Source organism: Somniosus microcephalus, unplaced genomic scaffold (assembly GCF_052327205.1).
Source record: "Somniosus microcephalus isolate GS21.2 unplaced genomic scaffold, FLI_Smic_1.0 unresolved_chr4, whole genome shotgun sequence".
In the NCBI taxonomy this organism is placed as follows: Eukaryota; Metazoa; Chordata; class Chondrichthyes; order Squaliformes; family Somniosidae; genus Somniosus; species Somniosus microcephalus.
In genome coordinates this window covers 49,118,736-49,255,122 of record NW_028225182.1, presented here as the reverse complement: position 1 = coordinate 49,255,122, position 136,387 = coordinate 49,118,736, and the positions used below count along the sequence as shown (strand labels likewise).

General features: G+C 50.5%; 3 protein-coding genes and 1 long non-coding RNA gene across 4 annotated transcripts in view; 1 reads left to right on the top strand and 3 right to left on the bottom strand.

Annotated features, from left to right (window-relative positions):
- The window catches only part of LOC147091057 (transmembrane protein 217-like), a 31,159-nt gene extending 16,773 nt beyond the window's left edge, over positions 1–14,386 (top strand). The window contains exon 2 of the mRNA XM_085977512.1: positions 13,048–14,386. Within this exon, the coding sequence (XP_085833638.1) occupies positions 13,136–13,729 (594 nt within the window). The 5' untranslated portion in view covers positions 13,048–13,135 and the 3' untranslated portion in view covers positions 13,730–14,386. The remainder of the gene's footprint in view (positions 1–13,047) is intronic.
- An 18,212-nt stretch (positions 14,387–32,598) lies between these two features.
- LOC147091056 (uncharacterized) lies at positions 32,599–69,279 on the bottom strand. The gene is made up of 5 exons (XM_085977511.1): positions 68,927–69,279; positions 48,150–48,312; positions 43,475–43,522; positions 37,968–38,080; positions 32,599–36,457 (listed from the first exon to the last, which is right to left on the bottom strand). The coding sequence occupies exons 1-5, from the start codon at positions 69,122–69,124 to the stop codon at positions 34,580–34,582; spliced, it is 2,400 nt and encodes a 799-aa protein (XP_085833637.1). The 5' UTR covers positions 69,125–69,279; the 3' UTR covers positions 32,599–34,579.
- Positions 69,280–125,598: 56,319 nt separating this feature from the next.
- LOC147091055 (uncharacterized) lies at positions 125,599–132,010 on the bottom strand. Its single transcript, XR_015075363.1, has 2 exons — positions 128,058–132,010; positions 125,599–126,127 (listed from the first exon to the last, which is right to left on the bottom strand). It is a non-coding gene; the product is annotated as an uncharacterized LOC147091055 (long non-coding RNA).
- Positions 132,011–133,736: 1,726 nt separating this feature from the next.
- The window catches only part of tnfsf12 (TNF superfamily member 12), a 78,980-nt gene continuing 76,329 nt past the window's right edge, over positions 133,737–136,387 (bottom strand). Inside the window, exon 6 of the mRNA XM_085977142.1 lies at positions 133,737–134,002. Within this exon, the coding sequence (XP_085833268.1) occupies positions 133,757–134,002 (246 nt within the window). The 3' untranslated portion in view covers positions 133,737–133,756. The remainder of the gene's footprint in view (positions 134,003–136,387) is intronic.

Below are 136,387 nucleotides of genomic sequence, written 5' to 3'. Positions count from 1 at the left end.
TTTGGGGTCAGGTGGACTATTGGTGGTTTGGGGTCAGGTGGACCATTGGTAGTTTGGGGTCAGGTGGACTATTGGTAGTTTGGGGTCAGGTGGACTATTGGTAGTTTGGGGTCAGGTGGACTATTGGTAGTTTGGGGTCAGGTGGACCATTGGTAGTTTGGGGTCAGGTGGACTATTGGTAGTTTGGGGTCAGGTGGACTATTGGTAGTTTGGGGTCAGGTGGACTATTGGTAGTTTTGGGTCAGGTGGACTATTGGTAGTTTGGGGTCAGGTGGACCATTGGTAGTTTGGGGTCAGGTGGACTATTGGTAGTTTGGGGTCAGGTGGACCATTGGTAGTTTGGGGTCAGGTGGACTATTGGTAGTTTGGGGTCAGGTGGACCATTGGTAGTTTGGGGTCAGGTGGACTATTGGTAGTTTGGGGTCAGGTGGACTATTGGTAGTTTGGGGTCAGGTGAACCATTGGTAGTTTGGGGTCAGGTGGACCATTGGTAGTTTGGGGTCAGGTGGACCATTGGTAGTTTGGGGTCAGGTGGACCATTGGTAGTTTGGGGTCAGGTGGACTATTGGTAGTTTGGGGTCAGGTGGACCATTGTTAGTTTGGGGTCAGGTGGACTATTGGTAGTTTGGGGTCAGGTGGAACATTGGTAGTCTGGGGTCAGGTGGACTATTGGTAGTTTGGGGTCAGGTGGACTATTGGTAGTTTGGGGTCAGGTGGACTATTGGTAGTTTGGGGTCAGGTGGACCATTGGTAGTTTGGGGTCAGGTGGACTATTGGTAGTTTGGGGCCAGGTGGACTATTGGTAGTTTGGGGTCAGGTGGACTATTGGTAGTTTGGGGTCAGGTGGACCATTGGTAGTTTGGGGTCAGGTGGACTATTGGTAGTTTGGGGTCAGGTGGACCATTGGTAGTTTGGGGTCAGGTGTACTATTGGTAGTTTGGGGTCAGGTGGACCATTGGTAGTTTGGGGTCAGGTGGACCATTGGTAGTTTGGGGTCAGGTGGACCATTGGTAGTTTGGGGTCAGGTGGACTATTGGTAGTTTGGGGTCAGGTGGACTATTGGTAGTTTGGGGTCAGGTGGACTATTGGTAGTTTGGGGTCAGGTGGACTATTGGTAGTTTGGGGTCAGGTGGACTATTGGTAGTTTGGGGTCAGGTGGACTATTGGTAGTTTGGGGTCAGGTGGACCATTGGTAGTTTGGGGTCAGGTGGACTATTGGTAGTTTGGGGCCAGGTGGACTATTGGTAGTTTGGGGTCAGGTGGACTATTGGTAGTTTGGGGTCAGGTGGACTATTGGTAGTTTGGGGTCAGGTGGACTATTGGTAGTTTGGGGTCAGGTGGACTGTTGGTAGTTTGGGGTCAGGTGGACTATTGGTAGTTTAGGGTCAGGTGGACCATTGGTAGTTTGGGGTCAGGTGGACTATTGGTAGTTTGGGGTCAGGTGGACTATTGGTAGTTTGGGGTCAGGTGAACCATTGGTAGTTTGGGGTCAGGTGGACCATTGGTAGTTTGGGGTCAGGTGGACTATTGGTAGTTTGGGGTCAGGTGGACCATTGGTAGTTTGGGGTCAGGTGGACTATTGGTAGTTTGGGGTCAGGTGGACCATTGGTAGTTTGGGGTCAGGTGGACTATTGGTAGTTTGGGGTCAGGTGGACCATTGGTAGTTTGGGGTCAGGTGGACTATTGGTAGTTTGGGGTCAGGTGGACTATTGGTAGTTTGGGGTCAGGTGGACTATTGGTAGTTTGGGGTCAGGTGGACCATTGGTAGTTTGGGGTCAGGTGGACTATTGGTAGTTTGGGGCCAGGTGGACTATTGGTAGTTTGGGGTCAGGTGGACTATTGGTAGTTTGGGGTCAGGTGGACCATTGGTAGTTTGGGGTCAGGTGGACTATTGGTAGTTTGGGGTCAGGTGGACCATTGGTAGTTTGGGGTCAGGTGGACTATTGGTAGTTTGGGGTCAGGTGGACCATTGGTAGTTTGGGGTCAGTTGGACTATTGGTAGTTTGGGGTCAGGTGGACCATTGGTAGTTTGGGGTCAGGTGGACTATTGGTAGTTTGGGGTCAGGTGGACTATTGGTAGTTTGGGGTCAGGTGGACTATTGGTAGTTTGGGGTCAGGTGGACTATTGGTAGTTTGGGGTCAGGTGGACTATTGGTAGTTTGGGGTCAGGTGGACTATTGGTAGTTTGGGGTCAGGTGGACTATTGGTAGTTTGCGGTCAGGTGGACTATTGGTAGTTTGGGGTCAGGTGGAGTATTGGTGGTTTGGGGTCAGGTGGACTATTGGTAGTTTGGGGTCAGGTGGACCATTCGTAGTTTGGGGTCAGGTGGACCATTGGTAGTTTGGGGTCAGGTGGACCATTGGTAGTTTGGGGTCAGGTGGACTATTGGTAGTTTGGGGTCAGGTGGACCATTGGTAGTTTGGGGTCAGGTGGACCATTGGTAGTTTGGGGTCAGGTGGACTATTGGTGGTTTGGGGTCAGGTGGACCATTGGTAGTTTGGGGTCAGGTGGACTATTGGTAGTTTGGGGTCAGGTGGACCATTGGTAGTTTGGGGTCAGGTGGACCATTGGTAGTTTGGGGTCAGGTGGACTATTGGTAGTTTGGGGTCAGGTGGACCATTGGTAGTTTGGGGTCAGGTGGACTATTGGTAGTTTGGGGTCAGGTGGACCATTGGTAGTTTGGGGTCAGGTGGACTGTTGGTAGTTTGGGGTCAGGTGGACCATTGGTAGTTTGGGGTCAGGTGGACTATTGGTAGTTTGGGGTCAGGTGGACTATTGGTAGTTTGGGGTCAGGTGGACTATTGGTAGTTTGGGGTCAGGTGGACTATTGGTAGTTTGGGGTCAGGTGGACCATTGGTAGTTTGGGGTCAGGTGGACCATTGGTAGTTTGGGGTCAGGTGGACCATTGGTAGTTTGGGGTCAGGTGGACCATTGGTAGTTTGGGGTCAGGTGGACTATTGGTAGTTTGGGGTCAGGTGGACTATTGGTAGTTTGGGGTCAGGTGGACTATTGGTAGTTTGGGGTCAGGTGGACTATTGGTAGTTTGGGGTCAGGTGGACTATTGGTAGTTTGGGGTCAGGTGGACCATTGGTAGTTTGGGGTCAGGTGGACCATTGGTAGTTTGGGGTCAGGTGGACCATTGGTAGTTTGGGGTCAGGTGGACCATTGGTAGTTTGGGGTCAGGTGGACTATTGGTAGTTTGGGGTCAGGTGGACCATTGGTAGTTTGGGGTCAGGTGGACCATTGGTAGTTTGGGGTCAGGTGGACCATTGGTAGTTTGGGGTCAGGTGGACTATTGGTAGTTTGGGGTCAGGTGGACTATTGGTAGTTTGGGGTCAGGTGGACTATTGGTAGTTTGGGGTCAGGTGGACTATTGGTAGTTTGGGGTCAGGTGGACTATTGGTGGTTTGGGGTCAGGTGGACCATTGGTAGTTTGGGGTCAGGTGGATCATTGGTAGTTTGGGGTCAGGTGGACTATTGGTAGTTTGGGGTCAGGTGGACTATTGGTGGTTTGGGGTCAGGTGGACCATTGGTAGTTTGGGGTCAGGTGGACTATTGGTAGTTTGGGGTCAGGTGGACTGTTGGTAGTTTGGGGTCAGGTGGACTATTGGTAGTTTGGGGTCAGGTGGACTATTGGTAGTTTGGGGTCAGCTGGACTATTGGTAGTTTGGGGTCAGGTGGACTATTTGTGGTTTGGGGTCAGGTGGACTATTGGTAGTTTGGGGTCAGGTGGACCATTGGTAGTTTGGGGTCAGGTGGACTATTGGTAGTTTGGGGTCAGGTGGACTATTGGTAGTTTGGGGTCAGGTGGACCATTGGTAGTTTGGGGTCAGGTGGACTATTGGTAGTTTGGGGTCAGGTGGACTATTGGTAGTTTGGGGTCAGGTGGACGATTGGTAGTTTTGGGTCAGGTGGACTATTGGTAGTTTGGGGTCAGGTGGACCATTGGTAGTTTGGGGTCAGGTGGACTATTGGTAGTTTGGGGTCAGGTGGACCATTGGTAGTTTGGGGTCAGGTGGACTATTGGTAGTTTGGGGTCAGGTGGACCATTGGTAGTTTGGGTCAGGCGGACTATTGGTAGTTTGGGGTCAGGTGGACTATTGGTAGTTTGGGGTCAGGTGAACCATTGGTAGTTTGGGGTCAGGTGGACCATTGGTAGTTTGGGGTCAGGTGGACCATTGGTAGTTTGGGGTCAGGTGGACCATTGGTAGTTTGGGGTCAGGTGGACTATTGGTAGTTTGGGGTCAGGTGGACCATTGTTAGTTTGGGGTCAGGTGGACTATTGGTAGTTTGGGGTCAGGTGGACCATTGGTAGTCTGGGGTCAGGTGGACTATTGGTAGTTTGGGGTCAGGTGGACTATTGGTAGTTTGGGGTCAGGTGGACTATTGGTAGTTTGGGGTCAGGTGGACCATTGGTAGTTTGGGGTCAGGTGGACTATTGGTAGTTTGGGGCCAGGTGGACTATTGGTAGTTTGGGGTCAGGTGGACTATTGGTAGTTTGGGGTCAGGTGGACCATTGGTAGTTTGGGGTCAGGTGGACTATTGGTAGTTTGGGGTCAGGTGGACCATTGGTAGTTTGGGGTCAGGTGGACTATTGGTAGTTTGGGGTCAGGTGGACCATTGGTAGTTTGGGGTCAGGTGGACCATTGGTAGTTTGGGGTCAGGTGGACCATTGGTAGTTTGGGGTCAGGTGGACTATTGGTAGTTTGGGGTCAGGTGGACTATTGGTAGTTTGGGGTCAGGTGGACTATTGGTAGTTTGGGGTCAGGTGGACTATTGGTAGTTTGGGGTCAGGTGGACTATTGGTAGTTTGGGGTCAGGTGGACTATTGGTAGTTTGGGGTCAGGTGGACTATTGGTAGTTTGGGGTCAGGTGGACTATTGGTAGTTTGGGGTCAGGTGGAGTATTGGTGGTTTGGGGTCAGGTGGACTATTGGTAGTTTGGGGTCAGGTGGACCATTCGTAGTTTGGGGTCAGGTGGACATTGGTAGTTTGGGGTCAGGTGGACCATTGGTAGTTTTGGGTCAGGTGGACTATTGGTAGTTTGGGGTCAGGTGGACCATTGGTAGTTTGGGGTCAGGTGGACCATTGGTAGTTTGGGGTCAGGTGGACTATTGGTGGTTTGGGTCAGGTGGACCATTGGTAGTTTGGGGTCAGGTGGACTATTGGTAGTTTGGGGTCAGGTGGACCATTGGTAGTTTGGGGTCAGGTGGACCATTGGTAGTTTGGGGTCAGGTGGACTATTGGTAGTTTGGGGTCAGGTGGACCATTGGTAGTTTGGGGTCAGGTGGACTATTGGTAGTTTGGGGTCAGGTGGACCATTGGTAGTTTGGGGTCAGGTGGACTATTGGTAGTTTGGGGTCAGGTGGACCATTGGTAGTTTGGGGTCAGGTGGACTATTGGTAGTTTGGGGTCAGGTGGACTATTGGTAGTTTGGGGTCAGGTGGACTATTGGTAGTTTGGGGTCAGGTGGACTATTGGTAGTTTGGGGTCAGGTGGACCATTGGTAGTTTGGGGTCAGGTGGACCATTGGTAGTTTGGGGTCAGGTGGACCATTGGTAGTTTGGGGTCAGGTGGACCATTGGTAGTTTGGGGTCAGTTGGACTATTGGTAGTTTGGGGTCAGGTGGACTATTGGTAGTTTGGGGTCAGGTGGACTATTGGTAGTTTGGGGTCAGGTGGACTATTGGTAGTTTGGGGTCAGGTGGACCATTGGTAGTTTGGGGTCAGGTGGACCATTGGTAGTTTGGGGTCAGGTGGACCATTGGTAGTTTGGGGTCAGGTGGACCATTGGTAGTTTGGGGTCAGGTGGACCATTGGTAGTTTGGGGTCAGGTGGACTATTGGTAGTTTGGGGTCAGGTGGACCATTGGTAGTTTGAGGTCAGGTGGACCATTGGTAGTTTGGGGTCAGGTGGACCATTGGTAGTTTGGGGTCAGGTGGACTATTGGTAGTTTGGGGTCAGGTGGACTATTGGTAGTTTGGGGTCAGGTGGACTATTGGTAGTTTGGGGTCAGGTGGACTATTGGTAGTTTGGGGTCAGGTGGACTATTGGTGGTTTGGGGTCAGGTGGACCATTGGTAGTTTGGGGTCAGGTGGATCATTGGTAGTTTGGGGTCAGGTGGACTATTGGTAGTTTGGGGTCAGGTGGACTATTGGTGGTTTGGGGTCAGGTGGACCATTGGTAGTTTGGGGTCAGGTGGACCATTGGTAGTTTGGGGTCAGGTGGACTATTGGTGGTTTGGGGTCAGGTGGACCATTGGTAGTTTGGGGTCAGGTGGACCATTGGTAGTTTGGGGTCAGGTGGACTATTGGTAGTTTGGGGTCAGGTGGACTATTGTTAGTTTGGGGTCAGGTGGACTATTGGTGGTTTGGGGGTCAGGTGGACTATTGGTAGTTTGGGGTCAGGTGGACCATTGGTAGTTTGGGGTCAGGTGGACTATTGGTAGTTTGGGGTCAGGTGGACTATTGGTGGTTTGGGGTCAGGTGGACTATTGGTAGTTTGGGGTCAGGTGGACCATTGGTAGTTTGGGGTCAGGTGGACTATTGGTAGTTTGGGGTCAGGTGGACCATTGGTAGTTTGGGGTCAGGTGGACTATTGGTAGTTTGGGGTCAGGTGGACCATTGGTAGTTTGGGGTCAGGTGGACTATTGGTAGTTTGGGGTCAGGTGGACTATTGGTAGTTTGGGGTCAGGTGGACTATTGGTAGTTTGGGGTCAGGTGGACTATTGGTAGTTTGGGGTCAGGTGGACTATTGGTGGTTTGGGGTCAGGTGGACTATTGGTAGTTTGGGGTCAGGTGGACCATTGGTAGTTTGGGGTCAGGTGGACCATTGGTAGTTTGGGGTCAGGTGGACCATTGGTAGTTTGGGGTCAGGTGGACTATTGGTAGTTTGGGGTCAGGTGGACCATTGGTAGTTTGGGGTCAGGTGGACTATTGGTAGTTTGGGGTCAGGTGGACTATTGGTAGTTTGGGGTCAGGTGGACCATTGGTAGTTTGGGGTCAGGTGGACTATTGGTCGTTTGGGGTCAGGTGGACCATTGGTAGTTTGGGGTCAGGTGGACCATTGGTAGTTTGGGGTCAGGTGGACCATTGGTAGTTTGGGGTCAGGTGGACTATTGGTGGTTTGGGGTCAGGTGGACCATTGGTAGTTTGGGGTCAGGTGGACTATTTGTGGTTTGGGGTCAGGTGGACTATTGGTGGTTTGGGGTCAGGTGGACTATTGGTGGTTTGGGGACAGCAAACCCTCTCACCCCACACTGCACGTTTTTGTGTGCGATTCAATTTCTAGGCCATGGTATCTTTGCGGGTATCTGACCCTTTGGAAGTTTGAGGGATAGCTGGAGTATGAGTTGTTTTGAGGGGTATCTGGACCATTGGAAGTTCTGTGGCTATCTGCACTCTTAATAGTTTGGAGGATACATGGACAGTTACTATTTTGATGCTATCTACACCAAGGGTAACTGGGCTATTTTTGGTTTGGATCATATCTGGATTATTAGTAGTTTGGAGGATATCTGGACTGTTAGAGGTGAAGTGTTTGAGGATCTGAGGACTGTTACTAGCTTTTGAGATACTGGCCTATTAAAAGCTTGTGGGATTCATGGCTTGCTATTTATTTTGGGGATATCTAGACAATTAGAAGTTTTGGGCGGATTTCTGCTATATTAGAGGTTTTAGGTTTAATTGAACTATTTTTTTGTGTGGATTCTCTTGATCTTTGCCATTGACATTGTCTTTTTTTATGTTTTGTAACTCCTCAGACTTGTAAGCGTTGAGTCGTAGCCCTGCAATATGAAGCGGAAAAGGCGACTCCAAAAATGTGTTTCTTTTCTAAAAGCTAACGTCACAACGTTTTGTTTTTCCTGTATTTTTCTTCCTCTTTCCTGTCTGCTGAGGATATTCCTGCAGGGATAATTACAGCACTAAAACCGGCCTTTTGGCCAAACTGGTCTATGCTGCTGTTTATCCTCTCACCCTACCTCATCTAACCCTACTAACATGTCCTTCTCTTCCTTTCTCCCTCACGTACCTATCACCTTCACCTGAAATGCATCTGTGCTATTTGTCTCAACTACTCCCTGCGCTAGCAAGTTCCACCTTCTCACCACTCTCTGAGTAAATACGTTTCTCCTGAATTCCCTATTGGATTTATCAGTGACTATCTTAGATTTATGGCTCCTAGTTTTGGACTCTCCCATAAGTGGAAACATCTTCTTTAGATCTACCCTATCAAACCCCTTTATCTTTTTAAAGACCTCTATCAGGTCACCTCTCGGTCTTCTCTTTCCAAGAGACAAGAACCCCAGCCTGCCCAATCTTTCCTGGTTCCACAGGTGTCAGGCATCGCTCCAGTGTAAGAACATAAGACGTAGGAGTCAGGCGTAGGTCATTGGGCCCCTCGAGCCGGCTCCGCCATTCAATAAGGTCATGGCTGATCTGATCTTGGCCTCAACTCCACTTCCCTGCCCACTCCCCATAACCCTCGACTCCCTTATTGTTCATAAATCTGTCTATCTCCACCTTAAATATATTCAATGACCCAGCCTCCACAGCTCTCTGGGGAAGAGAATTCCAAAGATTCACCACCCTCTGAGAAGAAATTCCTCCTCATTTCCGATTTAAAAGGGTGCCACCTCATTCTGAAGCTATGCCCCCTCGTTCTAGATTCTCCCACGAGGGGAAACATCCTCTCTGCATCTACCCTGTCGAGCCCCCTCAGAATCTTATATGTTTCAATAAGATCACCTCTCATTCTTCTAAACTCCAATGAGTATAGGCCCAACCTGCTCAACCTTTCTTCATAAGACAACCCCTTCATCTCCGGAATCAACCTCGTGAACCTTCTCGGAACTGCCTCCAATGCAAGTATATCCTTCCTTAAATAAGGAGACCAAAACTGTACGCAGTACTCCAGGTGTGGTCTCACCAACGCCCTGTACAGTTGTAGCAGGACTTCCCTACTTTTATACTCCACCCCCCTTTGCAATAAAGGCCAACACTCCATTTGCCTTCCTAATTACTGGCTGTACCTGCATGCTAACTTTTTGTGATTCATGTACAAGGACCCCCAGGTCCCTCTGTACCTCAGCATTTTGTAATCTCTCCCCATTTAAATAATAATTTGCTTTTTTACTCTTCCTCCCAAAGTGGATAACCTCGCATTTTCCCACATTAAACTAGATCTGCCAGATTTTTGCCCACTCACTTAGCCTATCTATAACCCTTTGGAGATTCTTTGCGTCCGCCATACAATTTGCTTTCCCACCTGCCTTTGTATCGTCTCGCCCAAATAGCTGTCCACGGAGGCTATCATCAACCAAACTTCTTGAATATTTTGTTTGTTGTAATTCCAATAATTTGAACAAATATTTAAAGCTCGAGGAACAGCACCTCATCTTCCGATTAGGCACTTTACAGCCTTCCGGACTCAATATCGAGTTCAACAATTTCAGATCATAACTTCGGCCCCTATTACATTTTTACTTATATTTTTTATCCACACCTTTGTTTTGGCCCTTTCCCCGCCCCCCTTTTTCTCTCCCACATGGCAGCTGTCTCCCATTCTGCCAGCGCATTTCACACCTAATCTAGAGCCGTCTTTTGTCTCCACTAGTCCTATCACCATCTCGTCTCGTTTTGAATGCCTCTTAATGTCTCTTCACTTCTCATAAGAACATAAGAAATAGGAGCAGGAGTAGGCCAATCGGCCCCTCGAGCCTGCTCCGCCATTCAATAAGATCATGGCTGATCTGATCCTAACCTCAAATCTACTATCATTCTCCATCCCACCCGAACCCATGTGATCTCCCAGGAGAGGCGAAAAACCAGATAAAAAACCCAATGGCCAATTTGGGAGAAAAAAATCTGGGAAATTCCTCTCCGACCCATCTAGGCGATCGAAACTCGTCCAGGAGATCACTCTGTCCCTGTATTTCCTGCAGTACTGTAAGAGGTGATCTCCACCCCAGCCAGGAACAGGCCCAATTTACTCTTGAAGGACTCCTAGCTGGCAGCTTGTTCCCGAAGCCTCTACTAATCCCTGTGAATAGAACCATCTCCTGAGATCTAACACAGAATTAGAACACAAGAAGTAGGAACAGGACCAGGCTACACGGCCCCTGGGCCCGCTCTGCCACCCACAGGGCCATGACCGATCCAATCCTAGCCTCATGTCCGATTTCCTACCCGCTCCCCGTAACCCCTAATTCCCCTTACTTCTAGGAAACTGTCTATTTCTGTTTTAAATTTATTTAATGATGTAGCTTCCACAGCTCTCTGGGGCAGCAAATTCCATAGACCTACCACCCTCTGAGTGAAGAAGTTTCTCCTCATCTCAGTTTTGAAAGAGCAGCCCCTTATTCTAAGATTATGCCCCCTAGTTCTAGTTTCACCCATCATTGGGATGTGCCAGTTAGGATGTGCAGGTTAGGATAATTGGCTATGATAAATTGACCCTTAGTGTTAGGGGGATTAAATACGTGGGGTTACGGGGATCGGGTGGGATATGTGTTGGTGCAGGCTCGATGGGCCGAAATGGCCTCTATCTGCACCGTGGGGTTTCTGTGATTCTGTGATCCTCACCGCATCCACCCAATCAAGCCCCTTCATAATCTTATACGTTTCAATAAGATCGCCTCTCATTCTTCTGAACTCCAATGAGTAGAGTCCCAATCTACTCAACCTCTCCTCATATGTCCACCCCCTTATCCCCGGGATTAACCGAGTGAACCTTCTTTGTACTGCCTCGAGAGCAAGTATGTCTTTTCTTAAGTATGGACACCAAAACTGTATGCAGTATTCCAGGTGCGGTCTCACCAATACCTTGTACAACTGCAGCAATACCTCCCTGTTTTTATATTCCATCCCCCTAGCAATAAAAGCCAACATTCCATTGGCCTTCTTGGTCACCTGCTGTACCTGCATACTAACTTTTTGTGTTTCGTGCACCAGGACCCCCAGATCCCTTTGTACTGCAGTACTTTCCAGTTTCTTGCCATTAAGATAATAACTTGCTCTATGATTTTTCCTGCCAAAGTGCATAACCTCACACTTTCCAGTATTATATTCCATCTGCCAAATCTCTGCCCACTTACTTAGCCTGTCTATGTCCCTTTGCAGGTTTTTTATGTCCTCCTCACTCACTACTTTCCCTCCCATCTTTGTATCATCTGCAAACTTTGATATGTTACACTCGGTCCCCTCCTCCAAATCGTTAATACCCCTGCGGAACACCACTAGTTACTAATTGCCAGTCTGAGAATGAACCATTTATCCCAACTCTCTGCTTTCTATTAGATAGCCAATCCTCCACCCATGCCAGAATATTACCCCCAATCCCGTGATTTTTTATCTTGAGCAATAACCTTTTATGTGGCACCTTGTCAAATGCCTTTTGGAAGTCTAAATACACTACGTCCACTGGTTCCCCTTTATCCACCCTGTATGTTACGTCCTCAAAGAACTCAAGCAAATTTGTCAAACATGACTTCCCCTTCGTAAAACCATGCTGACTTTGTCCTATTAAATTATGATTATCCAAATGTCCCGTTACTGTCTCCTTAATAATGGACTCTAAAATGTTACCAACCACAGATGTTAGGCTAACTGGTCTATAGTTTTCAGCTTTCTGTCTACTACCCTTTTTAAATAAGGGTGTTACATTAGCAGTTTTCTAATCTGCCGGGACCTTTGCTGAATCCAGGGAATTTTGGAAAATTATTACCAATACATCCACAATCCCTACTGCCACTTCCCTCAAGACCCTAGGATGTAAGCCATCAGGTCCAGGGGATTTATCCGCCTTGAGTCCCATTATTTTACCGAGTACCACTTCCTTAGTGATTTTAATCGTATTTAGCTCCTCCCCCCCTAGAGCCCCCTGTTTGTCCAGTGTTGGGATATTCTTAGTGTCCTCTACTGTAAAGACTGATACAAAATATTTGTTCAGCGTTTTTGCCATCTCCATGTTTCCCACCATTAATTTCCCGGTCTCATCCTCTAAGGGACCAACATTTACTTTAGCCACCATTTTTCTTTTTATATAACTATAGAAACTCTTGCTATCTGTTTTTATATTTTTTGCTAATTTACTTTCATAATCTATCTTCCCTTTCTTAACCAATCTTTTAGTTATTTTTTGCTGTCTTTTAAAGTTTTCCCAATCTTCTATCCTCCCACTAGATTTGGCTACCTTATATGCCCTTGTTTTTAGTCGGATACTATCCTTTATTACTTTACTCAGCCACGGATGGCTGTCTTTTCTTTTGCACCCTTTTTTCCTCAGTGGAATATATATTTTTTGAAAGTTGTAAAATAACTCCTTGTATGTACACCACTGATCATGTACCGTCTTACCCTTTAATCTATTTTCCCAGTCCACTCTAATCAATTCCGCTCTCATACCTTCATAGTCTCCTTTATTCAAGCTCAGTACATTTGTTTGAGATCCAACCTTCTCACCCTCTAATTGAATATGGAATTCAACCATGTTATGGTCACTCATTCCAAGGGGATCCTTTACTTGGACATTTTTAATTAATCCTGTCTCATTACACAGGACCAGATCTAAGGTTGCTTGCCCCCTAGTCGGTTCAGTTACATACTGCTCAAGAAACCCATCCCTAATACACTCAATGAACTCATCCTCAAGGCTGCCCTGCCCAATTTGATTTGTCCAGTTAATATGAAAGTTAAAATCCCTCATAATTATAGCTGTTCCCTTATTACAAGCCCCAACTATTTCTCTTTTGTTCTCTCCCAACCTCCATATTGGCCTTTTAATCTATTTCATTTCCTGTGCTTCTTCAGTCTTGGCAAAAGGTTGTGACCCAAAACGTTGACTCTATTTTCTCTCATGGATGTTGCCTGGCTTGCTGAGTTTTTCCAGCATTTTCTGTTAAAGCCAATTGAGTCCGTTTTGGTGGTTACCTGACAATGTGCTACAGGGAATAATTAAAAGGAGAGGTTGCAGGATTTGTTCCAGGTCAGGAGAAACCAGGGAAGAGGAAATCGCAATTATACTAACATTTGTTGTGAAATTTCTTACAGTGAACTGTCTGTCTTGCCTCATGTTGCACTTCGCGGAAACAAAGACGCCCCTCAACTTTCCGAAGGATGAACAGCACCGGGAAACGAAATGCTGAACTTTCATAACCTGCGTGTCAAATTGTGGAACCTGCTAGCTGGCGAAGTTTGTGGTCTGAACGCCAGAGAAGGGACCGTCGTGGCCGGACTGTTCATGTTGTTGGTATCCATCATGCAGCTCATCTTTGAAGTGGGGCATCTGCGTCACTACAAGATCCTGAATAATGACACCTTCTCCAATACTGATCAGACTCTATATTCCAGTCTTCAAACATACTGCATCATATCAATTACCTTTGTCTGCATGACCATCGTTGCAATCTTTCTCATGCTCCTATCTGTCTGGAAGGAGCTGTTCTGGGGAGTAGGAGGCTACATCCTTTGGATATTCCTATATGAGTGTGCACAGACTTTCCTTCTAGTTTACACAATACCCCACCATAATAAGTTCCCAAGCAGCATGCGAGTGCTGGAATGGTTTGGGCTCACCGCGCGTCTGCTGTCGCACATATTCTGGATGATATTTGTGATCTTGTACACAATCGAGTTGTTCAAAATCAGCAGGAGCGCCGACGATCCGCCGAAAAGCAAGCGAACAATGCCACCAAAACTCAAGTTTGCAAAGGCCAAGGACATGGGTGTGTAATGGTGTTCCCTCCCAACTCCCTGCGGCCTGTGAGGCCGTGCGAAATTCATCCTTCAACAAAAAAGACACGTTTCTGCAAGTCACATTGGGCTTTTCACAGCCAGCTGTCCCGCAGGCACCGGCGGCCAGGACAACTCCATTCACCTGACACGCGATGGCATTCTCACAGAACGATTAAACCTGCCATCTCAGCAAGTGTCCAGTCAGTTTAATCTGTCGTGGATTATTGGGATACCGGAAGCTCGGAATGCTCGGGTCTGCCACCAGCACCGCCAATTAAGGGGCTGTTTATGTATAAAAACAAAGCTCTTTCCCCCCCGCAAACGGAGAATCGCTTTTCCTACATTCCCAGGACCCAGCATATTCTCCGAATTGCATCCTGCACAGGACAGTAACAAATGCAGTACGCTCACCGATGTGTCATTCAGATAATCTGAGATGTACAAGAGCATACATATGAGAAATCGGTGTAAATATGCATGTATATTATATATTTTACAGCACTCTCCAGAGCGATAAGGGTACAATATATTTTGATTAAAGCACTGCAGTGAATGGAGCATTTTATAGACCTCCAGTTGCTGCTAAAGACTGATTGTACTCCCTTTAAAAATTAAGTAGTTGCAATGAATAATTCTTATTAAAAAGTTAACATTTTGTTTAGTTCTGTTCTGTTTTCCCCCCCATGTTTTTTGCAGAGTGTTAGCTCCTAGATAGCTCAGTTGGCGACACCAACATCAGAACAGGAGGCCATTCAGCCCCTCGAGCTGATCTGTATCTTCACTCCATCTGCCCGCCTTGGTTCCGTATCCCTTAACACCTTCGCCCAACAAAAACCTATCCCTAATACAATAGCAAAATACTGCGGGTGCTGGAAATCTGAAATAACAACAGAAAATGCTGGAAATACTCAGCAAGCCAGGCAGCATCCGTGGAGAGAGAAAGAGAGTTAACGTTTCAGTTCTGATGAAGGGTCCCAGACCTGAAACGTTAACTCTGTTTCTCTCTCTCCACGGATGCTGCCTGGCCTGCTGAGTATTTCCAGCATTATCTGTTGTTATTTAAAAATCTATCCCTCTCGGTTTTGAAATTTTTCAATTGACCCCCCCAGCCTCAACAGCTTTTGGGGGAGAGAGTTCCAGATTTCCACCACCCTTTGTGTGAAGAAGTGCTTCCTGACACCGCCCCTGAACGGCCTGGCTCTTAATTTCACATAGAACTGTGCCCCAAACACAAGAAAGCACTGAATTCAGATGATATAATCACTGAGAATCGGCTTTGAAGGATCAGAAAGATTGTCAGTATCGGGGACCTCAAGCACTAAACACCTAAGATATACAGTTATTAAACTGTGCTTATCTTAACTATATCCGAATGCCATTTCCCAGACAATATGGGGGATAATGACAGAACATAGAAACAGAAGATAGGAGCAGGAGTAGGCCATTCGGCCCCTCGAGCCTGCTCCGCCATTCAATGCGATCGTGGCTGATCATCCAAATTCAGTACCTTGTCCCTGCTTTCTCCCCATACCCCTTGACCCCCTTTAGCCTTAAGAAATATATCTAATTCCTTCTTGAATATATTTAATGAATTGGCCTCAACTGCCTTCTGTGGTAGAGAATTCCACAGGTTCACCACTCTCTGGGTGAAGAAATTCCTCCTCATCTCTGTCCTAAATGGCTTACCCCTTATCCTTAGACTGTGACCCCTGGTTCTGGACTCCCTCGCCATCGGGAACAGTCTTCCTGCATCTAGTCTGTCTAGTCCTGTTAGAATTTTATAAGTTTCAAAACACTGAAAATCACTGTCCAAAGGTGAGCCCTTGCAACCAGGCTCACCAATGACTCTCTCCTTAGGAGAAAACCGATGGCAGCTGCATGTGAGATTGTAGAAGCCATCTGTTAATTCTCCCGATCAGATGAGGCTTCACAGAAACATCAAATCTTGTCACCGGCAGATACATATAAACAGAATAAAAAATGTTCTCACTACATTCTCTCACCTGTCATACTTACCTGCGCACCATTGCACCCATCACACTACCTCTGCAGCTGTTATTTGCACACTTACACTGCAGCAGACCCACAGCTCTGACCCTGGCGGGGTATCCCGCCGTCGGGAAGCCCGCATCAGCAGGCTGAAAATGGGGAAAAGCCTCTTACCTGCCTGCTCTAATTCCCTTCCCACCACTAGGTGACGGGTCCGTGTGCGAGTCAGGGACCTGCCTCCCGGGAAGATGGTTCGGAGGCGGGTTGGGAGCGGGGTTGGGACCCGCTCCCAATTTTTCCCATATTCCCAGCAGTCTCGCCTCCAAACCCGCCTCCTCAGGTCTGGGAAAGCCCAGCCCATAGAGTACGAAAGCAAGGAATTTATGCTGAACCTTTATAAATCACTGGTTAGGCCTCAGCTGGCATATTGTGTCCAATAGCAAGAGGGTTTGAGTACAGGAACAAGGATGTCTTGCTGCAGTTGTACAGGGCCTTGGTGAGACCACACCTGGAGTATTGTGTGCAGTTTTGGTCGCCTTATCTGAGGAAGGATGTTCTTGCCATGGAGGGAGTGCAGCGAAGATTCACCAGACTGATACCTGGGGTGGCAGGAATGACGTATGAGGAGAGATTGGGTCAATTGGGCTTATACTCGCTGGAGTTTAGAGAATGAGAGGGGATCTCATTGAAACTTATAAAATTCTGACAGGACTGGGCAGACTAGATGCAGGAAGGATGTTCCCGATGGTCGGGGAGTCCAGAACCAGGGGTCACTGTCTAAAGATAAGGGGTAAGCCATTTAGGACAGAGATGAGGAGGAATTTCTTCACCCAGAGAGCGGTGAACCTGTGGAATTCTCTACCACAGAAGGCAGTAGAGACCAATTCATTAAATATATTCAAGAAGGAGTTGGATATATTTCTTAAGGCTAAAGGGATCAAGGGATATGGGGAGAAAGCAGGGACAGGGTACAGAATTTGGATGATCAGCCATGATCTCATTGAATGGCGCAGCAGGCTCGAGGGGCCGAATGGCCGACTCCTGCTCCTATCTTCTGTGTTTCTATGTTTCAATTCTGGGCACCTCACTTTAGGAAAGATGTCAAGGCCTTGGAGAAGAGATTGACCAGAATGGTACCAGGGATGAGGGACTTCAGTTATGCGGAGAGACTGGAGAAGCTGGGGTTGTTCTCCTTGGAGCAGAGACGGTTAAGGGGAGATTTAATAGAAGTGTTCAAAATTATGAAGGGTTTTGGCAGAGTAAATAAGGAGAAACTGTTTCCACTGGCAGGAGGGTCAGTAACCAGAGGACACAGATTTAACCTAATTGGGAAAAGAACCAGAGGGGAGATTAGGTGATTTTTTTTTTATGCAGCGAGTTGTTGTGATCTGGAATGCACTTCTTTTGTATGGTACTAGCAAAGAAAATCAGATGTCAATATCTAAGTCAGATATCCAGGCCATAGCTTGCGGTGTAACAGCATGGATATCTTACAGCCTGCTTGTGAATTTCCTGAGGGCTGTGCTCAATGATGTGCTCCAGGATCTGATGAGGAGCTCCACAGTCGCATGATGGGGGACACTTCAATCTTCCACCTTCTTCTTAGGCAGTCCCTCGGAACCGAGGATGATTGCTTCCACATTAAAAATGAGTTCGCAGGTGACTGATGAGTCCAATGCGGGACCTACAGTCTCTGTCACAGGTGGGGCAGGCAGTGGTTGAAGGGGCGGGTGGGTGGGGTGCTTGGGATGATGTGCGCTCCTTCCGCTGTTTGCAATTGGCTTCCGCTTGCTCCCGGCGAAGAGACTCGAGGTGTTCGGCGCCTTCCCGGATGCTTCTCCTCCACTTTGTGCGGTCTTGGGCCAGGGATTCCCAGGTGACGGTGGGGATGTTGCACTTTTTCAAGGAGGCTTTGAGGGTCTCCTTGAAGCGTTTCCTCTGCCCACCTGGGGCTCTTTTGCCGTGTCGGAGCTCCGAGTAGAGCGCTTATTTTGGGAGTCTCGTATCGGGCATGCGGATGATGTGACCCGTCCATCGGAGCTGATCGAGCGTGGTCAAAGCTTCGATGTTGAGGATGTTGGCCTGAGCAAGAACACTGATGTTGGTGCGCCTGTCCTGCCAATGGATTTGCAGGATCTTGCGGAGGCAGCGTTGGTGCTACCTCTCCAGTGCTTTGAGGTGCCTGCTGTACACGGTCCATGTCCCTGAGGCATACAGCAGGGCGGGTATCACTGCCGCTCTGTAGACCATGAGCTTGGTGCTGGGTTTGAGGTCCTGGTCTTCAAACACTCTCTTCCTCAGGCGACCGAAGGCTGCACTGGCACACTGAAGGCGGTGTTGGACTTCGTCATCGACGTCTGCTCTTGTTGGTGAAGGTGGCAGCATCTCCCATGACCGGTTCTGAGGCGGTCGATGGTTGTCCACTGTTTGCGAGGAAGGTTTGATCCTTCAGGTTGTACTGTGGGGTCCTCTATAAGGAATGTATGTCGCAGTTCTTCCAAGCATTTCACCATCGGTCACCAAGGCTGAGGGGAGATCGCTGAAGGGCTTCGGCGACGGTCCAAAATGACCTTCTACATTTGAGACGGGTTGGTGGTAGGACGTTCAAGTCGGCCTGGATTGGCTGGTGTAGCGGTTGCATTCTCTGGAGACTGCATATTCGCGGCTTAGGTGTGGTGGTGTGAGATTTGCAAGCACGGGCAGCGATAAAAGCGCACCGGTGCTAATTCTCATAGTAGAACTCAGCTGGACATCAACGGATTTGACATGCGGAATCGATGGCCATGCTGGAGAGCTGTACTCCGCTGTAGAGTACACCAGGGCGAGTGCTGCCGTACGGAGGGTTTGAGCGTCTGCTCCCCATGTGGACCCGGCGAGTTTCTAGATCAAGTTGACCCTACTCTTTATAGTTTCTTCCCAAGGTTCTGGAGCTGCTGTCTATACATCAGGGTGCGATCGAGCGTGACTCCTAAATAGGAGACTTTCACAATATCGAGTTCAACAATTTCAGATCATAGCCTCGGCCCCTATCATAATTTTATATATTTTTTATCCACACTTTTGGTTTGTGCCTTTCCCTTTTTCTCTCTCCCACACGGCAGCTGTCTCTCACTCTGCCAGCGCATTTCACACTTCATCTAGACCCATCCTTTGTCTCTTTACCTGTCCTATTACCATCTCGTCTCGCCTTGAATATCTCTTAATGTCTCTTCACCTCTCACAGACCTTCCCTTTCATTCTTTCATCCCCTCCCCCATTTCCCAGCCCCCAAACTTGCTTTTTCATCCCTTTCATTTCCTGCTTTTTTCTCAGTTCTGACGAAGGGTCACAGACTTGAAACGTTAACTTTGTTTCTCTCTCCACGGATGTTGCCTGGCCTGCTGAGTTTTTCCAGCCTTTTCTGTTTGACATAATAAAACTCACTACGCACTTGGTTCGAGTATAAAGCAACTTGTTTCAAAACATGGAGGTCTAGTTGTACTTCACTAGTTCCTGTTTACAAAATGTCCTGGGCCCAATCCTGAGTATTTATACTCCTTGGACGGCGCCACCAGCTGGCCGTCCAGTGTTATTTCATGAGTCTTTCTTCATGGATCATTAGATTCATAACTCTGTTGTTATTTCGGACTTTCAAAGCTTGGTTGGCTTGATGGGTGTTGAGGTGGAAAGTCGAGGCGACGGCCTTTTTTTGCAGGTTTGGCCGAACGCGCTGCTTGAAAGGGCGGTGGAAGCAGATTCAACAGTAACTTTCAAAAGGGGAATTGGATAAACACTTGAAGGGGAAAAAATTGCAGGGCTGTGGGGAAAGAGTGAGGGGAGTGAGATTAATTGGAGAGCTCTTTCAAAGGGGCCGACACAGGCACGGTGGGCTGAGCGGGTAGGGGGTGGGTGGGGTGGGCTGGGGAGGAGAGTGTCAGCTGCCAATATGATGCGCCAAGCAAATTGATGCGAGACCTCACGCCATTTAGGGTTCACACTCGCCGCGTTCTAACTCCAATCTGTTGCAAACGCCCCCATGTCACATTTGCCTGGGTGGATCCCAAAGAGCACCTCCAGTGGTTTAACCTTCACAAGGGAAACATTTTACCGTTACAGCAGTAACTGCCCCCACCTACCGCCTCCTGACGTTGATTAATGACAGGAGAGATGTCCTACAGGTATCATTTCCCAGCTACGAGAGCTGTACTGTCACTGAACCTTGGGTCAGTCAGACTGAAGCCTGCCTGCAGTATATAACATCTAAGATGTCAGGTACCAGTCTCTAATCAGTGCTGGCAGAGGCACTACAGCCTCAGTGCCAGCCAGTGGCTCAGTGGGTTGCACCCTCGCCTCTAATTCAGGAGGTTGTGGGTTCAAGTCCCGTTCCAGAGACTTGAGCACAAAAGTCTAAGCTGATACTCCCAGTGCAGTACCAAGGGAGCGCCGCACTGTGGGAGGGGCAGTACTGAGGGAGCGCCGCACTGTGGGAGGGGCAGTACTGAGGGAGCGCCGCACTGTGGGAGGGGCAGTACTGAGGGAGCGCCGCACTGTGGGAGGGGCAGTGCTGAGGGAGCGTCGTACTGTGGGAGGGGCAGTACTGAGGGAGCGCCGCACTGTGGGAGGGGCAGTACTGAGGGAGCACCGCACTGTCGGAGGGGCAGTACTGAGGGAGAACCGCACTGTCGGAGGGGCAGTACTGAGGGAGCGCCGCACTGTCGGAGGGGCAGTACTGAGGGAGCGCCGCACTGTGGGAGGGGCAGTACTGAGGGAGCGCCGCACTGTGGGAGGGGCAGTACTGAGGGAGCGCCGCACTGTCGGAGGGGCAGTACTGAGGGAGCGCCGCACTGTCGGAGGGGCCGTATTGAGGGAGCGCCGCACTGTCGGAGGGGCGGTACTGAGGGAGCGCCGCACTGTCGGAGGGGCAGTACTGAGGAAGCGCCGCACTGTCGGAGGGACAGTACCGAGGGAGCACTGCATTGTCAGAGGTGCCGTTTTTTGGATGAGACATTAAACCGAGGCTCCATCTGCTCTCTCAGGTGGATGTAAAAGATCCCACGGCCTCTATTTTGAAGAAGAGCAGGGGAGTTCTCCCGGGTGTCCTGGGGCCAATATTTATCCCTCAACCAACATAACAAAAACAGATGATCTGGTGATTATCACATTGCTGTTTGTGGGAGCTTGCTGTGCGCAAATTGGCTGTACAGCGCTTTGGGACGTCCGGTGGTCGTGAAAGGCGTTGGAGAAATGGGAGTCTTTCTTCTTAAAACACTGTCTCAAACCAGAAATAACAACCAGACTCTTTTTCTTAATATATATAACTGTAAACATCAACATTTTATCGTCCTATAAAACCTAGGAGCAGGTAATTGGTGTACGGTACAAAAATACAACCATTCTGTGCCAGTGATTAACAGAAAAAAATAGCAACACTGATGTACAGAGACATGGCCACAGTGACACAGGGAAATAGCACAAGAAGAGGCTGTTTTTTCATTTATTCATGGGATGTGGGGCATTGCGGGCAAGGCCAGCATTTATTATCCTTGAGAAGGTGGCGGTGAGCCGCCTTCTTGAACCGCTGCAGTCCGTGTGGTGAAGGTGCTCCCACAGTGCTGTTAGGGAGGGAGTTCCAGGGCCGAAGGTCATGATCTCAGAGTTAGGCTTTTAAGAAGGCCTTGGGAGGCAGGATGAGCGACAGCGAGGTCAAGTGTAGGGAACGGTAGCGTGGTGGTTATGTCACTGGACTGGTAATCCAGAGGCCTGGACTAATGACTCCAGTAGCCATGAGTTCAAATCCCACCACGGCAGCTGGGGAATTTAAATTCAGTTAATTAAATAAATCTGGAATAAAAAGGCTAGTGTCAGTAATGCTGACCCTGAAACTACCGGATTGTCATAAAAACCCATCTGGTTTCACTAATGTCCCTTTAGGGAAGGGAATCTGCCGTCCTTACCCGGTCTGGCCTATATGTGACTCCAGACCCACAGCAAAGTGGTTGCCCCTCTGAAATGGCCGAGCCAGCCACTCAGGGGCGATTATGGATGGCCAATCAATGCCAGCCTTGCCGATGACGCCCCCCCCTCCCATCCCATGAACAAATGAAAGAAAAAGTGCCGTTCAAAAATGGTGGTGCGGATGGACTGGGAGTGCAGAGCAAAAGAGGGCGAGATAGTGCATGCTGGAGAGGATTCCTCGGGAGATCACTTCAGATCAGCCATGATCGCATCAAATGGCGGAACAGGTTCGAGGGGCTTGAACGACCTCCTCCTGCTCCCATGTTCCTTTTCAACTCCGGCCGTGGAGAGAGAGAGAGAGAGAGATTCGGAGATGAGGACGACAGACCTTTGCGATTGATCGACGAGAGCGTGGAGGGGCCAGCGGAGTTTGGAAGGAGACAACAGCAAACAAGTCCAAGGTGGCTACTCATGGCGTTGCTGGGGAAAGTGACAGGCTTAAGAGACGTTCACTAGATGGGTCACACCTTCAGCAGCCCCATGAATGTAGAGTCTTTCTCCATGACAATATTTGCAGAATTACGAGGGATGACCAGTTCTATGATATCCCCTTTCTGTAGCCTATAGATACCTTCAAAAAGAGAATACAAAAAATCTATTACCTTTGCTGTAGAATTGGGCCTCAGCTATTCACAATCTACATCAATGATTTGGATGAGGGGACCAAATGTAATATATCCAAGTTTGCTGATGATACAAAGCTGGGCGGGAATGTAAGTTGTGAGGAGGATGCAAGGAGGCTTCAAGGGGATATAGACAGGCTAAGTGAGTGGGCAAGAACATGGCAAATGGAATATAATGTGGAGAAATGCGAAGTTATCCACTTGGGCAGGAAACATAGAAAAATAGAGTATTTTTTAAATGGTGAGAGATTGGGAAATGTTGGTGTTCAGAGGGACCTGGGTGTCCTTGTACACCAATCGCTGAAAGTTAATATGCAGGTACAGCAAACAATTAGGAAAGCAAATGGTATGTTGGCCTTTATTACAAGAGGATTTGAGTATAAGAGTAAAGACGTCTTACTGCAATTATATAGGGCCCTGGTGAGGCCACACCTGGAGTATTGTGTACAGTTTCGGTCTCCTTACCTAAGGAAGGAGATACTTGCCATAGAGGGAGTGCAACGAAGGTTCACCAGACTGGTTCCTGGGATGGGTGATTGTCCTATGAGGAGAGATTGAGGAGACTAGGCCTATATTCTCTAGAGTTTAGAAGAATGAGAGGTGATCTCATTGAAACATACAAAATTCTTACAGGGCTTGACAGGGTAGATGCAGGGAGGATGTTTCCCCTGGCTGGGGAGTCCAGAACCAGGGGTCACAGTCTCAGAATAAGGGGTCGGCCATTTAGGACTGAGATGAGGAGAAATTTCTTCACTCAGAGGGTGGTGAATCTTTGGAGTTCTCTACCCCAGAGGGCTGTGGCGGCTCCATCGTTGAGTATATTCAAGGCTGAGATCGATAGATTTTGGGACTCGAGGGGAATCAAGGGATATGGGGATCGGGCAGGAAGGTGGAATTGAGGTGGAAGATCAGCCATGATCTCATTGAATGGCGGAGCAGGCTCGAGGGGCCGAATGGCTGACTCCTGCTTCTATTTCTTATGTTCTTATGTTTCGGAGTTCCTTGTGGCAAGGAAGATTTAGAAAACCTACAGCGGCACCAGAAGGGCGAGTGCTCGTTGGGCTTGACGTTCAAGGCTGGCAGCGGCGGCCATTAGTTGTCCTCAGCGCATTGTCCCCCCGAAGACAAGGGACTAAAAGCCCCTTGTGAGATGGCAGGCCTGGCACCACTTCTACACTGGAATACGAGGCAACAGTGGGAGATAACTGGGTATGTATATCAGATACCCCGCGCCGCCGACTGCACCTACCTGCGCTGTAGCAGGTGTTGAAGGGCTGCTTCTCCGGCATGTTCCGCGTGCACCTGAGTAGGGTCTCCTCGTCCTTCTGCCACCCTTGCTCTTTCCTCTTCACCACGTGCCCCATGACGAATGTGTGGTCCTGATACAGCACCTTGGGCAAAGAGGAAAGACCTTGGAGTGCGCCAGCCAGCATTGGCACTGTGCCCAACCCACTTGCCTCCGCCCAACCCCTCCCCCCCCAAATCAGGTCCCTCAGTTAAAACAGAGCCTGAACCCCACCACCAACCTCTGCTCACTGACATAGAAACATCGAAGATAGGAGCAGGAGTAGGCCATTCGGCCCCTCGAGGCCGCTCCGCCATTTAATGAGATCATGGCTGATCATCCAAATTCAGTACCCTGTCCCTGCCTTCTCCCCATATCCCTGGATCCCTTTAGCCTCGAGAAATATATCTAACTCCTTCTTGAATATATTTAATGAATTGGCCTCAACTGCCTTCTGTGGTAGAAAATTCCACAGGTTCACCACTCTCTGGGTGAAGCAATTCCTCCTCATCTCAATCCTAAATGGCTTACCCCTTATCCTTAGACTGTGACCCCTGGTTCTGGACTCCCCCGCCATCGGGAACATCCTTCCTGCATCTAGTCTGTCTAGTCCTGTTAGAATTTTATACGTTTCAATGAGATCCCCTCTCATTCTTCTAAACTCTAGCGAATATAAGCCTAATCGACCCAATCTCTCCTCACACGTCATTCCTGCCATCCTAGGTATCAGTCTGGTGAATCTTCGCTGCACTCTCTCCATGGCAAGAACATCCTTCCTCAGATAAGGCGACCTAAACTGCACACAATACTCAAGGTGTGGTCTCACCAAGGCCCTGTACAACTGCAGCAAGACATCCTTGTTCCTGTACTCAAATCCTCTCGCTATGAAGGCTAACATATCATTTGCCTTCAGCGACTGGTGCACAAGGACACCCAGGTCTTGTTGTGTTAAGTATGTGTATTGTATTGAACAATTAACACAAAGACTTAAACGTATAACTCAAACAGGTCTTTACTGGTTGGAGGTAGGGACTATACGTAGGTCTTTACTTCATGCCCACAGGCGGGAACTGAGGGGAGATCAGTACCCACAGTACTATTTATACCCCTATGGCCAGGAGTGGTACTGCGTATCACTACGCCCTACAAGTAGTGCAGTCCTGTCCATAGGTTCAAAGTAGCACACATATTACATACACAACATTCCTCCCTTCCTAGCTTTACAGTCATCTCCCCATTTAACATAACGTAATAACATATATACATATATAACTTCATGTTTAACGTAACATATCACAGATTCAGTCTCTGCGGAAAACAGTTCACAGATTCAATCTCTGTGGTGTAGTCGGTTCACGTTACTCATTCAATAGTCCTTTCATGGATTTAACAGCTTGAACTTCCGAACTGATTTGGCTCCGTTCGGAGGGACCACGTGTGTGATCTGGTAGAGGTGATAATGGTTCAGATGGGTCATCTTCTGTTTTTACTTTTCCTTTTCTGCTTCTTGGAGACTCTCTGGGCTCCATTGTCAGCTGCCACAGCTGCCAGCTGCATGCGCAGTTCCTCCTTCTCTTCCTCCTTTTTTCGTAGTAGAGCCACCTTCTCCCGATGTTCCGTAGACTTTCGGTGCTCCTCCATGATTTCTGTATGGTGGGAGTCGAAGTTACAAGTTGGGCAGGACAGGACATAGTAATATTCGGAGTCGTCCGACAGGTCAGCGAGAGGGTCGTCTATTTCCTCCATACCCAGCTGGACATTAGCCAGCTCTTGTTCCAAATCCAGACATCTTTCCTGAAGAGACTTCTTCATGTGTACCTCTGCATCCAGCTTTTTCTGGGCTTTCAGCAAGTCGTTTACTAGTGACCTCATTTGTGATTTTAATACTTCAACTTCCTTTGGAGATTGATTGATCGGACTATGCAATCCCTCTACCGGAGCAGCTGTTTCAGCGGTCTGTTGTTCTACGTTGACGTGAGTCAGCGTACTTTTGGCATCCAAGGGCTGCTCTGTTGCAGTCATCTCAGTCTGTGTTGCCACCTCAGCTCTTCCAATAACCTTTGAGAGCTCCGAACCCCTTTCGTTTGAATATTGAAGTTCGTGTTCAAGTTTTTCCCATTTCAGAGTCCTGTCCTTCAGCATATGCAGGAGTTGGCTGACCGTTAACTCCTCTGACATCAGACGTTTTGTGTGCTCCTGCTCCATTTTCTCCATCAGCTGCTTCTGTTGTCTTTCCAGATTCTCCAACTCTATATCAAAGAACTCTTTCGTTGCATTCAACTCTTGCTCAAAACGGCGAAGCATTTGTTCTAATTGCTGTTGTAGTTTGAAATGGAGTTGAGTTCGAGCCCGGTGTCCCTCAGAAATGGGCACATCAGTAGACTTGCCAGACTCAGAATCCACAGTTAAACTATGTTGTTGTTGCTCAGTGGAATTCTGTGCTGAAACTTTGTCTTTTGCACCTGAGTTGGGCTTACCATCATCCGTTCCAGAGTCTGGGCCGACTATCTTCACCGAGTTCTCACTCGTTATTGTTTGTAGGAAATGCCAGTCCATATTCATTTTCCTAATCCACTCCCATCCTAGTAGTGGAGAACCTCCTTCAGATATCACATATAAGTCCATTATTTGACTGTCTTCGCCCTTGTGGACCACTGCAACCTCTATTTTCCCGATGGGGTACACTCTTTGCCCCGTGTATGTTTTCAATATAATCCCCGTATTCTGTAGGGGAATATGTTGGAATAACTTTCCGTAATCTTTCTTATTTATGACCGTCAATGCTGATCCAGTGTCCAATTCCAGTTTTACTTGGACTCCTTCTATCTGAAGAGTGACCCAAATTGTCTGGAGGTCTGCACCCTTACCAGTGTTGAGTACTCTTAAGCTAGCCAGTTCATTACAGCTTAAGCTAGCCAGTTCATTACTGCTAGCGTCTGAATCGGACTCCTGTTCGGTCACCTTGTGTACCTTTGCGTATTTTCCTTGCGGTGACTTCTTGTTGCTGGTCTTCTTCCCTGACCTGCATACTCTAGCTATATGTCCAAGCCTACCACAAGTTCTACATTCTTGGTTTTTAAACCAACACTGGTTCTGATCATGCGTTGTCTTTCCACAACGATAACATTTGCCAGAACTCACACCCAATTTGTGTGCACTGAGCTCCGGTGACCGTAGCTGCATTACTGCCGTGCCTCTCGCTGCGGCTTCGTGTGCTGCTGCCATAGTGACCGCCTTCTCAAGCGTCAGCTCATTCTCCTCGAGCAGTCGCTTTTGTGTATCCTGTTTAAATAAACCACACACAAATTTGTCTCGTAGTGCATCTGTCAGTCCCGTTCCAAACTGGCAATATTTCGCTAATTTACGCAATTCCAGCAAATATTCAGCATTGCTTTCATGCTGTAGCTACCTTCTGTCATAAAATTTAAATCGTTCCGCTAGCATCAGCGGCGTGGGGTTTAGATGATCTTTCAGGACAGTAACAATCTCATCGAACGTCTTATCTGCCGGTTCATCTGGTGATAACAGGTGTTTCAATTGCCCGTATGTCTTCGCACCCATTAAATTTAATAATGTTAGAGCTTTATCTTGGTCACGAATTTTATTGGCCTTACAATAATTTTTTACTCTTTCAACATATATGGCCCAATCTTCGAGGTCACTATCAAAGGTGCTAATATTCCCGTGTTTAGGCATTGTAGATTTGCAATTTCTCAGATTTTATTTTGTTTACTTGTTATCAAAGATGGCGGCTTCCCGCTCTTGCCGTCGTCCTCCGCCCACAAAATGGCGGTTTTCCCGCGCTTGGCGGTCTTCACCCGTCCCCCGACGTCGTCTCCCTTCAGCCCCCGAGTGCGGCCCTTATCTTCGCCGCGATCGCCCGAGTGCGGCCCTTATCAGCGGATGCGATCGCTGGATCGCGAAGTGGCTCCCGACCGAAGCGGCTCTTGCTCGCTCCCTCCCGGGCTCTGGCTTACCCGCTCGCGCGTTTCACCGCGGCTCTTATCAGGGATTGCGATCGCCCTTATCTTCTCCAACTTCCCCAGCCCTGTCTTTGCAGCCAACGCTGCACGGCTTACCCCACCACCTAGGTTGAACAAGGAAACTGCAGAAAGACTTCTGTCAGTCGCTGGAAGCTGTCAGGATGGCTGCTGCACTCCAGTGCTCAGTCGCTGATGGAGGCTTCAGAGTCCTAAAGCCTGTCGCTTCTAGTGGGGTGGTGATGTTTGAAACCTCTCTTCAACTGCCGCAGGGTAAGAACCTGACTCATCGCCAGTGTTAAGTATGTGTATTGTATTGAACAATTAACACAAAGACTTAAACGTATAACTCAAACAGGTCTTTACTGGTTGGAGGTAGGGACTATACGTAGGTCTTTACTTCATGCCCACAGGCGGGAACTGAGGGGAGATCAGTACCCACAGTACTATTTATACCCCTATGGCCAGGAGTGGTACTGCGTATCACTACGCCCTACAAGTAGTGCAGTCCTGTCCATAGGTTCAAAGTAGCACACATATTACATACACAACATGTTGCACTTCCCCTTTTCCCAATCTATTGCCGTTCAGATAATAATCTGTCTTCCTGTTTTTGCCACTGAAGTGGATAACCTCGCATTTATCCACATTATACTGCACCTGCCATGCATCTGCCCAATCACCCAACCTGTCAAATCGTACTGGAGTTTCTCTGCATCCTCCTCACAGCACACACGCCCACCCAGCTTTGTGTCGTTTGCAAACTTGGAGATATTAAATGGGCTAGAAATTCGGGTCCCCACGGTGAGTATGCGTTGGGTACTCACGCGTAGGCCCAACGGAAGTGCCGGTTTCGTGCATGCACTGCGCATGTACGGGAAACCGGAACTTCCATTCCCTTAAAGGGGTTCACAGGTCGAACGCGTGCGCCGGAGAGGCAGCGCGTACACCTGGAACTTCCGTTATTTTTGCAGGTTTCTCCAGGAGGGTAAGTCTCCAGGAGCTACGCTTGTAAAAAGCAGTCGCAAGGCCTGCTTTTAACAAGGTAAGTGCTGAATTAAGTTAAATTAAAACAATTTTTCAACAGGTTTATTATTTTTAAATACTTTAAAGAAAGGTAAGTTTATTTTTAGCCCCGTTAGAAAAAATGTTTAAAAAAAATTTATTTGAAGTTTTAGTGATATTTTGGGGCTGAATTGTAGTCATAGATTTGACAGCTCTTCCTGTCAAATTTATGAATGGGCATTCCCTGCTACCATTGGCTCTCCCTGGCCCACGTGATCCCAGGGGACGCATCGAACTAACTGCGCCCCTGGGATACGCAAGCACTGCGCGCCGGCAGCTGGAGGAGGCCCAGGATCGGAATCCCACGCGGGCCCACAGCTCAATGGCCGGCGCGCTAGGTAAGTGCAGGTCGGGGGCTTGCACCCACGGGAAGCCCCCGACCCGAATTTCTGGGCCAATTACATCTAGTTCCCTCATCTAGATCATTGATATATATATTGTGAATAGCTGGGGTCCTAGCCCACCCTGACGGGCCCAGACGTGAGGACATTGGCCTCAAGTGACATTGGATGCTGGGCTGGATCCCCAGGTTCACCAGGGATCTGCCCCGCACCCCCCCCCCCCGCCGGCAGAAGACATGGCAAATCCCAATTCCGGGTTCGGACGTTTAGCTCCGGCCACACTTTCTACATCCGGCTTTTTGTTGTTGGGTGGGGTGGGGGCGGGTGCGGGGAGTGTCTGCGAGGGGGTTGGTGATCCCAGGCCTTGAATCATACAGAACAGTAAGGAGGCCGTTCGGCCCATCATGCCTGTGCTGGCTCTTGGAAAAAGCTCTCCAATTAGGCCCACTCTTGCGCCTTACCCCTACAAATTTTTCCTATCCAATTCCCCTTTTAAAAGTTGCTATTGAATCTGCTCCTTTCAGGCAGCGCATTCCAGATCACAACAACTCGCTGCGTTAAAAAAAACTCTCCTCATCTCCCCTCTGGTTGTTTTGCCAATTATCTTCAATCTGTGTCCTCTAGTTACCGACCCTCCTGCCACTGCAAACAGTTTCTCCTTATTTACTCTATCAAAACCGCTCATGATTTTGAACGCCTCTATTGAATCTCCCCTTAACCTTCTCTGCTCTAAGGAGAACAATCCCAGCTTCTCCAGTCTCTCCACATAACTGAAGTCCCTCATCCCCTGGTACCATTCTGGTCAATCTCCCCTTAACCTTCTCTGCTCTAAGGAGAACAACCCCAGCTTCTCCAGTCTCTCCACATCACTGAAGTCCCTCATCCCCTGGTACCATTCTGGTCAATCTCCCCTTAACCTTCTCTGCTCTAAGGAGAATAATCCCAGCTTCTCCAGTCTCTCCACATCACTGAAGTCCCTCATCCCCTGGTACCATTCTGGTCAATCTCCCCTTAACATTCTCTGCACCCTCTCCAAGGCCTTGATATCCCTCCTAAAGTGCGGTGTCCAGAATTGGACTCAATACTCCAGCTGAGGCCTATCCTGAGGCTTCCTTGAGGATTCCCCCACCACCCTGTCCTCCACCCCCAGATCCAGCATTAGGCCCCAGGAGGATGGATTGCCCTGTGATTCAGGGCCCGCCGACACAGCAGCAGAAGAGGACCAATTAAAAGCACCAAAGGGGTTCGACCTGACCGACCCGTTGCTCCCCCTGCTCAGGTGACACAAAACCGAGGCCCCGTCTGCCTGCTCGGCTGGGCATTAAACACCGCACAGCACGACGGTAAGAAGAGCAGGACACACGCCCAGTGCCCTGGCCGGCATTGCTCCCTCCCATTGCCTACAGAACCACAAAGTAATTCATTAAATGTGAAGTGCCTTGGGACCTCCCCCGAGATCTGAGAAGCCACTACATTCAATCTTTCAGTCATTCTTGCTTTTTCGCTTTCTCTGTCTCTCTCTCTCTCTGTCTCTCAATTCCATTCAAATTGCTTTATTGGCATGACAAGGTACATCTTATGTTGCTAAAGCACCGAAAAAACATTTATAGTTGAACACATAAATGCAGATCTATCCATACAGTGTATAAACAGATATATCCCTGTGTGTATAAATATACACTCATATAATATGCATATAATCTTTTCTTAGGTTTAATGGTTGTCCCTCTGCTTATGGCAAGCTGTAACATAGTGTGCTGCTAAAGTTACACAATTTCTCTGTTCCCCTAATAGGTATGGGAGTTTTTGGTCGTCATTCAAATTTTTGAATTCAAGGCATATTTTTATGAATTTTGGGTAGAAATTCCCCCTTATGCCCTGATAGTTTCCACAAGCTGTGAGGAAGTGCATCTCTGTCTCCACCACTCCCTGACTGCAGTGAGAGCATATCCTGTCCTCTCTTGGCAGCCAGGTCTGCCTGTGTCTGCCTTTTTCGATGGCCAGGCTATGCTCACTAAGTCTGTACATAGTCAAGGTTTTTCTCAATTTGCTATCTTTTACCGTGGTCAGGTATTCAGCCATGGTGTATTGTCTGTTTAGGGCCAAGTAGCAATCGAGTTTGTTTTGGGTTTTTGCTGTTTCTGTCCAATAGGTCAGATATTTTTCCTTTTGTTTAGTGACAATTGTGTTGGGTCGAATTCTCTGTGCTAGGATGTCACTGTCCTGGAGCTGGTTATTATTAATAGTGTTAGTAGTTTCTTCACTCCCAGGACTAGTTGACTGAGGGGACTCTTCTTTATGATCCTCTCTTGGCATTTCAGGGCTTCGTAATGATAGCAGTGGAGGTTGCTCATTTTTAGGTATTTCCAAAATTTGGTGGCTCTTTTTTGGATATTAATTAGCAGTGGATATTGGCCTAGTTCTGCCCTGCATGCATTGTTTGTGGTTTTCCTCTGAGTCCGGAGGATACTTTTACAGAATTCTGCATGTAGGATCTCAATTGGGTGTCTGTCGCATTTTGCAAATTCTTGTTGTGTTAGCGGACCCCACACCTCACTGCCATAGAGTGCAATTGGTTCAATTACTGATTTAAAATTTTTGACCCAAATGCCAATTGGGATTTCTATTTGGATTGACTTTTTAATGGCATAGAAAGCCCTTTATGCTTTCTCTTTCAGTTCATTCACAACCAGTTGAAAATTTCCCATAGAACTGATTTTTAAGCCTAAGTATGTGTAGTTTGTAGTTTGTTCAATTTTAGTTGTTCCTAGTGTGACATTTATTCTGGGTCCCTGATGTCTGGATCTTTGCTGGAACACAAGGACTTTGGTTTTTTGGGGGTTTATTGTCAGGGCCCAGGTCTGACAGAACGACGCTAGCAGATCCAGGTTCTGCTGTAAACCCTCCTCAGTTGGTGAGAGCAGAACCTGGTCATCTGCATAGAGGAGGAATTTAACCTTGGAGTCATACAGGGCGAGGCCAGGTGCTGTAGATTGTTCAAGTAGTTTTGCCAATTCATTTATGTAAATATTAAAGAGTGTTGGTGAGATGGGCGAGCCCTGTGCCATGCCACGCCCCTATGAGAAGTATTTTGTTTGTTTGTCTCCAATTTTAACTGCACATTTATTGTTTGTATACAACGATTTAATTACATCATATGTTTTTCCCCCGACACCACTTTCAATAAGTTTCAAGAATAGACCATCGTGCCAAATAGAATCGAAAGCCTTCTGGAAATCTATAAAGCAGGCAAAAATTTTGCTTTTGTTTTGGTGAACATGTTTGTCAATTAGAGTGTATAGGGTGAAGATATGATCCGATGTTCTATAATTTGGTAAGAATCCAATTTGGCTTTTACTCAAGACATTGTGCTCCTCAAGGAAGTTTATAAGTCTTTGGTTTATGATACTACAGAATACCTTCCCCAGGTTACTGTTCACACAGATGCCTCGATATTTATTTGGGTCAACTTTGTCTCCACTTTTGTATATGGGCGTTATGAGTCCTTTGTTCCAGATATCAGGGAAGTAACCGACACTCAGGAGCAAGTTGAAGAGTTTTAGGATAGCCAATTTCATTTTATCGTCCGTGTGTTTAATCATCTCATTTAGGATGCCATCTGCACCGCAAGCTTTTCTTGGTCGCAGGTCCTTGAGTTTTTCAAATAGCTCTTTTTCAGTTATTAGGGAGTCTAATGGGTTTTGGTTATCTTTTATGGCCAGTTCGAGCTTTTCCAGTTTTTTACATATTTGATCTTGCTCTGGGCTTAGTGTGTTTTTCTGGTATAATTTTTCAAAATGGTTTTCCCATGTGTCTCCATTTTGAATGGGCAGTTCGTCGTGTTGCTTTTTGTGTAATGTATTCCAGTTGTCCCAGAAACAATTAGAATCAATAGATTCCTCAATGGAGCTGAGTTCATTGTTAATATACTGTTCTTTCTTGGTTCTGAGTGTGTTTTTGTATTGTGTTAGTGCCTGACAATAAGTAAGGCGTAATTCCTCGTTTTCTGGTTGTCTGTGTTTTTGGTTTGATATTTTTCTGAGTTTTTTCCTCACGTTATGGCAGTCTGAATCAAACCATTTTTCGTGGTTTTTTGTTTTGGGTTTATTCTTGCGAACTTTCAAGTTTGACATTGGTGCCAAATTATCAAAAATATTATTTAGGTTATTCACTGCCCGGTTTACGCCTTCTTTATTGTGAGTGTATGTGTTTTCCAGAAAGGTGCCCAAGAGAGCTTGAGTTGATTGATTGCTAATTGCTTTCTGGTATTTTTCCATGCTGTCTTTGGCCCATCTGCAGGATTTTTTAATGTTGTACACATACTGGGCTGTGTTTCTGTGTTGGTTGTTTGTCTCTCTCTCTCTGCCTGTCTCTCTCTCTCTCTGTCTCTCTCTCTGTCTCTTTCTCTCTGTCTGTTTGTCTCTGTCTCTCTCTGTCTCTGTCTCTCTGTCTCTGTCTCTGTCCCGCTCTCTGTCTCTGTCTCTCTCTGTCTCTCTCTCTCTGTCTCTCTCTCTGTCTCTCTCTCTCTGTCCCTCTCTCTCTCTCTGTCTCTCTCTCTGTCTGTCTCTCTCTCTGTCTCTGTCTCTCTCTCTGTCTCTCTCTCTGTCTCTGTCTCTCTCTCTGTCTCTCTCTGTCTCTGTCTCTGCCTCTCTCTCTCTCTCTGTCTCTCTCTCTCTCTTTCTCTCTGTCTCTGTCTCTTTCTCTCTCTCTGTTTCTCTCTCTTTCTCTCTGTCTCCATCTCTCTGTCTCTCTCTCTCCCTCTCTGTGTGTCTCTCTCTGTCTCTGTGTGTCTCTCTCTCTCAGTCTCTCTCTCTCTCTGTCTCTGTCTCTCTCTCTCTCTGTCTCTCTCTCTCTGTCTCTCTCTCTCTGTCTCTCTCTCTGTCTCTCTCTGTCGCTCTCTGTCTCTCTCTCTGTGTGTCTCTCTCTGTGTGTCTGTCTCTCTGTCTCTGTCTCTCTCTCTCTGTCTCTGTGTGTCTCTCTCTGTGTGTCTGTCTCTCTGTCTCTGTCTCTGTCTCTCTCTCTGTCTCTCTCTCTCTGTCTCTCTGCCTTTGTCCCTCTCTCTCCTGTTAAGTCTGTGAGTTGTTCAAGTAATTAATACTCAGACTTAATCAGTAACAATAAAACAGGTCTTTACTGGTTGGAGGTAGGGACTATTCTGAATACAAGATTACTGCACAGTGCTTATATACCGGTGTGTTCACCCCCGGTATTACGTCTACAGCAGCCTGAGAAAGTAGTACATCTCTTAAGGTGGAACAGGCTTAAGCTCTCTTAAGGTGAAACAGGTTACATACACAACACTCCTCCCTTCTTAGCTTTATAGTCATCCCCCCCATTTAACATAACGTAATAACATATATACATATATAACTTCATGTTTAACGTAACATATCACAGATTCAGTCTCTGCGGAAAACAGTTCACAGATTCAATCTCTGTGGTGTAGTCGGTTCACGTCACTCATTCAATAGTCCTTTCATGGATTTAACAGCTTGAACTTCCGAACTGATTTGGCTCCGTTCGGAGGGACCACGTGTGTGATCTGGTAGAGGTGATAATGGTTCAGATGGGTCATCTTCTGTTTTTACTTTTCCTTTTCTGCTTCTTGGAGACTCTCTGGGCTCCATTGTCAGCTGCCACAGCTGCCAGCTGCATGCGCAGTTCCTCCTTCTCTTCCTCCTGTTTCCGTCGTAGAGCCAGCTTCTCCCAATGTTCCGTAGACTTTTGGTGCTCCTCCATGATTTCTGCACTTTCGGAGTCGAAGTTACAAGCTGGGCAGGACAGGACATCGTAATATTCGGTGTCGTCCACCAGGTCATGGTAATATTCGGTGTCGTCCTGAGCTAGACCAGTGAGAGGGTCGTCTATTTCCTCCATACCCAGCTGGACGTTAGCCAGCTCTTGTTCCAAATCCAGACATCTTTCCTGAAGAGACTTCTTCATGTGTACCTCTGCATCCAGCTTTTTCTGGGCTTTCAGCAAGTCGTTTACTAGTGACCTCATTTGTGATTTTAATACTTCAACTTCCTTTGGAGATTGATTGATCGGACTATGCAATCCCTCTACCGGAGCAGCTGTTTCAGCGGTCTGTTGTTCTACATTGACGTGAGTCAGCGTACTTTTGGCATCCAATGGCTGCTCTGTTGCAGTCGTTTCAGTCTGTGTCGTCACATCAGCCATCTCAATGACTTTTGAGAGCTCCGAACCCTTTTCCTTTGAAGATCGCAGCTCGTGTTCAAGTTTTTCCCATTTCAGAGTCTTGTCCCTCAGCATATGAAGGAGTTGGCTGACCGTTGACTCTTCTGACACCAGATTATGGCACGCACCTTCAGAATCTGAATCAGCTTTGATTCGTTCGGCCTCCTCGCGCAGATGGTTGGTGTGCTCCTGCTCCATTTTCTCCATCAGTTGCTTCTGTTGCCTTTCCAGATTCTCCCACTCTGTCACAAAGAACTTTTTTATTTCATTCATCTCTTGCTCAAAACGGCGAATCATTTGTTCTAATTGCTGTTGTAGTTTGAAATGGAGTTGAGTTCGAGCCCAGTGTCCCTCAAAAATGTGCATATCAGTAGACTTGACAGACTCAGAATTCTCTGTTAAACTATGTTGTTGTTGCTCAGTGGAATTCTGTGCTGAAACTTTGTCGTTTGCACATGGGTTGGTCTTACCATCATCAGTTCTAGAGTCTGGGCTGATTATCTGCACCGAGTTCTCACTCTTTATGGCTTTTAGCGAATGCCAGTCCATATTTATGTTTCTAAACCACTCCCGGCCTAGTAGTGGTGGACCTCCCTCCGGTAGCACATATAAGTCCATTATTTGACTTCCTTCGCCCTTGTTGGCCACTGCAACCTTTATTGTCCCGATGGGGTACACTCTCTGCCCCGTGTAGGTTGTCAATATAATCTCCGTATCCTGTAGGGGAATATGTTGGAATAACCTTCTGTAATCTTTCTTATTCATGACCGACAATGCCGATCCAGTGTCCAATTCCATTTTTACTTGGACTCCTTCTATCTGAAGAGTAACCCAAATTGTCTGGAGGTCTGCACCCTTACCAACGTTGAGTACCTTTAAGCTAGCCAGTTCAATACTGCTTGCGTCTGAATCGGACTCCTGTTCGGCCACCTTGTGTACCTTTGCGTATTTCCCTTGCGGTGACTTCTTGTTGCTGGTCTTCTTCGCTGACCTGCATACTCTAGCTATATGTCCAAGCCTACCACAAGTTCTACATTCTTGGTTTTTAAACCAACACTGGTTCTGATCATGCGTTGTCTTTCCACAACGATAACATTTAACAGAACTCACACCCAATTTGTGTGCACTGAGCTCCGGTGACCGTAGCTGCATTACTGCCGTGCCTCTCGCTGCGGCTTCGTGTGCTGCTGCCATAGTGACCGCCTTCTCGAGCATCAGCTCATTCTCCTCGAGCAGTCGCTTTTGTGTATCCTGTTTAAATAAACCACACACAAATTTGTCTCGTAGTGCATCTGTCAGTCCCGTTCCAAACTGGCAATATTTCGCTAATTTACGCAATTCCAGCAAATATTCAGCATTGCTTTCATGCTGTAGCTGCCTTCTGTCGTAAAATTTAAATCGTTCCGCTAGCATCAGCGGCGTGGGGTTTAGATGATCTTTCAGGACAGTAACAATCTCATCGAACGTCTTATCCGCCAGTTCATCTGGTGATAACAGGTGTTTCAATTGCCCGTATGTCTTCGCACCCATTAAATTTAATAATGTTAATGCTTTATCAGCCTCACGAATTTTATTGGCCTTACAATAATTTTTAACTCGTTCAACATATATGGCCCAATCTTCGATGTCACTATCAAAGTTGCTAATATTCCCGTGTTTAGGCATTGTAGTACTTTATCAGATTTGCAATTTCTCAGATTTTTTTTTTTTTTACTGCTATCCAAGATGGCGGCTTCCCGCTCTTGCCGTCGTCCTCCGCCCACAAAATGGTGGTTTTCCCGCGCTTGGCGGTCTTCACCCGTCCCCCGACGCGGTCTCCCTTCAGCCCCCGAGTGCGGCCCTTATCTTCGCCGCGATCGCCCGAGTGCGGCCCTTATCAGGAGATGCGATCGCTCTGTTGAAACGCCTCCCGCTCGAAGCGGCTCTCGCGCCCTATTTCTCCGGCTCCCCCAGCCCCGTTCGTGCGGCCAACGCGGTCGACTGCCTGTCGCGTCGCTGCCCGGCTCAGACAACGGCTTACCCACCACCAAGCTGGAGAAGAAGCTGACGGTCGCCAATGGAGGCTCTGAGGTCAGGATGTCTTCCAGTGGGGTGGAGAGGGTGGAAACCTCTCTGCAACGTCCTGGCTGTGGACGAAGCTGCGTGGAGTGACTGCCGCAGGGTCCGAATCAGACTCGTCGCCAGTGTTAAGTCTGTGAGTTGTTCAAGTAATTAATACTCAGACTTAATCAGTAACAATAAAACAGGTCTTTACTGGTTGGAGGTAGGGACTATTCTGAATACAAGATTACTGCACAGTGCTTATATACCGGTGTGTTCACCCCCGGTATTACGTCTACAGCAGCCTGAGAAAGTAGTACATCTCTTAAGGTGGAACAGGCTTAAGCTCTCTTAAGGTGGAACAGGTTACATACACAACATCTCCCTCTCTGTCTCTGTCTCTCTCTTTGCCTCTGTCTTTCTCTCTCTGTCTGTCTCTCTCCTGTCCCTTTCTATATCTCTCTCTTTCTTTCTCTCTCTCTCTTTCTCTCTCTCTATCGCTCTCACTCATTTACTCTCTCTTTCTCTCGCCCTCTCTTTCTCTCTCACTCTTTCTTTCTCTCTTTCACTCTCCTCCTTCCTTCCTTCCTTCCTTTTTTCCTTTCTCTCTAACCAGGGCTCAGCTCCACCCGGGACATGGTGCCTCGCCTGTCTCTAAGCCCAGCCGCCTTTCTTGTGGCACTCGCACTCTGCAGGGTGCAGCATTTTCCACGCACCGTACCTGAGTATAAATGAAATAATAACCGCTTCCTTTAATGGCGATGGTGCTGTTGTTCTGTTCAAAGGATTCACCAGTCTGTAAGGTCTTCTGCCAGTGTATAACGGTACTCTCACCTATAGCAAGCATCGGGGGTGGGGGTGGGGCACAGAAGAGCCTGAACATTACATAGAAACATAGAAACATAGAAGATAGGAGCAGGAGTCGGCCATTCGGCCCCTCGAGCCTGCTCCGCCATTTAATGAGATCATGGCTGATCATCCAAACTCAGTACCCTGTCCCTGCCTTCTCCCCATATCCCTTGATCCCCTTAGCCTTAAGAAATATATCTAACTCCTTCTTGAATATATTTAATGAATTGGCCTCAACTGCCTTGTGTGGTAGAGAATTCCACAGGTTCACCACTCTCTGGGTGAAGAAATTCCTCCTCATCTCTGTCCTAAATGGCTTTCCCCTTATCCTTAGACTGTGACCCCTGGTTCTGGACTCCCCAACCATCAGCAACATCCTTCCTGTATCTAGTCCATGTAGCCCTATTAGAATTTTATAAGTTTCAATGAGATCCCCTCTCATTCTTCTAAACTCCAGCGAGTATAAGCCCAATCGACCCAATCTCTCCTCATACGTCATTCCTGCCATCCCAGGTATCAGTCTGGTGAATCTTCGCTGCACTCCCTCCATGGCAAGAACATCCTTCCTCAGATAAGGTGACCAAAACTGCACACAATACTCAAGATGTGGTCTCACCAAGGCCCTGTACAACTGCAGCAAGACATCCTTGTTCCTATACTCAAACCCTCTCGCTATGAAGGCCAACATACCATTTGCCTTCTTAACCGCCTGCTGCACCTGCATGCTTACCTTCAGCGACTGGTGCACAAGGACACCCAGGTCTCTTGCACTTCCCCTTCTCCCAATCTATTGCCGTTCAGATAATAATCTGCCTTCCTGTTTTTGACACCAAAGTGGATAACCTCGCATTTATCCACGTTATATTGCATCTGCCACGCTTCTGCCCAATCACCCAACCTGTCCAAATCATATTGGAGTTTCTCGGCATCCTCCTCACAGCACACACGCCCACCCAGCTTTGTGTCATCTGCAAACTTGGAGATATTACATCTAGTTCCCTCGTTTAGATCATTTATATATATTGTGAATAGCTGGGGTCCAAAGACCGATCCCTGCGGTACCCCACTAGTCACTGCCTGCCACTCGGAAAAAGACCTGTTTATTCCAACTCTTTGCTTTCTGTCTGCCAACCAGTTCTCTATCCAAGACAATACCAGGCACCCAATCCCATGTGCCTTAACTTTACAAGCTAATCTCTTATGCGGGATCTTATCGAAAGCCTTTTGAAAGTCCAGATACACCACATCCACTGGTTCTCCCTTATCTATTTTACCAGTTACATCCTCAAAAAATTCCAGTAGATTAGTCAAGCACGATTTACCTTTTGTAAATCCATGTTGACTTTGTCCGATCCTGTCACTGTTTTCCAAGTGCTCTGCTATTACATCCTTTATAATGGACTCTAGCATTTTCCCCACTACTGATGTCAGGCTTACCGGTCTGTAATTCCCCGCTTTCTCTCTACCATCTTTTTTGAATAGTGGGGTAACATTAGCTACCCTCCAATCCATGGATACTGTTCCAGATTCTATTGAATGTTGGAAGATGACCAGCAATGCATCTACTATTTCTAGGGCCACTTCCTTAAGTACCCTAGGATGTAGATTATCAGGCCTTGGGGATTTATCGGCCTTCAATCCCGTCAATTTCCCTAACACCATTTCCCTACAAATACTGATTTCTTTCAGTTCCTCCCTTTCTTCAGACCCGATGTTCCCCGACATCTCTGGGAGGTTATTTGTGTCCTCCTTTGTGAAGACAGAACCAAAATATGTATTTAATTGGTCTGCCATTTCTTTGTTCCCCATTATAAATTCCCCTGATTCTGACAGCAAGGGACCTACGCTTGACTTCACCAATCTTTTTCTCTTCACATATCTATAAAAGCTTTTACAGTCAGTTTTTATGTTCCCTGAAAGCTTACTCTCATACTTTATTTTCCCCTTCTTAATTAATCCCTTTGTCCTCCTTTGTTGAATCCTAAACTGCTCCCAATCCTCAGGTTTACTGCTTTTTCTGGCCAATTTATATGTCCTCTCCTTGGATCTTATGCTATCCCTAATTTCCCTTGTTAGCCACGGTTGAGTCACCTTTTTTGTTTTATTTTTATGCCAAACTGGGATGAACAAATTCTGTAGTTCATCCATGCGGTCGTTGAATGTTTGCCATTGTCTATCCACAGTCAACCCTTTGAGTGACATTCCCCAATCAATCCTACCCAACTCGCGCCACATACCATCGTAGTTTCCTTTATTTAAATTCAGGACCCTAGTCTCTGAGTCAACTACTTCACTCTCCATCTTAATGAAGAATTCTATCATATTATAATCGCTCCGACCCAAGGCGCCTCGTACAACAAGATTGCTAATTAATCCTTTCTCATTACATAATACCCAGTCTAAGATGGCCTGATCTCGAGTTGGTTCCTCGACATATTGGTCCAGGAAATCATCCCGTATACACTCCAGGAATTCCTCCTCCACAGTATTGTTACTAATTTGGCTAGCCCAATCTATATGTAGATTAAAGTCACCCATGATAACTGCTGTGCCCTTATTGCACGCTTCTCTAATTTCCCTTTTAATGCCATCCCAACCTCCGCATTACCGTTCAAAGTGGCAAATATTACCAACTTTCCTCATGTTACCACCGTTCTCCTCGGCATCTTCCCCCTCTCCTCAAGCACCTGGTGGCCCTCCCCTATCTTACACAAGCAGCCAATCTTCATTGACCAGCCGTGACAGTGAATGGTGCAGGGCTATTCGACCGCAGTTGCCATCGTTCCCTAGCCCAATCATGTCCCCAGCCAATCATCTCTGCACATCCACTTCCTAGCAGGGGCATCACTGGATATTCCATGCCGTGCTGTGGCGTTATGCGCTTCATTGACCTGAACTCGCCCCAAGCAGCCCAGCAAATCAACATCGGACCGTTCACCCCTCAGCCTCGCTCGCCCATTATGGCTACTGGTCTTCTCCCCAGCTTTTGCTCCCCCATTCTGGTCTACTGCATGTCCTCCCTCCCCACCACCAAAGCCAACACACCTCCCCCGCTATCATCAAAGAACACAAGAACAGGAGGAGGCCATTCCGCCCCTCGAGCCTGTTCTGCCATTCAGTTAGATCAGGGCTGATCTGTACTTTAACTCCATCTACCCACCCTGGTTCCGTAACCTCTTAATACCCTTACCCAACAACAATCTATCAATCTCAGTTTTGAAATTTCCAATTGACCCCCAGCCTCGACAGCTTTTTGGGGGAGAGAGTTCCAGATTTCCACCATCCTTTGTGTGAAGAAGTGCTTCCTGACATCACCCCTGAACGGCCTGGCTCTAATTTTAAGGTTCTGCCCCCTTGTTCTGGACTCCCCCCACCAGAGGAAATAGTTTCTCTCTCTCCACCCGATCAACTCCTTTAATCATCTTTAACACCAGTGGACTGACATTAAGCCACAAACTCTGAATGGGTTTTGGGGGGTGGGGGAAGGAATCAAGGCGGGTGGCGGGGGGGCCTTGCAGTGGACCAGAACGGGAGAGCAAGGCTGGGGTGCAGGGTCTGAACTTGATTTGTTGGGGGAAAGGGGCGAATTAAGGTCAATGAGGTGCAGCACGACGTAGAAAGCTCGCAATCTCTCCCCGCCATCAAAAATATCATCAAATTCACCTCTTTTACCACAATGAACCTCCCCCCTCCCCCTCCCCCTCCCCTCCCCCTTCCCTCCCCCTCCCCCTCCACGTCCCCTCCCCATCCCCTCCCCCTCTCCCTCCCCTCCCCCTCCCCACCCCCTCCCCTCCCCCTCCCCACCCCCTCCCCTCCCCCTCCACCTCCCCTCCCCTCCACCTCCCCCTCCACGTCCCCACCCCCTCCCCTCCCCCTCCCCTCCCCCTCCACCTCCCCTCCCCCTCCCCTCCACGTCCCCTCCCCCTCCACCTCCCCTCCCCTCCACCTCCCCCTCCACGTCCCCTCCCCCTCCCCCTCCCTCCCCCTCCCCCTCCCCTCCCCCTCCCCCTCCCCCTCCCCTCCACGTCCCCTCCCCATCCCCTCCCCCTCTCCCTCCCCCTCTCCCTCCCCACCCCCTCCCCACCCCCTCCCCTCCCCCTCCCCTCCCCCTCCACCTCCCCTCCCCTCCACCTCCCCCTCCACGTCCCCTCCCCCTCCACGTCCCCACCCCCTCCCCTCCCCCTCCCCCTCCCCACCCCCTCCCCTCCCCCTCCCCTCCCCTCCACCTCCCCCTCCACGTCCCCACCCCCTCCCCTCCCCTCCACCTCCCCTCCCCTCCACCTCCCCCTCCACGTCCCCTCCCCCTCCCCTCCCCCTCCACCTCCCCCTCCACGTCCCCTCCCCTCCCCTCCGCCTCCCCTCCCCCTCCCCCTCCACCTCCCCCTCCACCTCCCCCTCCACCTCCACCTCCCCTCCCCCTCCCTCTCCCTCCCCTCCCCCTCCCCCTCCCTTCCCCCTCCCCTCCCTTCCCCTCCCCTCCCCTCCCCTACCCTCCCCCTCCACTTCCCCTTCCCCTCCCCCTCCCTTCCCCTCCCCTCCCCTTCCTCCCCGCCCCTCCCCTCCCCCTCCCTTCCCCTCCCCTCCCTTCCCCCTCCCCCTCCCCTCCCCTCCCCCTCCACTTCCCTTCCCCTTCCCCTCCCCTCCCCCTCCCCTCCCCTCCGTTCCCCCTCCCTCCCCCTCCCCTTCCCCTCCCTTCCCCCTCCCTCCCCCTCCCCTCCCCCTCCCCTCCCCTCCCCTTCGTTCCCCCTCCCTCCCCCTCCCCTTCCCCTCCCTTCCCCCTCACTCCCCCTCCCCCTCCCCTTCCCCTCCCTTCCCCCTCCCTCCTCCTCCCCTCCCCTCCCCCTCCACCTCCCCTTCCCCTCCCTTCCCCCTCCCCCTCCCCCTCCCCTCCCTTCCCCCTCCCGTCCCCCTCCCCCTCCATCTCCCTTCCCCTCCCCTCCCCTTCCTCCCCTCCCCTCCCCCTCCCCTCCCCTCCCCCTCCCCCTCCCCTTCCCCTCCCCTCCCTTCCCCCTCCCTCCCCCTCCCCTCCCCCTCCCCCTCCCCTCCCTTCCCCCTCCCCTCCCCCCCACCTCCCTTCCCCTCCCCTCCCCTTCCTCCCCTCCCCCTCCCCTCCCCTCCCCCTCCCCTTCCCCTCCCCTCCCCTCCCCTCCGTTCCCCCTCCCTCCCCCTCCCCTCCCCTCCCCCTCCCCCTCCCTCCCCCTCCCCGTCCCCTTCCCCTCCCTTCCCCCTCCCTCCCCCTCCCCTCCGCTCCCCTTCCGCTCCCCTCCACCTCCCCTCCCCCTCCCAATACTCCAACTCCGAATCCCGTTCTCCGGCACTAATGTCCCCCATCTTAAAGAGCACTATTGTTGATTCCGACACATCCCAGCCGTGACTCACCCTGCGATCTGTAAGAGGATGGGACCAGATGGATTAACGAGCCTCGCCCTGCACAGAATGAGAATGGGGAACTGTTACTGTCACGCCAGTTACTAAAAGCTCACCTCCATGACATTGCTCACAGCAAGTTGGCTATTAAAAAAGCAAACCGCGCGACAGCACGTGACAAATACACCACCCAACAAGACTGTGTTCAAATCCCTCCACGGCCTCGACCCCCTCCCTATCTCTGTAACCTTCTCCAGCCCTCCGAGATCTCTGCGCTCCTCCAACTGCGACCTCTTGAGCATCCCTCCCACACTTGGCCCCACCATCGGTGGCCGTGCCTTCAGCCGCCTGGGCCCCAAGCTCTGGAATTCCCTCCCTAAACCTCTCTGCCTTACTCTCCCCCTTTAAGGCGCTACTTAAAACCGACCTCTTTGACCCAGCTTTTTACCACGGACCATCATCAAAGACCCTACCCACCCCAGCCACAGTCTGTTCGCCTTCCTGCCATCTGGGAGACGCTACAGATGCATTCGCACCCGTAAGACCAGATTTAGGAACAGCTTCTTTCCCAGGGCTGTCATCCTACTGAACTCCACAAATAAACTCTAAAGCCTGCACATCTGCCAATGCACTTTATTATGGTTATGTTTATGTTAATGTATTACAAGCCAAATGTATGTTGAATGTTTAAATGTCTTAATCTAAATGTACACTCTCGGGAGCCGCAAGCCTACATTTCGTTGTACTGCACTTGTGCACTACAATGACAATAAAGTTGATTATTATTTTTATTATTATTAATATCTCCTTTATGTGGCTCGGTGTCAAATTTTGTCTGATAATCGCTCCTGTGAAGCGCCCTGGGACATTAAAGGCGTTGTAGAAATGCAAGCTGCTGTTGTTTAACACAGAAGTTATCAAGCTACAATAGAATCCCAGGATTTGGTGAGTTATTTAAACAGAAATGGTCATTTACGCTCAGGATAGGAGATGAGCTGTCGGCACAGATAGAGAGCAGCACAAATAGTGGGCCTCACCCCTTAGCCTCGACCCAAGAGTAGGTCCATCTGGGCTGAATCAATCTGATAGACAGCTTCCAATACCAGAGCAACTTCAGCAGCTGGGAGCACATTTCAAAAGCAGATTGTGACAGAGTTACTGACAAGAATGAACTCGCATTTCTCCAGCGCCTTTCACCACCTCCGGATGTCCCAAAGCGCTTTACAACCAATGAAGTATTTTTGAAGTGGAGTCACTGTTGTAATGTGGGAAACACGGCAGCTAATTTGCCCACAGCAAAAAACCACAACCAGCAATGTGATAATGACCAGATCATCTGTTTTAGTGATGTTGGTTGAGGGACATATATTGGCCCCAGGACAGCAGGGAGAACTCCCCTGCTCTTCTTCGAAATAATGGCCGTAGGACCTGTTACGTCCACCTGAGAGAGCAGACGGGGCCTCGGTTTAACGTCTCACCTGAAAGACGGCACCTCTGACAATGCGGCACTCCCTCAGTACTGCCCCTCCGACAGTGCGGTGCTCACTCAGTACTGCCCCGCCGACAGTGCGGCACTCCCTCAGTACTGCCTCTCCGACAGTGTGGCGCTCCCTCAGTACCGTCCCTCCGACAGTGCGGCGCTCCCTCAGTACTGCCCCTCTGACAGTGCGGCGCTCCCTCAGTACTGCCCCTCCGACAGTGCGGCGCTCCCTCAGTACTGCCCCTCCGACAGTGCGGCGCTCCCTCAGTACCGCCCCCTCCGACAGTGCGGCGCTCCCTCAGTACTGCCCCTCCGACAGTGCGGCGCTCCCTCAGTACTTCCCCTCCGACAGTGCGGCGCTCCCTCAGTACTGCCCCTCCGACAGTGCGGCGCTCCCTCAGTACCGCCCCCTCCGACAGTGCGGCGCTCCCTCAGTACTGCCCCTCCGACAGTGCGGCGCTCCCTCAGTACTTCCCCTCCGACAGTGCGGCACTCCCTCAGTACTGCCCCTCCGACAGTGCGGCGCTCCCTCAGCGCTGCACTGGGAGTGTTAGCCTGGCTTTTGTGCTCAAGTCTCTGGAGTAGGACTTGAACCCACAAACCTCTGACTCAGAGGCGAGATTAATGGAAAGTGATAGCTTGGCTCAGTGTTCGCAGTCTCTGGGTGAGAAGGTCTGGACTTGGGGCCATGCCCCAGGGCTCGAGCACGTGATCCAGGCCGACACATCAGCGCACCAAGGCCTTGTCTGGTGTGTCAGGCGGGAGTTAGAGATCAAAGGCTGGTAGATGAGAGATAAGATACACATCAGCCAGAATCTCATTGACTTCCTCCTGTCTCGATCGTCCTGTGATAATTACCGATTGTGGAATCATGCCAATATAAGAACAATAAGAATTAGATGCAGGAGTCGTCTATTCAGCCCTTCGAGCCTGCTCCTCCATTCAATAAGATCATGGCTGATCTTCGACGTCAACTCCACTTTCCCGCCTGATCCCCATATCCCTTGATTCCCCTAGAGTCCAAAAATCTATCGATCTCTGCCTTGAATATACTCAACGACTGAGCCTCCACAGCCCTCTGGAGCAGAAAATTCCAAAGATTCACCGCCCTCTGAGTGAAGGAATTCCTCCTCATCTCAGTCCTAAATGGCCGACCCCTTATCCTGAGACTGTGACCCCTGGTTCTAGACTCTCCAGCCAGGGGGAGACATCCTCCCCTCATCTACCCTGTCAATCCCCCCCAGAATCTTGTATGTTTTAATGAGATCACCTCTAATTCTTCTAAACTCCAGAGAGTATAGGCCCGATCTACTCAATCTCTCCTCATAGGACAACCCTCTCGCCCAGGGATCAATCTTGTGAACAAGTGGCTGCCACGTTTTACCCACATCTCTAACCCGGTCAGAAATGAAAATAGGATAGAAATAAACACAGCTTCGTTGCGATTGGCCACACTTGGTCATCAATCTCACACTTAACATCTCCCCGACATCGACAGGCTCGGGATTTGTGCACGGCCCCTGAGATTTGTGGATGGCCCCTGAGATTTGTGGATGGCCCCTGAGATTTGTGGACGGCCCCTGAGATTTGTGGATGGCCCCTGAGATTTGTGGACAGTCCCTGATATTTGTGGACGGCCCCTGAGATTTGTGGACGGTCCCTGAGAATTGTGGACAGTCCCTGAGATTTGTGGACAGCCCCTGAGATTTGTGGACAGTCCCTGAGATTTGTGGACAGTCCCTGAGATTTGTGGACAGTCCCTGATATTTGTGGATGGTCCCTGAGATTTGTGGACAGTCCCTGAGATTTGTGGACAGTCCCTGATATTTGTGGATGGTCCCTGAGATTTGTGGACGGTTCCTGAGATTTGTGGACGGCCCCTGAGATTTGTGGACGGCCCCTGAGATTTGTGGACGGCCCCTGAGATTTGTGGACGGTCCCTGAGAATTGTGGACAGTCCCTGAGATTTGTGGACAGTCCCTGAGGTTTGTGGACAGTCCCTGAGATTTGTGGACAGTCCCTGATATTTGTGGATGGTCCCTGAGATTTGTGGACAGTCCCTGAGATTTGTGGACAGTCCCTGATATTTGTGGATGGTCCCTGAGATTTGTGGACGGCCCCTGAGATTTGTGGACGGCCCCTGAGATTTGTGGACGGTTCCTGAGATTTGTGGACGGCCCCTGAGATTTGTGGACGGCCCCTGAGATTTGTGGACGGCCCCTGAGATTTGTGGACGGCCCCTGATATTTGTGGACGGTCCCTGAGAATTGTGGACAGTCCCTGAGATTTGTGGACAGTCCCTGAGGTTTGTGGACAGTCTCTGAGATTTGTGGACAGCCCCTGAGATTTATGGACAGCCCCTGAGATTTGTGGACAGTCCCTGAGGTTTGTGGACAATCCCTGATATTTGTGGACGGTCCCTGAGATTTGTGGACAGCCCCTGAGATTTGTGGACGGCCCCTGAGATTTGTGGACGGCCCCTGATATTTGTGGACGGCCCCTGAGATTTGTGGACGGCCCCTGAGATTTGTGGACGGCCCCTGAGATTTGTGGACGGCCCCTCAGATTTGTGGACGGCCCCTGATATTTGTGGACGGTCCCTGAGAATTGTGGACGGCCCCTGATATTTGTGGACGGCCCCTGATATTTGTGGACGGTCCCTGGAAAATTGTGGATGGTCCCTGAGATTTGTGGACAGTCCCTGAGATTTGTGCACAGTCACTGAGATTTGTGGACAGTCCCTGAGATTTGTGGACAGTCCCTGAGATTTGTGGACAGTCCCTGAGATTTGTGCACAATCCCTGAGATTTGTAGACGGTCCCTGAGATTTGTGGACAGTCCCTGAGATTTGTGGACGGCCCCTGAAATTTGTGCACATTCCCTGAGATTTGTGGACGGTCCCTGAGATTTGTGGACAGCCCCTGAGATTTGTACAAAGCCCCTGAGATTTGTGGACAGTCCCTGAGATTTGTACAAAGCCCCTGAGATTTGTGGACAGTCCCTGAGATTTGTACAAAGCCCCTGAGATTTGTGGACGGTCCCTGAGATTTGTACAAAGCCCCTGAGATTTGTACAAAGCCCCTGAGATTTGTGGACGGTCCCTGAGATTTGTGGACGGTCCCTGAGACCAGTCAAGGCCCAAAGCCGTGTACGGACCCGACTGACAAACGGTGACAGGAAAAAGAGGCCAGTTGGCCTTATGCTCACTTTTATGTTTCCGCTTCCACTTCCCCTCGGAGTCTCGTTCCACTCGGAGCGCTTGCCGCGCTGGTTGCCCGTTGCGAGAGCGGGATGGCGGTGCAGGATCCGGGAGTGGAGGTGCAGTGGAGGAGTTGTCAGGAGGCCTCGTGTGAACCAGCACGGGGGCGAGCTGTAGGTAGAGCCAGGGTCGGAGGTCATTCCAAAATCACATGCTCAACAAAGGTCGCGCGAGTGGGGTAATCCGGAACATTCCCCAATTGTACAGCGCATGCTGAGAGGTTTTCCAAACCCTGCCTCCAGCCTCACCCCTCCTCTCTCTCTCTCGCTGGCACTGACTGCTCTTTTGAGTTTGGTCTCGCGCCATCTCACCCCAAATGCCCCCCATTATTCAGCTCGCCAGCCTGGCAGGTGAGATTCAGCTAAATATTGGGCCTTAGTGTCGGACGGGCTCAGTGGGTAGCTCGCTCTCTCTCTCCCCCCTCCGACTCAGAAGGTGGTGGGTTCAAGTCCCCACTCCAGAGACTTGAGCTGGTAATCCAGGCCGAGTCTCCCAGTGAAGTACTGAGGGAGCGCCGCACTGTCGGAGGGGCAGTACTGAGGGAGCGCCGCACTGTCGGAGGGGCAGTACTGAGGGAGCGCCGCACTGTCGGAGGGGCAGTACTGAGGGAGAGCCGCACTGTCGGAGGGGCAGTACTGAGGGAGCGCTGCACTGTCGGAGGGGCAGTACTGAGAGAGTGCTGTACTGTCGGAGAGGCAGTTCTGAGGGAGAGCCGCACTGTCAGAGGGGCAATACTGAGGGAGCGCCGCACTGTCAGAGGGTCAGTACTGAGGGAGCGCAGCACTGTGGGAGGGGCAGTACTGAGGGAGCGCCACACTGTCAGAGGGGCAGTACTGAGGGAGCGCCGCACTGTCGGAGGGGCAGTATTGAGTGAGTGCCGCACTGTCGGAGGGGCAGTACTGAGGGAGCGCTGCACTGTCAGAGGGGCGGTACTGAGGGAGCGCCGTACTGTCGGAGGGGCAGTACTGAGGGAGCGCCGCACTGTCGGAGGGGCAGTACTGAGGGAGCGCCGCACTGTCGGAGGGGCAATACTGAGGGAGCGCCGCACTGTCGGAGGGGCAGTACTGAGGGAGCGCCGCACTGTCGGAGGGGCAGTACTGAGGGAGCGCCGCACTGACGGAGGGGCAGTACTGAGGGAGCGCCGCACTGTCAGAGGGTCAGTACTGAGGGAGCGCAGCACTGTCGGAGGGGCAGTACTAAGAGAGCGCAGCACTGTGGGAGGGGCAGCACTGAGGGAGCGCCGCACTGTCGGAGGGGCAGCACTGAGGGAGCGCCGCACTGTCGGAGGGGCAGTACTGAGGGAGCGCCGCACTGTCGGAGGGGCAGTACTGAGGGAGCGCCGCACTGTCGGAGAGGCAGTACTGAGGGTGCGCCGGACTGTCAGGGGTGCCGTCTTTCGACTGAAACGTTAAACCGAGGCCCCGTCTGCTCTCTAGGGTGTACGTAAAAGATCCCATGGCACGGTTTCCAAGAAGAGCAGGGGAGTTCTCCTGGGTGTCCTGGGCCAACATCACTAAAACAAATTATCTGGTCATTATCACAATGCTGTGTGTGGGAGCTTGCTGTGCGCAAATTGGCTGCCGTGTTTCCTACATTACAACAGTGACTACACTTCAAAAAGTACTTCATTGGCTGTGAAGCGCTTTGGGACATCCTGAAGTGGTGAAGCAAAGGGATATGGATAGACTAAGTGAGTGGGCAGATGGAGTATAATGCAGGGAAATGTGAGGTTATTCACTTTGGTGGGAAGAATAGAAAAACAGAATATTTTTTAAATGGTGAGAAACTTTCAAATGTTGGTGTTGAGAGAGATTTGGGTGTCCCCGTGCAAGAAACACAGAAAGCTAGTGTGCAGGTACCGCAAGCAATAAGGAAGGCAAATGGAATGTTGGCCTTGATTACAGGGGGGTTGGAGTATAAGAGTGAGGAAGTCTTGCTACAGTTGTACAGGGCCTTGGTGAGACCACACCTGGAGTACTGTGCACAGTTCTGGTCTCCTTATCTAAGGAAGGATATACTTGCCTTGGAGGCGGTGCAACGAAGGTTCACTAGATTGATTCCTGGGATGAGAGGGCTGTCCTATGAGGAGAGATTGTGTAGATCGGGCCTAAACTCTCCGGGGTTTAGAAGAATGAGAGGCGATCTCATTGAAACACACAAGATTCTGAGGGGGATTGACAGGGTAGATGCTGAGAGGCTAGAATCATAGAATCATAGAGTTATACAGCACAGAAAGAGGCCCTTCGGCCCATCGTGTCTGCGCCAGCCATCAAGCCCTATCTATTCCAATCCCATTTTCCAGCACCTGGTCTGTAGCCTTGTATGCTATGGCGTTTGTATGTAGGTTGTTTCCCCTGGTTGGATTGCCTAGAACCAGGGGTCACAGTCTCAGGATAAGGGGTCAGCCATTTAGGACCGAGATGAGGAGAAATTTCTTCACTCGGAGGGTGGTGAATCTTTGGAATTCTCTGCCCCAGAGGGCTGTGAATGCTGAGCCTTTGAGTATATTCAAGGCTGAGATCGATAGATTTTTGGACTCTAGGGGAATCGAGGGAGATGGGGATCGGGCGGGAAAGTGGAGATGAGGTCAATGATCAGCCATGATCTTATTGAATGGCGGAGCAGGCTCGAGGGGCTGAATGGCCGACTCCAGCTCTTATTTCTGATGTTCTTATGAAAGGCACTATGGAAATGGAAATTCTTTCTGTAAGTGCTGTATGAAAATTGACATCACGGGCCTATAGAACTTTCCTGAACTATCCCCATATCCCTTGGTTCCCTTAATATTCAAAAATCTATCGATCTCTGTCTTGAATATACTCAACGACTGAGCCTCCACAGCCCTCTGGGGTAGAGAATTCCAAAGATTCACCACCCTCTGAGTGAAGAAATTCCTCCTCATCTCAGTCCTAAATGGCCGACCCCTTATTCTGAGACTGTGACCCCTGGTTCTAGACTCCCCAGCCCGGGGAAACATCCTCCCTGCATCTACCCTGTCAAGCCCTGTAAGAATTTTGTATGTTTCAATGAGATCACCTCTCATTCTTCTAAACGCGAGAGAATATAGGCCTAGTCCACTCAATCTCTCCTCATAGGACAATACCCCCATCCCAGGAACCAGTCTGGTGAACCTTCGTTGCACTCCCTCTATGGCAAGTGTATCCTTCCTTCGGTAAGGAGACCAAAACTGTACACAATACTCCAGGTGTGGTCTCACCAGGGCCCTATATAATTGCCTATATAATAGACATGGACCATGTACAGCAGTGATACCCGCCCTGCTGTATGCCTCAGAGTCACGGACCATGTACAGCAGGCACCTCAAAGCACTGGAGAGGTACCACCAACGCTGCCTCCGCAAGATCCTGCAAATCCATTGGCAGGATAGGCGCACCAACGTCAGTGTTCTTGCTCAGGCCAACAACCCCCGCATCGAAGCTTTGACCGCGCTCGATCAGCTCCGACGGACGGGTCACATTGTCCGTATGCCCGATACGAGACTCCCAAAACAAGCGCTCTGCTCGAAGCTCCGGCACGGCAAGAGAGCCCCAGGTGGGCAGAGGAAACGCTTCAAGGACACCCTCAAAGCCTCCTTGAAAAAGCGTAACATCCCCCACCACCGACACCTGGGAATCCCTGGCCCAAGACCGCTCAAAGTGGAGGAGAAGCATCCGGGAAGGCGCCGAACACCTCGAGTCTCTCCGCCGGGAGCAAGCGGAAGCCAAGCTCAAACAGCGGAAGGAGCGCACATCAACCCAAGCACCCCACCCACCCGCCCCTTCAACCACCGTCTGCCCCACCTGTGACAGAGACTGTAGGTCCCGCATTGGACTCATCAGTCACCTGAGAACTCATTTTTAATGTGGAAGCAAGTCATCCTCGGTTCCGAGGGACTGCCTAAGAAGAAGAAGATATAATTACAGTAAGACGTCTTTACTCTTAGGTTCAAATTACCTTGTAATAAAGGCCAAAATGCTTCAGCTGCATTTGATTAGAGCTTCTTGCTCCTGACTCTCGTCCAGTTGGCTTGGGATCGAGTCTGCTGAGCGTCTGATTTCGACGGGAAATGAAAGGGGAATTTCTGTTGAGAAATGGTTCTTGGCGACAGCCAATCGTTGGTATGGTGCTGGAGGGGGCCGGAGGGGAGCAGTCAACTAGGCCATTGTTTCTGTTGGCACGTCACCTTAGAGATCCGGGTTCGAATCTCGTCCAGACCTCTGCGGCGAAACTCAAGACAGAACATTCTGGAAACAGGATAGGGTTTCGTCCGAGCGAATGGCTTCTGTCTCTGCTGGCTTCACGGGTTCTCTGTGAAATTCGGCGGTAGCTAATTGGTAGTGGAGATAGAGCCATTGTACAAACCCTGCTTCCCAATTGCCCATCCAAAGCACAGTTAAAGGGAAAGTCGCAGAGAAGTGTATGGCAAACAAAAAAAATAATCGCACCAAGTCCCGTCCGCCCATCAGCCCCTGTGCTCACTGACCTATGTTGGCTCCCGGTCCGGCAACGCCTCGATTTCAAAACTCTCATCCTGGTTTTCAAATCCCTCCATGGCCTTGTCCCCCCTCTCCCTATCTCTGTAACCTCCTCCAGCCCCACAACCCCCCGAGATCTCCACGCTCCTCCAATTCTGGCCTCTTGAGCATCCCCCCAATTTCCATCGCTCCACCATTGGCGGCCGTGCCTTCAGCTGCCTGGGCCCCGAGCTCTGGAATTCCCTCCCTAAACTTCTCCGCCTCTCTCTCCTCCTTTAAGACGCTCCTTAAAACCTCCCTCTTTGACCAAGCTTCTGGTCGCCTGTCCCTAATATCTCCTTATGTGGCTCGGTGTCAAATTTTGTCTGATAATCGCTCCTGTGAAGCACCTTGGGACGTTTTACTACGTTATAGGCGCTATATAAATACACGTTGTTGATGAATTAGCTACCACTGAATATCAGCGCTTAATTCATTGAACGTGAAAGGCGTCGGGACATCCTGAGGATGTGATATGAATCACAGAAAAACACAGCACAGAAGGAGGCCATTCGGCCCATCGCGCCTGTGCTGGATCTTTGGTAGAGCTGTCCAATTAATCCCACTCCCCCCGCTCGTTCCCCACAACCCTGCCAAATTTCCCCCTTCCAGTATTTATCCAATTCCCTTTGCAAAGTCATTATTGAATTTGCTTTCAGGAACTGCATTCCAGATAAGGTGCTGTAACATGCAAACTATTCTTTTTCTTCCACCACCTTATCTCAATTACATTCCCCCCCCCCCCCGTCAATCATTGGGTATGACAAACTCCCTGGCACCAGTCCTAAGCTCTGCTATTACACGTTTCGAAACTGTGTCCTCTTGTTGCATTGTCAACACGGTTTGGACATATTCCAAGAGTTTCCATTGCTTGAGTCCCGGCCTTCGACCTCCCCGTTTCCCCCCCCCCACTTACTCTCCCGCCATTGTTAGCCCGACACGCCTTCGAACGGCCAATCAGAACATGAACAGACTCCTCGTTACCTGACTGAATGATACCTGACTCTCAGTCAAACGGTCATTTCCTCCCCAACTCCACCACTCCCCCTCACCGAATCCCCCACCAATAACATCCTGGGGTGTCACCATCGACCAGAAACTTAACTGGACCAGCCACATCAATACTGTGGCAACAAGAGCAGGTCAGAGGCTGGGTATTCTGTGGCGAGTGTCTCACCTCCTGACTCCCCAAAGCCTTTCCACCATCTACAAGGCACAAGTCAGGAGTGTGATGGAATACTCTCCACTTGCCTGGATGAGTGCAGCTCCAACAACACTCGAGAAGCTCGACACCATCCAGGACAAAGCAGCCCCGCTTGATCGGCACCCCATCCACCACCTTAAACATTCACTCCCTCCACCACCGGCGCACCGTGGCTGCAGTGTGCACCATCTACAAGATGCACTGCAGCAACTCGCCAAGGCTTCTTCGGCAGCACCTCCCCAAACCCGCGACCTCTTCCACCTAGAAGGACAAGGGCAGCAGGCGCATGGGAACACAACCAAGCTCCCCTCCAAGCCACACATCATCCTGGCTTAGAATTATATCGGCTGTTCCTTCATCGTCGCTGGGTCAAAATCCTAGAACTCCCTCCCTAACAGCACTGTGGGAGCACCTTCACCACACGGACTGCAGCGGTTCAAGAAGGTGGCTCACCACCACCTTCTCGAGGGCGATTAGGGATGGGCAGTAAATGCCGGCCTTGCCAGCGACGTCCACATCCCATAAACAAATAAATTAAAAAATCTCCAATATTATTACATAGAATGTACCGCACAGAAACAGGCCATTCAGCCAAACCTGTCCATGCTGGTGTTTCTGCTCCACACGAGCCTCCTCCCACCCCTCCTCATCTCACCCTATCAACATATCCTTCTATTCCTTTCCCCCTCATGTGTTTATCTAGCTTCCCCTCAAATGCATCTACGCTATTTGCCTCAACCTTGTGTGAGGGTGCCGGTCAGTTCCTTCAGTAACCCCTATGTAAAGTCTGTGGGTTGTGCAGTTAATAAATACACAGACTTCAGAAGTAACAAACAAACAGGTCTTTACTATGCGAAGGTCCGGGCGAATCTGCCCCAGCAATCATGCCACAACACTTATATACTGGTGTGGTCACTATCGGTATTACAGTATACAGAAGCCAAACAAATAGTGCCACCCGAAAGTAGTCCTCTTAAAGGTGAACGGTTACATTCAATAGTTCCCTTAAAGGTAGACGGGTACATACACTACAATCCTCCCTTTTTAGCTTATTACTTACTAAGTCCATGGTGAACATACATTCTAACATATATACAGGTTTATGTAAGACAGTTCATAGATTCAGTCTTTCCGGGGGTTTCCGGATTCTGTCAGGATAACGCCGCAGTGGTGTCGTCATTTCAGGCGGGCTAGGAGGTGCTTCTGGCAAGGTCGATTCGGCTTGAAAAGCCGTGTCAGGTTCAGCTGACTCCAGTATCACTAGGTCGGAAGTAGGTGTTCTGGGTATCTCAGTTTCAACATTACCCGGATAAGGTGGTGAAATCGGTTGCCCATTTGTGGTGGACCCTATGATTTGGTCAACATGGCGCCTTATTATATTGTCTCCAATGTCCACGGTGTACATCAATGGCCCCAGCCTTTTCCCAATAGTTCCAGGCTGCCATTTCTCAGTACGGTAGTCCCGGGCCAAAACTCGTTGACCGACCTGGAAAGATCTAGTGACCCTGTCGTTCATGCCCTGGAATTGCCGGTTCTCTACGTCTCTTCTGACGTTTGGTTTTAGTAAATCCAGCCGGCATCTTAGGCGTCTATTACAGAACATCATTGCGGGAGTTTGATTTGTGACCGCATGTGTCGCATTTCGGTATGCTAACAAAAAGCTATCCACCTTATGTTGCAGACCTATATTTTCATTACTCATGGCCTTTACGGCCTTCTTGAAGGTCTGGACAAACCTTTCAGCCAATCCATTGGAGGCGGGATGGTATGGGGCTGACGTGTAATGTTTAACCCCATTGCTCTTTAAGAATTTCTTGAATTCTTCGGACACAAATTGTGGTCCATTATCAGAACAGATCTGTTCCGGCAGGCCATTCCGAGCAAACATAGTCCTTAACACTGCGATGGTTTTTTCCGTCGTGGTGGTGGTCATCTTAATTACTTCCGACCACTTGGAGTGGGCATCCACCGCTATTAGAAACATCGAGTCCATAAATGGACCAGCAAAGTCGATGTGTACTCTTTGCCAAGGCGATGAGGGCCACTCCCATGGATGCAGAGGAGCCTGGGGTGGCGCGTTCTGAACCCTCTGACATCCTAGGCAGTTCTTCGTGATCTCCTCTATGTCTCCATCAATGCCTGGCCACCACACAAACGCTGTTGCTAGATTTTTCATCTTTACTCCCCCCAGATGTCCTTCGTGCAGCTCCTTTAGCACCTTCTTTTGGAGTTTGGGTGGAATCACCACTCTAGATCCACACATCAGGGTTCCTCGACACACAGACAGTTGTTCTTTCCTCTGTGCAAATGCTTGCAGTGTTGGGTCGCTCTGTGCTGGCCATCCCTCCACCGTTACATCATAGACTCGTGAAAGAGTCGGGTCATTCCTTGTCTCATTCTCAATCATTGAGTTTGTTATCGGTAGACACTCCACTATGGATGAGTGGAACAACTCTACTGGGTCCACTATACTCGCTTCTTCTACCATCGGCAATGGCAAGCGTGACAACCCATCAGCATTTCCATGCTGTTTAGACCTTTTGTACTCAATTTCGTATTGGTGTGCCCCAAGTAACACGGACCACCTTTGTAACCTTTGTGCTGTCATGGTGGAAACGGCCTTATTTGGGTTGAATATGGACACCAACGGCTGGTGGTGTCAACAATGTGAACTTTTTACATTGTAGGTAATGGTTGAATTTCTTCACGCCCCACACAAGACTGAGGGCCTCCCTATCTATTTGGGCGTAATTTCGCTCCGCGGGTGTCAATGATCGGGACGCGAAAGCCACTGGCCTTTCCGAGCCATGTGGTAGCCTGTGCGAGAGTACTGCCCCAATTCCGTACGGGGAAGCATCGCAAGCTAGACGAAGGGGTAATGCTGGGTTGAAATGAGCCAACACTTCTTCAGAGGTAATCAACTCCTTGCTCCTGTGAAAAGCCTTTTTGCATTCTTCACTCCACTTCCATGGTGTTTCTTTCCGCAACAGGTCATTCAGTGGATGCAGTACCGTGGATAAATTCGGCAGAAACTTGTGATAGTAATTAATCAACCCCAAGAATGATCTTAACTGAGATACGTTTCCTGGAGCGGGGGCCTTCACAACCGCTTCAATCTTTTCGGGTGACTTATGCAGTCCCTCTCGGTCAATGACATGACCGCAGTATGAGATCCGTTTTTGGAAGAACTCACACTTCTTGCGATTAACCCGAAGGCCATACTCCTTCAACCTGGTGAGTACCAGTTTCAAATTCGTGAGGTGTTCTTCCTCATCTTTTCCTGTGATTAAAATGTCATCTAAGTAGCGCTGCGTGCTTGGAATTCCTTGTAACACCTGTTCCATGGCCCTCTGCCAAATTGCTGGCGCCGAAGCTACCCCAAAGACCAGTCTATTGTAGCGATACAAGCCTCTGTGAGTGTTGATGGTGAGGTACTGGCGTGACTCTTCCTCGACCTCCATCTGTAGATATGCTTGAGCCAGATCTATTTTCGTGAAATGTTTCCCTCCAGCCAACGAAGCAAATATATCTTCAATCCGCGGAAGCGGGTATTGTACCGTGTGAAGCACCGGATTCACAGTAATCTTGAAATCTCCGCAGATACGGACCTTCCCCAGTCCCCCTGGCTTATTACTCGGTGAGGACTTCATGACGGGAACAATGGGCGTGGCCCACTCACTCCAGTCCACTTTTGACAGAACCCCTGATCGTTCAAGTTCTTCCAGTTCTGCCTCCACAGCTGGTCGTATTGCGTAAGGTACTGATCTGGCCTTAAAAAACTTTGGGCTTGCATTTTCTGCAATCTTAACCTTTGCTTTAATCCCTCGCAGTGTTCCCAGTCCCTGCTGGAATACCTCCTTAGCTTCGTCCAATATTCTGGACAACCGTTCAGGTTTGACATCCTCTTTTTCGGAATCCACCATCATGGTGTTTAGTGACTGCCAGTCCAATTTTATTTTTCGGATCCACTCCCGTCCCAGAAGTGGTGGTCCTCCCTCAGGCAATACATACAGGTCCAACCGGTGATGATCTTTATCCTTGTATCTCACCTTGACTTCTATCATGCCGATGGGGAATACCTTGTGCCCCGTGTATGTCTGTAGTACTAGTTCCGTATCCCGTAGTGGAATATGCTTGAAAAATTTCTTATAGTCATGCTTATTCATGACCGTCAACGCCGATCCGGTGTCCACTTCCATTTTTACTTGGACCTTTGCAATCTGTAGCGTTATCCAGATAGTTTGTCGGTCAGCTTCATTGCTCACGTTGTGAATTCTCAGACTGTCCAGTCCTTTGCATTTGGAGTGTGAGACCGACTTCTGTTCCCTCAGGCTCTTCTTAGTCACCTCTTGTACCTTCCCGTACCATTTTTGTGGTGACTTCTTATTGTTGTACGTTGCTCCTGGCCGGCATACCTTAGCTATGTGCCCGATCTTGCCACATTTCCTGCATTCTTGGTTTTTACCCCAGCATTGATTCTGGTCGTGTGTTGTCTTCCCACAACGGTAGCATTTTGTTGTGCTCGAAGTAATTTGGTCCACCCCTAGTGCCGCCGCCTTTAGCTGCATTTCCGCCGTTCCTTTCGCTGCGGCTTCATGCGATGCAGCTATGAGGACAGCCCTGGCCAGTGTGAGGTCATTTTCTTCCAGTAGTCGCTTCTGCGTTCCTTCTTTGGACAATCCGCATACGAACTTGTCCCGCAGTGCCTCTGTCAGATTCCCTCCAAACTGGCAGTATTTCGCTAGCCTACGCAGTTCGACCAAGTATTCCGCATTGCTTTCGTCTTTCCTCTGCGTTCTTGCGTAGAATTTGAATCGTTCAGCCAGCATCAACGGTGTGGGGTTCAAGTGATCCTTCAGCACTGCTACCATATCATCGAAAGTCTGATCTGCCGGTTTAGCTGGTGAGAGAAGATTCTTCAACACCCCGAATGTTTTCGCACCCATCATGTTAAGTAAGGTTAAAGCTTTTTCCTCCTTAGCTATTTTGTTAGCCTTACAATGTATCTCAATACGTTCTACGTACGTGGCCCAGTCTTCTATCTCCGAATTGAACTCGTTGATGTCCGCCCGCTTAGGCATCTTTCTTTCCTTGGGTACAACACAAGTATTTCTTCAAGTATTCTTATTTATTTGTTTATTTCTAAGATGGCGGTTTTCCCGCGAAAATGGCGGTTTCCCGCTCTTTCCTTCTCGCCCCGCCCACTTCAATCGTCTTCCCCGCCTAATGGCGGCTTCCCGCGTTTCTTCCCTGGTGGAAGGGGAATGCTTTCCCCACAGCGGACAGGTTCAGCCACTGGGCTGGCTTCCGCACAGCTCCACTTACTCGGCTCTGTCTTTTCCTCCCGCCCGCACGGCTCTACCGGCGCTGGGTACACCCCGTTAACGGAGGACAGTTCAGCCGCTGGACTGGCTCTCGCGCAGTCTCTCTCTCCGCACCCGGCTCTCACCCGCACGGTTCCCGTTCGCCTCCCCAGCCCTCTCGCAGACCGGTGTTTCCCTCCCCGGCTGCGGCTGGGTTTCTCTTCCCGCGCCTACTCGCAGGCTCAGCGCTTCGTGGCTGCGGTCGCTGCCTGGATTGTTCCCGCCGATCGCGGTCCGGCTGTCACCCGACGCCGTTGGACCCGACTTTTGGCCGGCACAGCTCCCCCTCGACCAAGGTCGAGTGCTCTGCCCTTATCCTCCGGATACTTCTACCCCTTCCCCTACTCACAGTCTCTTCGGCCGCCTTGTTTCTTGCTGGCCGGCTCACTCCGCACCGTGGCAGAAGGGTAGTCAGTGCCTGTTGCTGATACAGCTTTTGTTGTTAGTCTTCCTGCTTTCTGTTGTTGCAGCCTCTTGTTTTCTTTTGGTAGCACGACGAGGGCGGTTGTCTCTCTTCGACGCTCTTCGTTGCTTTTGGTAATCTTGCCGCAGGGTACGATCGGACTCGTCGCCACTGTTAAGTCTGTGGGTTGTGCAGTTAATAAATACACAGACTTCAGAAGTAACAAACAAACAGGTCTTTACTATTCGAAGGTCCGGGCGAAGCTGCCCCAGCAATCATGCCACAACACTTATATACTGGTGTGGTCACTATCGGTATTACAGTATACAGAAGCCAAACAAATAGTGCCACCCGAAAGTAGTCCTCTTAAAGGTGAACGGTTACATTCAATAGTTCCCTTAAAGGTAGACGGGTACATACACTACACCCTAGATGGCACCTTCACTGGTTGGTTTCCCTTTGTTAATTGTTACTTGTTTCGCCTGTTTATTACTTAACTGCCTTTCATCTGGTTTATTGGTTTCACCTGTTTTTGCTTGTATTTAAGTTCTGTGGTTTCTTCCCTCTGGGCTCAGTCCTGACAAAGGAGTTACTCTCGACAAGCCGGTTGCTTGTCTTGCGCTCCTATGTCTATAACTGTTTATCTGTGTTATGTTTTTGCTTGTATTTAAGTTCTGTGGTTCGTCCCTTTGTTCTCGGTCTTGATCAGGTGCTCAGTTTGGACAAGCTGGTTGCTCTGTGGTAGCTTGTCTTGAGCTCAATTTTGACAAACCGGTTGCCTCACGGTAGCTTGTCTTGAGTTCTTATCTCGACAAGCCGGTTGCCCTGGGGTAGCTTGCCTTGAGCTCAGTTTTGACAAGCCGGTTGCCTCACGGTAGCTTGTCTTGAGTTCCTATCTTGACAAGCTGTTGGCCTAGTGGTTGCTTGTCTTGAGCTCCTATGTTTGTAACTGTTTACCTGTGTGATTCTAGTAAAGTACTTTTATTTAAGACTGCATACCTGCTTCTTGCCTTGTCTGTCTGCACTTGGGTCCAGAACAAGCCTCGCCCTGACACCTTGGGCTAGCGAGTTCCACATTCTCACCACTCTCTGGGTAAAGAAGTTTCTCCTGAATTTCCTGTTGGATTTATTAGTGACTGTCTTATGTTTATGACCCCTAGTTCTGGTCTCCCCCACAAGTGGGATCACCTTCTCCACGTCTTACCCTGTCAAAGACATTTTTTTGAATGCTCCTTGCAGCAGTTTCCAGGAGATGAACCTTTCAGTTCCTAGAGGTTCCTGGTCAATCCTGGAAGGTTGGCAAGCTCCCTCTATCTCCTGACCCCACGCTCAGGGTTAGGAACAGGAGTCGGCCATTCAGCCCCTCGAGCCTGCTCCGCCATTCAATGAGATCATGGCTGATCTGTGACCTAGCTCCATCTATCAGCCTTTGGCCCATATCCCTTCATACCTTTGGTTAACAGAAATCTATTAATCTCAGATTTAAGATTAACAATTGATCTAGCCATTTGCAGAAGAGAGTACCAAACTTCTACTGTTCTTTGTGTAGAAGTGTTTCCTAACTTCACTCCTGAAAGGTCTGGCTCTAATTTTTAGACTGTGCCCCCTAGTCCTAGAATCCCTGATGTAAAAAGACTACGGAGCCCTTGGGTTGAGCATAAAACAAGGCTTTAATCAACTGCTTCACAACCATGAGATTCTAGTGACATCACTAGTTCCTGTTTACAGAAACATCCTGAACAAGCTGGGCCCACGCCCAAGTTTTTATACTCCTCGGACGGCGCCACCAGCTGGCCGCCCAGTGTTATTTCATGAGTCATTTCTCCATGAATGATAAGTTTCATGACAATCCCCAACCAGCGGAAATAGTTTCTCTCCCTCTCTACCCTATCCGCGCCCCTTAATATCTTGAAAACTTCGATCAGATCACCCCTGCACCTTCTATATTCCAGGGAACACAACCCTCGTTTGAAAGGGTTCAGTTTGAACGCGGTGCCTTCTGGCTGCACCTCAGACAAACGTCGCTTCACGACCAATATCCAGATGAAGGAGGTTTTATTCATTTAAAAATTGAAACTGAAATATCTTGGTGAATAACCCAGGGTGATTAATGGGACTTGTTTTGACTCCAATTACATCATAAACTGCAGGACCAATGGCCCATCAGTTTAATGCCAGCACTTTGATTTGTCACCTTAATGGCAGAATGCTCTAGCCAAAGGGGCATTGCTAGGGTGGCGGGGGGCGGTTTCCTTTCCTCCCCCGCCACCGCCCCCCCATGTCATGTTGCCAAATCTCCTGCCCTGCGGTCTCCAAGAATAGATCCATCTCCAGTTGACAAAAAATCCAGCTAGAAATATCATCGGGGGCTAAAAAAAAAAGATTTGTGCTTCTGTTTTTCTTTCCCCCCCCCCCACCCCTCCCCCCATTTTCTTCGAATGCTTATTAGTTGGAAAACTATCGGAGACGCAAGGACAAAGAGACCATTTAACTGAAAGTCAAGAATCACCCAATCAGGTAACCAAGAGTCTGCTTGCTTTCCGATTGGCCGTGAGAGGGGGCGGGGCGCTGCGAAGGTGACCAATAGGGGCGGGCGGAGGCAGGAGGTCACGTGATGAAGCCTCCAGGAATGGGTCCAATTGGAGTTGGCTACCCTTAACCACCAATGCGCCGCCCACTCGAAACTAACTATCTCCCTTGTTGCACAGATTCGCCTTTGAGGAGACCCAGCTCTCTGGTGCAGAGAGTAAACCAGACCCGACACCTTTCCCTCGGCACCATGGCAGACGGAATATAACGTGGATAAATGTGAAGTTATCCACTTTGGTAGAAAAAACAGAAAGGCAGAGTATTTCCTAAATGGTGAAAGATTGGGGAATGCAGATGCTCAAAGGGACCTGGGTGTCCTTGTACAGGAAACTTTGGTTTATCCGAGGCTAAATGTCCAGCAAGCTCGAGCCACCGGCAAAAATCAGGAGCCGTTTTGTTCGTTTTTTTTTCTTCTCGTGGCTTTTTTTTTTTCAACAGTCAGGCTCTGCAAAGTCTCTGTAGCTTAGCAACAGCTTCAGAGAGACGCTTCCAAGGTATGGGCCAACTGTTTAGAAGCTGTTGCTAAGCAACAGTGTTTGTTGTCAGATACGGAGATGAAAAGCTCCGTATGCTTCAACATTAACGCTGGTGTGTCCGGCAGTTTTGAGGGAACAGCAACAGCTCGGTCCTGTCGGTGCCGGATAGCACAGTTTCCTGTACATGAGTCACTGAAAGTGAATGTGCAGGTGCAGCAAGCCATTAGGAAGGCAAATGGTATGCTGGCCTTCATTACAAGAGGATTTGAGTACAGGAGTAAAGAAGTCTTACTCCAATTATATAGGGCCTTGGTGAGACCACACCTGGAGTACTGTGTACAATTTTGGTCTCCTTACCTAAGGAAGGATATACTTATCATAGAGGGAGTGCAATGATGGTTCATGAGATTGATTCCTGGGATGGCGGGACTGTCGTATGAGAAGAGATTGAGTAAACTAGGCCTGTATTCTCTTGAATTCAGAAGAATGAGAGGGGATCTCATTGAAGCATGCAAAATTATTACAGGGCTTGATAGGGTGGATGCTGGGAGAATGTTTCCCTTGGCTGGGGAGTCTAGAACCAGGGGACACAGCCTCAGGATAAAGGGTAGGCCATTCAGGACAGAGACAGGATGAGTAGCTAGTCCATCTGCTGGCTTTATTAGGCCAGAGCGAACTGAGTATGCTGATACCAAACCATGTGATAATATATTACACTGCTTTACCCCCTTAAAAAAAAAATGTACATGTTCCCCTCTCAAACACGACAAAAGCTAAGATCCCACCTTTCCCAGCGTTACATCTACCACATAACAAAGACTCCTGTTTTCTTTTCTTTCAAATGAACTTCAAATCAGTCTTCCTGATCTCCTTACAGAAGGTTTTTTTGTGTTGAACCAGTTTCCGGGATGTTTTGATTTGGTTCCGAACTCAAATGTGATCCTGTTTCTATCTCAGACTTGTTTGAACCCATGTGTTTCACTTCAATCCACTTTACGTGACTATCTGCAAGTACCAGGGACTAATCATTTGCTTCTCTCGCAGACGTCTACGTGTTCGCTCTGAAAAGGTCTACTTGGCCATGACCAGGGCTGTAGTGGAGTTTTGGGTGGTTTGTTTCTGCAATTTTGGCAAACGCTGCATTTGCTGACAAGTGATTCAAGATCACCGTCCAATCCAAACAACACTTCTTGCAATTATTACAGGGCTTGATAGGATGGATGCTGGAAGAATGTTTCCCTTGGCTGGGGAGTCTAGAACCAGGGGCCACAACCTCAGGATAAAGGGTAGGCCATTCAGGACTGAGATGAGAAGAAATTTCTTCACACAGTGGGTGGTGAATCTTTGGAATTCTCGACCCCAGAGTCATTGGGTATATTCAAAACAGAAGTCGATAGATTTCTGGCTAGTAAAGGCATCAAGGGATATGGCGATAAGGCCGGTGAATGGAGTTGAGGCAGAAGATCAGCCATGATCTCATTGAATGGCGGAGCAGGCTCGAAGGGCCGAATGGCCGACTCCTGCTCCTATTTCTTATGTTCTTACCAGCCGGGACCGTTGGCGTGACGATGTCATCGCGTCACCGCGCTCGGTAGAAGTGTGCACTGGTCACTCTGGCGGGACCACCTCGTCCCTTGAATACATCCTCTGCTGCCCCGTGTCCTAACTTGCCCCGAGTCCCGTCGCCCTCTGTTGCTCGCCGACCTACATCGTCTCCCGGTCCGGCAACGCCTCGATTTTCAAAGTTCTCATCCTTGGTTTCAAATTCCTCTATGGCCCTCGCCGCCCACCCCCCCCCCCTCCCTATCTCTGTAAACACCTCCAACCCTCCGAGATCTCTGCGCTCCTCCAAGTCTGAAGTCTTGAGCATCCCCCGATTTCCATCGCTCCACCATTGGCGTCCGTGCCTTCAGCCACCCGGGCCCCAAGCTCCGGAATTCCCTCCCTAAACCTCTCCGCCTCTCTCCTCCTTTAAGCCGCTCCTGTAAACCGACCTCTTTGACCCAGCATTTGGTCACCTGCCCCAATATCTCCGTACATGGCCCGGTGCCAGGTTTTGCCTGATTACACTCATGTGAAGAGCCTCAGGGACGTTCTGCTACGTCAAAGGCGCTGTATAAATGCTTATTATTGTTGTTGTTGTTGTTGTTTACATAGCCGAACACCTCAGTCTGAAGGGAATGTACCGCAGAGGTTGCCAACTCTCCTTTGGAGTATTCCAGGAGTTTTCGTGACCTCCTGCCTCCAACCACCCCGTCACCACCCTCCCGCCATTGGTCATCTGACTCAACAACTTTCACCCCCTCCCCAGCCCCCCCACCACCCCCCCCCCCGCCTTTCCACAGCCAATCGGACAACGAACAAGACTCTACGGTACGGTCAGTTAAACAGCCTTTTCTGTGAAACCCATCTGCAGATATTTGTGCAGCTATTAAATGTATTTTTTTTTTTAAAGCACCTTTGCTTTCTCTCCCGGGGTTATTTACTCGCCGCAGGAGTGTCAGCTTTACTTCCTGGAGATGCCCAGGGTAAATTCGGGACGGTTGGCAACCCTTAATGTGGCAGGGCTGAGGGGGAGATGAGGAGAATTCTCTTTACGCAGCGAGTTGTTGTGATCTGGAACGCGCTGCCTGAAAGGGCGGTGGAAGCAGATTCAATAGTAACTTTCAAAAGGGAATTGGATAATTCCATGAAGGGGGGGTGAACTTTTGCAGGGTGAAGGGAAACATTCCCTTTCAGTGTCGGTCTCCTGCGGTGTTGCCGTGGTTCACTGGGCAGCTCACTCTGAGTCAGAAGGTTGTGGGTTCGAGTCCCACTCCAGAGACTTGAGCACAAAAGTCCAGGCTGACACTCCCAGTGCAGTACTGAGGGAGCGCCGCACTGTCAGAGGCAGTACTGAGGGAGCGCCGCACTGTCGGAGGGGCAGTACTGAGGGAGCGCCGCACTGTCGGAGGGGCAGTACTGAGGGAGCGCCGCACTGTCGGAGGGGCAGTACTGAGGGAGCGCCGCACTGTCGGAGGGACAGTACTGAGGGAGCGCCGCACTGTCGGAGGGGCAGTACTGAGGGAGCGCCGCACTGTCGGAGGGACAGTACTGAGGGAGCGCCGCACTGTCGGAGGGGCAGTACTGAGGGAGCGCCGCACTGTCGGAGGGGCAGTACTGAGGGAGCGCCGCACTGTCGGAGGGGCAGTACTGAGGGAGCGCCGCACTGTCGGAGGGGCAGTACTGAGGGAGCGCCGCACTGTCGGAGGGGCAGTACTGAGGGAGCGCCGCACTGTCGGAGGGACAGTACTGAGGGAGCGCTGCACTGTCGGAGGGGCAGTACTGAGGAAGCGCCGCACTGTCGGAGGGGCAGTACTGAGGGAGCGCCGCACTGTCGGAGGGGCAGTACTGAGGGAGCGCTGCACTGTCGGAGGGGCAGTACTGAGGGAGCGCCGCACTGTCGGAGGGGCAGTACTGAGGGAGCACCGCACTGTCGGAGGGGCAGTACTGAGGGAGCACCGCACTGTCGGAGGGGCAGTACTGAGGGAGCGCTGCACTGTCGGAGGGGCAGTACTGAGGGAGCGCGGCACTTTCAGTGGGGCAGTACTGAGGGAGTGCTGCACTGTGGGAGGGGCAGTACTGAGGGAGCGCTGCACTGTCGGAGGGGCAGTACTGAGGGAGCGCCGCACTGTCGGAGGGGCAGTACTGAGGGAGCGCCGCACTGTCGGAGGGGCAGTACTGAGGGAGCGCCGCACTGTGGGAGGGGCAGTACTGAGGGAGCGCCGCACTGTCGGAGGGGCAGTACTGAGGGAGCGCAGCACTGTCGGAGGGGCAGTACTGAGGGAGCGCTGCACTGTCGGAGGGGCGGTGCTGAGGGAGCGCCGCACTGTCGGAGGGGCAGTACTGAGGGCGCGCAGCACTGTCGGAGGGGCAGTACTGAGGTAGAGCTGCACTGTCGGAGGGGCGGTGCTGAGGGAGCGCCGCACTGTCGGAGGGGTGGTACTGAGGGAGCGCCGCACTGTCGGAGAGGCAGTACTGAGGGAACGCCGCACTGTCGGAGGGGCAGTACTGAGGGAACGCTGCACTGTCGGAGGGGCAGTACTGAGGGAGTGCGGCACTGTCGGTGGGGCAGTACTGAGGGAGTGCCGCACTGTCGGAGGGGCAGTACTGAGGGAGTGCCGCACTGTCGGAGGGGCGGAGACACCAGGGTAAATTCTAGACGGTTGGCAACCCGTAATGTGGCAGGGCTGAGGTTGGACTGCCACCTCCGGCTGGACGGGAAGCGGGCAAGGGAGCGGGGGAGAGGTCACAGGTTGCCCTTGCGAAGTCCGCTTGGCTGCTGTTAAAGATTTCTCCAGAAGCAACGCGACGTAATCCTGTCCGCTTGGCGAGTAAGTGGTGGCCACATTCGAGAAATTTCCCGGCATCACACTTTTAACATAAAATGTAGAGCTCCAACACCTTGCAGAGTCTGACAGCACCGGAAGGAGGCCCATCGTTTCTGTGCTGGCTCATTGAAAGAGCTCTCTGATCACTCCACCCCACCCCCCGAACTTTGCTCATAGCCAATGTCCCCTCTAATTTCTTTTTTCAAACTCCCGTGCGTACATTGTGAAGCTGGCGGCACGGAAGCTTGAGAAACGGCCGTGTGACTTAAAGAAAGAAAGACTTACATTTATATAGCACCTTTCACAACCACCGGACGTCCCAAAGCGCTTTACAGCCAGTGAAGTACTTTTTTTGAAGTGCAGTCACTGTTGTAATGTGGGAAACGTGGCAGTCAATTTGCCACAGCAAGCTCCCACAAACAGCAATGTGATAATGACCCAGATCATCTGTTTTAGTGATGTTGGCCCCAGGACACCGGGGAGAACTCCCCTGCTCTTCTTCGAAATAGGATCTTTTACATCCAACTGAGAGAGCAGACGGGGCGTCGGTTTAATATCTCATCCGAAAGACGGCACCTCCGACAGTGCGGCGCTCCCTCAGTACTGCCCCTCCGACAGTGCGGCGCTCCCTCAGTACTGCCCCTCCGACAGTGCGGCGCTCCCTCAGTACTGCCCCTCCGACAGTGCGGCGCTCCCTCAGTACTGCCCCTGCGACAGTGCGGCGCTCCCTCAGTACTGCCCCTCTGACAGTGCGGCGCTCCCTCATTACTGCCCCTCCGACAGTGCGGCACTCCCTCATTACTGCCCCTCCGACAGTGCGGCACTCCCTCATTACTGCCCCTCCGACAGTGCGGCACTCCCTCATTACTGCCCCTCCGACAGTGCGGCGCTCCCTCAGTACTGCCCCTCCGACAGTGCGGCGCTCCCTCATTACTGACCCTCCGACAGTGCGGCGCTTCCTCAGTACCGCCCCTCCGACAGTGCGGCGCTCCCTCATTACTGCCCCTCCGACAGTGCGGCGCTCCCTCAGTACTGCCCCTCCGACAGTGCGGCGCTCCCTCAGCACTGCCCCTCTGACAGTGCGGCGCTCCCTCAGTACTGCCCCTCTGACAGTGCGGCGCTCCCTCAGTACTGCCCCTCCGACAGTGCAGCGCTCCCTCAGTACTGCCCCTCTGACAGTGCGGCGCTCCCTCAGTACTGACCCTCCGACAGTGCGGCGCTCCCTCAGTACTGCCTCTGACAGTGCGGCGCTCCCTCAGTACTGCACTGGGAGTGTCAGCCTGGACTTTTGTGCTCAAGTCTCTGGAGTGGGACTCGAACCCACAACCTTCTGACTCTGAGTGAGCTGCCCAGTGAACCATGGCGACACCGCAGGGGACAGACACGTAAAGGGAATGTTTCCCTTCACCCTGCAAAAGTTCATCCCCCCCTTCATGGAATTATCCAACTCCCTTTTGAAAGTTACTATTGAATCTGCTTCCACCGCCCTTTCAGGCAGCCCATTCCAGATCACAACGACTCACTGTGTTAAAAAGAATTCTCCTCATCTCCCCACCCCTTCTATAACAAGCCAGCGATATATTTAACCCCAAGCAGTGACTGCACTGCAATATCGAGATTCCAGCATCTGACAGCTTTTAGTGGCAACTTGAAAAAGCACATTTAAAATTGCACTAATGACTGAGACTCAGAGACAGTCAGCTCCCAATGGGTTTTTCTCCGTGGGGTTTCTGCACGGGGGGGGACGGCGCGGGATTTTTTTTTGCGGAGCGCCGCCGGACGACAGTCGCGAACTCACATCCTGACCTGCAGTGACCCGCTCTTGTCCTCCCTCGCGCCCTGGGCGCCGCACTCCTCCCTCAGGCCCTCCAGCTCCCGCCGGAGCCTCGCCATCTCCGCCGACTGCCGGACCTGCCCCGCCAGGCACAGCAAGATCCCGGCCAGAGCCGCCAGCCCCAGGGATACCGGCGACACTGCCTGCTTCTCTCCTCTGTAGCCAGCCATGTCTAACCAGGAAAAAAAAAATTGCAAAGGGCAAGACTGCTCTGGAAATTGGCACTTGGCCTGAAGTGGGAGGAGATACGTAACTGGGCCAGGCAGCACTTGAATAGGCAGGGTGTCTGTACAGCCAAGCAACACCCAGTCACTGTAGACTCTTAAAGGTAATGCTAGTCAGCTTTGGATTTGATTCTGACGTTGCTATTGTAGCCACGGTGGCTCAAAGGGAACATACATTACAGGATTGCATATAGTCAAGCCCATGGGATTACTCGGACCGTGGCAGCGTGGTTACTAAATAGGCTGAGTGACAAGAAGGCAGAGAGTAGTGGGTGACCGGTTGCTTTTCAGACGGGAGGGAAGCATACAGTGGTGGTCCCAGGGGTTCGGTGTTGGGAGCTCTGCTTTTTTTGATGTACAAATGTAAGAAGTCACACAACACCAGGTTATAGTCCAACAGCTTTATTTGAAATCACAAGTGACTTCACCTGACGAAGGAGCAGCGCTCCGAAAGCTTGTGATTTCAAATAAAGCTGTTGGACCATAACCTGGTGTTGTGTGACTTCTTACATTTGTCCACCCCAGTCCAACTCCGGCATCTCCACACCATGGCTTTTTGATGTATGTTAATGACCCGTGCTTCTTCAAAATAGTGGTCATGGGATCTTTTACGTCCACCTGAGAGAGCAGACGGGGCCTCGGTTTAATGTCTCATCCGAAAGACGGCACCTCCGACAGTGCGGCGCTCCCTCAGTACTGCCCCTCCGACAGTGCGGCGCTCCCTCAGTACTGCCCCTCCGACAGTGCGGCGCTCCCTCAGTACTGCCCCTCCGACAGTGCGGCGCTGCCTCAGTACTGCCCCTCTGACAGTGCGGCGCTCCCTCAGTACTGCCCCTCTGACAGTGCGGTGCTCCCTCAGTACTGCCCCTCCGACAGTGCGGCGCTCCCTCAGTACTGCCCCTCCGACAGTGCGGCGCTCCCTCAGTACTGCCCCTCCGACAGTGCGGTGCTCCCTCAGTACTGCCCCTCTGACAGTGCGGCGCTCCCTCAGTACTGCCCTTCCGACAGTGCTGTGCTCCCTCAGTACTACCCCTCCGACAGTGCGGCGCTCCCTCAGTACTGCCCCTCCGACAGTGCGGCGCTCCCTCAGTACTGCCCCTCCGACAGTGCGGCGCTCCCTCAGTTCTGCCCCTCCGACAGTGCCGTGCTCCCTCAGTACTGACCCTCCGACAGTGCGGCGCACCCTCAGTACTACCCCTCTGACAGTGCGGCGCTCCCTCAGTACTGCCCCTCCGACAGTGCGGCGCTCCCTCAGTACTGCCCCTCAGACAGTGCTGCGCTCCCTCAGTACTGACCCTCCAACAGTGCGGCGCACCCTCGGTACTACCCCTCCGACAGTGCGGCGCTCCCTCAGTACTGCCCCTCCGACAGTGCGGCGCTCCCTCAGTACTGCCCCTCCGACAGTGCGGCGTTCCCTCAGTACTGCCCCTCCGACAGTGCGGCGCTCCCTCAGCACTGCCCCTCCGACAGTGCGGCGCTCCCTCACAACTGCCCCTCTGACAGTGTGGCGCTCCCTCCCAACTGCCCCTCTGACAGTGCGGCGCTCCCTCAGTACTGCCCCTCCCACAGTGCGGCGCTCCCTCAGTGGGTCGCACTCTCGCCTCTGGTCATGTGTTCGACTCCCGCTCCGGAGACTTGAGCACATCAAATCGAGGCTGACACTCCCAGTGCAGTGCTGAGGGAGTGCCGCACTATCGGAGGGGCAGTACTGAGGGAGCGCCGCACTGTCGGAGGGGCGGTACTGAGGGAGCGCTGCACTGTCGGAGGAGCAATACTGAGGGAGCGCAGCACTGTTGGAGGGGCAGTACTGAGGGAGCGCCGCACTGTCGGAGGGGCAGTACTGAGGGAGCGCCACACTGTTGGAGGGGCAGTACTGAGGGAGCGCCGCACTGTCGGAGGGGCAGTACTGAGGGAGCGCCGCACTGTCGGAGGGACAGTACTGAGGGAGTGCCGCACTGTCGGAGTGGCAGTACTGAGGGAGCGCCGCACTGTCGGAGGGGCAGTACTGAGGGAGCGCCGCACTGTCAGAGGGGCAGTACTGAGGGAGCGCTGCACTGTTGGAGGTGACGTCTTTCGGTTGAGACATTAAACCGAGGCCCCCGTCTGCCCTCTCGGGTGGACGTAAAGATCCCATGACCACTATTTTGAAGAAGAGCAGGGGAGGACTTCTCCCCGGTGTCCTGGGGCCAATATCTATCCCTCAACCAACATCACTAAAAAAAAAACAGATATTCTGGTCAGTATCACATTGCAGTTTGTGGGAGCTTGCTGTGCGCAAATTGGCTGCTGCGTTTCCTACATTACAACAGTGACCAGACTTCAAGAAGTACTTCAATGGCCCAGACATTCGGGTCGGGGTCTTCCCGCGGGTGTAAGCCCCCGACCTGCACTTACCTAGCGCGCTGGCCGTTGAGCTGTGGGCCCGCGTGGGATTCCGATCCTGGGCCTCCTCCAGCTGCTGGCACGCAGTGCTTGCGTATCCCAGGGGCGCAGTTAGTTCGAAGCGTCCCCTGGGATCACGTGGGCCATGGAGAGCCAATGGTAGCAGGGAATGCTTCATTCATAAGTTTGACAGGAAGAGCTGTCAAACCTATAAATACTATAAGCCCCAAAACATCACTAAAACTTCAAATACATTTAAAAAAAACATCACATTTTTAAAATAACTATAAATTATATAAAATAACTATTTTAAACAATAATTTAAATTTTTGAAAAAATTAATTACATTTTCTAACGAGGCTAAAAATAAACTTACCTTTCTTTAAAGTATTTAAAAATAATAAACCTGTGGAAAAAATGTTTTAATTTTAATTAATTCACCACTTACCTTGTAAAAAGCAGGCCTTGTATTGGCGGTGCGCAAAGTTTAGTGCCAGGCGCACTTTCTCGCCACCTCGAGCGATATTGGGTTGCAGCGCCCCTGAAGGTGATTGCGGCGCTAAATCAGACGCTGCACGTTAGTCTTAAGGCGCTAACCCGGCGGCGCGATGCAATTTCTCCGCGGGCGGGCACAGCACAGGTGCCGTCAATTATCGATTTCACCCAGGCATGCTGGCGCCTGCCAGCTCTTAAAGGGGCGGATCGATTATCATCTGCAGCCACACTCTGTGCCTTGTAGGCCTCAAAATCGGCGGCAACCTACCTGTGACGGGCAAAACTTCAACCACATGGAGAGGGCCAGGGAGAGGGCGCAGCGCTTCAGCGAGGGGGTATTGGATGCTCTGGTTGACGCGGTGAAGCGCCGGTGATCTGTGCTGTACCCGGAGAATGGCAGGAGGCCTCAACAAACCGAATACCGCAGAGCTTGGAGGGAGGTTTCCCAAAGAGTCACCTCCAGCAGCATGGTTCCGAGGACTTCTGTGCAATGCAGGAAGAAGTTCAACGACCTCACTCGGGTCGTCAGGGTGAGTGCCTTTTTCAGAATCATCTTCATCCCTGCATGTCCACCTCACTTTATGGCCAGAGGGCCTGCAAAGCCCCAATGGCCAGCTGTCATCCAGAACCCATGGCCCTTTCTGGAAACACACACGCACATTCAGCTCAGTGCATAATGTAAGGGCTATTCGACCATGGGAGGCATGTGATACCAAATCAGGGCAGCATGTTTCATCACACCCCGTCCTTTCTCTTGCAGGCCAAGCTGGCGAGTAACCGCAGGCAGCAGCTTCGGACCGGAGGAGGCCGGCCTCACCTGCAGACCCTTACAGGCCTGGAGGAGCGAGTCCACCGGATCGTCGCAAGCCGGATGAGTGGCCCCGTCACCTCTGGAGATGCCGACCCCATTGTGGACAGCGATGGTAAGGCCATGACCTTTTTGACCTCTCTCCTTCCAGTTGTTCCCCACACTAGCATGCTTTTTCACTCTCGACCCAATTCAGAGCATTGCAGCACTCATGCATCCCTTGCTGCCACCCTGTCCTTTCGCTAAATCCACTCTTGAACCTCCCTGCTTTCAGGAGCTGCATCACCAGCTTGGGAGGCGGGCTCAAGCTGCCACTGCCACTGACTCTGGAGGCGAAGAGGAGGAGGAAGCCGGACCACCCGTACCACCCTCAGGCGAGCTAGCCCATCTCCAGACTGGGGAGACTCCTTTCCTGGAGGGGAGCGGGGGGGGGGAATGCTCTGAGGAGGATCCAGCTCCAGGAACCAGTGGCCTGCAGCAACGCGAGGGGGGTAGGGAAGCTCGGGGGCCGTCTCCCCGGAGGGCGAGTCGGGCTGCGAGTGCTGCTGCACAGAACGCAGAAGAGGTGCGTGCCCTCGCTGAAATGAGCGCCCAGGCTGGGCTGAGGCACACTGAGCTCGTGGCTGCAGTGGGAAGGATGCCCGAATCCATTGAGACACTGGCAAGGAGTGTCCAAGTCTTCAGCGCAGCACAGGCAAGGAGTGTGCAGGACTTTGGCACAGCACTGGCAAGGATTGTCCAGGGCTTCAGCGAAGCAATGGCACCTGCCACGCAAGTGCTGACTGCTGCCACGCAGTCACTCGCTGGTCTCATGCAGACGCAGATTGAGGCCACGCGAGCACTGACTGCTGCCACCCTCGCTGGATCGGGCAGGATTCCCCGGGGCCCTTGCAGCACCACAGCAGGCCAGCAATCTGTGCACCAGCCGATTGCTGCGCATGCTGCGGTGCTGCCCCGTCAGAGTGCCAGTGTGTTGGCCGACCAGGGAGCTGCTGTCCGCTCTCAGGATGACAGCATTCCTGATGCCACCACTGGCACTTCTCCACTGCAGCTGCTACCACCTGTAGGACAGACTGCTTCCGCCCATGCAGAGTTGGGGCAGTCAGCAGCCGGGCCCTCCAGGCCCAGAGCTGGTCCAGGCCGTCCCTCAGGGGCATCTGCGGTTTCGAACAGTCAGCAGGCCTCCACCAGCCTTGCTGCAGCCACTGGGGTCCCATTACGGAGGAGCTGCAGGGCGGGAAGGGGCCAATGCCGAAAGGGAAGCAGATCACCATCGAGGGGGAAAAAGTAGAAGGCGCTGCTGATTCCTGTTATTTGTTTCATTCAAGGCCGAGGATGCTGGTCTGAATGTTAGTTATGTTTTGGACAGTCTCCCGGGTGTGAGAGCCACTTATGTTTTGGACAGTCTCCCGGGTGTGAGAGCTACTTATGTTTTGGACAGTCTCCCGGGTGTGAGAGCTACTTATGTTTTGGACAGTGTCCCGGGTGTGAGAGTCACTTATGTGGCAGTCTGTTTGTTTTGCTTTTTGTTGCCATTGCTTTGTCATGCAGGAAGGAAGCACATTTTGTTAAATAAACAACTTTCTTAATTCACAATGGCCATGTCTATTCTTTGCACAAATTTTGCCCTTGACCGGCTTAGGGGTAGCAGAACGGTTCCATTCATGTTCCTGGAATGGCAGCAAGCATTCCCTGAGAGGGGCCTAGAAGTGACTTGCTATAAGCCTCTGACGGACGGCCCTTGCAGTTTGTGCCTCCCTCCCGTCTTGGTGCTGCTCCTCCTCCTCCTCCTCCTCCTCCTCTGCTGGTGCTTCAATGTCTGGTGGCATTGGCTGGGTCCTGAGGATTGCCAGGTTATGCAGCATGCAACACACAATCACAAAGTGGGAGACTCGCTCAGGTGAGTACTGAAGGGCTCCTCCGGAATGGTCCAGACAGCGGAACCGTTGCTTCAGCATGCTGATTGTGTGCTCAATGATGTTCCTGGTCGCTTGATGGCTCTCATTGTAACGTTCTTCAGCAGGGGTGCTGGGCGAACGGGGCGGGGTCATCAGCCAGGGGCACAGAGGATAGCCCTTGTCCCCGAGAAGCCAGCCTCCTGGGTGAGCCGGGGCCTCGAAAAGGTCTGCCACAGAAGTCTGGCACAGGATGAAGGCATCGTGGCTGCTGCCTGGAAAGTGGGCATTGACAGCGAGTATCAGCTGTCGGTGGTCACAGACCAGCTGCACATTCAAAGAATGGAACCCCTTTCGGTTGCGGAAATCCTCCGCATTCTCTAGAGGCGCCCGCAAAGCCACATGCGTGCAGTCAATGGCGCCCTGCACCATGGGGAAGCCCGCTATCATTGCGAAGCTCTCTGCGCGCTCTCGCTGCTTGTCCGGGGTCATCGGGAACGAGATGTACTGCCGTCTCCTTCTAAAGAGGGCATTAGTCACTTGACGGATGCAGCAATGCACCGCGAACTGTGAGATGTTGGCAATGTCTCCAGTAGCGCCCTGAAAGGAGCCGCTTGCATAGAAGTTTAGAGCCACAGTGATCCTCACAGCCACCGACAGAGATGTCCTGCACCTTAGTTGAGGCTGCAGATCTGGCTGAAGCAGGTGGCAGAGCTCAGTGACCACCTCCTTACTGAAGCGCAGCCTTCGGAAACACTGCTCCTCCGACATGTTGATATATGAAAACTGCTGGCGGAAAACCCTGGCAGCGTAAGGTCTCGTGGGGCGACGTCTATAGGCCCTCCTCCGTCTGGCCATGCCTGCCACTCTATCCCTGCGTCTCTGTGCCCTGTCAATATGATTGAGAAGCACGACGTTCGCATCCAATGCAGCCCCCACAGTAAGTGCGCACTGAAAGTTATGCCGTTTGAGAAGCTCACCAACTGCAAAGTGATGTTCAGAAGGCTAAAGTTCCTCTGCCAGCGCTGGCTCACTGCAGAAATGGCTCTCCGTGTGTAGCTGAGCAACTCTCTCTCTCTCTCTCTCAAAGAAGTTGTGGTCCAAAAATGGCTGCCAATAATAATCCAGAACAGTCCCCTTTAAAGAGCGCCCCCTGAGCCCGACAGTGACTGGGGAACGTTCCAGGTAACCTGTCCTTGTTAGCGCCAGGCGGAACGGAGGGGGGCGCCACTGAATTTCCGGTCCGGGGCGCCCCAAAGGCGTTGCACACTGAAATGACGTCATGATCTGCGTGCGGCGGTGAGCGGGCGCTAAGGTTTAGCGCCGGCGCTAAATGTCCACTCAATATGGGAAGAGGCGCCGGGTTCGCTGCGCCCGGGTGCTAGTTGGTTAGCGCCCCACTTCTCGGCCTCTTTAGGCGCTAATGAGTGGCGCAACCAACCGAATTTCTCCCCCCAATTTCTGGGCCATTGTCTGTAAAGCGCTTTGGGACGTCCGGTTGTCGTGACAGGCGCTGGAGAAATGCAAATCTTTCTTTAATTTCAAAGTTTGCAGGTGACACGTGTAATATATGTGGGTAGAACAAATGAAGGACAGAGACAGGATGAGTAACTAGTCCATCTGTTGGCTTTATTAGGCCAGAGCGAACTGAATATGCTGATACCAAACCATGTGATAATATATTACACCACTTTAACCCGTAACAAAAATGTACATGTTCCCCTCTCAAACACGACAAAAGCTAAGGTCCCACCTTTCCCAGCATTACATCTACCACATAACAAAAACTCCTGCTATCTCATCTTTTAAATGAACTGCAGATCAGTCTTCCTGATCTCCTTACAGAAGGTTTTTGGTGTTGAACCAATTGTTTTGATTTGGTTCCGAATTCAAATGTGATCCTGTTTCTATCTCAGACTTGTTTGAACCCATGTGTTTCACTTCAATCCACTTTGCATGACTATCTACAAGTACCAGGGATTAATCATTTGCTTCTCTCGCAGACGTCTATGTGTTCTCTCTGAAAAGGTCTACTTGGCCATGACCAGGGTGGTCGTGGAGTTTTGGGTGGTTTGTTTCTGCAATTTTGGCAAACGCTGCATTTGCTGACAAGTGATTCAAGATCACTGTCCAATCCAGGCCAGTAAACATAGCTTCTTGCAATTCATTTCATACTGATGATCCCTGGATGTTCAGCCTGAAGTTCGGCTAGAATTCTACCTCTCAAAGAAGTAGGTACCACCACTCTGTTTCCCCACTTGATACAACCTTGCTCACAAGACAATTCAGTACGATGGCTATGGAATGGTTTCAACTCTGTGTCCAGACACTGATCAGTCTATCCATTCAAGGTATTTTCATACACTCTTCAGTACTGAGTACTTTTGAGTCTCATCTACAATCTCAGTTGCATTCACGGGAAAGTCTTTGTCAACTACACCGAGCGTGAAAATCTCACCTTCACTTGCGAGGCCCGACCACTCGGAGCAGCAGGGAGCAGCGAGGAGGAGCCCGGCTTAAAAACCGGCGGCAGTTGCGAGGCCCACCAAATCAACAGCAGAGGAGAGAGGTAAAAAGTAATCAGTGTGTGACGTCACCAGGGAGCAGGTAAGTGATTGGTTGGTGAGTATTTCTCTTTTTTAAACTTTAACTCTGTAGTTTATAGTGACTAGGGTCTTTTCTGGTGTAGCAGGGACTGTAGGTAGACTATACAAGCGCCTTAGAGGTATCTTTAATTGGTGATAGTGAATTTAATTTAAATTAATTAAAGGGTAAGTCATGCCAGGAGAGCCCAGCCCCGTGATGTGCTCCTCTTGCTCTATGTGGGAATTCAGGGACACTGCCCCTGATGACCACGTGTGCAGGAAATGCATCCATCTGCAGCTACTAGCAGACCGCATTGAGGCGCTGGAGCTGCGGGTGGATGGGTTGTTGAGCATTCACGATGCTGAGAGGGTCGTGGATAGCACGTTTAGTGAGTTGGTCACACCGCAGGGAAGGGTTCCACAGGAAGAAAGGAAATGGGTGACCACCAGGCGGAGCAATAGAAGCAGGCAGGTAGTGCAGGAGACCCCTGTGACCATTCCCCTCTCAAACAGGTATACCGATTTGGATACTGTTGAGGGGGATGACTCACCAGGGGAAGGCAGCAGCAGCCAACTTCCTGGCACTGGGGGTGCTCCTGCTGCCCAGGAAGGGAGGAAAAAGAGTGGGAGAGCAATAGTGGTCGGGGATTCTATAGTAAGGGGAACAGATAGGCGTTTCTGTGGCCGTAGACGTGAATCCAGGATGGTTTGTTGCCTCCCTGGTGCCAGGGTCAAGGATGTCACTGAGCGGCTGCAGGGCATTCTGGAGGGGGAGGGTGAACAGGCAGAGGTCGTGGTCCACATTGGTACCAACGACATAGGTAAAAAGAGGGATGAGGTCCTGCAGCAAGAATTTAGGGAGCTAGGTGGAAGATTAAGGAGCAGGACCTCAAAGGTTGTAATCTCTGGATTACTCCCGGTGCCACGTGCTAGTGAGTATAGGAATAGGAAGATAGAACAGATGAATGCGTGGCTAAAGGGATGGTGCAGGGGGGAGGGCTTTAGTTTCCTGGATCACTGGGCCTGCTTCTGGGGAAGGTGGGACTTGTACAAATCGGACGGTCTACACCTGAACCAGAGGGGGACCAATATCCTTGCGGGGAGGTTTGCTAGCACTGCTGGTGGGGGTTTAAACTAACTTGGCAGGGGGATGGGATACAGAGTGGAGCTATAGTAGGGGGTGATTTACAGCCAAATACAGAGGAAAAAACAAGTCAGCTGGGAAGGCAGAGAAAATATGTGAGGGCAAAAGGGAATATGGCAGGGCTGGAAGGCATTTATTTTAATGCAAGGAGTCTTGCAAATAAGGTGGATGAACTGAAGTTGTTGTTGACCACATGGGAGTACGATATTGTTGCTATCACGGAGACATGGTTGAGGGAGGGTCAGGACTGGCAGCTCAATATTCCGGGGTATAGAATCTTCAGGAGAGACAGAGGGGGGTGTAAAAGGGGAGGGGCTGTTGCAATATTAATTAAGGAGTCGATTACTGCTGTAAGGAGGGATGATATATTAGCGGGTTCCTCTAATGAGGCCATATGGGTAGAAATTAAAAACAAAAAGGGGGCAAGCACCTTGCTGGGAGTGTACTATAGGCCCCCAAACAGTCAGGGGGAGATAGAGGCACAGATATGTAGGCAAATCTCAGAGAAGTGCGAAAATAATAGGGTAATAATAGTGGGGGATTTCAACTTCCCCAATATTAATTGGGATAGTCAGAGTGTGAAAGGCTTAGAGGGTGCAGAATTCTTAAAGTGCATCCAGGAGAGCTTTTTGAGCCAACATGTAGAAAGTCCTACAAGAGAGGGGGCGGTACTGGACCTAATTCTAGGGAATGTAGCCGGGCAAGTGGTGGAAGTGTCAGCAGGAGAGCATTTTGGCGACAGTGACCATAATTCGGTGAGATTTAAGGTGGTCATGGAAAAAGACAATGACGGCCCGGAAATAAGGGTTCTAAATTGGGGGATGGCCGATTTTAATATGATAAGGCAGGATCTGGCCAAAGTGGACTGGGAGCAGCTACTTATAGGAAAATCCACATCAAAGCAATGGGAGGCTTTCAGAAGGGAAATAGAGAGAGTACAACGCCAACATGTTCCTGTAAAGGTCAAGGGTGGGACCAACAAGCAAAGGGAACCTTGGATGACAAGGGATATACAAAAATGCATTAGGAAAAAAAGGGGGGCTTTTGGCAGTTACAAAAGACTAAAGACGGAGGAAGCCCTAGAGGAGTATAAAAAGTGCAGGGGCATACTTAAAAAAGAAATTAGGAGGGCGAGGAGGGGCCATGAAATAACACTGGCGAGCAAAATAAAGGAAAATCCTAAGATGTTTTATAAGTATATTAAGGGCAAGAGGATAACCAGGGAAAGGGTAGGGCCCATTAGGGACCAAAGTGGCAATCTGTGTGTAGAGCCAGATGATGTAGGCGGGGTTTTAAATGAATTTTTTGCATCTGTGTTCACTATGGAGAAAGATGATGTAGACATAGAAATCGGGCAAGGGGACTGTGACATACTTGAACATATTAGCATCGGGAGGGAGGAGGTACTAGCGGTTTTAGCAGGCCAAAAAGTGGATAAATCCCCAGGCCCGGACGAGATGTATCCCAGGCTGTTGTGTGAGGCAAGGGAGGAGATTGCAGGGGCTCTGACACAAATTTTCAGAACCTCTCTGGCCACAGGGGATGAACCAGAGGACTGGAGAACAGCTAACGTAGTACCATTATTCAAGAAGGGTAGCAGGGATAAACCAGGGAATTACAGGCCAGTGAGCCTAACATCTGTGGTAGGGAAATTATTGGAAAAAATTCTGAGGGACAAAATTAGTCTCCACTTGGAGAGGCAAGGATTAATCGGGGATAGTCAGCATGGCTTTGTCAAGGGGAAATCATGTCTGACAAATCTGATTGAATTTTTCAAGGGGGTGACTTGGTGTGTGGATGAGGGAAATGCTGTGGATGTGGTTTACATGGACTTCAGTAAAGCTTTTGACAAAGTCCCGCATAGAGACTGGTCAAGAAGGTAAGAGCCCATGGGATCCAGGGTGCCTTGGCGCGTTGGATCCTAAACTGGCTGAGTGGCAGGAGGCAGAGGGTGATGGTCGAAGGTTGCTTTTGTGACTGGAAGCCTGTGTCTAGTGGGGTACCTCAGGGATCGGTGCTGGGTCCCTTGCTGTTTGTGATCTACATAAATGATTTGGATGAGAATGTAAAAGGTATGATCAGTAAGTTCGCAGATGACACGAAAATTGGTGGGGTGGTAAATTGTGAGGAGGAAAGCCTCAGGCTACAGGAAGATATAAACGAGTTGGTCAGATGGGCGGAAAAGTGGCAAATGGAATTTAACCCTGAAAAGTGCGAGGTGATGCATTTTGGACGGACAAATAAGGCAAGGGAGTACACAATGAGTGGTAGGACCCTAGGAAGTACAGAGGGTCAGAGGGACCTTGGTGTACATGTACATAGATCCCTGAAGGCAGCGGAACAGGTAGATAAGGTGGTTAAAAAGGCATATGGGATACTTGCCTTCATTAGCCGAGGCATAGAATATAAGAGCAGGGAGGTTATGATGGAGCTGTACAAAACGCTGGTGAGGCCACAGCTGGAGTACTGTGTGCAGTTCTGGTCGCCTCACTATAGGAAGGATGTGATTGCTTTAGAGAGGGTGCAGAGAAGATTCACCAGGATGTTACCTGGGATGGAGCGCCTCAGCTATGAAGAAAGACTAAACAGGCTGGGGTTGTTTTCATTGGAGCAAAGAAGGCTGAGGGGGTCCTGATTGAGGTGTACAAAATGATGAGGGGCATAGATAGGGTAGATAAAGAGGAACTTTTCCCCTTAGTAGGGGGGGTCAATAACAAGGGGGCATAGATTCAAGGAGATTTAGAGGGGATTTGAGGAGGAACTTTTTCACCCAGAGGGTGGTTGGAATCTGGAACTCCCTGCCTGAAAGGGTGGTAGAGGCAGGAACCCTCACAACATTCAAGAAGCATTTGGATGAGCACTTGAAATGCCATTGCATACAAGGCTATGGACCAAATGCTGGAAAATGGGATTAGGCTGGACAGGGATTGATGGACGGCGCAGACACGATGGGCCGAAGGGCCTCTTTCTGTGCTGTAAAACTCTATGACTCTATGACTCTATGACTCCCAACACAAAAGTCCTCATGTGGCAACCTGGACAAGGCATCTGCGATTGCGTTTTGCTTTGAAGTGCGATATTGAATCGTGTAGTCATATTGTGACAACAACACTGCCCAACGTTGCATTCTTGATACGGCCATTGCAGGGATGGCAGATTTGGACCCCAATATTACTAGGAGCGGTTTGTGATCGGTTATCAGGGTGAACTTTCTGCCGATCAGGAACTGTTGGAATTTCTTGATTCCAAACACTATGGCGAGTGCTTCCTTTTCAAGTTGGGCGTAATTTCTTTCACTCTTTGTGAGGGTTCGCGATGCGAACGCGATTGGTTTCTCTTGGCCATCATCCATTACGTGGCTTATGACAGATCCCACACCGTAACTAGAAGCATCACACGCTAACTTAAGCTCGCGCTCTGTGTCGTAGTGCACAAGTAGAGCATCGCTCGAGAGACTTCTCTTACAAGCGTCGTAAGCTTCCTGTTGCGCTTTTGTCCACTTCCACTGGACATCTGTAAGGGGTCGTTTTAACGAGCTTACGGTGTGCTAGATCGGTTTTGATTTCGCACTGCTTGTGAGCGGTTCCGAAGCGCCCCCCCCTCACCGGTTCTAGACACTGGGCTTATTGCCAGACAACCTTGATGCGTGGCCCAACTTGTGACTCGGAAGACAAATGGATCAGGTGAGACAAGGTGAGTTTCAAATCAGAAATATCTTTATTTTCAAGGAGAATAAACACAGAGAATGCAAGAATCAATTTAGACAAAAATCATTAGCACGTCTCCCAATGGGAACTAAAATTTAACACACAAGGAATAACTTTGACTATCTTAAATCATACAACAATTCTTAATCAGCGGTATACTAAAACGGGGGTGGGAAAAGCGCACGGACACATCGAGGGATAAATCACACTCCTGAATTACAAAACCCTTAATGTTACAAACCCTCCCGTTGCTAAAATATACCTCAACTATGTCAGTTAGGTAGAGTTGGGCCTTTATGCTCACCAGAATTTTAAAACCCTCCTGGCCCTTGGTACTCCTTGTTACGTCCGGGATCTCCAATCTTCCTTATGGGACCGGCTCCTGGACCCGCTCTCCTGCACAAACTTGGAAGTCCTCCGAACTCCTCGAGCCGTCTCCTCTTCCGCACGGTCTTCGAACTCCTGATGGTATCTGGACTTGGACTTCACTGCTTCTGGTGAATCTTGTGGATCTGTCTGAGTCTGGCTGAATCTCTCTCCTGCACAATCTTGAAAGTCCTCCGAACTCCTCGAACCGTCTCCTCTCCACTCGGCCTTCGAACTCCTGATGGTCTTGGATCTGGACTGAACTTCTGAATCTGCTCTCCTGCACAATCTTGTGGGTCCTCCCCGCTCTGTCCTTGACCTCGTGTCTGTGTGAATCTGTGATGGATCTGTCTGAATCTCACTGAATGACTGTCTGTCTTGCTGTTGATTTTCCCTCAACCAGTTATACTGTTTCCTTGTCCTTATCTCGGCACCAAATCAGGGGTTTTCTTTTGTCAAGGTAATGGGCAGGCTGCTTTGACAAAAGCAAGTACTTTATTTTAATGTCTTGTAAATGAAACTGATGGGATCTGTCCTGTGTCCCTCTGAGTTTGGTACAGATAATGGTTTTTTTTCTGTGCTCAGCGATTTCAGAGATGGGTTTGCGTTTTGCTAGCAATTAGCACACCTCCAGGTGCAAATACTTTTGTTTATGAGTTCGTTACTGCTGTAACCATATTATCATATCAATAGCAGTAAGTTCTGGAATCTTCTAATCGGTGATGACTCAGGCTGCTGTAAGATACTGCTGGTGTGTCCTTTTGAACTGAGCCATGAGAACTGCCAACTCCATCTTGTGTTCTCACAATGTGGCCATTTCAGGGGTTTTACCAATCTAGACTGCATTTTCTGGATTTTGCAAATCCTACACATCCTTCTTGAGGAGCTCGTGCAATGGAGCTAACATGGTCGCTAACTCAGGTAAGAAACGTGCGTAGTGTTATATCCGTGTATCTTAATGTTGTGTCCTTCAATAATCAGACAACAGACTGCAGGGAACGATCAACAGGTGTTTACTGAATGAGGGTTCAAACTGCAACTGACTGTACAGAGCACTACTCAGGGTTTATATACAGGTGTGGTCACTGCCGGTACTACAGGATACAGGAGCTGTAAAAAGAAGTTCTCTCCCTTAAAGGTACATACATTACAATTCCTCCCCTTTTAGATTAACAGTACCATAACACTCATTTAACAATTAAATATCAAATTAATTACAATTAACACTTTTAACATGCAACATTAACTGAAAATAGTCTATTTATAAATTCAGCCTTTGGGGAGGCTTCCTGATTCTTTCTGGATAACGCCTTTCCCGAGTGTCTCGCTCTTGGTGCAGAGGTGATTCTAACACCCTGTCATCAGTTGATTCATCAGCTTCCAATGCTATTGTTTCTGAGGTAGATGCGACCTGTACATCGGGTTCCTCACCAGGTACGTATGGCCGAGACATGGGGTTGACTTGTTCCTGTGACTCTAGGATCTGGTCAGCATGGCGTCTCACAATGTTCTCCCCAACATCCACTGTGTACATTAGTGGCCCCTGCCGTGTGCATATCGTTCCTGGTTGCCATTTCTCTGTTCGGTAGTCGCGGGCCAAGACTGGTTGCCCTACATTGAAGCTCCTTGTCAGCTTCTCATTGATGTGCTGGAATTGCTTACTCTCAACATCTCTTCGTACATTTGGTCCGAGCAAATCGAGACGAGATCTCAACCTTCGGTTAAAGAACATCATGGCCGGGGCCTGGTTGGTGACTGCATGTGTCGCATTTCTGTAGGCTAACAGGAAATTGTCCACCTTATGCTGCAGTGGAATGTCGTCATCGCACATGGCCTTCACTGCTTTTTTAAAGGTTTGTACGAACCTCTCAGCCAATCCATTTGTGGCTGGATGATACGGGGCGGATGTGTAATGCCTTACCCCATTCCTTTTCAGAAATCTTCGAAACTCTTCGGACACAAACTGTGGTCCGTTATCAGAGCAAATCTGCTCTGGCAAGCCGTTCCTGGCAAAAATGGTCCGTAGGACTGCAATAGTTTTCTCTGTGGTGGTGGAGGACATTTTGATCACCTCAGGCCATTTCGAGTGCGCATCCATGGCTATTAAAAACATTGAGTCCATGAATGGACCAGCAAAATCAATATGCACCCGTTGCTATGGAGATGTGGGCCACTCCCATGGGTGTAGAGGGGCATGTGGTGGTGCATTTTGGACCTTCTGGCATCCTGAGCAGCTCTTTGTCAGGTCCTCAATTTGCTGATCGATCCCCGGCCACCACACATAAGCCCTAGCAAGGCTTTTCATTTTCACCCCTCCCAGATGACCTTCGTGAAGCTCATTGAGCACTCTCTCCCTTAACTTGGGTGGAATTACCACTCGGGATCCACACATCAAGGTCCCCTGGCATACTGACAGCTGTTCTCTTCTGGATGAGAATGCTGGCAACAGTGAGTCGCCATGTGCTGGCCATCCCTTCACCGTCAAATCATATACCCGAGACAGTGTCGGGTCATTTCGGGTCTCCTTCTCTATACCAGCGTTAGTTACTGGCAAGCATTCAATTATAGTCGAATGAAATATTTTGACAGGATCCACTGCTGGTGCTTCCTCCGCAGTAGGCAGTGGCAGGCGTGATAGCCCATCAGCGTTTCCATGCTGTTTCGTGCCCTTATACTCGATTCCATATTGGTGCGCCCCTAGAAAAAGGGACCATCTTTGTAGCCGTTGCGCAGTCATCACCGGAACGCCCTTCTTTGGATTAAAGATGGAGACAAGTGGTTGGTGGTCAGTCAGCAAGGTGAACTTCTGCCCGTACAGATAGTGATTGAGCTTTTTCACTCCCCACACTAGGCTGAGGGCCTCCCTGTCAATCTGGGCGTAGTTACGCTCGGCTGAGGTTAGTGACCGAGACGCAAAGGCTACTGGCCTCTCCGAGCCGTCTGGGAATTTGTGCGACAGCACCGCTCCAATGCCACAGGGTGATGCATCACACGCCAACCGAATTGGTAGTGCTGGGTTGAAATGAGCCAACACCTCTTTTGATGTGATCAATGCTTTGCTCTTCTGGAAAGCTCATTTACATTCGTCACTCCACTTCCATGGTACCCCCGTTTGCAGTAGGGTGTTCAGTGGGTGTAGTACGGTAGACAAATTCGGCAAGAACTTATGGTAGTAGTTCACCAGCCCGAGGAACGACCTCAGTTGTGACACATTTTCCGGTGCTGGAGCCTTGACTACTGCCTCAATCTTTTCAGGGGACTTATGTAACCCCTCTTTATCAATAACGTGGCCACAATACGAGATCTGCTTCTGGAAAAACTCGCATTTGTGGCGATTAGCTCGGAGCCCATATTCCTTCAATCTAGTGAGCACCTGCTCCAGGTTGGCGAGGTAATCACTATCATTTTCGCCCGTGACCAGGATGTCGTCCAAATAACACTGGGTCCCTGGAATCCCTTGCAGGACTTGTTCCATTGCCCTTTGCCAAATAGCCGGAGCTGATGCTACCCCGAACACCAGCTGGTTGTATTGGTAGAGACCTTTATGAGTGTTGATCGTGAGGTACTGTTTCGAGGCTTCTTCTACCTCCATTTGCAGGTACGCCTGGGCCAGATCAATCTTAGTGAAGCGTTTCTCTCCAGATAGCGAGGCGAAAATATCTTCAATCCGCGGAAGCGGATATTGTACAGTGTGAAGGACTGGGTTCACTGTCACCTTAAAGTCCCCACAGATGCGAACCTTCTTTGGTTCCCCAGGCGTATTACTCAATGACCTCTTCATTACAGGAACGATGGGTGTAGCCCACTCGCTCCAGTCCACTTTGGACAGTACTCCTGAACGTTCCAAACCTTCCAGCTCTGCTTCGATGGCTGGGCGGATCGCATAAGGTACCGGTCTGGCCTTAAAAAAACTTTGGGCTTGCACTTTCCTCTATTTTGATCGTTGCTGTTATGCCTTTTAGTGTTCCGAGTCCCTGCTGGAACACTTCTTGTGCATCAGTTAGCATTTGTGACAGTCGTCCAGGTGTGACGTCATCATCCTTTTTGGCATCTACAGTCAGTGCTTGTATGGAATGCCAATCTAGCTGTATCTTCCGGATCCATTCACGTCCTAGTAGTGGTGGTCCTCCATCTGGCAATACATATAGGTCCATTTTTGGTGTTTCCTTGCCGTTATATATAACGTTCACCCTTATTTTTCCTTTGGGTAGACTTTTTGCCCCGTGTACGTCTTCAAGACAATCTTTGTATCTCTCAAGGGTATATGTGAGAATAGCCGCTTGTAGTCCCTTCGGTTTATGACTGTTAGGGCTGATCCTGTGTCCAATTCCATTTTCACTTGGACTCCTGCTATCTTGAGCGTGACCCAGATAGTTTGGTGATCCTCCGTTTTGATCACATTATGTAGTTTCAGACAACCCAGCTCCTTGCTTCCAGAGTCTGTATCACTCTTCTGTTCGTCTGAACTACTCTCTGTCACCTTATGTACCTTCTTGTACTTCTCCTGTGGAGATTTCTTGCTGCTGGTTTTCTTTCCCGACCTGCAGACTCTTGCTATGTGTCCTACTTTTCCACACTGTCTGCACACTTTGTCCTTGAACCAGCAATCATTATGGTCGTGTGTTGTTCTGCCGCAGCGATAGCACTTCACTGTTCCGTATGACATTTCATTTGTGCCATATTCTTGCGGTCTCCGTTGTATCTCTGCAGCGCCCCGTGCTGCTGCTTTGTGTGATACTGCAATGCTGAAAGCCTTGTCCAGCGTAAGATCCTTTTCTGATAGAAGCTGTTTCTGGGTTCCTTCACTTTGAAGCCCACACACAAACTTGTCCCTTAAAGTATCTGCAATCCCGTTCCAAACTGGCAGTGTTTCGATAGCTTGCGCAGTTCCGTTAAATACTCAGCATTACTTTCATCTTTATGCTGGTTCCTTTTGTGAAACTTAAATCTTTCTGCTATCAGCAGCGGTGTGGGGTTTAAGTGGTCCTGTAGGATTGACACTATGTTTTCAAAATCCTTTTCTACTGGCTTCTCTGGGGTTACTAGGTTTCGTAGTAAGCCATACGTTTTTGCACCCATTGAATTCAACAATACCAGCGCTTTCTTGTCATCTGGCACTTCATTCGCCTTGCTTCTATGTGTTCGACATATGTCGTCCAATCTTCGACTTCATTGTCGAATGCTGTGATACTGCCACTCTTCGGCATTTTTGGGTGTGGTTAGACTGGCTTAAAATGGCGTCTCCCGCGCTTTCCTTTCTTCCCCACTGCGGCTTAAAATGGCGTCTCCCGCGCTTTCCTTTCTTCCCCGCTGCGGCTTAAAATGGCATCTCCCGCGCTGCTGCCAATGCCACTCTCGGCGGTCCTCGTGGCAAATGGCCACGGCCTGTGGGTTTCGTGTGCTGCTCCTGTGCTGCTGCCAACACCGCTCTCTGCGGTCCTCGTGGCAATGGCAGCGCCTCGCGTTTTCCTGTGCGCCTCGCGTTTTCCTGTGCGCCTCTCTCCCCCGTTGACGCTGCTCGGCCCTTGAACACCGGCTGCGCTCTGCTCTCTCTCGTCTCTCTCCCCGTTGACGCCGCTCGGTCCTGAACACCGGCTGCGCCCTGTGCGCTCTGCCCTCTCTCTCTCCCCCGTTGACGCTGCTCGGCCTTTTTCTGTGCCGCTCGGTCGGCTCTAGCCGCCGCTGTCCGGGAAGGGTCTGCGCAGTACCTGTTGCCAGCCCGTTTCGCTGGACCACCGTGACTGGAAAGCCAAGCCTGGCTCTCGACAGCCTCCCCTGCGATACTCAAATCTCCGCTGGATGACTGGGCGGTTGCCCGTGGTCGACGCCCGTGCTTCTGGACTCCACCTCCTTCCACTGTTCTCCAGGAGCGAATCCCTGGGAGGTGATGCAGAGTTGCAGGTAGGTTCGAATCTGCGTCGTCGCCAATGTTATATCCGTGTATCCTAATGTTGTGTCCTTCAATAATCAGACAACAGACTGCAGGGAACGATTCAACAGGTGTTTACTGAATGAGGGTTCAAACTGCAACTGACTGTACAGATCACTACTCAGGGTTTATATACAGGTGTGGTCACTGCCGGTACTACAGTATACAGGAGCTGTAAAAAATAGTTCTCCCCCTTAAAGGTACATACATTACACGTAGTACTGGACTATTCCAAGGAACGATCTTAACTCAGACACGTTCTGTGGCTTTGGAGCATTGATGACAGCATCAACCTTTTCCTTCACTGGTTACAAGTCATTTGCATCAACTTTCAGACCAAGGTACACAACCTCGGGCTGCACAAAAGCATATTTGCTCCTTTTCAATTTGACATTATGGAAATTCAACCTTTGAAGCACTAAATCTAACACGTCTAGATTTTCTTCCTCACTGCTTGTTGCGATCAGCACATCGCCTTGATTGCATAAGCAATTTGGAACTCCTTGTAAAATCTTATCCATCGTAGCCTGGAAGATTTTGGGGGAGGACTTTACACCATATGGCAGCTTGGTATATGAGTACAGTCCCTTGTGTGTGTTGATAGTGAGATACTGTTGACTCTCTTTGTCAACATTCAGCTGAGCGTAAGCGTGCGATAGGACAAGCTTGGAGAAAACCTTTGACCCTGAGAGTGCAGCATACAAATCTTGTGATGTAGGTAACGGGTGCTGTTCATTGTCAACTGCTTGGTTGATAGTAACTTTGTAGTCACCGCACAAGCGGACAGTTTTATCTGCTTTGGACACTACCACAATCGGGGTCGCACATTCACTTTTGTCAGTTTTTACTAGCACTCCGTTCTCTCTCAGTTCCTCTAACTCTTCCTCCACCTGACTTTTCAATGCACAGGGGACCGGCCTTGCCTTACAATAGACAGGCTTCGCGTTGGACTTGATGCGGATATGCGCGTCGTACCCAGTGATGCCCTCATAACGGTCTGTGAACATGCTGTCGTACTTGTTCAGCATTGTGTCGAGTCACTTCTTTGAAGCATCTACACTGAGGATGTTTTTCCAGTCTAGTTTTAACTTTCTCAACTAATCTTTGCCCATGAGGGTTGGCCTGTTGTTGTAGCTCGCTACAATAATAAGCAGCTTTACTGACTGGCCATTGTGTTGAACTGTACATTCCATTTGTCCACATGTCTCTAGGATTTCTCCGGAGTAGGTTTTTAACTCTACGGTACTCTTTGTAAGTGGTATCTGATTAAACTTACTCTCATATGTGTCCTTACTCACGATAGAGCAGTCCGCCGTCGTGTCAATACACATATCAATACATTGCTCGTTGATCAAAAGTTTTGTATGGAAGTCTTTCTCACAACTGCTAGTGTTGCCGCTAGTGGCATAGATATTGTAGATGCCTAGTTCTTCAATATCAGGTGTGTTCACTTCAATATTGTGAACTCCTCCCTTTTGTTGTCGCTGCTTTGCATTGCCACTAGAATGGTTCTTGCTTCCTGCTTTCGATCTAGCTCTGCAAGCTGTTGAAATATGGCCTTGCTTCTGACAGTGAAAACACTTCCCATTTCTGTATTGGCAGGTCTGTGGTGAGCGATTTCCATCGCAGCGATAACAATTCACTGAACTGCTCTCACCGACATGCTTTTGACTTGGTCTCATAGCTTTACGTTCGGCGGTGGCCTTGTGACTGTAGACCTCAGCTGCACTAGTCACTTGAACTGGACGGAGCTCCCTAGCATTCTTAGACGCCATCTCCATATGATGCATGCTATGTCAAACGTTAGGTTCAGAGTGTTCAGTAACTTGGACTGTGTGCGCTCATCCACCAGCCCACACACAAACTTATCTCGCAACACACGATCCAAAAATGTGCCTAAGTTTCAATGCAAAGACAGGTTTTTAAGAGCTACAATGTACACTCACTGATGGTTTCACTTGTTTGGTTTCTGGTACCAAACTAGTAGCTCTCTGGTATTTCTGAAGGCTTTGGGTCGAAATGGTCCTCGAGTTTCTCGACAATGTCGTCAAATGACACATCCTTCGCTTTCCCTGGTGCGAGTAGGTTTGTCAACGTTCCGTAGACATCTGGCCCGACCTCCGTTAGAAAAATTGCTGTTTTACGTTCACGAATGACTTTATTTTGAGCTTGAACATTCTCATCTGCATCTTCGGTCTCAATAATGTTATTGGCCCTAAAAAACATCTCCATCCGCTCAATGTAAGAACGGAATGGTTCTCGAGCTCGGTCATACAGGCCGAGGCTTCCGATGAATCCCGCAGGCGCAGCCACGGTTGTCCCAATCCCGTTGAACAGTGACTCAGCACGCTGCCCGTGTACAGGTGAGAATCAACACCAGTGTTGCTGTGTACACATGCAGGCGAAGGCCAAGCACAGATGATTCTGTATGAGCGTTAACAGTAAATCATCGCAAAAATTCAGTTTAGGTGTCACAAATTCACCGTAAACTTTTCCACTCGAAGGTTGAGCACTGTGTCCGTCCATGATCCCTAAAAATGGCTTTGATATCCCATCCTTGTCGCCCAAAATGTAATATACGTGGGTGGAACAAAGGAAGGGTAGAGACTGTTAAGTATGTGTATTGTATTGAACAATTAACACAAAGACTTAAACGTATAACTCAAACAGGTCTTTACTGGTTGGAGGTAGGGACTATATGTAGGTCTTTACTTCATGTCCACAGGCGGGAACTGAGGGGAGATCAGTACCCACAGTACTATTTATACCCCTATGGCCAGGAGTGGTACTGCGTATCACTACGCCCTACAAGTAGTGCAGTCCTGTCCATAGGTTCAAAGTAGCACACATATTACATACACAACATTCCTCCCTTCCTAGCTTTACAGTCATCTCCCCATTTAACATAACGTAATAACATATATACATATATAACTTCAGGTTTACATAACAGAATAACATAGATACATAGATAACTTCATGTCAAAACAGATCACAGATTCAGTCTCTGCGGAAAACAGTTCACAGATTCAATCTCTGTGGTGTAGTCGGTTCACGTTGCTGGAGTGACTCATTCAATAGTCCTTCCATGGATTTAACAGTTTGAACTTCCGAACTGAATTGGCTCCGTTCGGAGGGACCACGTGTGTGATCTGGTAGAGGTAATAATGGTTCAGATGGGTCATCTTCTGTTTCGACTTTTCCTTTTCTGCTTCTTGGAGACTCTCTGGGCTCCACTGTCAGCTGCCAGCTGCATGCGCAGTTCCTCCTTCTCTTCCTCCTTTTTCCGTAGTAGAGCCACCTTCTCCTGATGTTCCGTAGACTTTCGGTGCTCCTCCATGATTTCTGTATGGTGGGAGTCGAAGTTACAAGTTGGGCAGGACAGGACATAGTAATATTCGGTGTCGTCCTGATCTAGGCCAGCGAGAGGGTCTTCTATTTCCTCCATACCCAGCTGGGCGTTAGCCAGCTTTTGTTCCAAGTCCAGACATCTTTCCTGAAGAGACTTCTTCATGCGTACCTCTTCATCCAGCTTTTTCTGGGCTTTCAGCAAGTCGTTTACTAATGACCTCATTTGAGATTTTACTACTTCAACTTCTTTTGGAGATTGATTGATCGGACTATTCAATCCCTCTACCGGAGCAGCTGTTTCAGCGGTCTGTTGTTCTACGTTGACGTGAGTCAGCGTACTTTTGGCATCCAAGGGCTGCTCTGTTGCAGTCATCTCAGTCTGTGTTGCCACCTCAGCTCTTCCAATAACCTTTGAGAGCTCCGAACCCCTTTCGTTTGAATATTGAAGTTCGTGTTCAAGTTTTTCCCATTTCAGAGTCCTGTCCTTCAGCATATGCAGGAGTTGGCTGACCGTTAACTCCTCTGACATCAGACGTTTTGTGTGCTCCTGCTCCATTTTCTCCATCAGCTGCTTCTGTTGTCTTTCCAGATTCTCCAACTCTATATCAAAGAACTCTTTCGTTGCATTCAACTCTTGCTCAAAACGGCGAAGCATTTGTTCTAATTGCTGTTGTAGTTTGAAATGGAGTTGAGTTCGAGCCCGGTGTCCCTCAGAAATGGGCACATCAGTAGACTTGCCAGACTCAGAATCCACAGTTAAACTATGTTGTTGTTGCTCAGTGGAATTCTGTGCTGAAACTTTGTCTTTTGCACCTGAGTTGGGCTTACCATCATCCGTTCCAGAGTCTGGGCCGACTATCTTCACCGAGTTCTCACTCGTTATTGTTTGTAGGAAATGCCAGTCCATATTCATTTTCCTAATCCACTCCCGTCCTAGTAGTGGAGAACCTCCTTCAGATATCACATATAAGTCCATTATTTGACTGTCTTCGCCCTTGTGGACCACTGCAACCTCTATTTTCCCGATGGGGTACACTCTTTGCCCCGTGTATGTTTTCAATATAATCCCCGTATCCTGTAGGGGAATATGTTGGAATAACTTTCCGTAATCTTTCTTATTTATGACCGTCAATGCCGATCCAGTGTCCAATTCCAGTTTTACTTGGACTCCTTCTATCTGAAGAGTGACCCAAATTGTCTGGAGGTCTGCACCCTTACCAGCGTTGAGTACTCTTAAGCTAGCCAGTTCATTACAGCTTAAGCTAGCCAGTTCATTACTGCTAGCGTCTGAATCGGACTCCTGTTCGGTCACCTTGTGTACCTTTGCGTATTTTCCTTGCGGTGACTTCTTGTTGCTGGTCTTCTTCCCTGACCTGCATACTCTAGCTATATGTCCAAGCCTACCACAAGTTCTACATTCTTGGTTTTTAAACCAACACTGGTTCTGATCATGCGTTGTCTTTCCACAACGATAACATTTGCCAGAACTCACACCCAATTTGTGTGCACTGAGCTCCGGTGACCGTAGCTGCATTACTGCCGTGCCTCTCGCTGCGGCTTCGTGTGCTGCTGCCATAGTGACCGCCTTCTCAAGCGTCAGCTCATTCTCCTCGAGCAGTCGCTTTTGTGTATCCTGTTTAAATAAACCACACACAAATTTGTCTCGTAGTGCATCTGTCAGTCCCATTCCAAACTGGCAATATTTCGCTAATTTACGCAATTCCAGCAAATATTCAGCATTGCTTTCATGCTGTAGCTGCCTTCTGTCGTAAAATTTAAATCGTTCCGCTAGCATCAGCGGCGTGGGGTTTAGATGATCTTTCAGGACAGTAACAATCTCATCGAACGTCTTATCCGCCGGTTCATCTGGTGATAACAGGTGTTTCAATTGCCCGTATGTCTTCGCACCCATTAAATTTAATAATGTTAGAGCTTTATCTTGGTCATGAATTTTATTGGCCTTACAATAATTTTTTACTCTTTCAACATATATGGCCCAATCTTCGAGGTCACTATCAAAGGTGCTAATATTCCCGTGTTTAGGCATTGTAGATTTGCAATTTCTCAGATTTTATTTTGTTTACTTGTTATCAAAGATGGCGGCTTCCCGCTCTTGCCATCGTCCTCCGCCCACAAAATGGTGGTTTTCCCGCGCTTGGTGGTCTTCACCCGTCCCCCGACGCCGTCTCCCTTCAGCCCCCGAGTGCGGCCCTTATCTTCGCCGCGATCGCCCGAGTGCGGCCCTTATCAGCGGATGCGATCGCTGGATCGCGAAGTGGCTCCCGACCGAAGCGGCTCCCGGCCTCTGGCTCACCCGCTCGCGCGGCTCTTGCTCGCTCCCTCCCGGGCTCTGGCTTACCCGCTCGTGCGTTTCACCGCGGCCCTTATCAGGGATTGCGATCGCCCTTATCTTCTCCAACTTCCCCAGCCCTGTCTTTGCAGCCAACACTGCACGGCTTACCCCACCACCTAGGTTGAACAAGGAAACTGCAGAAAGGCTTCTGTCAGTCGCTGGAAGCTGTCAGGATGGCTGCTGCACTCCAGTGCTCAGTCGCTGATGGAGGCTTCAGAGTCCTAAAGCCTGTCGCTTCTAGTGGGGTGGTGATGTTTGAAACCTCTCTTCAACTGCCGCAGGGTAAGAACCTGACTCGTCGCCAGTGTTAAGTATGTGTATTGTATTGAACAATTAACACAAAGACTTAAACGTATAACTCAAACAGGTCTTTACTGGTTGGAGGTAGGGACTATACGTAGGTCTTTACTTCATGCCCACAGGCGGGAACTGAGGGGAGATCAGTACCCACAGTACTATTTATACCCCTATGGCCAGGAGTGGTACTGCGTATCACTACGCCCTACAAGTAGTGCAGTCCTGTCCATAGGTTCAAAGTAGCACACATATTACATACACAACAGAGACAGGCTGAGTTGCTGGTAAAAGAGCTTGTTTACTAGGCCAGAGCGAACTGAGCATGCTCATACCGAACCATCTGACAATACATTGCAACACAAAACTCGGAAATGTAGCAAACAGTGAGGAGGACAGTAACAGACTTCAGGAGGACACAGACAGACTGGTGAAATGGGCGGACACGTGGCAGATGCAGTTTAACGCAGTGAAGTGTGAAGTGATACATTTTGGTAGGAAGAATGAGGAGAGGACGTATAAACTAAACAGTACAATTGTAAAGAGGGTGCAGGAACAGAGATATTTTCTTTCCAGTTTTGAAGAAGTGTTTCGACCCGAAACGTCAACTCAAATTTCTCTTCACGGATGTTGCCTGACCTGCTGAGTTTTTCCAGCATTTTCTGTTGTTATTTTTATTAGTAGAGGCATAGGGCAGGATTTTCATTGGGCCATGGAGGCGGGATTGGAGGCGTGTGTGGGGTTAAAATCTCGAAATCGGGGGTCCCGAACCAATCCTGCACCCGACCCGGCTCCATGCCAGTTTCAAAGGAGGCGGGTACCCGCCCCGCACTGGGACCCGCCTCCCCGAGGTGGGAAGGGATTAGTGCCAATTAACAGCCTGTTAACAGCTAGTTAACAGGCAGTTTTTAGCCTAATCCCTATTTTTAAGGTTGAAGTGTGGGACTCCCGACGGCTCCAAACCGCGCCAAGTTAGAGGAGGCGGGCCATCAGGATGAAGGGCTTGGAGGGGTCGAGATGATGGGTGCATGAGTGAAGAGGTAGGTATGTTTGGTGTGTGTAAAGTGTTTAAATAAGTTTTACTTACCTTTACAGCCTTCCTTCCCTCAGGTCTCGGGAGTCCCTCATCTCACCGGCACAGAAAGCAGAATGGCCGCGAGCTGTCAAAAGTTGCAGCATTCAGCTTTCTGTTCTGGAGAGATCTCTAAATCAGCCCGAGAGGAAGGAATTAACTTGGAGTACAGATTGTCAGTGTTTGGCAGCTTCAAAGAGCTGTCAAACGCTGATATTTTATCTGTCAAAAGCTCTTGACAGATGAAATGTCAATCTGTGACGTCACCTGTTGCCGGGTGGCCCTTAATTGGCCTGCTGAGTCCGCTGGGCGGGCTCAACAAGGTCAGTCAAATCAAAATCGTGTGGGTTGGCCACAACTCAATGGAGGCGGGACTACAACCCCGAAAGTTGTAGTCCCGCCTCCTACCCGCCTCCTCAATGAAAATCCAGCCCTTTGAGTACAAAAGCAAGGAAGTTATGATGAACCTTTACAAATCACTGGTTAGGCCCCAGCTTGGAGTATTGTGTCCAGTTCTGGGCACCGCACTTTAGGAAGGATGTCAAGGCCTTGGAGAGGGTGCGGAGGAGATTTACCAGAACGATCCCAGGGATGAGGGGCTTCAGTGATGTGGAGAGACTGGAGAAGCTGGGGTTGTTCTCCTTACAGCAGAGAAGGTTAAGGGGAGGTTTGATGGAAGATTTTAAAATCATGAAGGGTTTCAATATAAGTAAATAAGGAGAAAGTGTTTCCAGTGGCAGGAGGGTCAGTAACCAGAGGACACAGGTTTAAGATAATTGACAAAAGAACCAGAGGGGGGATGAGGAGAATTTTTTATTACGCAGCGAGTTGTTGTGATCTGGAACGCGCTGCCTGAAAGGGCGGTGGAAGCAGATTCAATAGTAACTTTCAAAGGGGAATTGGAGAAATACTTGAAAAGGGAAAAATTGGCAGGGCTGTGGGGAAAGAGCAGAGGAGGAGTGGGACTAATCGGAGAGCTCCTTCAAAGAGCCGGCACAGACATGATGGGCCGAATGGCCTCCTCCTGTGCTGTGTCATTCTATGACTGACGTGTTCCCAGAGGTTTCGTCACGTGACCTCCAGCACCGCCATTGGTCGCCTGACATGTCCAACCTCGGCGGCGCCCCGCCCTCCCACGGCCAATGGGAAAGCAAGCAGAGTCTTGGTTACCTGATTGGATGATTCTTGACTGCCAATCAAAAGGTCCTTTTTTCTACCCCCTCCCCCCCCATCACTCCAATATTTTTATTAACTAATAAATGAAAATGAACAGGGATAATGAGAAGAGCATGCACCCTTTGTTTTGATGCCCCTCTGGTTTTTCTCCCGGGTTTTTTGCTGGTAGCGGAGTCTGGGAGATTCACCTTCAATTCCTGGAGACTCCGGGCCAGTCCCAGAGGGTTGGCAGCAGGCCTTCTGCACCAGCCAGTGTGGTATCGAACCACACCAGCCAGTCAAGGCCCAGGTTCTCCCCTGGGTTACACTAAGTTCACCGATCCAGGCTGAGGCTGTGATTCGGGGTGCTAAAGTTATACTCAATGTCCTGCCCGTGGCTCAGTGGGCAGGACCCTCGCCTCTGAGTCAGAAGGTTGTGGGTTCAGGTCCTGCTCCAGGGACATGGGCACAAAAATCTAGCCCAACACTCCCAGTGCAGTACTGAGGGAGCGCCGCGCTGTCGGAGGGGCAGTACTGAGGGAGCGCCACACTGTCGTAGGGGCAGTACTGAGGGAGCGCTGCACTGTCGGAGGGGCAGTACTGAGGGAGCGCCACACTGTCGGAGGGGCGGTACTGAGGGAGCGCCGCACTGTCGGAGGGGCAGTACTGAGGGAGCGCTGCACTGTCGGAGGGGCAGTACTGAGGGAGCGCCACACTGTCGTAGGGGCAGTACTGAGGGAGCGCCGCACTGTCGGAGGGGCAGTACTGAGGGAGCGCCACACTGTCGTAGGGGCAGTACTGAGGGAGCGCCGCACTGTCGGAGGGGCAGTACTGAGGGAGCGCCGCACTGTCGGAGGGGCAGTACTGAGGGAGCGCCACACTGTCGTAGGGGCAGTACTGAGGGAGCGCTGCACTGTCGGAGGGGCAGTACTGAGGGAGCGCCACACTGTCGGAGGGGCAGTACTGAGGGAGCGCTGCACTGTCGGAGGGGCAGTACTGAGGGAGCGGGGCAGTACTGAGGGAGCGCCACACTGTCGGAGGGGCGGTACTGAAGGAGCGCCGCACTGTTGGAGGGGCAGTACTGAGGGAGCGCCACACTGTTGGAGGGGCAGTACTGAAGGAGCGCCACACTGTCGGAGGGGCGGTACTGAGGGAGCGCCGCACTGTCGGAGGGGCAGTACTGAGGGAGCTCCGTACTGTCGGAGGGGCAGTACTGAGGGAGCGCTGCACTGTCGTAGGGGCAGTACTGAGGGAGCGCTGCACTGTTGGAGGGGCAGTACTGAGGGAGCGCCACACTGTCGGAGGGGCGGTACTGAGGGAGCGCCGCACTGTCGGAGGGGCAGTACTGAGGGAGCGCTGCACTGTCGGAGGGGCAGTACTGAGGGAGCGCCACACTGTCGTAGGGGCAGTACTGAGGGAGCGCCGCACTGTCGGAGGGGCAGTACTGAGGGAGCGCCACACTGTCGTAGGGGCAGTACTGAGGGAGCGCCGCACTGTCGGAGGGGCAGTACTGAGGGAGCGCCGCACTGTCGGAGGGGCAGTACTGAGGGAGCGCCACACTGTCGTAGGGGCAGTACTGAGGGAGCGCTGCACTGTCGGAGGGGCAGTACTGAGGGAGCGCCACACTGTCGGAGGGGCAGTACTGAGGGAGCGCTGCACTGTCGGAGGGGCAGTACTGAGGGAGCGGGGCAGTACTGAGGGAGCGCCACACTGTCGGAGGGGCGGTACTGAAGGAGCGCCGCACTGTTGGAGGGGCAGTACTGAGGGAGCGCCACACTGTTGGAGGGGCAGTACTGAAGGAGCGCCACACTGTCGGAGGGGCGGTACTGAGGGAGCGCCGCACTGTCGGAGGGGCAGTACTGAGGGAGCTCCGTACTGTCGGAGGGGCAGTACTGAGGGAGCGCTGCACTGTCGGAGGGGCGGTACTGAGGGAGCACCGCACTGTCGGAGGGGCAGTGCTGAGGGAGCGCCGCACTGTCGGAGGGGCAGTACTGAGGGAGTGCCGCACTGTCGGAGGGGCAGTACAGAGGGAGCGCCGCACTGTCGGAGGGGTGGTACTGAGGGAGCGCCGCACTGTCGGAGGGGCGGTACTGAGGGAGCGCCGCACTGTCGGAGGGGCGGTACTGAGGGAGCGCCGCACTGTCGGAGGGGCAGTACTGAGGCAGTGCCGCACTGTCGGAGGTGCAGTACTGAGGGAGTGCCGCACTGTCGGAGGGGCAGCACTGAGGGAGCGCCGCACTGTCGGAGGGGCAGTATTGAGGGAGCGCCGCACTGTCGGAGGGGTAGTACTGAGGGAGCGCCGCACTGTGGGAGGAGCCGTACTGAGGCAGCGCCGCACTGTTGGAGGGGCAGTACTGAGGGAGCGCCGCACTGTCGGAGGGGCAGTACTGAGGGAGCGCCGCACTGTCGGAGAGGCAGTACTGAGGGAGCGCCGCGCTGTCGGAGGGGCAGTACTGAGGCAGCGCCGCACTGTCGGAGGGGCAGTACTGAGGGAGCGCCGCAGTGTTGGAGGGGCAGTACTGAAGGAGTGCTCCACTGTCGGAGATGCCGTCTTTCGGATGAGACGTTAAACCGAGGCCCCCGTCTGCTCTCTCAGGTGGACATAAAAGATCCCACGGCCACTATTTCGAAGAAGAGCAGGGGGGACTTCTCCCCGGTGTCCTGGGGCCAATATTTTTCTCTCAACCAACATCACTAAAACAGATGATCCGGTCATTATCACATTGCTGTTTGTGGGAGCTTGCTGTGTGCAAATAGGCTGCTGAGTTTCCTACATTACAACAGTGTCCACACATTCAAAAGTGCTTCATTGGCTGTAAAGCGCTTTGGGACGTCCGGTGGTCGTGAAAGGCGCTGTAGAAATGCAAGGGCTTTCTTTCTTCTTTCTTATCCTCATTGGGAGGGGTAGCGGGGAGAGGTGAACTCGGCCAGTGATCCGGTCCCTGTCCGAAGGTGTATGGGTGCCCTCCACGTGGAATAGCCTGCCGATGAATCACTGCCGAGTGTCCCACCATTGGCAGCCGTGCCTTCAGCTGCCAGGGCCCAAAGCTCCGGAATTCTCTCCCTAAACCTCTTTTCCTCCTTTCAGGCTCTCCTTAAACTCCAGCTCTTTGACCAAACTGTCCCAATGCCTCCTTAAGTGGCTCGGTGTCAATTTTTTGTCTGATAATCGCTCCCGTCTAGCGCCTCGGGAAGTTCCAATACGTTGAAGGCACTGGATGAATGGGACTTGTTGTTGGGAGTGCTGGATGGGCGCCAGTACGAGTCAGTGCATTCCTTACATTTCCTCCCCCGTTTCTTGTTGTCTCGTTCACTTTTCAACAGGAGCGGAGGGTGAAAGTGTTTCCCTGTTCAGCACAGGGATGACGGAGAAATCAAATTGTCAGGCAGTCTAACCCACGTCCATCAGACATTCAGTTGTCTTCCGCTCCCCTCGGTCACCTGCTCGCAGTGTGATTTGGCCTCCGTGGACCTATCCCATCTCCCCAAAAACTCCCCCCGCCGCCCCTGCTCACCCTCTCCTACCGGGAAAACCACCCAACAGGATCGTCAGGCCCTGGCTGAGGCCCAGAATTAGGGACGTGGGCAAATCTGAGGCCCTGCCACCTGCCAGCCCTCCCTAGGCTTCAGCTCATTCCAAGACTCGTCTGCCCCCGTGTCCGAACTCGCACCAAGTCCCGTTCACCCAACCCCCCCCCACCCCCGTGCTCCATGACCTACACTGGCTCCCGGTCCGGCAACGCCTCGATTTCAAAAAGTCCGCCGGGCAAAAATTCGGCCGCACCCCCTTTGGGGCGCTAACGAAAAAAGTTAGCGCCCCCCCGCACCCGAAATTCAATGGTAGCGCCCCAAGAGGGAGGAGGGGTGCTACTGGATGCGCTCCCCCTCCCTCTTGGGGCGCTTCCAGGGAATATCGCGGCACTACGTGTCGCCCACCAGGGATCGCGGCCGTCACCCCGCCTGCAAACAAAAATGTCCGCCCAGCTCCTCCCTTCTAATTTGAGCCGCCCCTGTCGCATGTAGGCCCCCCCTGACCCTGTTGGACATGGCGTCCGGCGGTAAGTCGGGGGGGCGCGACCGAAGTTTGCGGCCGGGGCGCGAGCGGGAGAGGGGGGGGCGGGCGCAGCGCATGGTGGTGACATCATCGCCGGACGCGTTGCGCCGCAGGGCGCTACCGGCTACCGTCGTCGCTAACCTCCCGCTGAATTTCGCGGGAGGCGGTGGCGGCGCCACGCCCGGGCGCTAGGTGATTGGCGCCCCATTAGCGCCGAGGCGCAAAGCAACCGAATTTTGGCCCCCTTCGTGTTCCAATCGTTCCACGGCCTCGCCCCCCCCTCCCTATCTTTGTAATTTCCTCCAGCCCTACAAATCTCCGAGATCTCTGCACTCCTCCAACTCTGACCTCGTGTACATCCCTGGGCGGGTTGGGTCAAGATTACTCCTCCCCTCCCCTCCCCGCCCCACCCCGATCCCGGTTATACGCAGCCCGAATCTCGCGGCCCCGGCTTTATTCTAGCTGAGGCTCAGTAAATACCAGGGCTGAGCATTTTCTCCCCAAATGTTGACGGCTTGCCTTGAATGGTTATCTTCAAGGCCTGGCCAGTAGGAGGATTGATGTCGCTTGGACTGACCCCAACACCAGGTCAAACAGCAAATTACTTCCTTTGGCCCTTAGCGCAGGACAGCATCAACGACCTCCATTGGCACCCAGCTGAGCAGCGTCTTGATTTCAAAATTCTCATCCTTGTTTTCACATCCCTATCTCAGTAACCTCCTCCAGTCCTACAACCCTCCAAGATCTCTGCGCCCCTCCAATTCCGGCCTCTTGAGCATCCCCCGATTTCCATCGCTCCACCATTGGCGGCCGTGCCTTCAGCTGCCTGGGCCCCAAGCTCTGGAATTCCCTCCCTAAACCTCTCCGCCTCTCTCTCCTCCTTTAAGACGCTCCTTAAAACCCACCTCTTTGACCAAGCTTTTGGTCACCTGCCCTAATTTATCCTTGTGTGGCTCAGTGTCAAATTTTGTTTGATAATCGCTCCTGTGAATCATCTTGGGACGTTTTACTGTGTTAAAGGCGCGGCATAAATGCCCGATATAGTGGAAAGACCATGATCCCGCTCAGTGCTTTAACCAGTTCATTATAGTTTGCATCAGTTCATCTGAAAATTTAAAAACCAAAGAGTTAAAGGTAATGTTCTCATGGAAAGTTCCAAGGGGCCGGTTCCTCGTTCAATCTTATTTCCTTATCGGAATTAGTTCAACAAACAATAAAATCGAATTCCTTAGAGAAGCCAATAGGTTGGGAAACAGGTTCCTACATCACCATGGTTACTAGACTTGCAAAAGTACTTCATTGGCTGGAAATCGCTTTGGGATGTCCTGAGGTGAAAAGTGCTGGAGAAAATGTCTTTTATTTTTAAATGAAAAGAGTAAAATAGAAGAAATATCAAATTTTAAATTAAAAACAGGAAGAACATGCATAAATATTGTGATAAATATTGGTCCAGGGAGAACCCCCCCTGCTCTTCTTCGAAATAGTGGCCGTGGGATCTTTTACGTCCACCCGAGAGAGTAGACGGGGGCCTCGGTTTAATGTCTCATCTGAAAGACGGCACCTCCGACAGTGCGGCGCTCCCTCAGTACTGCACCTCTGACAGTGCGGCGCTCCCTCAGTGCTGCCCCTCCGACAGTGCGGCGCTCCCTCAGTACTGCCCCTCCGACAGTGCGGCGCTCCCTCAGTACTGCCCCTCCGACAGTGCGGCGCTCCCTCAGTACTCTCCCTCCGACAGTGCGGCGCTCCCTCAGTACCGCCCCTCCGACAGTGCGGCGCTCCCTCAGTACTGCCCCTCCGACAGTGCGGCGCTCCCTCAGTACCGCCCCTCCGACAGTGCGGCGCTCCCTCAGTACCGCCCCTCCGACAGGGCGGTGCTCCCTCAGTACTGCCCCTCCGACAGTGCAGCGCTCCCTCAGTACCCGCCTCTCCGACAGTGCAGCGCTCCCTCAGTACCGCCCCTCCGACAGGGCGGCGCTCCCTCAGTACTGCCCCTCCGACAGTGCGGCGCTCCCTCAGTACTGCCCCTCCGACAGTGCGGCGCTCCCTCAGTACTGCCCCTCCGACAGTGCGGCGCTCCCTCGGTGCTGCCACTCCGACAGTGCGGCGCTCCCTCGGTACTGCCACTCCGACAGTGCGGCGCTCCCTCAGTACTGCCCCTCCGACAGGGCGGCGCTCCCTCAGTACTGCCCCTCCGACAGTGCGGCGCTCCCTCAGTACCGCCCCTCCGACAGTGCGGCGCTCCCTCAGTACCGCCCCTCCGACAGGGCGGCGCTCCCTCAGTACTGCCCCTCCAACAGTGCAGCGCTCCCTCAGTACTGCCTCTCCGACAGTGCGGCGCTCCCTCAGTACTGCCCCTCCGACAGTGCGGTGCTCCCTTAGTACTGCCCCTCCGACAGTGCGGCGCTCCCTCACTACTGCCCCTCCGACAGTGTGGCGCTCCCTCAGTACCGCCCCTCCGACAGTGCGGCGCTCCCTCAGTACCGCCCCTCCGACAGGGCGGCGCTCCCTCAGTACTGCCCCTCCAACAGTGCAGCGCTCCCTCAGTACTGCCTCTCCGACAGTGCGGCGCTCCCTCAGTACTGCCCCTCCGACAGTGCGGTGCTCCCTTAGTACTGCCCCTCCGACAGTGCGGCGCTCCCTCAGTACTGCCCCTCCGACAGTGTGGCGCTCCCTCAGTACTGCCCCTCCGACAGTGCGGCGCTCCCTCAGTACCGCCCCTCCGACAGTGCGGTGCTCCCTCAGTACCGCCCCTCCGACAGTGCGGCGCTCCCTCAGTACTGCCCCTCCGACAGTGCGGTGCTCCCTCAGTTCCGCCCCTCCGACAGTGCGGCGCTCCCTCAGCACTGCCCCTCTGACAGTGCGGCACTCCCTCAGTACCGCCCCTCCGACAGTGCGGCGCTCCCTCGGTACCGCCCCTCCGACAGTGCGGCGCTCCCTCAGTACCGCCCCTCCGACAGTGCGGCGCTCCCTCAGTACCGCCCCTCCGACAGTGCGGCGCTCCCTCAGTACCGCCCCTCCGACAGTGCGGCGCTCCCTCAGTACCGCCCCTCCGACAGGGCGGCGCTCCCTCAGTACTGCCCCTCCGACAGTGCAGCGCTCCCTCAGTACTGCCTCTCCGACAGTGCAGCGCTCCCTCAGTACCGCCCCTCCGACAGGGCGGCGTTCCCTCAGTACCGCCCCTCCGACAGTGCGGCGCTCCCTCAGTACCGCTCCTCCGACAGGGCGGCGCTCCCTCAGTACTGCCCCTCCGACAGTGCAGCGCTCCCTCAGTACTGCCTCTCCGACAGTGCAGTGCTCCCTCAGTACCGCCCCTCCGACAGGGCGGCGCTCCCTCAGTACTGCCCCTCCGACAGTGCGGCGCTCCCTCAGTACTGCCCCTCCGACAGTGCGGTGCTCCCTTAGTACTGCCCCTCCGACAGTGCGGCGCTCCCTCAGTACTGCCCCTCCGACAGTGTGGCGCTCCCTCAGTACTGCCCCTCCGACAGTGCGGCGCTCCCTCAGTACCGCCCCTCCGACAGTGCGGTGCTCCCTCAGCACTGCACTGGGAGTGTCAGCCCAGATGTGTGCTCAAGTCTCTGCAGTGGGGCTTGACCCACAACCTTCTGACTCAGAGGCGAGAGAGTGCAACCCACTGAGCCACGGCTGACAGAGGGTTAAAAGACTAACGGCTGGGTGGAGACACCTTGGATAATGAGAAGTTCAGTTGGTTTATCTGAAGTTGGCTCTACTGATAAGGAATGAGACAATAGATGGCTGTCTCACCAGAAGGGGTGAACGGTTAGAACAATAGGACTGAGTCACGATAAAGGCGGCAGATTGGTAACTGCCACAGAACATGAGCGCTCTGAGGTCAAATGAAGGAGCTGTCTGTGCAGACAAGGAAAGCACCAGACAATCATTTATGGGGCAGGGCTAAGAATTGAATGATGGCTGGAGCAGAGTCTTTGTTGGAATTACAGCACAGAAAGAGGCCATTTGTCCCATCATGGCTCGTGGCGGCTCTTTGAAAGGGCCATCCAGGTTAGTCCCACTGCCCCCTGCTCTTTCCAATTACCCTGCAAAACTTTCCTTTTCAAGTATAGGTGTATGTGTATATCTGGGCGCAGAACAGAGACCTGGGGGTGTGTGTACACAAATCTTTGAAGGTGGCGGGCCAAGTTGAGAAGACTGTTAAAAATGCATACGGGATCATTGAGTACATTCGTAATAAGGTGGATGAATTAGCTGCGCAAATAGATGTAAACGGATATGATGTAATTGGAATTACAGAGACATGGCTCCAGGGGTGACCAAGGCTGGGAATTCAACATCCAGGGGTATTCAATATTCAGGAAGGACAGGCAAAAAGGAAAAGGAGGTGGGGTAGCATTGCTGGTTAAAGAGGAGAACACAATAGTAAGGAAGGATATTAGCTCTGATGATGTGGAATCTGTATGGGTAGAGCTGAGAAATACCAAGGGGCAGAAAACGTTAGTGGGAATTGTATACAGACCCCCAAACAGTAATGCTGAGGTTGGGGAATGGCATTAAATGGGAAATCAGAGATGCGTGCAATAAGGGCACAGCAGTTATCATGGGTGACCTTAATCGACATATAGATTGGGCTAACCAAATTAGTAACAATTCTGTGGAGGAGGAATTCCTGGAGTGTATACGGGATGGTTTCCTGGACCAATATGTCGAGTAACCAACTAGAGATCAGGCCATCTTAGACTGGGTATTATGTAATGAGAAAGGATTAATTAGCAATGTTGTTATGCGAGGCCCCTTGGGGAGGAGCGATCATAATATGATAGAATTCTTCATTAAGATGGAGAGTGAAGTAGTTGACTCAGAGACTAGGGTCCTGAATTTAAATAAAGGAAACTACGATGGTATGAGTGTGAGTGGATGGATTGGGGAACATTACTTAAAGGGTTGACGGTGGATAGGCAATGGCAAACATTTAAAGATCGCATGGATGAACTACAGAATTTGTTCATCCCTGTTTGGCATAAAAATAAAACAAAAAAACTGACTCAACCGTGGCTAACAAGGGAAATTAGGGATAGCATAAGATCCAAGGAGAGGACATATAAATTGGCCAGAACAAGCAGCAAAACGGAGGATTGGGAGCAGTTTAGGATTCAGCAAAGGAGGACAAAGGGATTAATTAAGAGGGGAAAAATAGAATATGAGAGTAAGCTTGCAGGGAACATAAAAGCTGACTGTAAAAGCTTCTATAGATATGTGAAGAGAAAAAGATTGGTGAAGTCAAGCGTAGGTCCCTTTCAGTCAGAATCAGGGGAATTTATAAAGGGGAACAAAGAAATGGCAGACCAATTAAATACACACTTTGGTTCTGTCTTCACAAAGGAGGACACAAATAACCTTCCAGAGATTTCGAGGAACATAGGGTCTAATGAGAGGGAGGAACTGAATGAAATCAATATTTGTAGGGAAATGGGGTTGGGGAAATTGATGGGATTGAAGGCCGATAAATCCCCAGGGCCTGATAATTTACATCCTAGGGTACCTAAGGAAGTGGCCCCAGAAATAGTAGATGCATTGCTGGTCATCTTCCAAAATTCTATAGACTCTGGAACAGTTCCCATGGATTGGAGGGTAGCTAATGTAACCCCACTATTTAAAAAAGGTGGTAGAGAGAAAACAGGGAATTATAGACCGGTAAGCCTGACATCGGTAGTGGGGAAAGTGCTAGAGTCCATTATAAAAGATGTAATAGCAGAGCACTTGGAAAACAGTGACAGGATCGGATAAAGTCAACATGGATTTACAAAAGGTAAATCATGCTTGACTAATCTACTGGAATTTTTTGAGGATGTAACTGGTAGACTAGATAAGGGAGAACCAGTGGATGTGGTGCATTTAGACTTTCAGAAGGCTTTCGATAAGGTCCCACATAAGAGATTGGCGTGCAAAGTTAAAGCACATGGGATTGGGGGTAAGGTACTGACTTGGATAGAGAACTGGTTGGCAGACAGGAAGCAAAGAGTTGGAATAAACGGCTCTTTTTCCGAGTGGCAGGCAGTGACTAGTGGGGTACCGCAGGGATCGGTGCTAGGACCCCAGCTATTCACAATATATATTAATGATCTAGACGAGGGAACTAGATGTAATATCTCCAAGTTTGCAGACGGGTGGGCGTGTGTGCTGTGAGGAGGATGCAGAGAAACTCCAGTATTATTTGGACAGGCTGGGTGATTGGGCAGATGCATGGCAGATGCAGTATAATGTGGATAAATGTGAGGTTATCCACTTTGGTGGCAAAAACAGGAAGACAGATTATTATCTGAACAGCAATAGATTGGAAAAAGGGGAAGTGCAATGAGACCTGGGTGTCCTTGTGCACCAGTCGCTGAAGGTAAGCATGCAGGTGCAGTAGGTGGTTAAGAAGGCAAATGGTATGTTGGCCTTCATAGCGAGAAGATTTGAGTACAGGAGCAAGGATGTCTTGCTGCAGTTGTACAGGGCCTTGGTGAGACCACACTTTGAGTATTGTGTACAGTTTTGGTCACCTTATCTGAGGAAGGATGTTCTTGCCATGGAGGGAGTGCAGCGAAGATTCACCAGACTGATACCTGGGATCGCAGGAATGACATATGAGGAGAGATTGGGTCGATTGGGCTTATATTCGCTAGAGTTTAGAAGAATGAGAGATCTCATTGAAACTTATAAAATTCTAACAGGACTAGACAGACTAGATGCAGGAAGGGTGTTCCCGATGGCGGGGGAGTCCAGAACCAGGGGTCACAGTCTAAGGATAAGGGGTAAGCCATTTAGGACAGAGATGAGGAGGAATTTCTTCACCCAGAGAGTGGTGAACCTGTGGAATTCTCTACCACAGAAGGCAGTTGAGGCCAACTTAAGAAATATCTTCTTGAATATATTTAATAAGGCTAAAGAGATCAAGGGACATGGGGAGAAAGCAGGGACAGGGTACTGAATTTGGATGATCTCATTAAATGGCCGAACAGGCTCGAGGGGCCGAATGGCCTACTCCTGCTCCTATCTTCTATGTTTCTATGATCCTTGGCTTCATTAACAGAGGTGGAGTACAAAACCAAGGAAGTTATGCTAAACCTTGATAAAACACTGGTTAGGCCCCAGCTGGTGTATCGTATTCGATTCTGGGCACCACACTTCAGGGAGGATGTCAAGGCCTTGGAGAGGGTGTGGAGGAGATTGTCCAGAATGGTACCAGGGATGAGGGACTTCAGTTACGTGGAGAGACTGGAGAAGCTGAGGTTGTTCTCCTTAGAGCAGAGAAGGTTAAAGGGAGATTTAATAGAGGTGTTCAAAATCAGGAGGGGTTTCGAATGAGTAAATAAGGCGAAACTGTGATCCAGTGGCAGGAGGGTCGGTAACCAGAGGACACAGATTGAAGGTAATTGGCAAAAGAACCAGAGGGGGAGATGAGGAGAATGTTTTTACGCAGCGAGTTGTTGTGATCTGGAACGCGCTGCCTGAAAGGGCGGTGGAAGCAGATTCAATAGTAACTTTCAAAAGGGAATTGGATAAATACCTGAAGGGAAAAAAATTTGCAGGGCTGTGGGGAAAGAGCAGGGGGGAGTGAGACTAGTTGGAGAGCGCTTTCAAACATAGAAACATAGAAACATAGGAGCAGGAGTCGGCCATTCGGCCCTTCAATATGATCATGGCTGATCCTCTATCTCAATACCATATTCCCGCTCTCTCCCCGTACCCCTTGATGCCTTTTGTGTCTAGAAATCTATCGATCTCCTTCTTAAATATATTCAGTGATTTGGCCTCCACAGCCTTCTGTGGTAGAGAATTCCATAGGTTCACCACTCGCTGAGTGAAGTAATTTCTCCATCTCAGTCCCCCGTATCCTGAGACTGTGACCCCTCGTTCTAGACCCCCCCCCCCAGCCAGGGGAAACATCCTCCCTGCATCCAGTCTCTCTAACCCTGTCAGAATTTTATACGTTTCAATGAGATTCCCTCTCATTCTTGCGAGTATAAGCCCAATCAACCCAATCTCTCCTCATACGTCATTCCTGCCATCCCAGGAATCAGTCTGGTGAACCTTCGCTGCACTCCCTCGATGGCAAGTATATCCTTTCTTAGGTAAGGAGACCAAAACTGCACACAGTACTCCAGGTGTGGTCTCACAGAGAGCTGGCACAGGCACGATGGGCCGAATGGCCTCCTTCTGTGCGGTATCATTCTACGATACATGGAGCCACCATTGGCCAAGGGCCCTCAGCCTGATGAAGGAGAGGAGACTGATGATATGGAAGATGGAGATCAAGCAACAGATCTTCGATAGTTAGCTGCAGCCAGAACACTTTGGCAGGAGGTCCACCTCAGCTGAACAATCAACTTTCCCCGGCATTAAGAGACACGTCCAGCATCTCTCCCAGTCCTCCCGCTGTCCTAATCGCTCCACCATTGGCGGCCGTGCCTTCAGCTGCCTGGGCCCTAAGCTCTGGAATTCCCTCCCTAAACCTCTCCGCCTCTCTCTCTCTCTCCTACAAGATGCTCCTTAAAACCGACCTCTATGACCCATCTGTGTTAAAAGTCTCCTTCTAAGAGCATAGAACATAAGAAATAGGAGGAGGAGTGGGCCATTCGGCCCCTCGAGCCTGCTCCGCCATTCAATAAGATCATGGCTGATCTGATCTTGGCCTCTGTTAAGTATGTGTATTGTATTGAACAATTAACACAAAGACTTAAACGTATAACTCAAACAGGTCTTTACTGGTTGGAGGTAGGGACTACACTGAATACAAGATTACTGCACAGTGCTTATATACCGGTGTGTTCACCCCCGGTATTACGTCTACAGCAGCCTGAGAAAGTAGTACATCTCTTAAGGTGGAACAGGCTTAAGCTCTCTTAAGGTGGAACAGGTTACATACACAACACTCCTCCCTTCTTAGCTTTATAGTCATCCCCCCCATTTAACATAACGTAATAACATATATACATATATAACTTCATGTTTAACGTAACATATCACAGATTCAGTCTCTGCGGAAAACAGTTCACAGATTCAATCTCTGTGGTGTAGTCGGTTCACGTTACTCATTCAATAGTCCTTTCATGGATTTAACAGCTTGAACTTCCGAACTGATTTGGCTCCGTTCGGAGGGACCACGTGTGTGATCTGGTAGAGGTGATAATGGTTCAGATGTGTTAAATCTGTGAGTTGTTCAAGTAATTAATACTCAGACTTAATCAGTAACAATAAAACAGGTCTTTACTGGTTGGAGGTAGGGACTATACGTAGGTCTTTACTTCATGCCCACAGGCGGGAACTGAGGGGGATCAGTACCCACAGTACTATTTATACCCCTATGGCCAGGAGTGGTACTGCGTATCACTACGCCCTACAAGTAGTGCAGTCCTGTCCATAGGTTCAAAGTAGCACACATATTACATACACAACATTCCTCCCTTCCTAGCTTTACAGTCATCTCCCCATTTAACATAACGTAATAACATATATACATATATAACTTCAGGTTTACATAACAGAATAACATAGATAACTTCATGTCAAAACAGATCACAGATTCAGTCTCTGCGGAAAACAGTTCACAGATTCAATCTCTGTGGTGGAGTCAGTTCACGTTGCTGGAGTGACTCATTCAATAGTCCTTCCATGGATTTAACAGTTTGAACTTCCGAACTGAATTGGCTCCGTTCGGAGGGACCACGTGTGTGATCTGCTAGAGGTAATAATGGTTCAGATGGGTCATCTTCTGTTTCGACTTTTCCTTTTCTGCTTCTTGGAGACTCCAATTTCCAATTCCAATTAAAATGCTTTATTGGCATGAAAGTTTACAGAGAACCATATTGCCAAAGCTTACATAGCAAAAAGGTACAGTTTTCCAACATTCTGTAGGTGTCAATCGATTTGACATTTGTTGGGTACATACAATATTACTTTTAAACAATATTAATTTTAAACAGTCTTTGTACTTCATTTGGTACGTTCAGTATTAATTTTAAACAGTCTTAATTTTAAACAGTCCTCAGGTTGTGACATGTTGTTACATATTTGGCCCCAAGGTATGGTCTGTCTCCTTCTCCTAGGACTAATCTCAATTTTGACAGATCATCCAATTCCTTGAAATCTGGGGTTGTTTGGCTTAGCTTGTTGAATAATATGTTTCTTGATGTGTTGAATTTTTCGCATTTTAGGAGGAAATGCATTTCTGTTTCTGGGCTCCACTGTCAGCTGCCAGCTGCATGCGCAGTTCCTCCTTCTCTCCCTCCTTTTTCCGTAGTAGAGCCACCTTCTCCCGATGTTCCGTAGACTTTCGGTGCTCCTCCATGATTTCTGTATGGTGGGAGTCGAAGTTACAAGTTGGGCAGGACAGGACATAGTAATATTCGGTGTCGTCCTGATCTAGGCCAGCGAGAGGGTCTTCTATTTCCTCCATACCCAGCTGGGCGTTAGCCAGCTTTTGTTCCAAGGCCAGACATCTTTCCTGAAGAGACTTCTTCATGCGTACCTCTTCATCCAGCTTTTTCTGGGCTTTCAGCAAGTCGTTTACTAATGACCTCATTTGAGATTTTACTACTTCAACTTCTTTTGGAGATTGATTGATCGGACTATTCAATCCCTCTACCGGAGCAGCTGTTTCAGCGGTCTGTTGTTCTACGTTGACGTGAGTCAGCGTACTTTTGGCATCCAAGGGCTGCTCTGTTGCAGTCATCTCAGTCTGTGTTGCCACCTCAGCTCTTCCAATAACCTTTGAGAGCTCCGAACCCCTTTCGTTTGAATATTGAAGTTCGTGTTCAAGTTTTTCCCATTTCAGAGTCCTGTCCTTCAGCATATGCAGGAGTTGGCTGACCGTTAACTCCTCTGACATCAGACGTTTTGTGTGCTCCTGCTCCATTTTCTCCATCAGCTGCTTCTGTTGTCTTTCCAGATTCTCCAACTCTATATCAAAGAACTCTTTCGTTGCATTCAACTCTTGCTCACAACGGCGAAGCATTTGTTCTAATTGCTGTTGTAGTTTGAAATGGAGTTGAGTTCGAGCCCGGTGTCCCTCAGAAATGGGCACATCAGTAGACTTGCCAGACTCAGAATCCACAGTTAAACTATGTTGTTGTTGCTCAGTGGAATTCTGTGCTGAAACTTTGTCTTTTGCACCCGAGTTGGGCTTACCATCATCCGTTCCAGAGTCTGGGCCGACTATCTTCACCGAGTTCTCACTCGTTATTGTTTGTAGGAAATGCCAGTCGATATTCATTTTCCTAATCCACTCCCATCCTAGTAGTGGAGGACCTCCTTCAGATAGCACATATAAGTCCATTATTTGACTTTCTTTGCCCTTGTGGACCACTGTGACCTCAATTTTCCCGATGGGGTACACTCTTTGCCCCGTGTATGTTTTCAATATGAGCTCCGTATCCTGTAGGGGAATATGTTGGAATAACCTTCCATAATCTTTCTTATTTATGACCGTCAATGCCGATCCAGTGTCCAATTCCAGTTTTACTTGGACTCCTTCTATCTGAAGAGTGACCCAAATTGTCTGGAGGTCTGCACCCTTACCCACGTTGAGTACCCTTAAGCTAGCCAGTTCAATACTGCTTAAGCCAGCCAGTTCATTACTGCTAGCGTCTGAATCGGACTCCTGTTCGGCCACCTTGTGTACTTTTGCGTATTTTCCTTGCGGTGACTTCTTGTTGCTGGTCTTCTTCCCTGACCTGCATACTCTAGCTATGTGTCCAAGCCTACCACAAGTTCTACATTCTTGGTTTTTAAACCAACACTGGTTCTGATCATGCGTTGTCTTTCCACAATGATAACATTTGCCAGAACTCACTCCCAATTTGTGTGCACTGAGCTCCGGTGACCGTAGCTGCATTACTGCCGTGCCTCTCGCTGCGGCTTCGTGTGCTGCTGCCATAGTGACCGCCTTCTCAAGCGTCAGCTCATTCTCCTCGAGCAGTCGCTTTTGTGTATCCTGTTCAAATAAACCACACACAAATTTGTCTCGTAGTGCATCTGTCAGTCCCGTTCCAAACTGGCAATATTTCGCTAATTTACGCAATTCCAGCAAATATACAGCATTGCTTTCACGCTGTAGCTGCCTTCTGTCGTAAAATTTAAATCGTTCCGCTAGCATCAGCGGCGTGGGGTTTAGATGATCTTTCAGGACAGTAACAATCTCATCGAACGTCTTATCCGCCGGTTCATCTGGTGATAACAGGTGTTTCAATTGCCCGTACGTCTTCGCACCCATTAAATTTAATAATGTTAGAGCTTTATCTTGGTCACGAATTTTATTGGCCTTACAATAATTTTTTACTCTTTCAACATATATGGCCCAATCTTCGAGGTCACTATCAAAGGTGCTAATATTCCCGTGTTTAGGCATTGTAGATTTGCAATTTCTCAGATTTTTTTTTTTTTACTGCTATCCAAGATGGCGGCTTCCCGCTCTTGCTGTCGTCCTCCGCCCACAAAATGGCGGTTTTCCCGCGCTTGGCGGTCTTCACCCGTCCCCCAACGCCGTCTCCCTTCAGCCCCCGAGTGCGGCCCTTATCTTCGCCGCGATCGCCCGAGTGCGGTCCTTATCAGCGGATGCAATCGCTGGATCGCGAAGCGGCTCTCGGCTCTTATCAGGAGATGCGATCGCTCTGTTGAAACGCCTCCCGCTCGAAGCGGCTCTCGCGCCCTATTCCTCCAGCTCCCCCAGCCCCGTTCGTGCGGCCAACGCGGTCGACTGCCTGTCGCGTCGCTGCCCGGCTCAGACAACGGCTTACCCACCACCAAGCTGGAGAAGAAGCTGACGGTCGCCGATGGAGGCTCCGAGGTCAGGATGTCTTCCAGTGGGGTGGAGAGGGTGGAAACCTCTCTGCAACGTCCTGGCTGTGGACGAAGCTGCCGTGGAGTGACTGCCGCAGGGTCCGAATCAGACTCGTCGCCAGTGTTAAATCTGTGAGTTGTTCAAGTAATTAATACTCAGACTTAATCAGTAACAATAAAACAGGTCTTTACTGGTTGGAGGTAGGGACTATACGTAGGTCTTTACTTCATGCCCACAGGCGGGAACTGAGGGGGATCAGTACCCACAGTACTATTTATACCCCTATGGCCAGGAGTGGTACTGCGTAACGCTACGCCCAACAAGTAGTGCAGTCCTGTCCATAGGTTCAAAGTAGCACACATATTACATACACAACAAGATGGGTCATCTTCTGTTTTTACTTTTCCTTTTCTGCTTCTTGGAGACTCTCTGGGCTCCATTGTCAGCTGCCACAGCTGCCAGCTGCATGCGCAGTTCCTCCTTCTCTTCCTCCTTTTTTCGTAGTAGAGCCACCTTCTCCCGATGTTCCGTAGACTTTCGGTGCTCCTCCATGATTTCTGTATGGTGGGAGTCGAAGTTGCAAGTTGGGCAGGACAGGACATAGTAATATTCGGAGTCGTCCGACAGGTCAGCGAGAGGGTCGTCTATTTCCTCCATACCCAGCTGGACGTTAGCCAGCTCTTGTTCCAAATCCAGACATCTTTCCTGAAGAGACTTCTTCATGTGTACCTCTGCATCCAGCTTTTTCTGGGCTTTCAGCAAGTCGTTTACTAGTGACCTCATTTGTGATTTTAATACTTCAACTTCCTTTGGAGATTGATTGATCGGACTATGCAATCCCTCTACTGGAGCAGCTGTTTCAGCGGTCTGTTGTTCTACATTGACGTGAGTCAGCGTACTTTTGGCATCCAATGGCTGCTCTGTTGCAGTCGTTTCAGTCTGTGTCGTCACATCAGCCATCTCAATGACTTTTGAGAGCTCCGAACCCTTTTCCTTTGAAGATCGCAGCTCGTGTTCAAGTTTTTCCCATTTCAGAGTCTTGTCCCTCAGCATATGAAGGAGTTGGCTGACCGTTAACTCTTCTGACACCAGATTATGGCACGCACCTTCAGAGCCTGAATCAGCTTTGATTCGTTCGGCCTCCTCGCGCAGATGGTTGGTGTGCTCCTGCTCCATTTTCTCCATCAGTTGCTTCTGTTGCCTTTCCAGATTCTCCCACTCTGTAACAAAGAACTTTTTTATTTCATTCATCTCTTGCTCAAAATGGCGAATCATTTGTTCTAATTGCTGTTGTAGTTTGAAATGGAGTTGAGTTCGAGCCCAGTGTCCCTCAAAAATGTGCATATCAGTAGACTTGACAGACTCAGAATTCTCTGTTAAACTATGTTGTTGTTGCTCAGTGGAATTCTGTGCTGAAACTTTGTCTTTTGCACATGGGTTGGTCTTACCATCATCAGTTCTAGAGTCTGGGCTGATTATCTGCACCGAGTTCTCACTCTTTATGGCTTTTAGCGAATGCCAGTCCATATTTATGTTTCTAAACCACTCCCGGCCTAGTAGTGGTGGACCTCCCTCCGGTAGCACATATAAGTCCATTATTTGACTTCCTTCGCCCTTGTTGGCCACTGCAACCTTTATTGTCCCGATGGGGTACACTCTCTGCCCCGTGTAGGTTGTCAATATAATCTCCGTATCCTGTAGGGGAATATGTTGGAATAACCTTCTGTAATCTTTCTTATTCATGACCGACAATGCCGATCCAGTGTCCAATTCCATTTTTACTTGGACTCCTTCTATCTGAAGAGTAACCCAAATTGTCTGGAGGTCTGCACCCTTACCAACGTGGAGTACCCTTAAGCTAGCCAGTTCAATACTGCTTGCGTCTGAATCGGACTCCTGTTCGGCCACCTTGTGTACCTTTGCGTATTTCCCTTGCGGTGACTTCTTGTTGCTGGTCTTCTTCCCTGACCTGCATACTCTAGCTATATGTCCAAGCCTACCACAAGTTCTACATTCTTGGTTTTTAAACCAACACTGGTTCTGATCATGCGTTGTCTTTCCACAACGATAACATTTGCCAGAACTCACACCCAATTTGTGTGCACTGAGCTCCGGTGACCGTAGCTGCATTACTGCCGTGCCTCTCGCTGCGGCTTCATGTGCTGCTGCCATAGTGACCGCCTTCTCAAGCGTCAGCTCATTCTCCTCGAGCAGTCGCTTTTGTGTATCCTGTTTAAATAAACCACACACAAATTTGTCTCGTAGTGCATCTGTCAGTCCCGTTCCAAACTGGCAATATTTCGCTAATTTACGCAATTCCAGCAAATATTCAGCATTGCTTTCATGCTGTAGCTGCCTTCTGTCGTAAAATTTAAATCGTTCCGCTAGCATCAGCGGCGTGGGGTTTAGATGATCTTTCAGGACAGTAACAATCTCATCGAACGTCTTATCCGCCGGTTCATCTGGTGATAACAGGTGTTTCAATTGCCCGTATGTCTTCGCACCCATTAAATTTAATAATGTTAGTGCTTTATCAGCCTCACGAATTTTATTGGCCTTACAATAATTTTTAACTCGTTCAACATATATGGCCCAATCTTCGATGTCACTATCAAAGTTGCTAATATTCCCATGTTTAGGCATTGTAGTACTTTATCAGATTTGCAATTTCTCAGATTTTTTTTTTTTACTGCTATCCAAGATGGCGGCTTCCCGCTCTTGCCGTCGTCCTCCGCCCACAAAATGGCGGTTTTCCCGTGCTTGGCGGTCTTCACCCGTCCCCCGACGCCGTCTCCCTTCAGCCCCGAGTGCGGCCCTTATCTCCGCCGCGATCGATGGCCCGCGCTTTTCACCGCGGCTCTCGCGCCTTCAGTGTCTGCCGACGCTGCGCCTTTCAGCCCGAGTGCGGCCCTTATCAGGGATTTCGATCGATCGCCCTTCTACCTCCGACTTCCCCCAGCCCTGTCTTTGCAGCCAACGCTGCTTGGCTTACCCACCACCGAGGTTGAAAAAGCTGCAGGATGTCTTCTGTCCTCCCGTTTTCAGTCGCTGATGGAGGCTTCAGGGTCCTAATGCCTGTCGCTTCCAGTGGGGTGGTGAGATTTGAAACCTCTCTTCAACGTCCTGTCTGTGGACGAAGCCGCCGTGGAATAACTGCCGCAGGGTAAGAACCTGACTCATCGCCAGTGTTAAGTATGTGTATTGTATTGAACAATTAACACAAAGACTTAAACGTATAACTCAAACAGGTCTTTACTGGTTGGAGGTAGGGACTACACTGAATACAAGATTACTGCACAGTGCTTATATACCGGTGTGTTCACCCCCGGTATTACGTCTACAGCAGCCTGAGAAAGTAGTACATCTCTTAAGGTGGAACAGGCTTAAGCTCTCTTAAGGTGGAACAGGTTACATACACAACAGCCTCAACTCCACTTCTTTGCCCACTCCCCATAACCCTCGACTCCCTGTAGTTCAAAATTCTGTCTCTCTCCGCCTTGAATATATTCAATGACTCCGCCTCCACAGCTCTCCGGGGAAGAGAATTCCGAAGATTCTCGACCCTCCGAGAGAAGAAATTCCTCCTCATTTCCGATTTAAATGGGCGACCCCTTATCCTGAGACTGTGCCCCCTAGTTCTAGGTTCCCCCACGAGGGGAAACATCCTCTCAGCATCCACCCTGTCAATCCCCCTCAGAATCTTATAGGTTTCAATAAGATCCCCTCTCATTCTTCTAAACTCCAATGAGTAAAGGCCCAACCTGCAAAAGCTTTCCTCATAAGACAACCCTTTCATCTCAGGAATCAACCTCGTGAACCTTCTCTGAACTGCCTCTTATGTGGCTCGGTGCCAAAGTTTGCCCGAAGTGGTCGGGGACGTCAACGGCGCTGTATGAATGCAAGTTGTTGTTGTGGACAGCAACAAAACAAATTGGTCGCGGTGCAAGTCCCCTCCTGGTCTTACGCTTTCTCCTCAAAGCTGTGTTGCCATGGGATTGTCTTGGAGATAGTTGCAATTCGGCCGATCTGTGTGGTTTGGCGTGGTGTGGGTTAGTCACATGCAGGGAGCTTAAAGCTCATTCGAAACACCCTTCCTGACAGGATAGGCGTTGCTCTCTTGCCCGCAGGCAGTAGAGGATGAGGTGCAGTCACAGAGGAACGTGCACAAGCCCAAGACTGGTTGAGCTGGGCATGATTCATACCAAAGTCCAATTTTATAACATGCCTAGAAAGAAAGAACTTGCATTTCTATAGTGCCTTTCACATAGAAACATAGAGGATAGGAGCAGGAGTAGGGCATTCAGCCCCTCGAGCCTGTTCCACCATTTAATGAGATCATGGCTGATCATCCAAACTCAGTACCCTATCCCTGCTTTCTCCCCCCATCCCTTGATCCCTTTAGCCTTAAGAAATATATCTAACTCCTTCTTGACTATATTTAATGAATTGGCCTCAACTGCCATAGAGCCATAGAGTCATAGAGTCATAGAGTTATACAGCACAGAAAGAGGCCCTTCGGCCCATCGTGTCTGCGCCGACCATCAATCCCTGTCCAGTCTAATCCCATTTTCCAGCATTTGGTCCATAGCCTTGTATGCAATGGCATTTCAAGTGCTCATCCAAATGCTTCTTGAATGTTACGAGGGTTCCTGCCTCTACCACCCTTTCAGGCAGTGAGTTCCAGATTCCAACCACCCTCTGGGTGAAAAAGTTCTTCCTCAAATCCCCTCTAAACCTCCTGCCCCTTACCTTGAATCTATGCCCCCTTGTTATTGACCCCCCTACTAAGGGGAAAAGTTCCTCTTTATCTACCCTATCTATGCCCCTCATCATTTTGTACACCTCAATTAGGTCCCCCCTCAGCCTTCTTTGCTCCAAGGAAAACAACCCCAGCCTGTTTAGTCTTTCTTCATAGCTGAGGCGCTCCATCCCAGGTAACATCCTGGTGAATCTTCTCTGCACCCTCTCCAAAGCAATCACATCCTTCCTATAGTGAGGCGACCAGAACTGCACACAGTACTCCAGCTGTGGCCTCACCAGCGTTTTGTACAGCTCCATCATAACCTCCCTGCTCTTATATTCTATGTCTCGGCTAATGAAGGCAAGTATCCCATATGCCTTTTTAACCACCTTATCTACCTGTTCCGCTGCCTTCAGGGATCTATGTACATGTACACCAAGGTCCCTCTGACCCTCTGTACTTCCTAGGGTCCTACCACTCATTGTGTATTCCCTTGCCTTATTTGTCCGTCCAAAATGCATCACCTCGCACTTTTCAGGGTTAAATTCCATTTGCCACTTTTCCGCCCATCTGACCAACCCGTTTATATCGTCCTGTAGCCTGAGGCTTTCCTCCTCGCAATTTACCACCCCACCAATTTTCGTGTCATCTGCGAACTTACTGATCATACCTTTTACATTCTCATCCAAATCATTTATGTAGATCACAAACAGCAAGGGTCCCAGCACCGATCCCTGAGGTACCCCACTGGACACAGGCTTCCAGTCACAAAAGCAACCTTCGACCATCACCCTCTGCCTCCTGCCACTCAGCCAGTTTAGGATCCAACGCGCCAAGGCACCCTGGATCCCATGGGCTCTTACCTTCTTGACCAGTCTCCTATGCGGGACTTTGTCAAAAGCTTTACTGAAATCCATGTAAACCACATCCACAGCATTTCCCTCATACACACACCTAGTCACCCCCTCGAAAAATTCAATCAGATTGGTCAGACATGATTTACCCTTGACAAAGCCATGCTGACTATCCCCGATTAATCCTTGCCTCTCCAAGTGGAGACTAATTTTGTCCCTCAGAATTTTTTCCAATAATTTCCCTACCACAGATGTTAGGCTCACTGGCCTGTAATTCCCTGGTTTATCCCTGCTACCCTTCTTGAATAATGGTACTACGTTAGCTGTTCTCCAGTCCTCTGGTTCATCCCCTGTGGCCAGAGAGGTTCTGAAAATTTGTGTCAGAGCCCCTGCAATCTCCTCCTTTGCCTCACACAACAGCCTGGGATACATCTCGTCCGGGCCTGGGGATTTATCCACTTTTTGGCCTGCTAAAACCGCTAGTACCTCCTCCCTCTCGATGCTAATATGTTTAAGTATGTCACAGTCCCCTTGCCCAATTTCTATGTCTACATCGTCTTTCTCCATAGTGAACACAGATGCAAAAAATTCATTTAAAACCCCGCCTACATCATCTGGCTCTACACACAGATTGCCACTTTGGTCCCTAATGGGCCCTACCCTTTCCCTGGTTATCCTCTTGCCCTTAATATACTTATAAAACATCTTAGGATTTTCCTTTATTTTGCTCGCCAGTGTTATTTCATGGCCCCTCCTAATTTCCTTTTTAAGTATGCCCCTGCACTTTTTATACTCCTCTAGGGCTTCCTTCGTCTTTAGTCTTTTGTAACTGCCAAAAGCACCCCTTTTTTTCCTAATGCATTTTTGTATATCCCTTGTCATCCAAGGTTCCCTTTGCTTGTTGGTCCCACCCTTGACCTTTACAGGAACATGTTGGCGTTGTACTCTCTCTATTTCCCTTCTGAAAGTCTCCCACTGCTTTGATGTGGATTTTCCTATAAGTAGCTGCTCCCAGTCCACTTTGGCCAGATCCTGCCTTATCATATTAAAATCGGCCTTTCCCCAATTTCGAACCCTTATTTCCGGGTCGTCTTTGTCTTTTTCCATGACCACCTTAAATCTCACCGAATTATGGTCACTGTCGCCAAAATGCTCTCCTACTGACACTTCCACCACTTGCCCGGCTACATTCCCTAGAATTAGGTCCAGTACCGCCCCCTCTCTTGTAGGACTTTCTACATGTTGGCTCAAAAAGCTCTCCTGGATGCACTTTAAGAATTCTGCACCCTCTAAGCCTTTCACACTCTGACTATCCCAATTAATATTGGGGAAGTTGAAATCCCCCACTATTATTACCCTATTATTTTCGCATTTCTCTGAGATTTGCCTACATATCTGTTCCTCTATCTCCCCCTGACTGTTTGGGGGCCTATAGTACATTCCCAGCAAAGTGCTTGCCCCCTTTTTGTTTTTAAGTTCTACCCATATGGCCTCATTCGAGGAACCCGCTAATATATCATCCCTCCTTACAGCAGTAATTGATTCCTTAATTAATATTGCAACACCCCCTCCCCTTTTACACCCCCCTCTGTCTTGCCTGAAGATTCTATACCCCGGAATATTGAGCTGCCAGTCTTGACCCTCCCTCAACCATGTCTCCGTGATAGCAACAATATCGTACTCCCATGTGTTCAACAACAACTTCAGTTCATCCACCTTATTTGCAAGACTCCTTGCATTAAAATAAATGCCTTCCAGCCTTGCCATATTCCCTTTTGCCTTCACATATTTGCTCTGCCTTCCCAGCTGACTTGTTTTTTCCTCCGTATTTGGCTGTAAATCACCCCCTACTATAGTTCCACTCTGTATCCCATCCCCCTGCCAAGTTAGTTTAAACCCCCCCCAGCAGTGCTAGCAAACCTCCCCGCAAGGATATTGGTCCCCCTCTGGTTCAGGTGCCTTGTGTGGTAAAGAATTCCACAGGTTCACAACTCTCTGGGTGAAGAAATTCCTCCTCATCTCTGTCCTAAATGGCTTCCCCCTTATCCTTAGACTGTGACCTCTGGTTCTGGACTCCCCCACCATCGGGAACAGCCTTCCTGCATCTAGTCTGTCTAGTCCTGTTAGAATTTTATAAGTTTCAGTGAGATCCCCTCTCATTCTTCTAAACTCCAGCGAATATAAGCCCAATCGACCCAATCTCTCTTCATACGTCATTCCTGCCATCCCAGGTATCAGTCTGGTGAATCTTCGCTGCACTCCCTCCATGGCAAGAACATCCTTCCTCAGATAAGGCGACCAAAACTGCACACAATACTCAAGGTGTGGTCTCACCAAGGCCCTGTACAACTGCAGCAAGACATCCTTGCTCCTGTACTTGAACCCTCTCGCTACAAAGGCCAACATACCATTTGCCTTCTTAACCGCCTGCTGCACCTGCATGCTTACCTTCAGCGACTGGTGCACAAGGGCACCCAGGTCTCGTTGCACTTCCCCTTTTCCCAATCTATTGCCATTCAGATAATAATCTGCCTTCCTGTTTTTGCCACCAAAGTGGATAACCTCGCATTTATCCACATTATACTGCATCTGCCATGCTTCTGCCCAATCACTGCCTCAGGACGCCCCAGAATGCCAATGAAGTACTTTTCTTTTAGAAGTGTGGTCACTGTTGTAATGTAGGAAACATGGCAGCCAATTTGTGCACAGCAAGCTCCCACAAAAAGCAATGAGATAATGCCCAGATAATCAGTTTTTAAATATTGGATTAATATTGGCCAGGACTCTGGGGAGAGCTCCCCCTGCGCTTCTTCGAAATAGCGGCCGTGGGAGCTTTTACATCCACCTGAGAGGGCAGACGGGCCTTGGTTTAACGTCTCATCCGAAAGACGGCATCTCCGGCAGTGCGGCGCTCCCTCAGTGCTGCCCTTCCCACAGTGCGGCGCTCCCTCCGTACTGCCCCTCCGACAGTGCGGCACTCCCTCAGTACTGTCCCTCCGACAGTGCGGCGCTCCCTCAGTATTGCCCCTCTGACAGCGCAGCGTTCCCTTAGTACTGCCCATCCGAAAGTGCGGTGCTCCCTCAGTACTGCCCCTCCAACAGTGCGGCACACCCTCAGTACTGCCATTCCAACAGTGTGGCATTCCCTCAGTACTGCCCCTCCGACAGTGCGGCACTCCCTCAGTACTGCCCCTCCGACAGTGCGCCTCTCCCTCAGTACTGCCCCTCCGACAGTGCGGCGTTCCCTCAGTACTGCCCCTCCGACAGTGCGGCACACCCTCAGTACTGCCATTCCGACAGTGCGGCATTCCCTCCGTACTGCCCCTCCGACAGTGCGCCTCTCCCTCAGTACTGCCCCTCCGACAGTGCGCCTCTCCCTCAGTACTGCCCCTCCAACAGTGCGGCGCTCCCTCAGTACTGCCCCTCCGACAGTATGGCGCTCCCTCAGTATTGCCCCTCTGACAGTGCAGCGCTCCCTCAGTACTGCCCCTCTCACAGTGTGGTGCTCCTTCAGTACTGCCCCTCCGACAGTGCGGCGCTCCCGCAGTACTGCCCCACCGACAGTGCGGCGCTCCCTCAGTACTGCCCCTCCGACAGTGCAGCGCTCCCTCAGTACTGCCCCTCTGACAGCGCAGCGCTCCCTCAGTATTGCCCCTCCGACAGTGGGGCGCTCCCTCAGTACTGCCCCTCCGACAGTGCAGCGCTCCCTCAGTACTGCCCCTCCGACAGTGCTGCGCTCCCTCAGTATTGCCCCTCCGACAGTGCGATGCTCCCTCTGTACTGCCGCTCTGACAGTGCGGCGCTCCCTCAGTACTGCCCCTCCGACAGTGCGGTGCTCCCTCAGTACTGCCCCTCCGACAGTGCTGCGCTCCCTCAGTATTGCCCCTCCGACAGTGCGATGCTCCCTCTGTACTGCCGCTCTGACAGTGCGGCGCTCCCTCAGTACTGCCCCTCTGACAGTGCGGTGCTCCCTCAGTACTACCCCTCCGACCGGGTGAGGCTCCCTCAGTACTGCCCCTCCGACAAGGCGGCGCTCCCTCAGTACTGCCCCTCCGACAGTGCGGCGCTCCATCAGTACTGCACTGGAGTGTCAGCCTAGATTTCGCGCTCAATAAGAACATAAGAAATAGGAGCAGGAGTAGGCCAATTGGCCCCTCGAGCCTGCTCCGCCATTCAATAAGATCATGGCTGATCTGATCCTAACCTCAAACCTACTTCCACTCTCCATCCCACCCGAACCCATGTGATCTCCCGGGAGAGGTGAAAAACCAGATAAAAAACCCAATGGGCAATTTGGGAGAAAAAATCTGGGAAATTCCTCTCCGACCCATCGTATTTCCTGCAGTACTTACCTTCTGTCAGAGGTGATCTCCACCCCAGCCAGGAACAGGCCCAATTTACTCTTGAAGGACTCCTAGCTGGCAGCCTGTTCCCGAGGTCTCCACTAATCCCTGTGAATAGAACCATCTCCTGAAATCTAACACAGAAGTAGAACACAAGCAGTAGGAGCAGGACCAGGCTACACGGCCCCTGGGCCCGCTCCGCCACCCACAGGGCCATGACCGATCTGAACCTAGCCTCATGTCCGATTTCCTACCCGCTCCCCGTAACCCTTAATTCCCCTTACTTCTAGGAAACTGTCTATTTCTGTTTTAAATTTATTTAATGATGTAGCTTCCACAGCTCTCTGGGGCAGCAAATTCCACAGACCTACCACTCTCTGAGTGAAGAAGTTTCTCCTCATCTCAGTTTTGAAAGAGCAGCCCCTTATTCTAAGATTATACCCCCTAGTTCTAGTTTCACCCATCATTGGGAACATCCTCCCCGCACCCACCCGATCAAGCCCCTTCACAATCTTATATGTTTCAATAAGATCGCCTCTCATTCTTCTGAACTCCAATGAGTAGAGTCCCAATCTACTCAACCTCTCCTCATATGTCAACCCCCTCATCCCCGGGATTAACCGAGTGAACCTTCTTTGTACTGCCTCGAGAGCAAGTATGTCTTTTCTTAAGTATGGACACCAAAACTGTATGCAGTATTCCAGGTGCGGTCTCACCAATACCTTGTACAACTGCAGCAATACCTCCCTGTTTTTATATTCTATCCCCTTAGCAATAAAAGCCAACATTCCATTGGCCTTCTTAATCACTTGCTGCACCTGCATACTAACCTTTTGAGTTTCGTGCACCAGGACCCCCAGATCCCTTTGTACTGCAGTACTTTCCAGTTTCTTGCCATTAAGATAATAACTTGCTCTATGATTTTTCCTGCCAAAGTGCATAACCTCACACTTTCCAGTATTATATTCCATCTGCCAAATCTCTGCCCACTTACTTAGCCTGTCTATGTCCCTTTGCAGGTTTTTTATGTCCTCCTCACTCACTGCTTTCCCTCCCATCTTTGTATCATCTGCAAACTTTGATATGTTACAGTCGGTCCCTTCCTCCAAATCGTTAATATAGATTGTAAAGAGTTGGGGACCCAGCACTGACCCCTGCGGAACACCACTAGTTACTGATTGCCAGTCTGAGAATGAACCATTTATCCCAACTCCCTGCCTTCTGTTAGATAGTCTCTGCACACATGGTGCCCATTACATAGTCCCAAGAAACTAGCCCTTGGCCAACATCATTCACCACACTTACCCACCCACTCATCGTAGAAGGAGGCCATTCGGCCCATTGTGCCAGTGCCGGCTCTTTGAACGAGCTCTCCGATTAGTCCCACTCCCCGCTGCTCTTTCCCCACAGCTCTGCAAATCTTTCCTCTTCAAGTATTTATCCAATTCCCTTTTGAAAGTTACCACTGAATCCGCTTCCACCGCCCTTTCAGGCAGCGCGTTCCAGATCACAACAACTCGCTGCGTAAAAAACATTCTCCTCATCGCCCCCTCTGGTTGTTTTGCCAATTATCTTCAATCTGTGTCCTCTGGTTACCGACCCTCCTGCCACTGGAAACAGTTTCTCCTTATTTACTCCATCAAAATCCCTCATAATTTTGAAAGCTCTATTAAATCTCCCCATAACCTTCTCTGCTCTAAGGAGAACAACCCCAGCTTCTCCAGTCTCTCCATGTAACTGAAGTCCCTCATCCCCGGTACCATTATGGTCAATCTCCCCTTAACCTTCTCTGCTCTAAGGAGAACAATCCCAAGCTTCTCCAGTCTCTCCACGTAACTGAAGTCCCTCAACCCTGGTACCATTCTGTTCAATCTCCCCTCAACCTTCTCTGCTCTAAGGAGAACAACCCCAGCTTCTCCAGTCTCTCCATGTAACTGAAGTCCCTCATCCCCGGTACCATTCTGGTCAATCTCCTCTGTACCATCTCCAAGGAATGACTGAAACAGGCGCACTCACTCCCTAACACAATTGGACACGGCGAGCGGGAAGTTGGGGGGGTAGGGGGCAGAAGACCAAAAAGAAAACACTGGAATTAATTGGGAATAAAAAATATTTAATAAAATATAATAATACCGACAAGACATTGTCATAGCAGCAACGTTACAAAGCTTCATAAGAGAGCTAACCTCCCCTTTACTGAGAGAGGGGGGAGGGCGCGGTGTCCACTCAATCATTGATCACAGGCTGACAATTTCAACCCGCACTTCACAGTTACAAAAATAAGACAACACCTCTGATGGCAACCTTTACCCCAGGGTTGCCAACTTTGCCTGGAGGTATTCCTGAAGGTTGCATCACATGAGCTCCAGACTCCCACCGCCATTGGTCGCCCGACACGTCAAATCCTCGCCCAGCCCCGCCCCACAGCCAATCGGAAAGCAAACAGACTCTTCCTCACCCTATTGGATGATTCTTGATTGGATGGTTCTTGCTTGCGACAATGGATAGAGACTCCAGGGCAAGCCGGGAGGGTTGGCAATCCCCTACCTTTACCCCCCAGTACACACGAAAGACCGGACACGGGTACACTTAAAGCCCAGAGCGTAAAAAACGCCAAGAAAAAGCCTCTAAATCGCACTCTTCATTGGCGCAGTCTGCATGCCCTTCGACCCCCGCCAGCTTCGAACCCCGCCCGGGGCTGCTTGGGGGGGGGGGGCGGGGGGATGAACATCCGTCTCCTCTTTTCCTCACAGCTCAACAGCTCTGACATTTCAAAGTGCTCGGGGTGAACTTCTAACCCAGTCAGACAGTGCGGCGCTCCCTCAGTACTGCCCCACCGACAGTGCGGCACTCCCTCAGTACTGTCCCTCTGACAGTGCAGCGCTCCCTCAATACCGCCCCTCCGACAGTGCGGCGCTCCCTCAGTACCGCCCCTCCGACAGTGCGGCGCTCCCTCAGTACCGCCCCTCCGACAGTGCGGCGCTCCCTCAGTACCGCCCCTCCGACAGTGCGGCGCTCCCTCAGTACCGCCCCTCCGACAGTGCGGCGTTCCCTCAGTACTGCCCCTCCGACAGTGCGGCGCTCCCTCAGTACTGCCCCTCCGACAGTGCGGCGCTCCCTCAGTACCGCCCCTCCGACAGTGCGGCGCTCCCTCAGTACCGCCCCTCCGACAGTGCGGCGCTCCCTCAGTACTGCCCCTCCGACAGTGCGGCGCTCCCTCAGTACTGCCCCTCCGACAGTGCAGCGCTCCATCAGTACTGCCCCTATGACAGTGCGCCACTCCCTCAGTACTGCCCCTCCGACAGTGCGGCGCTCCCTCAGTACTGCCCCTATGACAGTGCGCCACTCCCTCAGTACTGCACTGGGAGTGTTGGCCAAGATTTTGTGCTCAAGCTGTGCTCTTAAAGCACAGTTGGGGGCAGAGAGCAGAGGAGGGTGTTTACTCTAAGCCACACTCACCTGCTGGAAAGAGCGAGACATGCTGGTCACCGATATCCTTCCTTCGTACCTGAAGGGACCCGGCAGCAAAAGTGTGACTTGTACACAGGATATTACGGTAATAGGGCAGCTCTTAGTATTGATAGACAGCTGTATACTAATACAAATATCTTAAATTCAAAAGAGACTGTCTTCACTGAGCGGGTTACATATCACACTGGTTATAGAGCACAAAAAGCAACGATTTATACACCAGGTTACACTGAGAGATGCGTCCTATATACAACAGGATAGTCTTTTCGAGATCGCGGCCGCCAGATAATGGGAATACACGCAAATGATGTTCAGTGCCTGGGTGGGCAGCAGAAAGTGTGTGAGGTCGGGGCGCGGGGGACAGTGAGCCTCACCAGCCAGGGGTCGAAGGTTGGAGCTAGATCTACAGCAAGGCCTCGTCCCCAACTCCGCGGGCACCTTCCACCCCTCCTCACCATCGATGCTCTGGCTGGACTTCAGGTCCTCGCAAGACCAGGGGGGTGGCGGGGGGGCGGTAAAAGGCCCTTTGAGGACCCTGGCAACGCCGCCCTTGGCCTACCGCCCCTCGAATACAACCACGTCGAACTCCTTAAAGGAGAAACACACCCTCAGGAGGGGGCGGGGAGTAGGGGCGGTGGGTTGGAAGAGTCAAGGAAATGTCTCTCTCATTAATATATTATTATGTCAACAATATTCAACTCCAACTCGACGAATTGCAAAGGTTAAACAGAAATATATATATTTTATAATAGGTTAAAGATTACCCCCCCAGAAATTCGGGTGCGGGGGGTCAATTGAAAATTTCAGAACTGAGCTTTTGTCTGATAAAGGGTGTCACGGATCTCATTGAGTGGCGGAACGGGCTCGAGGGGCTGAATGGCCTCCTCCTGTTGCTGTTAAACTCAAAGAGCGGGGGGTGGGGTGGGGGTGGTTGTGACATCATCAGTCAGCGACATCCACTGGCTCAGTAAGCAGTCAGGCCTCGCCTGATAGGCCGGTATCTCCCCCCAGCATTTGATTCACAGTTACTGCAACCCCCTCCATTCCAAGTCAAACCTTCTACAATACGCGGCTACGGGCTAGCCCGAGCCGATAACTAGGGTAAATATAAAATAGGCCACTAATAAATCCAGGTATGGAATTCAGGAGAAACATCTTTACCCAGAGAGTGGTGAGAATGTGGAACTCGCTGCCCCATAAGAACATCAGAAATAGGAGCAGGAGTCGGCCATTCGGCCCCTCGAGCCTGCTCCGCCATTCAATGAGATCATGACTGATCATCGACCTCAACTCCACCTTCCTGCCCGATCCTCGTATCCCTTGATTCCACTAGTCTAAAAATCTATCGATCTCAGTCTTGAATATACTCAAAGGCTCAGCATTCACAGCCCTCTGGGGTAGAGAATTCCAAAGATTCACCGCCCTCTGAGTGAAGAAATTCCTCCTCATCTCAGTCTTAAATGGCCGACCCCTTACCCTGAGACTGTGACCCCTGGTTCTAGACTCTCCAGCCAGGGGGGAAACAGCCTCTCAGCATCTACCCTGTCAATCCCCTTCAGAATCTGATATGTTTCAGTGAGATCACCTCTCATTCTTCTAAACTCCAGTGAGTATAGGCCCATTCTACACAATCTCTCCTCATAGGATACAGGGAGTGGTTGAGGCAAATAGCATAGATGCCTTTAAGGGGAAATCTAGATAAAGACAGGAGGGAGAAAGGAATAGAAGGACATGCTGATGGGGTGCGATGAAGAGGGGTGGGAGGAGGCTGGTGTGGAGCAGAAACACTTGTATGGACCACTTGGGCCGAACGGCCTGTTTCTGTGCTGTGAATTCTGTGTAGGCTGTTTGCCTTTGACTAGAGAGGGTTCACGTCTGCGAGCTTCACCGCAAAAACAGCGGGGGGGGGGCGGGAGTGGGAGGTAGGGGGCTGGTAATCTCCCGAAGGAACGGGCCGGGCTAGGGTTGGACTTCCAACGCAGCGTGAAATCGGCCGCCCGACTTGAAACCCTCTCCATTCCCCTCACCCCCCGGGCGGGTTGGGTCAAGATTACTCCACCCCCCTCCACGCCCCACCCCCGTCCCGGTTATACGCGGCCCGAATCTCGCGGCCCCGGCTGTATTCTAGCTGAGCCTCAATAAATACCAGGGCTGAGCATTTTCTCCCCAAACGTTGACGGCTTGCCTTGAATGGTTATCTTCAAGGCCTGGCCAGTAGGAGGATTGATGTCACTCAGACTGACCCCAACACCAGGTCAAACAGCAAATTACTTTCTTTGGCCCTTAGCGCAGGACAGCATCAATGACCTCCATTGGCACCCAGCTGAGCAGCGTCTTGATTTCAAAATTCTCATCCTTGTTTTCACATCCCTCCGCGGCCTCGTCCCTCCCTATCTCAGTAACCTCCTCCAGTCCTACAACCCTCCGGGATCTCTGCGCTCCTCTAATTCTGGCCTCTTGAGCATCCCCCGATTTCCATTGCTCCACCATTGGCGGCCATGCCTTCAGCTGCTGGGCCCTGAGCTCTGGAATTCCCTCCCTAAACCGCTCCGCGCCTCTCTCCTCCTCTAAGATGCTCCTTAAAACCTGCCTCTTCGACCAAGCTTTTGGCCACCTGCCCTAATATCTCCTTACGTGGCTCGCTGTCAAATTTTGTTCAGTAATCACCCTGGTGAAGCGCCTCGGGACGTTTTACTACATTAAGGGCGGGGTATAAATGCAAGTTATTGAGTTTAGAAGAATGAGAGGGGATCTCATTGAAACTTATAAAATTCTAACAGGACTAGACAGACTAGATGCAGGAAGGATGTTCCCGATGGCCAGGGAGTCCAGAACCAGGGGTCACAGTCTAAGGATAAGGGGTAAGCCATTTAGGACAGAGATGAGGAGGAATTTCTTCACCCAGAGAGTGGTGAACCTGTGGAATTCTCTACCACAGAAGGCAGTGGCGGCCAATTCATTAAATATATTCAAGAAGGAGTTAGATATATTTCTTAAGGCTAACGGGATCAAGGGATATGGGGAGAAGGCAGGGACAGGGTACTGAATTTGGATGATCAGCCATGATCTCATTGAATGGCGGAGCAGGCTCGAGGGGCCGAATGGCCTACTCCTGCTCCTGTCTTCTATGTTTCGATAAATGAAGAGGTAATGACTTGGGTTAGGTCTTGGGGTGGTGGCGGGAGGACTGGGGGAGCTGAGAATCTGCAGTCTATGGGCGAGAGGCGAGAATTACCAACCCCGATCCTTTATGAAGTCGAGCTCATGACTCCCGTGCGTAATCACCGAGAAATCTGCAGCGAAAACAGAAAACGATGCCCGTGCACAAACGGATTCGTCGGAAGACACCAGCCATCTGTTGTGAAAAAGATCCCAGTCCTCGCTCAGTCTCCTGACTGCGCACCCCCTCCCCCACCCACCCCATAATCTCAGAGCACTTTAATTCCACTTTTGCTGTTCACTTCCCTCCTCTGAGATGATTGTGCAATTATTACAGCACATCACAAAGAAAGTCTTCACAGTTTATTGAACCCCTTCACTCCCTCTCGGTAACACTCGGCATTCCTGTCCCTCGCCCGTTGTCTGTTATTTCCCCCCTCGTTTCCTACAAAGGTTCGTTTTTGGAATATATTGATTGCTCGGGATGTCGACAGCGCTTCCCTGGTCACCCTGAGAAGGTGGTGGTGAGCCGCCTTCTTGAACCGCTGCAGTCCCGTGTGGTGAAGGTGCTCCCACAGTGCTGTTAGGGAGGGAGTTCCAGGATTTTGACCCAGCGACGATGAAGGAACGGCCGATGTATTTCCAAGTCAGGATGGTGTGTGACTTGGAGGGGAACTTGGAAGTGGTGGTGTTCCCCATGCGCCTGCTGCCCTTGTCCTTCTAGGTGGGAGAGGACGCGGGTTTGGGAGGTGCTGCCGAGAAGCCTTGGCGAGTTGCTGCAGTGCATCTTGTAGATGGTGCACACTGCAGCCACGGTGCGCTGGTGGTGGAGGGAGTGGGTATTGAGTCCAGGAGCAGAGGCACATGGAATCAAGCGCACTGCTCTGTCCTGGATGGTGTCGAGTTTCTTGAGTGTTGTTGGAGCGGCTCCCAGCCAGGCGAGCGGCGAGTATTCCATCTCACTCCTGGCTCGAGCCTTGTAGATGGGGCGGAGAGGCATTGAGGGGTCAGGAGGTGAGCCACTTGTTGCAGGGTACCCTACCTCTGCCCTGCTCTTGAAGCCAGGGTGTTGATCTGACTGGTCCAGTTAAGCTTCTGGGCAATGGTGACCCGCCCCCCCACCCAAAACGTTGATGGTGGGAGATGGTGGACATGGTTGCGCTGTTTCTTGACTGAGATAGTCCTTACCTGGCTCTTAATGTGCGTGAATGCCACCTGGCCCTTGTCAGCCCAAGGCTGGAGGTTATCCAGGTCCTGCTGCAGGCTGGCGTGTGATGCTTCATTTTCGGAGGAGCTGCGACCGGACCGGAGCCCTGTGAAATCGTCAGCAAACATCTCAAGTCCTGACCTAATGGAGGGAAGGCCATTGATGGGGCAGCTGAAGATGGTTGGGCCTCGGACGCTGCCCTGAGGAGCTCCTGCAGCGATGCCCTGGAGCTGAGATGATTGTCCTCCCGCAACCACAACCATTGTGTCAGATGTGACTCCAGCTCCTGGAATGTTTTCCCTTTGACCCCAGTTGCTCGGGCTCCTCGATGCCACACCCGGTTGAATGTTGCTTTTGGCGTTGACGTTCAGCTCTTGCTTCCGTGCTGGAATCTCGGCTGTGACGCGGTCTGGAGCTTAGTCCCAATTTAGTCCCTCATCAGTTCTGACGAGAGGCCTCCCCGAAACACTGGACGATGGATCTTCTGGGGCGCTTTTTTTCCCCGGCATCTTCTGTGCTGTTTCGCCCTCGTTTGTTTTCTCCTTCCTTCTCTCCTGAAGATACCGAGCTCCCGGTCCACTGGGAGTCCTCCCCGCAAGTGGCCCATCTACACTGGCGAGCTGCGACAGCGAGGGCTATTGAACTGCAGTGGGCATCACAGCAGATCCCCATTTCCCCATCCCCCTCCCCCACAACCGCCCCCGCCCGCCGCTTCCCGGAGTTCAAGTACCTGCATTATGGAGCAGGATTCAGGAGCGGGGAAATCCCAGCTGCTTTGACCCTTCTTTAATCCCGACTACGAAGGCCGCAACTGCGGTGAGCTAACCCAGGACAGGCTGGGGATCAAACTCGGGCCTCCGCCTGGGTCGGTGCGGCTGTGGGAAAACCCCCTCCCCCCGCTTTCCTCTTTTTTTTTTAAACGAGGAAACTAACCAAGCCGGGAAAGGGAAGAAGGACACAAGGTGGAGGAGTCACTATTAGGAAGCAGCGAAGAGACAGAGTGGCAGAAACGTGTAGCACAGGAGGAGGCCATTCGGCCCGTCGGGCCTGTGCCAGCTCTGTGAAAAAGTGCTCAGTCCCACATCCACCACCACCCCCCCGCCGCTTTTTGTCCGTAAGTTCCTTATCCTCAAGGATCTGTCTCCGACTCCCGTTTAAAATTATCGCTGGAGTCAGCCTCCGTCAGATCGAGCGTTCCCGATCCCAACAACCCTCTGAGTGAAAACATTTCTCCTCTCCCCTCTGGATCTTTTGCCAATGATTTTGACTCTGGTTATAGGCCCACTCGCCCGAAGGAACGGTGGATATCGGTTATTAAAAAAAAACCACTTGAATTACACAGCAGATACACCCCACCCGCCCCCGTCAACACCCCCTCCCCCCCCCTGTCAACACCCCCTCTCCCCTCCCCATCAACACCCACCGCCCCTCCCCGTCAACACCCCCTCTCCCCTCCCCATCAACACCCCCCCTCCCCCCCGTCAACACCCACCGCCCCTCCCGCCGCGGAGGTCAGCTCCCTCAGAACGGAAACAGGGCCCCGCGTCCAAAATCTGCCTTGGGAAGCACGAGGAAGCCGTTTCAAACGGTGAAACCAAACCATTGCAGAATTCGACCGGAGGGAAGGGCTCGGCCTTGGAGCAGCCCAGGCCTTTCTCCGGGAATTCTGCCAGTGCAGAAGATAAATGTCCCGAGTGGAATCTCCCGCCACTCCAGACGACCGTTCCGGTTAACGTGCTGCTCTCTCTATCTTTGACGTCGTGTTTCTCTGTGTTAAAAGTCTTGAAGATTTGAAGCGGACCCCACACACACACACACATATACACACTCACACACACTCACACTCTCACACACACACACACACATCCTCACACACACACACACACACACGTATGCAGACACACACACTCACACACACACACTCACACACACACACACTCACACACACACTCACACTCACACTCACACTCACACACACTCACACACACACACTCACACACACACACACTCACTCACTCACACACACAATCACACTCACTCACACACTCTCACACACACACTCACACCTCACTCACACACACACACACACATACACTCAGACACACACACACTCACTCACTCACACACACAATCACACTCACTCACACTCTCTCACACACACACACACACCTCACTCACACACACACACACACATACACTCAGACACACACACACACACTCACTCACACACTCACACACACACTCACTCACACACACACGCTCACATACACGCTCACACACACACGCTCACACACACACGCTCACACACACATTCATACACACACACACACGCTCACACACACACGCTCACACACACACACACACTCTCACACACACACTCTCACACATTCTCACACACACGCTCACACACGCCCCCTTTAGAGTTTAAACAGTCCGAAGTAGGTGAAGGTCTTGGTTTTCAGACGCACTCCCACTATGCTGGAGATGCTGATCCGGGCATCCTTCTGGAGCCTCACTAAACCGGAGGCTTGACACGAGTGGACGGGCAGCTGCTGGCCGTAGAGAGGGGTCGGGGGCAAACCCTGCAGGCACCTAAAGGTCACCAGGTTGTCCACCTTCACGTCCAGCTTTAAATAGGCTGTGGTGTTGTCATCGCAGTGGACCTGCATCAAGAGGGAGACACCGTTACACTAACATCCAATCAATGAGACCCCGCCTCAGCTCATCCGCTGCTGAAACCCTCATCCATGCCTTTGTTACCTCTAGACTTGACTATTCCAACGCACTCCTAGCTGGCCTCCCACATTCCACCCTACGTAAACTTGAGGTCATCCAAAACTCGGCTGCCCATGTCCTAACTCGCACCAAGTCCCGTTCGCCCATCACCCCCTGTGCTCGCTGACCTACAATGGCTCCCGGTTAAGCAACGCCTCGATATCAAAATTCTCATCCTTGTTTCCAAATCCCTCCATGGCCCTCGCCCCCTCCCTATCTCTGTAATCTCCTCCAGCCCCACAACCCCCCGAGATCTCTGCGCTCCTCCAATTCTGCCCTCTTGAGCATCCCTGATTATAATCGCTCCACCATTGGTGGTCGTGCCTTCAGCTGCCTGGGCCCAAAGCTGTGGAATTCCCTCCCTAAACCTCTCCGCCTCTCTACCTCTTTTTCATAAGGACATAAGAAATAGGAGCAGGAGTCGGCCATTCGGCCCCTCGAGCCTGCTCCGCCATTCAATGAGATCATGGCTGATCTTTGACCTCAACTCCACTTTCCCACCCGATCCCCATATCCCTTGATTCCGCCAGAGTTCAAAAATCAATCGATCTCAGCCCTGAATATACTCAAAGACTGAGCCTCCACAGCCCTCGGGGGCAGAGAATTCCAAAGACTCACCACCCTCTGAGTGAAGAAATTCCTCCTCATCTCAGTCCTAAATGGCCGACCCCTTATTCTGAGACTGTGACCCCTGGTTCTAGACTCTCCAGCCAGGGGGGAAACAACCTCTCAGCATCTACCCTGTCAATCCCCCTCAGAATCTTATGTGTTTCAGTGAGATCACCTCTCATTCTTCTAAACTCCAGAGAGTATCGGCCCATTCTACACAATCTCTCCTCATAGGACAGTCCTCTCACCTCAGGAATCAATCTAGTGAACCTTCGTTGCACCGCCTCCAAGGCAAGTTTATCCTTCCTTAGATAAGGAGACCAGAACTGTGCCCAGTGCTCCAGGTGTGGTCTCACCAAGGCCCTGTACAATTGTAGCAAGACTTCCTCACTCTTATACTCCAACCCCCCTGTAATAAAGGCCAACATGCCATTTGCCTTCCTTATTGCTTGCTGTACCTGCATGCTAGCTTTCTGTGTTTCTTGCACGAGGACACCCAAATCTCTCTGAACACCAACATTTGAAAGGTTCTCACCCTTTAAAAAATATTCTGTTTTTCTAGTCTTCCCACCAAAGTGAATAACCTCACATTTCCCCACATTATACTCCATCTGCCACCTTACTGCCCACTCACTCAGCCTAACTATATCCCTGTGCAGACTCTGTGTTCTCCTCACAGCTTACTGTCCCACCTAGCTTTGTATCGTCAGCAAACTTGGATACATTACACTCGGTCCCTTCACCTGGATCATTAATATAGATTGTAAATAGCTGAGGCCCCAGCACTGATCCTTGTGGCACCCCACTAGTTACAGCCTGCCAACCTGAAAATGACCCATTTATTGCTACTCTCTGTTTTCTGTCCGTTAACCGATCCTCTCTCCATGCTACTATATCACCCCCAATCCCATGAGCCCTTACTTTGTGTAACAACCTTTTATGTGGCACCTTATCGAATGCCTTTTGGAAATCCAAATATACTACATCCACTGGTTCCCCTTTATCTACCCTGCTCGTTACATCCTCAAAATACTCTAATAAATTTGACAAACACGATTTCCCTTTCATAAAACCATGTTGACTCTGCCTAACCATATTTCTAAGTGACCTGATACAACTTCCTTAACAATGGATTCCAGCATTTTCCCGTCGACTGATGTCAGGCTAACTGGCCTGTAGTTCCCCGTTTTCTCTCTCCCTCCTTTCTTGAATAGCGGTGTTACATTTGTGACCTTCCAATCCGCTGGGACCGTTCTCGAATCTAGGGAATTTTGGAAGCTCACAACCAATGCATCCACTATCTCTGCAGCCACCTCTTTTAGAACCCTAGGATGTCGGCCATCGGGTCCAGGGGATTTGTCAGCTGTTCAGAATTCCGTCCTTTAAGATGCTCCGTAAAACCTACCTCTTTGACCAATTCTGCCCTAATTTCTCCTTATGTGGCTCGGTGTCAAATTTTGTTTGATATTCGCTCCTGTGAAGTGCCGTGGGACGTTTTACTATGTTAAAAGGCGCTGTATAAATGCAAGTTGTTGTTGTTGGATCTGTCATGGCTCAGTGGGCAGAGCTCTCTCTCTCTCTCTCGCCTCGGAGTCAGAAAGTTGAGGGTTCGGGTCCTCGCTCCAGAGACTTGAGCACGTAATGCAGGCTGACACTCCCAGTGC

Bases quoted from the DNA above. Each gene is read 5' to 3' on its own strand.
- LOC147091056 (XM_085977511.1), bottom strand. From the start codon at position 69,124: ATGGCTGGCTACAGAGGAGAGAAGCAGGCAGTGTCGCCGGTATCCCTG. The intron at 48,313-68,926 runs GTCAGGATGTGA...CTCTACCTACAG, and splicing joins ACAAGAGCGGGTCACTGCAG to CTCGCCCCCGTGCTGGTTCA. The intron at 38,081-43,474 runs GTGAGTCACGGC...TGCTTGCTATAG, and splicing joins ATCCTCTTACAGATCGCAGG to GTGAGAGTACCGTTATACAC.